The sequence below is a fragment of the Ovis canadensis genome, chromosome 6 (assembly GCF_042477335.2).
Source record: "Ovis canadensis isolate MfBH-ARS-UI-01 breed Bighorn chromosome 6, ARS-UI_OviCan_v2, whole genome shotgun sequence".
Taxonomy (NCBI): Eukaryota; Metazoa; Chordata; class Mammalia; order Artiodactyla; family Bovidae; genus Ovis; species Ovis canadensis.
The window spans coordinates 51,017,971-51,162,149 of record NC_091250.1 but is presented as its reverse complement, the minus strand read 5'-3'; the positions used below and the strand labels follow the sequence as shown (position 1 = coordinate 51,162,149).

Below are 144,179 nucleotides of genomic sequence, written 5' to 3'. Positions count from 1 at the left end.
TGAAAAGACTCTAATGCTGGGAAAGATTGAAGGCAAGAGGAGAAGGGGATGATAGAGGATGAGATGTTTGGATGGCATCACTGACTCAATGGACATGAGTTTTAGCACTCTCTGGGAGTTGGTGATGGACTAGGAGGCCTGGTGTGCTGCAGTCCATGGTGTCTCAAAGAGTCAGACAGGACTGAGTGACTGAATTGAACTGAACTCAGGTATTTGAACCTTCAGAAAGGTAATAAGGGAGTTAAAAATTATGATTTAAGTGAGCCAACTTTAAGCATTATTCATAAGGTGATCAGAAGAGAACATGGATTGGAAAGTGTGAGGATGAAAGAAACACTCTTCATCACGTAGATACTGCTATGAGAGTCAATTTGGATAACTGGGACCAAGGTGTAGGCAGGTGCAAGGACAAGCAAAATAACTTTTAAATTTTCATTTCAATGGCTGACGGAAAAGGTAGCCATTTCTATTATTAGGGTCTGTTTTCCCACATTTCTCGGATTTCCATAGAGATGTTCCCTAAATTCTCCTAAAGTTTTTCCCTAACGCCTTATTCTGCCCTAGGTCATTAAGGTAATTTAAACACTGGGCAAAACTGGGAAAGATACATTTTTAACTTCTTCCTATTACCTCTTGGGAGAAAGGGATTTTTTAAAACTTTCTGCATGATGGAACTCTACATTTAACCCTGCTGATTTTTGGAGTGAGTGCCTTCTTCAAAACTCTAAGTCCTTCTCCCTCCAGAGCTGGGACCTGCCAAGTCAGCAGAACTTTCCAGAAGGGACAATCCAAAATCTGGAAAAGGATTCCCAATACCAGCCCCTCTCCCTACTTCCCAGTCCTATTCCTTATGGAGTGGGCCACATGCCCCTAAGAATCCCAGGGCTCGTGTTTATATTATTAGCTTTGTTTGAGGGCCCTATGATGAGGACAGGCTCAGGAGGACATCATGGCATCAATTCCTGCTGGCTGGAAAATATTTCTTTAATGAGACTATGCACAAAGGGACAGTCAGAATCCATCTTGCCAACACACTGAATTCACGTGACCTGCTCATGCTGAACACAGTACCAGTTCAAGGTTCTGGGCTAGGAGCCTACTACAGCTGGCTGAGGGGGCTTGAGCTCTGTGTCTAAGCTCCTGCAAGGACTCTTACCTGTTCACATTTCCTTCAGGGTGCCACCTCTGAAATATAGCACTATGTGTGCATGTATGCGTGCTAAGTTGCTCAGTCATGTCTGACACTTCGTGACCCTACGTACTGTAGGCCACCAGGCTTGTCTACCCATGGGATTCTCCAGGCAAGAACACTGGAGTGGGTTGCCATGCCCTCCTCCAGGGGATCTTCCCGACCCAGGGTTTGAACCTGAGTCTCTTATGTCTCCTGCATTGAGAGGTGAGTTCTTTACCACTAGCGCCACCTGGGAATCCTCCAAAATAGAGCACTAGGATAGGCCAAAGTTCTGGAAGGCATCTTCCGCCCTGTGTGCCCTCCAGCCATTATGCCATTCATGCTGCAGGCTCCATTCCACCCGTTAGATATATCCCCAGGTGCCAGGGAAGCCACACCTATCTCTTCTGAGAGCTTCTAAGACATTGCTCTACATCACCTATGGGCCATTCTGATACATGTCCTCTCTTTCTTCTCCTCCATGTGATGAGGTTGCTTTCTTGTGAACAGATCTTCAGCCAAGCTGCGGGTGGAATGGACACTTCTGCACAAATGTGACAGCTGTTCTTGCTCTATCCCTGGCCCATCCCCAGTCCTCCGGTTGGTAGTGGTGTGTAAGAGGCAGGTGAGGTCGACATCAAAAGAGATCACACTCTGAAAGCTTAGTGCTTATTTCCTGAAGAGTTCAAGAGGAGACATGACCGGAAGATGGATTAAGTCTACAACATAAAATTACAAACAGAAATTTAACTGTTCACTGTTAAGGCAGGAAATAGCTGTGGTTGACACTTCCCTGTACACTTAAAAGACTTGCAAGAGTGATCCTCGTCAACAAAATGCACAGAGAATCTTGGAGTCTTTGAAAGCCATTATTCACAGGCAACATCACAAGTTATTCTCTAAGGAGCATTAAATAAGTTATATTAGGGAACTGTAATGGCAAGTCTCTTGTGTCTTGAAACTTCATATGTATGCAGTAATTGTGTAAAAAAAAAGTTTGCTTTAAAAGAAAATAAGGAGATCATTTGTTGCTGTGTGGTTTAGAGAAAATTTCACAACAGAGATCCTTTGGTTCCATCTGTATGGATCATTGTAAAGAAAATGATCGGGAAAGGGGAGACATTTTAAGTGAAGGGAAAAGAGCAGTGGATAGCAGATCTAGGAAATCCCCAGTCCATTCAGATTAAAATAAACCAGCTTTGAACAATGCAAAAATATATATATAATGTTAGATTGCCAATAAGTTCAGAAATTTGGTCATAATTTTCTGTGAATAAAAGTGTTTAGTTTAGCTGCTGCTGCTGCTGTCACTTCAGTCGTGTCCAACCCTGTGTGACCCCATAGACGGCAGCCCACCAGGCTCCCCCGTCCCTGGGATTCTCCAGGCAAGAACACTGGAGTGGGTTGCCATTTCCTTCTCCAATGCATGAAAGTGAAAAGTGAAAGTGAAGGCGCTCAGTCGTGTCCGACTCTTACCGACCGCATGGACTGCAGCCTACCAGGCTCCTCCGTCCATGGGATTTTCCAGGCAAGAGTACTGGAGTGGGGTACCATTGCCTTCCCCTTTAGTTTAGAGCCTATAGTGAAATGTGTTTTTTTGCTGAACTGAGTAGAACTAGAGTTCAGTGTTAGGTGTTAAAACTCCTTGAATATGTTTTTATGTATGTGAGGTGGGGCAGCATATCTCAGGGAAGGTCCAGAGATATTGACTTGCACTAGGAAAAGCTGATTGTGCTGTATGGAATGAATCATATGAGCAAACAATAAAAGGTTGTTTTGCTCCTGAGTGGGTAGAGACTACACGGGAGCTGATGATGAACAGTTCAGATCAAGCTGAACTGCAGGGCTCAATGGAGAAGAGGGTTGAATGTAAACAAGGCTGTATCTCTGTTACAAAATCATACATTGCTGAGTTAGTTTTTCTCTTGGGAACCTGGGGGAATGGTTTTAGCTTCAGTTGTGAATAAGAAGGTAGGAAAATAATTGAGCTAAAGGAAAGCTGAATTAATTTTTATTTCAACATTTTAATGAATCATTATATTAAATACTTCCACACTTGCCTTTTGAAGCTCATGAGTGTAAGCTGTGCTTTCTCTAAGACACTTGGAGCTGGTGAAGAAAGGTTAAGGGACTTTATCATTTCCTGACACATAGTGAGTCCTTGATATTTCAATGCTCTTGGTATTTGATTTAAATTCTGAGTATAACCATGTATCTAAGTTAGGGAGATGTTATACTCCAGCCTGAGGTAAAGTTGACAAGGCTGAATGTGAATGATCTAATAGCCATATTCAGGCTATTTTCCTTGTCTTTCTGTATGTTACATTATTAACATATTAGCCATAACACCAATAAAACTCTGAATAAGTGTTTCTAGTGTATTTAAGACCTGCCATTTAAAAATTTTAAATAATATAACATTTACAGAAGAGTTGTAAAGCACTGAGAGTCCCTGTGTATCTCTCACTCAGTCTCCTCTCATGTTACCATCTATACAACCATGATGCATTTATCAAAAACACTAAACATTTTAAATTTTAGTTTTTGAAACCATAAAGTTTCAACTATGGTCAAAAGTTTAAAATTTGCCTTATATTTCACAACTTTATACCCAATAATCCATATGTATGTGTGTGTGTGTATATATATATATATCTTATACATGCACATATCATAAACAAAATGTTTTTCTGAATACGTGAACTATAACATTTTGTGGAATATAAGTACATAACCTTAATCTGTAGATTACTTTATTATTATTTTTTTTAATGTTTTTTCTCTTTACCACACCTCACAGCTTATAGGACCCTCCTCAATCAGAGACTAAACCCAAGCCAACACGGTGAAAGCTCAGAATCCTAACCACTAGGCCACCAAGGAGGTCCTGTGCATGCTAAGTCACTTCAGTGGTGTCCCATTCTTTGTCCCATACAGACCTTATGGACTGTAGCCCACCAGACTCCTCTGTCCATGGGATTCTCTAGGCAAGAATACTGGAGTGGGTTGCCATGCTCTCCTCCAGGGGACCTTCACAACCCAGGGATTGAACCTGCGTTTCTTACATCTCCTGCACTGGCAGGTGGGTTCTTTACCACTAGCTTCACCTGGGAAGCCCAGGAAGTCCTGTAGTTTATTTTAAATCTCTAGTGACTGCACATTTAATGATGTTCTCTTTGAGATGGCTCAGATCCAGTGAAATAACTTATTTATCTGCTACTGAAATGCAAGTTAAAATTATGTTGACCAACCAACACATTCAGATTTAAATTTTTCCTGTTTAGACCTTTAAATTTCACTTCAAGTTACTCATTGTGAGGATAAGATGAAAATTAAATTAAATCAAATAAAGTACAGAGCTGCTAAAAAGCTGCTAAAATTTTGTCTAATCAGTCAAAACTGATTTTTGCCAACTGAGAAACAAATATTCCTTTATACTCTGGTTATTAAGCAAACACTGCAGCAAATTTTCAAAATATATACTTAGAAGTATATCATTTATACCGTGAAAATAATGCACATATTTCAACTATCTCAGTTACCATAACAACAGAGTATACTGCATCCTCCCTATTTTCAATTTCAATCAAACTCATTTGGATTTGATTGCCACAACCAATAATGGAAGAGGCAATTAGTACAGCATTTGTACTTCCACTCTGGCTTTTTCACATTGATTTCTGTGTTGAGAAATACTCTGAGATAATGTCCAGGCAGAGTGGGAAAAGATATATTTTCTATAATCTCTTGCAGTTTGGTGTGATATGAGATGAGGTTTTGGCCAATTAATTGTTAGCATGAATGTCACAATGATAGCTTCTAGGACCTTCCTTAAAAGGAGACAGCTGGTACACAACATTTGATCTCTTTTTCTTCTTCATAGATTTCTTCATGGTAATTCCTGAAACACAGATATGGTACTGTGTTTGTTACTGCTTTGTGTGTGTATGTGTGTGTTTCTGCGCTGGGTCTCTGTTGTACACAGGCTTTCTCCAGCTGCAGCGAGCAGGGGCTCCTCTTGGTTTCCATGTACTGGTTTCTCATTGTGGTGGCTTCTCTTGTGGAGCACAGGCTCTAGGGGACACGGGCTTCACTGATTGCAGCTTACTGGCTCAGAAGTTGTAGCCCAAGGGCTTAGTTCCTCCGCGGCATGTGGGATCTTCCCAGACCAGGGATTGAACCGGGGTTCCCTGAATTAGCAGGCAGATTCTTACCCACTGTACCACCAGGGAAGTCCTTGCTTTGTGTTTTGATGCTCACTGACATTTTGGCGGCCATATACTAGAAATGGCAGAGCTGTGGATTGCATATAGATTTGTCAACTTTTTGGAATACAGTTGCCATCTCAGTGCTTGACTGTCTGTGAATTTCTCCACAAGAGAGAAGTTATTCCCATCTTATAGAAGCCATTGTTATTTTGTGTTTTTCTACTGTTTGCAATTGAAGGGAATCCTAATGTGCCACGTCTGTATCAAGAATGAAAATCAGAAAGATGGCACTGGATAGCTACATTTTTCTAGGAAGACTGATCTTCCTCATTCGTGTATGAGCTTATCTGTCACCTGTGAGCACCTCAGCTTGCTCCCCCTGCTACCACTCTTACTCTCTGGGTGGGCTCTAGGTGGCAAAAAAGAAGCCAGCAGCCGTATTGGTGCTATCGTCCCCTCGCTTACCTGAGTAAGATAAGAGATTACCTCAGAGATTCCAATACATCTTAGATACCATTGACTTTTGTCTTGGTATTTTGGTTCATTTGCTTGTTTCTTTTTAAAAACATCATGACATTCCACTATAATAATTCCACTATAATAATATGCTAGAGTTCCGCACAACCAGGAATGAGGTTTTTTGTTATGTTTTAAATTCTGGGAAAATAGATTAAAGCAGTTAAATCTTACTCTTGATGTGATTAAATCAGTAGAGCAAATGTACACTGCTTTTAGTACAGCCAAAAAAACTGAAAAAGCCACTTATATAAATCAGTAGAGATGTGAAAATAGTGAATGTAAAAACTGCAGTGGAGGTCTCTTTTAAGCTACCCATGCAGTGATATTCTCATACAGAAAAGAGAAAATAGAAGAAAAAAAATACATTAAAGGGTATTAAAATAGTTTAGTTATATTCAAAATCTATTTTGTCAAGCATAGTAAGGATTTGAAAAGAATGAAGTAGGAAACATGGAAAAGCATAAATTATTAATAAGTCATGAGAACAGAGACATATGATAACTCAACTTTTGAGTGATAAAAAAGATAGAAAGGAAAAATGTTTTTAATGGAAAAGGATATAAACAAGGCAAATGGGATAACTCTAATCATTCAAGAGAGTAGCTTAGGCTAAATTTCCAAAATGTTGCTCTAAGAAAAGCATCTGGTACAACAGCATGGTGTGTCACTGAGGATACTGCAAGTGGAACCTCACGGAACACATGAGCAGACATGCGCCTCAGATTGGCAACTCTGCCTCCAGCACTGCCTGGCAGCCCCAGGATGCACTAGAAGAAAGCCAACAGGATGAAGCTGCTGACTCTAAACTCGTCTGCTGATAACTCACGTTCGTGGCAAAATTCTTTATAAATGAATCTGTTCTTCCTACACCAGACTGGACTGTTTCTCTATTGTGAGAATAAACTTTTTTTTTTTCCATCTTTGTTCCTTCTCCTCAGCTCTTTTCCCACATCTCTACCTGAGACTATAGTTCTTGAGTGGAACACAAAAAGGCAGTTTGGCAAATTTTACATTTTATTTTGGCTTTGCTGGTGGCTCAGTGGTAAAGAGTCCACCTCCCAGGGCAGGACACTTGGATATGAACTCTGGGTCAGAAAGATCATCTGGAGAAGGAAATGGCAACCCACTCCAATATTCTTGCCTGGGTAATCCCATGGACAGAGGAGCCTGACAGGCTACAGTCCCTGGGGATACGACTTAGTGACTGTTACTGTCACTGTTAGGGGAAGGCAATGGCACCCCACTCCGGCACTCTTGCCTGGAAAATCCCATGGGCGGAGGATCCTGGTGGGCTGCAGTCCATGGGGTCGCAAAGGGTTGGACACGACTGAGCGACTTCACTTTCACTTTTCACTTTCATGCATCGGAGAAGGAAACGGCAACCCACTCCAGTGTTCTTGCCTGGAGAATCCTGGGGACGGCAGAGCCTGGTGGGCTGCCGTCTATGGGGTCGCACAGAGTCAGACACGACTAAACAACACAAATATTTTATTTACCTTTTAAAATCTCAGTGTGTCTTGGCTTCCCAGTGGCTACTTGCTGCTGCTGCTGCTGCTGCTGCTAAGTCACTTCAGTCGTGTCCGACTCTGTGCGACACCATCAACGAAAGCCCACCAGGCTCTCCCGTCCCTGGGATTCTCCAGGCAAGAACCCTGGAGTGGGGTGCCATACTCTATTTCAGTGCAGCACTTCCCCTCATCAGTTCAGTTCAGTTGCTCAGTCGTGTCCGACTCTTTGCGACCCAATGAATCGCAGCACGCCAGACCTCCCTGTCCATCACCAACTCCCGGAGTTTACCCAAACTCATGTGCATCGAGTCGGTGATGCCATCCAGTCATCTCATCCTCTGTCACCCCCTTCTCCTCCTGCCCCCAATCCCTCCCAGCATCAGGGTCTTTTCCAATGAGTCAGCTCTTTGCATGAGGTGGCCAAAGTATTGGAGTTTCAGCATCAGCATCAATCCTTCCAATTAGCACCCAGGACTGGTCTCCTTTAGGATGAACTGGTGGACCCTCCTAAAACCTAGGGATCGTCAGAGGAGATTATCCTGGTTTAACATTGGAGCATTCCAGAGCTATTAGTGTAATCTGTTAGATTATGAGTTTGACTTCATTTGTTTTGATGTTAATGTCTGAAATTTGAGCAATCAGCTCTTCAACTACTGTCAGTCATTAATTCTGAAAGAACAGTATTTTGTTCAAGACTCTGCAAACATTATTCTTCAAGACTGAATGTCAGTAAAACTGTATTTCTTGAATTAAAACTGATTGTGTTTCTAATGCTAAGAAAGTCATCATGAGCTTAAAATAAAAAAGATTATAAAAGGAAAACAGAAAAAAATTATAAATTGAATAGCGAATTTGGTGCTGCCATCTGTTGTTTAAAAACAAAATAGCACATGCCTTAAAGCTATAATTTCTTTCTTGCTAATTAGGACCAGTTTATCAATCATCAAAAAGAGAAAAACATGGTCCTTTATTCACATTGCATTTCTGAATGTGGATTCAAGTGAATGTGACATTTCTTTTATTAATATATTGTATAACATGTGTTATACCTTTGAAATTGCTAAAAATATGAATATTACATAAGCATTTAAAAGTTAACAACTATTTTAAAAGATAATTATTTCAATGAAAATGAACTAAAAATGAAAAGCAAAAAAGCAGATATAGGAGATAATAAAGACTGTTTCAAAAGATAATGAATCCTAAATTTTTTTACAAATGTTAAAGAAGAGAATGAGTTTTTGTTCTGAACAATGAAGATAATCAATTTTGAATGATTATTCAACTATGGCAATACATAATTACATTTTTGATTTGGAAGAATAAAATTTATGTTTTAAATTATTTAGCTTGTTTCAGTTCAGTTCAGTTGCTCAGTCGTGTCCAACTCTGCAACCCGATGATTCACAGCACACCAGACCTCCCTTGTCCATCACCAACCCCCGCAGTTCATCCAAACTCATGTCCATCCAGTCTGTGATGCCATCCAGCCATCTCATCCTCCATTGTCCCCTTCTACTCCTGCACCCAATCTCTCCCAGCATCAGGGTCTTTTTCAATGAGTCAGCTCTTCGCATGAGGTGGTCAAAGTATTGGAGTTTCAGCTTCAGCATCAGTCCTTCCAATGAACACCCAGGACTGATCTTTAGAATGGACTGGTTGGATCTCCTTGCAGTTCAAGGGACTCTCAAGAATCTTCTCCAACACCACAGTTCAAAAGCATCAAGTCTTCCGTGCTCAGCTTTCTTCACAGTCCAACTCTCATATCCATACGTGACCACTGGAAAAACCATAGCCTTGACTAGATGGTCCTTTGTTGGCAAAGTAATATCTCCGCTTTTTAATATGCTATCTAGGTTGGTCATAACTTTCTTTCCAAGGAGTAAGTGTCTTTTAATTTCATGGCTGCAGTCACTATCCGCAGTGATTTTGAAGCCAAAAAAAATAAAGTCAGACACTATTTCCACTGTTTCCCCATCTATTTCCCATGAAGTGATGGGACCAGATGCCATGATCTTAGTTTTCTGAATGTTGAGCTTTAACTTTTTCACTCTCCTCTTTCACTTTCATCAAGAGGCTTTTTAGTTCCTCTTCACTTTCTGCCATAAGGGTGGTGTCATCTGCATATCTGAGATTATTGATATTTCTCCCGGCAATCCTCATTCCAGCTTGTGCTTCTTCCAGCCCAGCATTTCTCATGATATATTCTGTGTATAAGTTAAATAAGCAGGGTGACAATATACAGTCTTGACGTACTCCTTTTCCTATTTGGAACCAGTCTGTTGTTCCATGTCCAGTTCTAACTGTTGCTTCCTAACCTGCACACAGGTTTCTCAAGAGGCAGGTCAGGTGGTCTGGTATTCCCATCTCATTCAGAATTTTCCACAGTTGGTTGTGATCCACACAGTCAAAGGCTTTGGCATAGTCAATAAAGCAGAAATAGATGTTTTTCTGGAACTCTCTTGCTTTTTTGATGATCCAGTGGATGTTGGCAATTTGATCTCTGGTTCCTCTGCCTTTTTGAAAGCCAGCTTGAACATCAGGAAGTTCACGGTTCACGTATTGCTGAAGCCTGGCTTGGAGAATTTAGCTTGTTTAGAAACACAAATTATATAATTCCTCTTTGTTTAAAAAAAAATCAGAAAATTTCAAATACTCTATGTAACTAGCATTATAGAAGCAGATAAAAGTAAAAGAATGACTTTATTCATTCATCAAAATATTCATTTTGATATTCTTATATAAAATAATCTTTATAAATATATTTTAATCATTTGGATAATATAAGGAAATATTTTTATGTGATTATATGTTTAATTACTGTAGTTTTTGTTTTTATCTTGCCAGAAGATCTTAAGTACTGATAATAACAAAATCAACATACTAAATAAATGTTTGTATTCCAGAGGAAAAGAGAAAATTAAAATTATACTTGATTGTTGTCTTTGATTTTTTATTACTAAAAAATTTTGAGTTTATTTTAGTATGCTGAAAAATGAAACAATTCTACAGTAGACTCTGTATCTTGGTTAAATAAAAGCAGAATTCCAAAGAAATATGTTTAAACACTCTATTTTTTCCTTCATAATCAGCTAATCTTCTGTATTAAAAAGCAGAGACATCACGGCCAACAAAGATTCTTATAGTGAAAGCTATGGTTTTTCCAGTAGTCATGTAGGGATGTGAGAGCTGGACCATAAAGAAGGCCGATGACCAAAGAATTGATGCTTTTGAATTGTGGTACTGGAGAAGACTCTTGAGAGTCCTTTGGACAGCAAAGCGATCAAACAAGTCAATCCTAAAGGAAATCAACCCTGAATATTTATTGGAAGCACTGATGCTATAGCTGAAGCTACAATACTTTGGACACCTGATGCGAAGAGCTGACTTATTAGAAAAGACCCTGATACTGGGAAAGATTGAGGGTAGGAGTAGAAGGAGGTGACAGAAGATGAGATGGTTGGATGGCATCACCAACTCAATCAGTTCAGTTCAGATGCTCAGTCACATTCAACTCTTTGCAACCCCATGGACTGCAGCATGCCAGGCTTCCCTGTCCATCACCAACTCCTGAAGCATGCTCAAACTCATGTCCATCACGTCAGTGATGCCACCCAACCATCTCATCCTCTGTTGTCCTCTTCTCCTTCTGCCTTCAATCTTTCCCAGCATCTGGGTCTTTTCCAATGAGTCCATTATTCACATCAGGTAGCCAAAGTATTGGAGCTTCAGCTTCAGCATCAGTCCTTCAAATGAATATTCAGGACTGATTTCCTTTAAGATGGACTGGTTGGAGTCTTCTCCAACACCACAGTTCAAAAGCATCCATTCTTTGGTGCTCAGCTTTCTTTTTGGTCCAACTCTCATATCCATACATGACTACTGGAAAAACCACACATGACTACTGGAAAGACCATAGCTTCGACTAGATGGACCAACTCAACAGACATGAGTTTGAGCAAACTCTGGGAGATGGAGAAGGACAGGAAGCCTGGTGTGCTGCAGTTCATGAGATTTCAAAAAACAACAACACTCTTCTGTGCATATAAATTATTTACTACTACATCTCTGTCATCTTCTTCCCAGTTTGTCTAAAAGATTTGTTGGTATAATGAATTTGTTTACATACTAATAGATAAAAGGGTATCCAGGAAATTTCTAAACAATTTAGGTTTGTGATGTTATAAAACAACCCTTAGTTTGAGCAACATTTCAAGTTACTTTATACTGTTTTTCACAGAGGCGGCTTAGCATTCAATAGTAGGTAATTTCAAATTTGCTTGAGTCAGAGTCTTTTCTAATGTTACTACATTTACCAGTGGAATTATAAAACTACTTTTTAGAATTACACTCTTATCTATAGTTATTCTAAGAGTGGAAATAGAAATTGTAAAAAAAAATTTTTAATCCCATTTATTTCCAGAATGAAGTATTATACTCATCTCTTGACACTACTGATAGCTCACATAAGGAAAGATTTCAAGAAGATTATTTTATTCTCTGTGTTTAGCTGTAGACGACATTCAATGATAATAACCTCACAATGATGAATTGATTTTGAGTGTTTTGAAAATAACCTTACAGATCAGTATATGTTACACAAATGTAAACAAGTCCTCAGTCTTACATCTCTTAAACAGATACAGGCCCCTAAGGAAGTCGAATGAACAAACTTCTAATTACATCTATCATGAAGTAACAAGGATTGGCTTTATTCCCTTGGTTGATACAACTAAAAAAATCAGAAAAAAATATAAAATAATGGCTTTCTGGGCCTTGGATATCAGGCAATAGTGATCACTGATAGATGAGAAACAAAGGCAGTGAGGCTTTTGGTTGCCTGAGATTACAAACTAGAGAAAGGACCCAGCCATGGCACAGGGAGCTGAAGGTTCTCTTTAAGACCAGTGAGTCAAACTTGGAGACTGGAGGAGTAAAGGTGGTAAGAGCTTGCAGGGCAGAAAACTGAGCGAAAGACCTGCAGCAAGAGTTCTCCAGAGGGCCATCCTTAAGTGCGTGGTGAGTACTGTTGAGCATATTCATCTGAGGAAGCAATCTGAAGCTGGGGGAAAACCATGCAGAATATAGTTAGAAGAAACAAACTCTACATCTCACACAGTGTCAGGATAAGTGCATGTTCCTAACACATAAAGTGGAAAACCACATTACTTCATAAGACATCAGAGTATGAGGAATGCTCTTGTCTCAGTAGTCAAGCAAAATTAGCCCTTAACTAAAACTCCTCTCCAAATATCAAATTGTTAATATCTGTAGGATCACAGAAAAATCAAGAAAATTCCAGAAAAACATCTGCTTCTGCTTTATTGACTATAGCAAAGCCTTTGACTGTGTGGATCACAACAAACAGCGGAAAATTCTTCAAGAGATGGGAATGCCAGACCACCTTTCCTGCCTCCTGAGAAATCTGTACATGGGTTAAGAAGCAACCATTAGAACTGGACAGGGAACAACAGACCGGTTCCAAGTTGGGAAAGAAGCATGTTAAGGTTGTATATTGTCACCCTGCTAATTTAACTTCTATGCATAATACATCATGTGAAATGCCAGACTGGATGAAATATAAACTGGAATCAAAATTGTTGGGAGAAAAGCAGTAGGTGACACCACCCTTATGGAAGAAAGCGAAGAAGAACTAAAGAGCCTCTTGATGAAAGTGAAAGAGGAGAGTGAAAAAGTTGGCTTAAAACTCAACATTCAGAAAACTAAGATCATGGCATCTGGTCCCATAGATGGGGAAACAGTAAAAATAGTGACACTTATTTTAGGGGGGAGGGGGCACCAAAATCACTGCAGACGGTGACTACAGCCATGAAATTAAAAGAAGCTTGCTCCTTGGAAGAAAAGTTATGGCCAACCTAGACAGCATATTCAAAAGCAGAGACATTACTTTGCCAACAAAAGTCCATCTGGTCAAAGCTATGGTTTTTCCAGTAGTCATGTATGGATGTGAGAGTTGAACCATAAAGAAAGCTAAGCCCAGAAGAATTGATGCTTGAACTGTGGTGTTGAAGAAGACTCTTGAGAGTCCCTTGGACTGCAAGGAGATCCAACCAGTCCATCCTAAAGGAAATCAGTCCTGAATATTTATTGGAAGTACTCATGCTGAAGCTGGAACTCCAATACTTTGCCACCTGATGCAAAGAACTGACTCATTGGGAAAGACCCAGTTGCTGGGAACGATTGAAGACAGGGGAGAAGGAGACAACAGAGGATGAGATCATTTGATGGCATCACCGACTCGATGGACATGAGTTTGAGTGAACTCCAGGAGTTGGTGATGGACAGGGAAGCTTGGCCTGCTGCAGTCCATGGGGTCACAAAGGGTCAGACAACACTTAGTGACTGAACTGATTCTTACTAATACTAATGCAACTAATTTTTTATGCTAGCACCTAAATCACATATCTGCTATTTTATTTTTTAAATCATAGAGGACTTAGCTTACACACATAAAGTTTAGGTACATTTAAACATTACATGTAATGCCTAGAGAAAAGAAAACGGAAAAAGCAGGCCAAGTGTTAACAGCATAGAAAATAAGAATGATCAGAAGGTTTAAAGGTAGCCTAGTGTTCTTTCAAATAAGCATTCACTCGACATTTTACAATTAGAAACGTTAGGTCTTAGTTCCAATATTATTGTGACACATTTAAAAAGCAGCATTTGACTTTGGCTAGATGAAGACTTAGCAATATAATCTGTCAGGATTTTTACAAAACCTTTCATTTTTCCTTCAAAAGTTTTCCTAAAAGGTACACCTGTGTTTTTATAAAATTAAACATTTCTTTCCTTTTTATCTCAAAATTAATAATAGCATCTCTCTCTCTCTTAACGTATGTGTCATTTTAATGTTCTGTATTAGACATTCTTCAAAACCAAACCAGTTGGTGTAGAGAATGATCAAAATTATTGGATGCTGATGACCCCATTTTTTTAAATACTAAAAAAAATATGACATGTCTTTTTCCATTGCACATTACTGAACTTGAACTGAATGAAAGAGACTCAACCTTAATTATTTTCTCCTCCTTTTCCCTTAATCATATGCTGACTGATGATAAATTTATCCATGTTTTTCAAGTTTGAGGGATGGGGGTTTGAAAATTCTAAGATGTTCAAGTCACCATACAAAGTTTTAATAATACAGGTTGATTTCTGACTAACATTGAATATTATGCCATCAACTTCCTGTAGCTAGAATTGCTTTTCCACCTTTACTGTAAAATATTGTACAGTTTTCCAATTTTACAGATAAACTTTAAATATAAGTATGTTCTACATTAATTAATTTTTGGTTGTTTGATCATTTTTTCTTTCCAATGACCCAGTGCAGCTCTTGGATTCTTTTCTATACAAGTTTCTGTGGATTATTCAATAGAAAAAATATTTTCTTTCAACTAACATGTCCAATTTAAAAATGAGTCATTGTGTTCACTCAAGGATGTATCTCTCAAATAGATGGCTTAATTGTCCTATTAGGCTGGAGATTTTGTTTAATAATATACAAAGATAGAGGTAAAATAGATATTATTAATAACTTTAATATTTATTGAATATTTTCTGGAAGAAAAGTCTTTTGCTGAGTCCTAAGTTATTTCATTTATACTTCACTACAATACTAGGAAGCAAGAACCACTGGGATTCCCAGTTTACAGGTGAGGCAACTGAGGATGCCAAAGTGAGCATAACTTGGATGCAGATACTTCACTTATACTGCTCCTGAAGACCCAGACACCTTTATCTTTCAAGAAATTCAGTGACCTAAATGAAAAAAGTCTTCATGATATTCAGTTCCAAGTTAAAATATATGTCTATCTCTGTGCTAACAAAATCATAGAATATCAAAGAGTGTCATACTGGGAGTTGAATATACAGTTTTTGCTCTGGCTGGGGGTCGTGGAGCTTATATCTCAATGGACAGAAAACCTGGCAATAAATAAGTAGTGCCTATAACATCAGAAAGTGATAGAGCAGTAAAAAAGATTAATAAAAGCAGTATATACCTTTATATATGTCATTTACATATACAATGAATATGTCATTTAAGTATAACCAATAGAGCTTCCCCGGTGGCTCAGATGGTAAAGCGCCTGCCTACAATGCGGGAGACCCGGGTTCAATCCCTCGGTCGGGAAGATTTCCTGGAGAAGGAAATGGCAACCCACTCCAGTATTCTTGCCTGGAAAATCCCATGGATGGAGGAACCTGATAGGCTACAGTCCATGGGGTCACAAAGAGTCAGACACGACTGAGTGACTTCATACACACAATCTTTTTGAGCACTGGCATTACATTTTGAGTTTTCTACATTCAGTTTTGACCTTTTCCAAAATGGAAAATAGAAAACCTACTTTCATAGCCATCTTTCATGTCGGATTCAGGCAGTATCTTGGATTCTGTAAATAATATTCACTAACATAGATTTTAATATGGAATTGAACATCTTGAAGATTTTTTTTCACTCAGTACACTGAGTTTCTTGATAAATGTAGTAATACACAGTCCAGGAGAATAGTATTGGCCATTTCTGGTATTTATTTTCCCCCAAATATTGATGTAAATGGGGTCCCAGCATCATTGGTATGAGTTTTGGTACTGGTGTAATATGTTATGTGATATCTTTTAATACATTTATCTCCTCTTAAATTGCCTATAATGAATCCTACTATTTGCAACAAAGAACTATGACTGATGCACATGGATAGACAAATTGTCATATTGATTGAAGTAAGTCAGACAAAGAAAAATGTCATATGATATCACCTATCTGTGGAAACTAATAAAAGGGGGTGGGGTATAAATGAACCTATCTACAAAACAAAAATAGAATCACAGGTGTAGAAAACAAACTTATGGTTACCAGGGAGTAAAGAGGGGGAGGGATAAATTGGGAGATAAGGGTTCACATATACACACAACTATATATAAAATAGGTAACTAATAAGAACCTACTGTTAGCACAGGAAACTCTACTCAATACTCTGTAAAAACCTATATGGAAAAAGAATCTTAAAAAAGAGTGAATATATATATATATATACCTGCATAACTAATTCACTTTGCTGTACATCTAAAACTGACACAATATTGTAAATAACCATACTTACATAATTTTTTTAAATGTTTAAGGTGACATTTGTCAGAAAACATACAAATTTAAGGGAGAAAAGCACACAGAGATGAAACCAGAAGAAACAGTAAATAAAATGTCCTGAAATAGGATTAGCTTGATGTGTTTTTATAGCAGGAAGAACATCAATATGGCTAAGAGAAGTGAGCCAGATGGAGAATTATAGGCAATGAGATCAGGCAGAGAGTCATGAAATGACTTGAATATTATGACAAAAAAATTCAGATTTTATAGTGACTGTGAGAGGAAGTAACTGGCATAGTTTTAAGACGTAGTTTTATAATATGACCTACAATTTAAAAATTCACTCTGACAGCTGTGCAGTACTTATAATAGAGAAACCAGAGTAGAATTGAGATACGCAAAGGTCTAGGAGAGAGAAGAGAAGTTACACTAAGTTAGAAACAGTGGAGGTCATAGGAATAGGTTTAATTCTAAATATATATTGAAAATGGAAGCTATCATTTTTGTTTTTATATTAGATGTACATTTTGAGAGAAAGCAATTGGGTGAATTATGATTATTTACTATGAGTGAAGCAGCTAGAGAACAAATATTTACTTTTATTTTGTTAATATGGGGATAGAGAAATCAAAAGCTCAGTTTTGAAATTACCCATTATACATATAAATGAGGATTTATAGAAAAGTTAGTCAATTTGCTATGGCTGTGGGGAGTTTAGAGGGCAAACATTGAATTAGAGACATAAATGTGTTTAAATGTCAGAGTCAACTGGATATAAATTAAAAATCTTTTAATAGATGACCTCTAAGTACTAAATCAGAGAAGGCGATGGCACCCCACTCCAGTAATCTTGCCTGGAAAATCCCATGGATGGAGGAGCCTGGTGGGCTGCAGTCCATGGGGTCACTAAGAGTCGGACATGACTGAGCAACTTCCCTTTCACTTTTCACTTTCATGCACTGGAGAAGGAAATGGCAGCCCACTCCAGTGTTCTTGCCTGGAGAATCCCAAGGACGGGGGAGCCTGGTGGGCTGCCGTCTATGGGGTCGCACAGAGTCAGACACGACTGAAGCGACTTAGCAGCAAGTACTAAATAGAGATAGGGAATGCAAGAGGCCCATGTATTGCACTAAGCTAGGGGAAATTCTAACCTCAGATGTTGGGAGTGTAGGAGGAGTAAGGAAAAAAACTGAGAAAAACTGTGCAATGAGATGAGATAAAAAAGCAAGACAGTCACATTCTCCATATTCCAAGTGAAGATAGTGTTTCTAGAAAGATGGCATCACCAACCATGTGAAATGTTGCTAATCCAAATGGTGATAATGATGAGGTTCAGCACATAGGCACGTCTGTCCTAATGTTTTGGCCTACATGGATTTTCATTTCTTGTTATTTTTATGATACCAGGTATTTATCAGAGCTCTAAACGTTCCATCTAGAAGGCAGGAGGAAGAGGCAAATAAAGATGCAAGTGTATTTCTTTCCTTTAGTGATACTTTCTGGCAGTTAGGTGCACAACTTCTGCTTGCAACCACTCAACTTAGCCACAAGGCCATGGCTGACTGCAGAGAAAATGAGGACATGCAGCCTTCATTCTGGGTGATACAAATAAAAATAACAGGTTCTATTGGTATGGGAAAGAGGGAAATAAATATTTGCAGATGTTACATTTCAAGTTCCCTGGGAAGCAGAATCTGAGATAGAGGTTATTTCCAAGGAAGTTTATTGGAGAGTGTTCTTGGGATCAACAGCTGATGAAAGGTTGGGAAAGAGAATGCCTGTGGGAGACGTTGAACTGCTCCACAGTCCCAACAAAGATCTAAGCCAGTCCCATTCAGAGTTGTCCATTGTTGGAAGTGGGCAGGGGCAGTCAGTCTTCATATTTCAACTTTGGTCACTTACTGCAGGCTGCAGACTCTTGCTGAAAGATATGTTGGGCAAGACAATTCTCTTCAGCTGAGAAAATTTCCAAAGAGAAGTGACAATTGAGGGCTCTTTGCCAGCACTTGGGGAAAAAAATCTTCATTCCTGTAAAGGGACCTTGTAATATCTACCATTGAAGACTGCTAGAAGTATGATTGCTGTGGAGGATAAAGTAGGAAACAGAAAACACATTTGCCTCATTTGCCAAATGAGGACCTTACCTTCTAGTTACATTCCAAAGAACTCAAACACAAGATTGGAAGAACTAAGTATTTAAAGAAAAACTCAAACAAAGAGGGGTGGGTTTCAGAGGGTACAGTTTATCCACTAATTTACAGTTCTTATTAAGCCCTTACTGTATGTTAGATACCACACTAGACAACATGATAAAACAAATGAATGTGATGGTGTGTTCCTTTGCCATCATGACATTCAGTGACTCATTTGGAAGAATGATTGAAAACAAGTAAATAAGTGAAATAATAGCTAATTTTGATATGTGATAGAAAGACAATATTAATAAACAGTAAACAAATGACTAATTATGAAATATATATTTGAAGGAGATGCTCATAGGAAAGAGGGAACTATATAAGTGAGAATTAGTGATGAGGAGGAAGCAGCCTCAGGGAGCACAGATTTCTAGGCAAGGGGTCCATTCAATGACAAAGTGACAAGTTTGAGAACTAGAACATCTGCTTGACTGGGACACAGTAAGCAAAAGAGTTGTGTGACATGAGATGAGAGTGGCAAGATTACTCAGTGCCTGAGAATCTGGGTTATTTTCTAGGCACAATGGAAGACAGGGATTTAACACCAGTGAAAGCACATGTGATCAGAGTAGTATGCTACATAAATTATCTCTGGGTGCAGTTGAGAAACAGATACTTAGGGATTAAAAAGACTTCAGAAAACCTGACATTATTTTTGAGAACTGCTTTCAACAATTATTTAATAAATACAGAAGTGTTCCACACTCTAGAAATACAGTGATGAGAAAAAGACAAAATATCTTGTTTAATGAAGCTTAATTTTCTATAGAGAGATTTTCTTTCTATCCCTATCACTTCTCTATGCACAAACACAAATTTATAAAATTGAATGTATGAAAAGTAATCTCTGAATAATCTTATAGCTCTTCATATATTTATTTTTGCTTTTTAAAAATACCATTCTTTTACTTTGTATTAGAGTTAATTGTGATACATACACACACTATCTATATGCATACTACATTATATATATAGATATATCCTACATGCTATAACTGTATATTATGTATGTATGTGTGTGTATGGGTTCCAGATGGCACAGTGGTTAAGAATCCACCTGCCAATGCAGGAGGTGCAGGAGATATGGGTTTGACATCTGGCTGGGGAAGATCCCCTGGGTAAGAAATGGCAATCTACCCCAGTATTCTTGCCTGGGAGATCCCATGGACAGAGGAGGCTGGCAGACTACTGTCTATGGGGTTGCAAAGAGCTGGACATGACTGAGTGACTGAACATGGGCATGAGAGCCACTGAGCATGAGCACGATTATGTTTGCATTAGTTCAGTTCAGTTCACTCACTCAGTCGTGTCCGACTCTCTGTGACCCCATGAATCGCAGCACGCCAGGCCTCCCTGTCCATCACCAACTCCCGGAGTTCACTCAGACTCACGTCCATTGAGTCAGTGATGCCATCCAGCCATCTCATCCTCTGTTGTCCCCTTCTCTTCCTGCCCCCAATCCCTGCCAGCATCAAAGTCTTTTCCAATGAGTCAACTCTTCGCATGAGGTGGCCAAAGTACTGGAGTTTCAGCTTTAGCATCATTCCTTCCAAAGAAATCCCAGGGCTGATCTCCTTCAGAATGGACTGGTTGGATCTCCTTGCAGTCCAAGGGACTCTCAAGAGTCTTCTCCAACACCACACTTCAAAAGCATCAATTCTTCAGCGCTCAGCCTTCTTCACAGTCCAACTCTCACATCCATACATGACTACTGGAAAAACCATAGCCTTGACTAGACGGACCTTAGTCAGCAAAGTAATGTCTCTGCTTTTCAATATGCTATCTAGGTTGGTCATACCTTTTCCTCCAAGGAGTAAGCGTCTTTTAATTTCATGGTTGCAGTCACCATCTGCAGTGATTTTGGAGCCCAAAAAAATAAAGTCTGACACTGTTTCCACTGTTTCCCCATCTATTTCCCATGAAGTGATGGGACAGGATGCCATGATCTTCGTTTTCTGAATGTTGAGTTTTAAGCCAACTTTTTCACTCTCCTCTTTCACTTTCATCAAGAGGCTTTTTAGCTCCTCTTCACTTTCTGCCATAAGGGCGGTGTCATCTGCATATCTGAGGTTATTGATATTTCTCCCGGCAATCTTGATTCCAGCTTGTGTTTCTTCCAGCCCAGCGTTTCTCATGATGTACTCTGCATATAAGTTAAATAAGTAGGGTGATAATATACAGCCTTGACATACTCCTTTTCCTATTTGGAAGTAGTCTGTTGTTCCATGTCCAGTTCTAACTGTTGCTTCCTGACCTGCATACAGATTTCTCAAGAGGCAAGTCAGGTGGTCTGGTATTCCCATCTCTCTCAGAATATATTATGTATATATAGTATATATATTATATATGTGTACAGAATACTATATAGATGTTATATATAATATGCCCATGCTAAATTATGCATTAATACATAGAGTTTTCATGTTTGTTAACTATTTGAATAAAAGTAATAACTTTAGTTACTACTACTTTTATTAGTAGTAATTAACATAGTAGTAATTAAAGTTACTACTTTTATTCAAATAGTTAACAAACCTGAAAACACCCCACTCCAGCACTCTTGTCTGGAAAATCCCATGGATGGAGGAGCCTGGTGGGCCACAGTCCATGGGGTCGTGAAGAGTTGGACACGACTGAGTGACTTCACTTTTACTTTTCACTTTCATGCATTGGAGAAGGAAATGACAACCCACTCCAGTGTTCTTGCCTGGAGAATCCCAGGGACAGAGGAGCCTCATGGGCTGCCATCTATGGGACTGCACAGAGTCAGACACGACTGAAGCAACTTAGCAGCAGCAGCATGCAGCAGCAGTAACTTTAATAGTTTGTAGTGTAATCTCAATTTTGTCATGCCCAATACTATATAATATACCACAGGACATTCTCTGTTGAAGTCACAAACTTGTGTTTATACGTTTCTATAAAAATAATTTTATATTTTTATTTTAATAAATAATTATTTTAAATATTTTTTCCTATTTTATGTGAAAATATACCTAAAGAAACATTTCTTATTTTTAAATATAAGTCAAAAGTTAGTGTCAAGGCAAAAATATTTTTGTTTACCTATGACTATTATTTAACTCATTCTATTTGTGATAGATATGTCAGGGGAGTGGGTCATTTCCTCGGTTCTGTCTCATCACAACAAAAATCTGAAGCGACGGACATTAAAGCCCTTGGCGTGTCACAGCTCTCAGACAGACCATGTTATAGCTGTTGATCAGATCAGAGTTACAGCTCTGTCTTACAGCTCAGTTTTATTTAGAAAATAAAAGGAAAATACATCCTTAAGATGTGAGGCCATGCTGACCCAAAAGACACAAAGAGAAGAGAGAGAGAGAGAATGCCCGTGCTCGTGTGCGAGGGAGAGAGAGGCCCCCGGCCCTTTGGCTCCTCTTTTTCTATGCTTTCTCCTCCCCCTGGGCCTGCCCTGTGTAAACTGGGCTAGCTGGGACTGCTGTTTGTTCCACCTGAGGTCCTCACTCAGGTCCTTGGACCTTCCTCTGTTCTATTTTTGCAGGCTTTTCTCTTCCTTGTCTTTTGGCCACCGCCATTCTGGACTCCTTTGTCCTATTCTAACCACCTAACAGATATTTATAAAACAATTTAGAAGTTTTCTACATTGACTCTGAATAGGATAGCTTAGTGGAACATAGAACTGAATGCAATGCTCTTTTATATGTTGTATTTTCACAAAATCTGTGATAAAATTTTGGATTATTTCATGTGAGAGATTTATGATACTTTGCTATGATTCTACCCATTTCATAAGAGTAGGGTAACTATTGGAATGCTTACATCATTAAAGAAAAAACAACACCATTTTTTTTCCAAAGGTTATAAACAATTTTTGTATATGAAGCATGCAAATATGTGAAGCATAAATGGATTTTAAATTTTAAAAAGAACATTGTTCTAGTCAGGGTTTATATTTTGTTGGTTTTTTTCTCAAATAGACTGTGTGTGTGTGTGTGTATGTGTGTGTCAAAAGCAGAACACTGAAGACTCACTGGAATCTTGATACACTTCCATCCATATGCCTCTAAACTTTCAAATGTATTTTAGACAGAGATCTGAATGTACTATAACCTGGAGACTGTTTTTCAGTCGTTAACCATGCATTTAGTTGGGGAGTCTGAGCTGATCAGGGAGAGAAAAATCTTTAAGGGAGCAAAATACACATCAAACTGATGTCAAAGCTTTCACTCCTTTGAGCTACAGAAGGAACACCATGAACTGATCACTAATCATGTGCACTGCTAAGCCTATGGGATTCAAAAGACAACAATGCGCATGGCCCTTCCCACGAGCTTGTGGAGGAAAATCTTTTTACTCAGCAGGAGAAATGTAACGCATGCTGAAACAGAGGCAGAAGCTAAGAGTAAAGAGATTTAGCTGACTGAAACTTTTAGACTCTAGAAAAATTCTGTCAGAGGCAAACTCTCAAGAACTAATTTCTCTCCACTCCCTAGAGCTGTATAAGAAACTATAGAGATCACGTTAGCAAAGAATTAGAGCAGATTTTATCAGCCAGGGGTGGCTGATTATGAAATGCTCTGAGTAAAGTAACCCAGGCCTGCAGCAATTGTGTTAATCAAAAAGCTAGAACAGGTTTCCCTAGCTTTCTCCACTTTTTTTATTTTGTTTCCTAAATCTGATAGAATTAAGACTAAATTGTAATACATAAGATTTATATATATTGATATATTATGCCTGTTTTCAATGCTGGCTTAAATGTTATTAATTACCAAAGTATAATGCCATCAAGTTTTTTGAGAAAACTCTCTTAGCTTTATATTAGTCAGAACACTCCCATTACAGTCGCTAAATCTCCAGGTTGGATAACACTTCTTAGTAACAGCCTTAGGATCACATCAGCATTGAAAGGATAGGAGCAGACTGGCGGTCAGTGCCTTCAGGCATCTTAGTTTCTCTTTCTCTGGGCTTCTGTTGCTAGGCACTTACAGAGAATAAAGGCAGGGCTATTGTCTAAGGGTGGTTTCCCCCTTTCCCTCTTAAGCTCCTGTTTCTCTGGTTCTGAAATAAGTGACTATTTGGAAACAGACTACAAAGAGGCCAACAGAAATTTCCACACGTTACCATCTAGTTAATATCCCTGGGCAAAGAATTTTAAGGTAAGAGCTATCAAGGAGTTTTTCTAAATTAGCATTCTACTTGAAGGAAATTTTTTTTAACAGAAGTTTGATATTCTTGACTCTAATGAGATTACAGGTTTATTTTGAGTATTAACAGTATTAGTATTTTGTTGAACACATAATAAATTTATTTTTAAGGCATCGATTTTCCTTTAAAATGTGTGGCACTTTTAATTCAGCAGGAACTTGAAAAAATCTTTTTAGCAGAATTTAACGATACAGACTGAAGGAAAGCATTTATGGTGAAAACTGTTATCAAGCTATTATTGCCTACGGCACAATTATTTAACTGTTTCTTTAGTTGATAAACTAAATCAATAGACTTTGTACTGTGAAGCTGTCAATATTTTGGAAAAAGACTGCTGCTGCCGTAATTTTACAGATATTCTTGTTGCTCTGGACACAGAAATCATGAAGGACATTTTTTCTATTTGCAAATTTGACTGCTTCTTTCCTTTTGAAACCAAGCTCCATGTTAATTATTTCAACCAGTTTTCTAATATAACAGGAACTGGCCTCTGTGTGTCAACAAAGATGAAGAATCTAGCATAATACATGATATCAGGATAACCTGGGAAGAGGGCAAAGCCTCAAAATTAAAATATTACTGCAATTATCAGGAGAGGTTATTTGTTTGTCTGTCTAAGGCCATAAGAGGAAACAGAAAAATATATAAATGTGTCCAACAAAAATTTGAAAAAGAGATGAACCACACAGAAGGATTTCTGGTGTTTTAAGTAAGAAAAATCTTCCCTTGAAGATCAGAGAAATTCAAGAATAGATGGGTCCAAGTCTTACTTTGTCAAGAGTATAGAAAATATAATGGAAGTAAAGCATTGTTGTTGGTGGTCAGTACCTAAGTCTTGTCCAACTCTTGGCAACCCTATGGACTGCTGCACGCCGTGCTCCTCTGTCCTCCACCGTGTCCTGGCATGTGCTCAAGTTCATGTCCATTGGGTCAGTGATGCTACCTAACCATCTTATCCTCTGCTACCTCCTTCTCCTTTCCCAGCATCAGGGTCTATTTTAATGAATCAGCTCTTCAATCAGGTGGCCAAAGTATTGGAGCTTCAGATTGAGCATCAGTCCTCTCAATGAATATTGAGGGTGATCTCCTTTAGGACTGATTGGTTTGATCTTGCAGTCCGAGGCACCCTCAAGAGTCTTCTCCAGCACCATAATTCTAAAGCTCCAATTCTTCGGTGCTCAGCATTCTTTATGGTCCAACTCTCACATCCACGCATGACTACTGGAAAAACCATAGCTTTGACTATATGGACCTTTGTCAGCAAAGTAATATCTCTGCTTTTTAATATGCTGTCTAGGTTTGTCATAACTTTCTTTCCAAGGAGTAAGCATCTTTTGATTTCATGGCTGCAGTCACAGACCACAGTGATTTTGGAGTTCAAGAAAATAAAATCTGCTACTGTTTCAATTTTATCCCCATCTATTTGCCATGAAGTGATGGGACCAGATGTCATGATCTTAGTTTTTTTGAATGTTGAGTTTTAAGCCAGCTTTTCCACTCTTTTTACCTTCGTTAACAGTTTCTATAGTTCCTCTTTACATTCTGCCATAAGGGTGGTGTCATCTGCATGTCTGAAGTTTCTGGTGTTTCTCCTGGCAATCTTGATTCCACCTTGTGCTTCATCCAGCCTGGCATTTCACATGATGTACTCTGCAGATAACTTAAATCAAGAGGGTGACAATATGCAGCCTTGACATATTGCTTTCTCAATTTTGAACCAGTCTGTTGCTCCATGTCTGATTCTAGCTGTTGCTTGACCTGCATACAGGTTTCTCAAAAGGCAGTTAAAGTGATCTGTTTATTCCCATCTCTTTAAGAATTTTCCAGTCTCCAATTTGGACGGGAAAATTTGTTCAGTCAAATTTTCCAGTATGACTATTGATCCAAACAGCCAAAGGCTTTAGTGTAGTCAAAGCAGCAGAAGCAGATGTTCTGCAGTTCTCTTGTTTTCTTCATCATCCAGTGAATGTTGACCATTTGATATCTGGTTCCTCTGCCTTTTCTAAACCCAGGTTGTACATCTGGAAGTTTTCAGTTCACATACTGCTGAAGCCTAGCTTGAAGCAGTTTGAGCATTACATTGCGAGCATGTGAAATGAGCACAACTGTACTGTAATTTGAACATTCTTTGGTATTGCCTTTCTTTGGGATTGAAATGAAAACTGACCTTTCTCCAGTCCTGTGGACACTACTGCTGAGTTCTCCAAATTTGCTGCTGAGTTGAGTGAAGCACTTTAACAGCAACATCTTTTAGGACTTGAAATAGCTCAAGTTGGAATTCCATCTCCTCCACCAGCTTTGTTCATAGCAATGCTTCCTAAGGCCCACTTGACTTCACACTCCATGACGTCTGACTCTAGGGGAGTGACCACACCATCATGGTTATCTGAGTCATTAAGACTTTTGTTTCGTATAGTTCATCTGTGTATTCTTGGCATCTCTTCAGTTCTTCTCCTTCTGTTGGGTCATTGCCATTCTATCGTTTATTTGCTTATCTTTGCATGATATATTCCCTTGGTGTTTCCAGTTTTCTTGAGGAGACCTCTTGTGTTCCCCAATATTTTTTCCCTCTATTTCTATGCTTTGTTCACTTAAGAAGGCTTTCTTATCTCTCCTTGCTATTCTCTGGAACTCTTCATTCAGTTGAGTATATCATTCCCTTTTCTCCTTTGCCTTTCACGTCTCTTTTTCTGTCAGCTATTTGTAAGGCCTCCTCAGACAACTGCTTTGCCTTCTTGCATTTCTTTTTATTTGGGATGATTTTGGTCACAGTCTTCTGCACAATGTTGCAAACCTCCACCCATAGTTCTTCAGGCACTCTGTCTACCAGATCTTATCCCTGAATCTATTTGTTTCCCCCTCCTCCAATCTATAATCATAAGGGATTTGATTTAGGTCATACATGAATGGCATAGAGGTTGTCCCTACTTTCTTCAATTTAAGCCTGAATTTTTCAGTAAGGAGCTCATAATCTGAGCCAAAGTTATCTCCAGGTCTTGTTTTCGTTCACTGTATAGAGCTTCTCCATTTTTGTCTGTTAAGAACATAATCAATCTGATTTAGGTATTGACCATCTGGCCATGTCCATGTATAGAGTGGACTCTTGGTTTGTTGGAAAAGGGTATTTTCTATGACCAGTGTGTTCTTTTAACAAAACTCTGTTAGCCTTTGCCCTGCTTCATTTTGTACTCCAAGGCCAACCTTGCCTGTTACTCCAGTTATCTCTTGACTCTCTACTTTTGCATCCAATTCCCTATGGTGAAAGGGGCATCTACTTTTTGGTGTTAGCTCTAAAAGGTCTTGTAGGTCTTCATAGAACAGGTCAGCTGTTCAGCTTCTTCACTTGGGGCATAGACTTGGATTACCATGACGTTGTATGGTTTGCCTTGGAAATAAACCAAGATCATTCTGTTGTTTTTGAGATTGAACCCAAATACTGCATTTTGGACTGTTTTGTTGTCTATGAGGGCTACTCCATTCCTTTTAAGTGATTATTGCCTACAGTAATAGATACAATGGTCATCTGAATTATATTCACCCATTCCTGTCCATTTTATTTCACTGATTTCTAAAATGTCAGTGTTCGTTCTTGCCATGTCCTGCTTGACCACATCCAGTTTTCCTTATTTCATGGACCTACCATGCCAGATTCTTATGCAATATTGTTCTTTATAGCACTGGACTTTTCTTTCACCACCAGAAAATATAATGGAAATTAAGCACTGGGTTGATCAAGTATAACTCTGGTTTCTTGATATAATAACATCTCAACTTTGACCAACATATTACTTTACATTGTATAAAAAGTCTCATGTACACTGACCCATGAAGTCATCAGAAGGAGACTATAGAGGAGATAACAGAAGCTTGGCACTAGAGAGGAGATAAGAGAAGCTTGGCAGGATTGAGGGACATGTCTAAGATCATACCATCAGTCCATGACAGAGCATGGATGAGAAAGATCTCAGGTTCAAACCTGAGACCTTTTGCCATGCCGCCTTCTTTCTACACTGCACTGTCTATGGTTCTAAAAGAAATAGGTAAAGAATTTGGAGAGAAAGGGTTCATGATAATATGAGAAAAATTACATGCTTTATGAGGTAGCTGCATTTAGAAAAGAGATTTATTTACTGAGATTCAGGAGCAGAAGTGCTGGTAAATTTAAGGGAAAGCCATTTGTTGGCTGCTTCAATGCAAATCCAGAGAGGTCCTTTGCCTACAGTCATAGGGATGTTTTGAATGGATAATTCCCTTTTCTATTTCTTCAGTTTAACTAACAATACACAGATCTGCATACTCTATGCTAAGCAATGAACTGCAAATGTCAATGGAGGCAATTTCTTAATTTTACTGGCATGTAGGCTAATATCTAGTTAAGGTTTAAATTACAATCTGGCAAATACATACTTCAAAATTCCATTTGCGAAGTTGAAGCAAATGCATTTGCAATGTATTTCTTAAATATAGGAATTGTTTATTCTAAGATATTAAAGGACCCAAGGTAATGTGGCTGTTTTCTAGTTATCACACGTAAAAATCTTCAAAACCTGAGAATTACTGTTAGATACAGTTGTTTTCTTAAAATGATTTCTTTTAACTATAAAAGTGTTAGAAATGAAAGTGTTTTCATTTTGTGTAAATGCTTATGGGTGTATGAATGAGTTATATGCCTTTTTAAAATGAAAGATTGAGACAGAAATGTTAAAGTTGTTTTATGTTTATCAGAGTTGCCCATGGTGAACGTGAGTTGTCTTATTCTACTCAGTACTGTTATCACTACTCTGATAATGGTTCTACTAGCGTTGATTTATATATCTATCCAGTAAAAGACTATATACCTTCTTCAATACATTGTATTTTTGTGACTAATATACTGAATCCATTTTTGCAGGTCTTCTTTTCAACTTACAGTTTTGCTTTTGGGAACATAACAGTAATGATACTACTAATGAAGGAGTTGAGTATAATAAGTTATGCATCACAACTACTGAGAATCCTTCAGATGAATGCAAAGTCCTTTGTGAGCTATTTTTGTTTTGATTATAACAGTGTTTACAACATCTGGTCATTTCCTAAATTTATTACTAATGAGAGTTTGTTAGCAGCTGGGATCACTCTAAATTTAAGCTAAGCTTATTTAAATTAGGATACTAAACCATTTTCCTGCTGCTGAAGAAAAGTAAACTTCTTAGGAAAATTACTTTCATATTTTGTCTCTGTGTGTTACAATCAAGTCTCTGCAGAATGACCATATTTCTTTTAGTTAATTCCTCTAAGATGTGACAAAATTATTGGCTTCTTATTTTCCTATTTTAGGGAAATTTTGTTCTGGTAAAAAAAAATGAATTTTTTGATTGTTAGTCAACTACTTATCATCACTTATTATTAAGTTTCTGTGTGTGTGTGTGCACACGCGTGTGCTTATGTATCATGGTTAGTCAGCTGGAAAGAGCACTCAACATTTTTCCCAGTATTAAAATTAGACAAAATCATCTAAGCTCTGTAAACTTTACTAAGGTATTTTTAAGAGAATGCGTATGAAGACAGAATTAGGTATAAAAAGACTATTGATTTCGTTTTACAAAATCTGGATTTTAGTCCTGATTCTAACAGAAGAATTCACTGAGTGTCCCACTGTATTTTTTCTTTCATTTCGTGTTCTAGACATGTTATAGCCAAATGCTCCAGGAAACAAACTCACTCAGAAGGACCGCATGGATAGTGGAGTGCTGTTTATTACACCAGCGGGTCTGAGGCAGAGTCTCCTCTTTAGCCAGGGACCCTGACCGACTTTTGTGAAAACCTTATATACCTTAAGTGTACTGCTCAAGCCCACATCCCCAAATTCCTTAAACCTAGCCTGGAAAATGTTAAAGGGAGATATAATCAGGTTAAAACCATGATTAATAATCAGAAGGGTCAGCTGCTTATACATTGTAGCCTACACCAATGGATGCCATAAAAATTACAAGGATGATTGACTACACAGGGGTTATTATATTCCTTTAGGCAATGGGAAATCTTGTTATGGAGTCTGGTGTTTATCAGTCCAGGAGGTCAGTTCGGCCCTAGGTATATTATCCCCATGGATACCAGGCACATAGTCCAAAGTTCACTGAAAGTACAGGATGGAGTTTCCTTCCTTTTCAAGGTGGAGTCAGCTCGGCCTGTTCCTTTCCTCCTTCAGACATACTAAATTTTTGGTTAATATCAATTCAAGTTGACTTTCTATCCTGGAGATCCTATCTGCTCTACAAATGAATATGAGTACTAGATTTGTTGTATATGATAAAAGAAAGACTGTACACTTAGATTAAGAAAGTTCAACACACTGCTAAGAAGGGGCAAATGTTCTTGATTTATGCTTATTAAATTCTTTTCCTACTTATAAAAAATTAATGTGTAAATTACATACATTAAAATTCACAGTAATTTAACAACTGTATATCCTCAGTACTCACAACCCAAAGCAAAATGTAAAATATTTACAACATCTCAGAAAGAGCTTTCATGTCCTTTTCCAATAAGTCCTCCCAATCCCAGAAAAACTATTTTCTGATTTCTACCATCATAATTTAGTACTTCCTTTTCTTAGATATCCTATAATTAGAACTGTGCTCTTTTCTATCTTTCTTGTCTCAAACTTCTCACTCAATGTATTGATTTTGAGATTAATCCATGTTATTGTATACATAAGTATTTCATTTCTTTTTATTGCAGAGTAGTGTTCCACCATATGAACATTTCAATCTTCATTTATATCTTCTTCTATTGATGGACATTTGGGTTGTTTCCAGTTTGGGGATACTATTATGAATAAGGCAGCTCTAAATATGAACAAAGCTAGTGGAGGTGATGGAATTCCAGTTGAGCTATTTCAAATCCTGAAAGATGATGCTTTGAAAGTGCTGAACTCAATATGCCAACAAATTTGGAAAACTCATTAGTGGCCACAGGACTGGAAAAGGTCAGTTTTCATTCCAATCCCAAAGAAAGGCAATGCAAAAGAATGCTCAAACTACTGCATGATTGCACTCATCTCACACACTAGTAAAGTAATGCTCAAAATTCTCCAAGCCAGGCTTCAGCAGTACATGAACTGTGAACTTCCAGATGTTCAGCTAGTTTCAGAAAAGGCAGAGGAAGAAGAAATCAAATTGTCAACATCCAGTGGATCATCAAAAAAGCAAGAGAGTTCCAGAAAAACATCTACTTCTGCTTTATTGACTATGCCAAAGCCTTGGACTGTGTGGATCAAAATAAACTGTGGAAAATTCTGAGAGAGATGGGAATACCAGACCACCTGACCTGCCTCTTGAGAAACCTATATACAGGTCAGGAAGCAACAGTTAGAACTGGACATGGAACAACAGACTGGTTCCAAATAGGAAAAGGAGTATGTCAAGGCTGTATATTGTCACCCTGCTTATTTAACTTATATGCAGAGTACATCATGAGAAACGCTGGACTGGAAGAAGCACAGGCTGGAATAAAGGTTGCTGAGGGAAATATCAATAACCTCATATATGCAGATGACACCACCCTTATGGCAGAAAGTGAAGAACAACTAAAAAGCCCCTTTATGGAAGTGAAAGAGGAGAGTGAAAAAGTTAGCTTAAAACTCAACATTCAGAAAACTAAGATCATGGCATCTGATCACATCACTTCATGGGAAATAGATGGGGAAGCAGTGGAAACAGTGGCTGACTTTATTTTTTTTGCTCCAACATCACAGCAGATGGTGATTGCAGCCATGAAATTCCCTTACTCTTTGGAAGGAAAGTAATGACCAACCTAGATAGCATATTAAAAAGCAGAGACATTACTTTGCCAACAAAGGTCCATCTAGTCAAGGCTATGGTTTTTCCATTAGTCAAATATGGATGTGAGAGTTGGACTATAAAGAAAGCTGAGTGTTGAAGAATTGATGCTTTTGAACTATGGTGTTGGAGAAGACTCTTGAGAGTCCCTTGGACAGCAAGGAGATCCAACCAGTCCATCCTAAAAGGTGTCCTGGGTGTCCATTGGAAGGAGTGATGTTGAAGCTGAAACTCTTAATACTTTGGCCACCTGATGCGAAGAGCTGACTCATTGGAAAAGACCCTGATGCTGGGAAAGATTGAGGGCAGGAGGAGAAGGGGACGACAGAGGATGAGATGGTTGGATGGCATCACTGACTCAATGGACATGAGTTTGGGTGAACTCTGGGAGTTGGTGATGGACAGGGAGGCCTGGCATGTTCTGGTTCATGAAGTCACAAAGAGTTGGACACGACTGAGCCACTGAACTGAACTGAACTACTCTTGTATTCAGAATACACTTATAAGGGACTTCCCAAGTGGCTCACTGGTAAAGAATCTACCTGCCAATGCAAGGAGACAGAGGAGACACTATTTGAGCCCTGGGTTGGGAAAATCCCCTAGAGGAGGAAATGGCAACCCAGTCCAGTATTCTTGCCTGGAGAATCCCATGGAGAGGAGCCTGGCGGGTTACAGTCCATAGCATCACAAAGAGTCAGACATGACTGAGCATGCACACATGAATACTCTTATACAGAACGTTTTGTGGACACGTTTTCACTTATTTTGGATAAATATCTCCATGTAAAATTTCTTTGTCAAGGGTGAGATACATATTTAAACTTTATAACTGTCACACAGTTCTCCAAAGTGATAGCACCATTGTACATTTCTACAGGACATACATGAGAGTTCTGATTGTTTTACTCTCTTCCAACATCAGGTGTTGTAACTCTTTTAAAATTCTAGTTCTAATGGTAGTGAAATGGTATTTCATTAGAGTTTTGTTTTGCTTTATTCCGATAACTATAAATTCTGGGCAGTTTTTCATGCATACGTTGGCTACTTATACATATTTTTTGTTGTATGTCTGTTTAAGGCTTTTGCCAATTTATTAATTGGATTCTTTTTATTATTTATTTACAGGAATACATTTTATAATCTGGATAGGTAACTTATTCAAATATCTGAATGTCTATCATTTTTCTCCAATGTGAGGCTTGCTATTCATTTAAGAAAACTGTATCTTTTGATGAGCTTCTGAAGGGATTGGATGGATCAGTTTTTTATGGTGCATGCTTTCTGTGTCCTATCCAAGAAATCTTCCTCTGCACCAAGGTCATGAAGATATTCTCTTACATTTCTTTTTTGAAGGTTATGGTTTAGGTTTTAAATTTAGTCCACGAGCCACCTTAAATTAATTGGGGGTTTGGAGTCAAATAGAGGTAAAACTTCATTTTTTAAAATTATATATTTATTTGCTCCAGTATCTTTCATCAGTAAGATTTTTTAATCATAGAATTGATAGTGTTTTTGCTTCCAAATCATTGTTGATTGACTATTGGACTCACTACTTCCTTCAACTGTTCCATTTTTAGAAAAAAACTCTCTTGGCCTTATATTATTTGGAATACCAAAACGGCTCTATTTAGATTATAGATTGTCTTGAAAGCAGGTGTGAGAATTAATCAGTTTAGTTCTTTTTGAAAATTGGTTGAACACTTTAGATTCACTTTCTTGTGAACTTGCCTAAATTCATTAATTAATAGAAGTTCTTTAAAATTTTTTGAGGATTACACAGAGTTGCTATGTAGATAGGTATGTTATCTCTAGTAGCAGCATTTTATTTTTCCTTTTCAGTCACTCTGCTTTTGTCTTTTTTGTTTGCCTTGTAACAGTGACTAGGATCAAAGATTTTTGCTTGTTTTTTAAATCAGAGGAAAAATGTTCAAATGTTTTATGATTAATACAGATATTATCTGTAGGTTTTTATTGATTCCCTTCTAGTCCCAGTATACCAAAGGATTTTAATATGAACTGGTGTTTAATTTTGTCAAACACTTTTCCAGCATCTATTTAGACATATATATCTACAGTTTTTCATTATGTATTTTCTTTAGCTAATGTGATGGATTACATTGCTTGATTTCTGACTGTAAACTAACCTTGAATTCTTTAAAATAATCATCATGGTGTCATGATATATTAGCTTTTTACATAGTGCATTTAGAGTATATTTGTTTACATGTCCATGCAGAATGTTAGTCTGTGGTTTTATTTTTATTGAAATATTTGGATTAAAAAAACTTTGTTCTAGTGTTTTTCTGACCTCATGGATTGAGTAGGAAAATATTACTTCCTCTTCTACTTTTGAAAAGAGTTCATGAAGACGTGATACATGTTTTAAAGAACCTACTAATGAATCCATATGGGCTTGGAGTTTTGTTGTTTTTGTTGGAAAGTCTATTATGAATGTAGCTTTTAAGATTTTTTTGATTCTATGTATCAAGTTTTTATAAAAATATAATATGTCCTTTCACTTAAATTGACAAGTATATTGGCATGTGGGTCTTTTGGAGAGACAAATCCTATTAGGTTTTGCCTATTGAAGATGTCTTTATTTCTCCTTTGCTTTTAAGGATATTTTTATTACATAGATAGAAAATTCTAACTTAACTTTTTTTCCTTTGTATATTTTAAAGATATCATTCATTGTCTTCTCTCATTCACTGTATTTAATTAAAAATCAGCCATAATAGTTGTACACTTTGTGTAACTTATTTTTTAAAATTACTGAGTGCTTTCAGTATTTTCTTTGGCTGTTCAGGATTCTACCTACGATATGTCCAGGCACAATCTCCTTCTCAGGATTTTCTGAACTTCTTTAGCATTTGGGTTAATGTGTTTCATCAATTTTGGAAAATTTTTATGTTATCTTTTAAAACTGTATCTTTTGTCCTAATCTTTTCTTTTTCTTTTATTAAATCCTACATCTATGTTATAACATATGAAAATGTTCCACAGATCTCAGATATGGTTTTGTTTGTCTACACCTTTATCATTTTGGGTTGCAGTTTGGACGATTTGTTTTTTGTTTTTTTATTTTATTATTATTATTTTTAATTTTTATTTTTACTTTATTTTACTTTACAATACTGTATTGGTTTTGCCATACATTGACTTAAATCCACCACGGGTGTTCATGCGTTCCCAGTTTTTAACCTGCTTGTCTTCATATTAGCCAGTTGTTTCCCTTTCTATTTCCATTGCGCGATTAAGCTTATCAAATTATTTCTCATATATTTTTGTTTCTATTATTTCTATTTTCTTTATAGTTTTTGTCTCTGCTGACATTCCTTCTGTATTCAGACATGTTGTTCTCATTCTAGGATATTTAAGTTAAATTATATCAATACATATAATAGCTGAGCTTTTTCTGGATCTTTTGCTACTAATGTTTTCTTTCTTGACTATGGGTCACATTTTCTTGTTTCTTCATTTGTCTCATGGTTTGTTTTTTTTTTTTTTTTGAGAGTATTATGTGTAAAAGAACTGTAGTAAATAATATTTACTTCAGAGAGGGGCATACTTCTCCTGTCAGGCCTCAAATATGAGGTCCACTGCTGGTTAGTCCCTTCAGTTGCGTCTGACTCTGTGTGCCCCTATGGACTTCTCTTTCCATGGAATACTCCAGGCAAGATTACTGGAGTGGGTTGCCATGTCCTCCTCCAGGGGATCTTCCCAACCAGGGATGGAACCCTGGTCTCCTGCATTGCAGACAGATTCTTTACCACTGAGCCACCAGGGAAGCCCCAATATGGGGTCTAAGTCACACCAATTTGTAGTTGAGGCAGGTTTAATCTAAGCTAAAGTTGTTACATCTTTTATTGTTTTAACTCAACAGAGTTTTAAAATTGATCATACTTTGAGTATGATCAGGATTTTCCTTTCAATTAAGCTTGCGATCAGAGCACAAACAAAGCTCTGAAGAGTTCTTTATTCTTTGCAATACAGAAAAAATATCTCTGAACTTTGTGTGTTACAGGCCTAAAAATAAGGTTTCCAATTATATGCTGCCTCAACATGTGAAACCTAGAGGGCTTCTTATGGCCCTAACCACAAGTTCCCTTCCCCTTTCTGCTCCAGTGGATAAGGTCCCCTGGCCGAATAATTCTCCTTATCAAGGGGACCAAGCGCAGTTCCTCCTCGTCCCTGAGTAGTGGGATTCAGTTTACTGCCAGCTTGTAGAATTATTCAAACAAGCTGATTTCACCCTTCAATGAGAGCCAGGGGGCAACCTACATTCTTGATTTTATAAAGCCGGCCCCTTACAGCCCCTTGCTATTTTACTCTGTTCTCAGGTACAACCTCAGTGCATACTAGTGTGGCGTGTAGTGTCTTATTTCCCAGGACTGTGAGTATATATACAAATGACTACCAATCTCATTTGCCCATTGTCAGGTGTCATGTGTCATCCATCCCTACCATCATAAGGTGGGAATTCCCCACCAGTGAAGAGGAGATGATTAAAATGCTGTACGAGATCTCCGGTTTTACAGTAAGAAATCTATCTCTAGTGAGTTTTCTTTCTTCTCCAGAACCACCCCTGGGTTTCTACACTCTGGAGGATATTTCTCCCACCTTTTGCCTTCTGTTCTGCCTTTAGGAGACCACTGAAGTGTGCTCAGTGAAGACTAGCATACCTCAAAACCATTTTTATTTTCAGTCCTCTTGCCCTTTACGCAGCCTTTGGAGGGTTATGGCAGTGACTTAGTGAAAACTAATTCCTCCTCTATTAGCCTCTTCTTGTCACTCCCCCAGGAAAGGGATGGAAGCTGAGGCTGCTTGTAACAATCCTGTGAGTGTAGACTCTAAGCTCTCCATTCAGCCGCTGCAGGCAGGGACAAGGGCAGCACCACAGTTCTTTCCGTGGTGTTTGGTGGGAGTAGAGCAATTACTGTCTAAAAATGCTTCTGTCTTTCTAGGTTGACCATTTTCTTCTGGGCCTTTGGATTTTCTTGAGGTTTTTATTGTTTATGCCATCAGTGTTTCTAGTTTGTCAAATCCTCTCATACGTGGTCAGGGAGATATTAGGCAAAAAGAAAATCCAGAGAGCCCAGTGCAGTTGTTCCTCAGGTTTCCTAGCCCATCCACCTTCCTCACCTTCCAGAGTCTTCTTATGTTTGTATTACACATAGTGGCCACGAGTTTTAGATGTGCTTAGTAGGAGGAAGAGGGAAACAAATGCTTCTATAATTCCAGAAGCAGAAGTCAGTCAATGATTAGCCGTAACTTTCATGAAGGAAAAGAAAATGCTATTTCTAAAATGTGCAAAAGGAATTAAAGACTTTTTAATACTTTCAAGTATATTGCTCTACTTAAACAGAAAATATAAAATAAGCAGTAGGAAAATTTTCAAACTACAATATAAACATTTCCTCAGAGGGTTATTTGGTCATCTTTTATCAATTTGCTCTTAACTTTCCTAATTATAGAGTCAAAATTTTTATATTAGGACAGAATATGTTCTTTCCTGACAAACTAATAAGCTTATCTCATTTAATATTAAAAATTATTTGACTCATTATACTTTCTTATTTCCTTTCCAGACTACTGGACCAGACTACTGGACCTAAATTTTATAGTTAGTTTTGGTTTGTTTGCACACCTGAGATTTTTCTGGCATAACTATTTCTTTATTACCCTTTATTATACAGCTCTTAGACTTTGCTTTGTAGTTCTCATGTGCCTGTGATGGTTTCAAGATAAACCGTCTCAAACATATTTTGAAAACAGATGAGGTAGAAACAGTGGGCTTTCTGAGTTTTATTTCAGAAGGATTTGCATGCAAGAGGTAATCTTATTAAAAGGGTATTCTAGGAGACTTCTTAAAGTTGTATTCATAGAAGGAATACCATGTATTTACCTTTTTTTTTTCTTTTGTTTAGCTATGAGTTGGGGAATGGATGTTCCCCTCTAACCCCTGAAAGGTGCTACTACAGCTATATAGAAGTACTTCATCATTTTCTCCCTTCATTCATTTATTTAGTAAACACTTATTGAATGTCTGCCAAACACTATTCCAGATGCTGGGGATGAGCACTCCTACTGTCCTGGAGGTTTCGCTCTAGCAAGTGAAAGAGCCTATTATCTGTGCTTGTGAAGAATAAGGCAATTGCATCTGGTCCTGTAACTTCACAGCCAATGGAAGGGGAAGAAGCGGAAACAGTACAAATTTTATTTTCTTAGGCTCCAAAATCACTGTGGACAGTGACTACAGCAATGAAAATAAAAGATACTTTCTCCTTGGAAGGAAAGCTAAGACAAACCTAGAGAGTGGATTAAAAGCATAGACAACACTACTGACAAATGTCCATCTAGTCCAAGCTACGGCTTTTCCAGGAGTCGTGTGTGGATGTAAAGCTGGATCATAAAGAAGGCTGAGTGCTGAAGAACTGATGCTTTTGAAATGTGTTGCTAGAGAAGACTCTTGAGAGTCCCTTGGATAGCAAGGAGATCAAATCAGTCAACCCTAAAGGAAATGAACCCTGAGTATTCATCAGAAGGACTGTTGCTGAAACTGAAGCTCCAATCTTTGGCCACCTGATGCAAAGAGCCAACTCATTGGAAAAGACCCTGATGCTGGGAAAGATAGTATCACTGACTCAATGGACACGAATTTGAGAAAACTCTAAAAGTTAGTGGAGGACAGAGGATCCATGAGGTCACAAAGAGTTGGACATGACTTAGCAAATGATCAATGATATCACTTACAATACCGAACAGGAATTGAAAATGGCACCCAAACGAGAGAATAAAGTTGTAAAGATTAGACAAAAAGCAAATTTACAAACAAAATATCTCCTAATTCCATAAATTTAAACAAATATAAATCACAATATTATCAGCAGTATCTTATTATATGTTTTAGCTGTGACATAAAAGCAAAATATACAGTTAAAAACAATTGAGAAAAGGAATGATGACAACTTGAAAATTATTTTCTCTAGATTTTTGTAAACTAGGCTTCTAGTTTTCTATTTTTGGCATGGAGTTGGGGGTAGCAGAGTTTACTGTTAGATGATAGAAAGAAGAATTGGACATCAATCTCAGTTCATTTGCTCAGTCAGATCTGACTCTTTGTGGACTGCAGACACCAGACCTCCCTGTCCATCAACTCCTAGAGCTTGTTCAAACTCATGTACATTGAATCTGTGATGCCATCCAATCATCTCTTCCTCTGTTGTCCCCTTCTCATCCCACCTTCAATCTTTCCCAGCATCAGGGTCTTTTCCAATGAGTCAGTTCTTTGTATCAGGTGGCCAAAGTATTGGAGTTCCAGATTCAGCATTAGTCCTTCCAATGAATATTCAAAACTGACTTCCTTTAGGATGGACTGGTTGGATCTCCTCTCAGTCCAAGGGACTCTCAAGAGTCTTCTCCAATACCACAGTTCAAAAGCATCAATTATTCAGTGCTCAGATTTCTTTATAGCCCAATTCTTATATCCATGCATGACTACTGGGAAAACCATAGTTTCGACTAGATGCACCTTTGTTGGCAAAGTAATATCTCTGCTTTTTCATATGCTGTCTAGGTTGGTCATAGTTTTTCTGATAAGGAGCAAGTGTCTTTTAATTTCATGGCTGCAGTCACCATCTGCAGTGATTTTGGAGCCCAAGAAAATAAAGTCCGTCACTGTTCCCATTTTTTCACCATCTATTTGCCATGAAGTGATGGGACTAGATGCCATGATCTTAGTTTTCTGAATGTTGAGTTTTAAGCCAACTTTTTCACTCTCCTCTTTCACTTCCAAAAAGAGGCTCTTCAGTTCTTTTTTGCTTTCAGCCATAAGGGTGGGGTCATCTGCATATCTGAGATTACTGATACTTCTCCTGGCAATCTTGATTTCAGTTTGTGCTTCATCCAGTTCTCCATTTTGCATAATGTCCTCTGCATATAAATTAAATAAATAGGCTGCATATACAGCCTTTACATATTTGGAAACATTTTTTTGTTCCATGTCTAGCTTTAACTGTTGCTTTTTGACATGCATACAGATTTCTCAGGAGGCAGGTAAGGCAGCCTGGTATTCTTATCTCTTCAGGAATTTTCCACAGTTTGTTGCGATCCACTCAGTCAAAATCTTTGGCATAGTCAATAAAGCCAAAGTAGATGTTTTCAGTCATACATGGACCTGAGAATTGGAATATAAAGAAAGATGAGCACCTAAGAATTAATGCTTTTGAACTGTGGTATTGGATAAGACTCTTGAGAATCCCTTGGCGAGCAAGGAGATCCAACCAGTACATCCTAAATGAAATCAGTCCTGAATATTCATTGGAAAGATTGATGCTGAAGCTGAAACTCCAATACTTTGGCCACCTGATGCAAAGAACTGACTCATTGGAAAAGACCCTGATGCAAGATTGAAGGTGGGAGGAGAAGGGGACCACAGAGGATGAGATGGTGGATGGCATCACCTACTCAATGGACATGAGTCTGAGTAAACTCCAGGAGTTGGTGATGGACAGGCATGCCTGGCGTGCTATAGTCCATGGGGTTGCAAGGAGTCAGACACGACTGAGTGACTGAACTGAACTGAGATGTGCTTCTGGAAATCTCTTGCTTTTTTGATGATGCAACGGATGTTGGCACTTTGATCTCTGGATCCTATGCCTTTTCTAAATCCAGCTTGATCATCTGGAAGTTCATGATTCACATACTGTTGAAGCCTGGCTTGGAGAAATTTCGAACATTACTTTGCTAGCATGTGAGATGAATGCAATTGTGCAGTGATTTGAGCATTCTTTGGCATTGCCTTTGGGATTGGAATGAAAACTGACCTTTTCCAGTCCTGTGGCCACTGATGAGTTTTCCAAATTTGCTGAGTGCAACACTTTCAAAGCATCATCTTTTAGGATTTGAAATAGCTCAACGGGAATTCCATCATCCCCACTAGCTTTGTTTGTAGTGATTTTTCCTAAGGCCCAATTGACTTCGCATTCCAGGATGTCTGGGTCTAGGTGAGTAACCATACCATCATGGTTATATGGGTCGTGGAGATCTTTGTTGTATAATTGATCTGTGTATTCTTGCCACCTCTTCTTAATAAACTGACGATTATACAGTGGAAGTGGCAAATAGATTCAAGGGATTAGATCTGATAGAGAGTCTGAAGAACTATGGATGGAAGTTCCTGACACTGTAAAACCGGCAGGGATCAAGACCATCCCCAATAAAAAGAAATGCAAAAAAGCAAAATGGTTGTCTGATGAGGCCTTACAAATAGCTGAAAAAAGAAGAGAAGCTAAAGGCAAAGAGGAAAAGGAAAGATATACCCATTTGAACGCAGAGTTCCAAAGAATAGCAAAGAGAGATGAGAAAGCCTTCCTCAGTGATCAATGCAAAGAAGAGATCTCTTCAAGAAATTTAGAGATACCAAGGGAACATTTCATGCAAAATGGGCACAATAAAGAATTGGACATACTATGCATCAATTAACAATGTGCTACTTTAGGAGGTTACTTAAATTCTTTAAGCTTGATTTTCTATCAGTAAAATGAGAGTTAAATACTTATTTGGCATGACAGTTCCAACTTATGGAGAAGGGCTATAGTGAAGTATTATTTTCAAAATTTTATACTATTTTAAAGATAAGAATATCTTTGTGAGAAAGAAAGATGCTGCCAAGAAACCCTGTTAATCTAGTTGAAGCTATTCCCTGCTCCCAATATTTTATAGAGGACAATAACTCTTGCAGCCATAAAACGGCTTTTAAATAATACATAGCACTATCTACAAATCTGACAAAGGTCTGTATAGTCAAAGCTATGGTTTTTCCAGGAGTCATGTATAGATGTGAGAGTTGGATTATAAAGAAAGTTGGGTGCCAAAGAATTGATTATTTTGAACTCTGGTGTTAGAGAAGACTCTTGAGAGTCCCTTAGAATGCAAGGATATCAACCCATCAATCCTAAAGGAAATCAGTCCTGAATGTTCATTGGAAGGACTGATGCTGAAGCTGAAACTCCAGTACTTTGGCCACCTGATTCGAGGAACTGACTCACTGGAAAAGACTCTGATGCTGGGAGGGATTGGGGGCAGGAGGAGAAGGGGACGACAGAGGATGAGATGGCTGGATGATATCACTGACTCAATGGACATGAGTTTGAGCAAACGGACTTATTGGCAAAGTAATGTCTCTGCTTTTGAATATGCTGTCTAGGTTGGTCATAACTTTCCTTCCCAGGAGTAAGCATCTTTTAATTTCATGGCTGCAATCACCATCTACAGTGATTTTGGAGCCCAGAAAAATTAAGTCTGACACTGTTGCCACTGTTTCCCCATCTATTTGTTGCTGCTGCTGCTAAGTCGCATCAGTCGTGTCCGACTCTGTGCAACCCCATCGACGGCAGCCTACCAGGCTCCCCCGCCCCTGGGATTCTCCAGGCAACAACACTGGAGTGGGCTGCCATTTCCTACTCCAATGCATGAAAGTGAAAAGTGAAAGTGAAGTCACTCAGTCGTGTCTGACCCTCAGCGACCGCATGGACTGCAGCCTACCAGGCTCCTCCGTCCATGGGATTTTCCAGGCAAACGTACTGAGTGGGGTGCCATTGCCTTCTCCGATCTATTTGTAGTACACAATATAATGAGTTTTATAGTTGCTTTCTTATAAATTAGCACTTCCCTGGTGGCTCAGATGGTAAAGCATCTGTCCACAATGTGGGAGACCTGGGTTCGATCCCTGGGTCGGGAAGATCCCCTGGAGAAGGAAATGGCAATCCACTCCAGTACTATTGCCTGGAAAATCCCATGGACAGAGGAGCCTGGTAGGCTATAGTCCATGGGGTCTCAAAGAGTTTGACACGACTGAGCAACTTCACTTCACTTCTTATAAATTACTCAATGAACAAAACTGGCAATAGAGTAAAACAATGTAACTTAAACAATTTAGCAACCACAGGGGTATAGCAAAATGACTGGGTCCAGGTGTAAAAACTCTGACAATATAGTTTAATCCAGGGATAGTTTTTGTAGTAATTAGAAGAATGGCTGAATATTTAGGCATTAATTCCAGGAATATTATTATTCTTAATTGTTAGTTGATGAATATTAATGAGTTTAAAAAGCAGAATTTGAGGCTAGACTTCTGACAGTTTCTTAAGTATAGATACTTACTTTATGTCTCCAATTAAGGACTAATCCATACATCTAAATCCCTCAGATGAGATGGTGATTCTCTAGGGAGTTACAGCAGAAGATGGCTTATTGGACTGATAATGAGATACAGAACCTTTAGCCTTCTGATCACAAGGTCACTTGTAAGCTAGGATAGGGGTAACAAAAATCATTATTGGTCAATATGTTACAGGAGGAGAAATGAATTGCTTCAGCTCAGCTCAGTTTTTATTACCATTTGAGAGCCATTTGTTATCTCTTATAGATCCAATGAGTGTGACCCTTTACCACTCAAGTTCATTTATCCTGAATAGGACCAATGTTTTTTTTTTTTCAATTCATAGAAACAAAAAAATTGTATGTGTGTCATTATTCTGATTATTTCTTTCAGGACGGTCTCTTCATCTACTTTTACTAAATCTAAGAAAATGATTTAAAATTGTACACTAAATAGAAATACTTCACTTAGAGCTTTCTAATCACTATTCTGTTCTAAGTCAAAGATAGTTGCTTGTGTCTTTTCCAGATAAAGAAGCTGTAATGTCTTTTTCTTAATACTGACAACTATGCTTGTGTTGTGAAAATTATGCATTTCATCACTCTTTTTAGTAAGTAATTGCTGCCTGGATTGTCTGCGCTGAACCTATTTGCTCCTTTACAAATGCAAAGTTCTCTGTGATATATCTGAGAAACAGATGTTTTTTGATACTACATATCAAAGTCAGTTGGGTTGCTGCTGACTAATGTGTGTCAGTAGTTTAAATAACCTCATGTTATATACTCTGTGAATGTCAACAACAGTCTACAGCCATAACACTCTGAATGCACCCGATCTTATCTAAATGTCAACAATAGCTTGTATAAGAGAATGACAGAAATGAAGGGGGGAAATGTATTAAGACCAAAAAGTTAGTAGTTCAGAGGAAATTTAGGTCTTCTTTCAAAACCTGGTGTCCTGTATGTAGGATTAGAGACAAGAATGTATATCTGTTGTTGTTCAGTCGCTCAGTTGTGTCTGACTCTTTGTAACCCCCTGGACTCTTTGCAACCCCATGTATAAAGGATGTATATATCTATAATAATATATAACGAAATAGTCATGAGGTTTCCAGTTTTTTGGTTCTGAAAGAAAACATTACAAGACTGAATATTTAACAAGAACTTAATAGCAGGCATTGAAGTTGACAAAAAGATTAATTACACAGAGATCTAGCCTTCAGGTAATATATAACAGAACACAAGTACACTGAGACCCAAGAATATTCTTGCTTCATAATCTCAGCATCTAAGAGAGCACCTCACTAAAGCTGACTGGTGATCTGGGTTATTACTGAATGAATGAAAGAGAGTAGAAACATACGGATGGATGAACTATTCTAGTTTGTTACTTATATGTCCAAAGGGTATGCTATGGAAAATTTTTTTATAGTTCAGAGAGCTTAATGGAAGCCTGAGAATCAGACATTTGTTGGAACAGTGAAATCATAAATCCCATGAAGCATCTCTACTGGGAAAACCACCATTGAAAAGTCTCTGATCAATGCAATTCCCTATTTTCTTCTGCTGATACATTTGTCACTACAGTAAAAATAAAAAAAGCTAATATGTATGATTCCACTTTATTTCCATATGAGTCCACTCTTTCTTCATCCTTTTTTAGTGGTAAAATACCAATCAGTCTCAACCATGAGAAGATAAGCATTAGAAAATAGAAGAATTAAATTTCTGATGCTTCATTCCATTAATTGGTTCTAATAGGAATTTTGAGAGCAAAATTTAAAGCGAGTTTCTTGTATACTCACATAATTCAGTAATTTATGCTTTTCTTTTTTATTATCATCATTGAGATTGACTTCAAATAATGCTACAGCTAAAGTGTAGATAGAAAAATAGGGATATGTTTTTATTTTTTCACAATTCAGCCTGTGCTGTGTGAAAGGGCAGAGGCACTGCAGACCAAGTTTTTATTTGTGCGTGTGCATGCGTATATGTCCTTAAACAAAACGTGGCTCTCTGGATGTGGCACCATTGAAAGGAAGTATCACATTTTTTTTTTTCTCAATTTCCTTGCATAGTAGAACAAAATGTAAACTATTTGACTTAACCCATCCAAACAAAATTCCATTATCACCATGAAATTCCTCTTCAAAACTGAACAACACATGAAATATGTGGACCTGGGAAGGTTTCTTTCATGGGTTTTCCTGATAATCATTGCCTGTGTTTTTCCGTTTACCCTCAGCTTCGTCGGACACGCTTTACTGCTTCCACAGATCATCCTACCAGAGGTCACAGATCACACAGAACCTACAGAAACAGGAAATCAAACTTCCTGAGTCCACTACAATACATAGAAACCTGTTTCCTCTTCACATCTCAAATTGGCAAACCTCTCTCTTAGCAGATTCAGTGTGGAAGCAGCTGTCAGAAAGGCTAGAAGGACTTTATCCCCCAATTGTACTTGAGCTTTCTAGCTTCAAACTACTGAAATGAAAGGAGCAAGGCTATTTATCCTGCTTTCTAGTTTATGGAGTGGAGGCTTTGGGCTTAATGGCCCTATGCACGCTTGGACTACAACTGAGGATGAGAATTCCCAGAAGAATGCGACCTCTGCTTCAGTTCCTCCAAACAAAGGACAAAGTCTCCAGGTGCTGCCAACACCCCAGATCACATCAACTGAGGTGGCCACAGCTCCTGATTCCAACACTTCTGAAGACAGTCTTCTGAAATCAATACCACTGGCCTCAGAGACAAGTGCATCTCCTGAGGGTGTGAGAAAACAAACTCTCACACCCACAGAGAAGACAGAAGAAGGGATGCTGAAGTTACGAACTCTTGCCCTCCAGACGGAATCTACCCTCAAGTTCAGTCCTAAAGCAGAGTCAGTGATTCTTTCCAACTCCACCCTGAAATTTCTTCAGAGCTTTGCCAGAAAGACGGATGAACAAGGCATTTCTCCAAACTCAGTTGGAGGCGTGGGAAATCGATCGCCGCGGGAAACGTATCTCAGCAGAGGTGACCACCCTGGAAGCCAAAGAACCAGTAAACAAAAATCAAGTTTTGAAACAACTAGAGGAAAGTAAGAAAATTCTTTTTTTCCCCCTTTCTAATGATATGGCTTATAAGATTGCAAGCTAACAGTTAAACAGTCTCATTTCCAGAAAGGATTTTATGTTCAAGAGGAAACCAGATCATATGTCAGTTAGATGAAGGAATTGAGCATTACCTTATCTTAAAAGGAAAAGCTGAACAAACAAAATGCAACAATTTGTTTTAATTGAAGTGGTCCAAGTTACTAAATAGAGGTACTTTAACTGGAGATGGTCACTAACCCTACAGTGTAACCCTACAGTGACTTGTTAGTTAACTCACGTCAAGCATATGCTGTTTGTGCTCAGAATTACACCCACAAGGTGAAAGAAAAAAATGTCAATATAAGGTATGAACAGATTTAAAAATTAAAACAGTCTGGTGCTGTGGAAATTAAACAGTTATCAAGAACACACCAAGCATAGATGGATTAGAATCCTGGCTCCCGTACTGTCTAGATCCTTGACTTGAGCAAGTCAATTGATGTTCCTGAATGTAAGTTTCTTCATTTGTAAAATACAGATAGGAAATATAGATAAAAATACCAACTTTGCAGGGTTATCATGTAAGTTTCAAAGTAATGAAATGTGCTTAGACACATACTTCTCACAGAATGGGTGCTCAACAAATCATATTTTACTAGTACTGTTATACTGAGTTATGCTATTATTATTAATGTGTTGATTAGAAAGGCCAATTTTTCAAATTGATTTTGATTTAAAATTAGAGAAAATTCAATTTGAATTGTTGAAACAAAACAATAAAACAAAGCTTAAAACAGTATCATTAAAGAAGACTTTTAAAAGGCCCAAAAAACAAGAACAAAACACTGAGAAATGCAAGTCAATGTTCTATTCATTTATTGTCCAAAATTATTTCTATGTTTGGAATACTAGATGTTTAGCATTATGAAATTAAACTTTCAAATATCTTTTGCTTATAATAAAAATTTCAAGACACCAAATAATGCCTTGGAAGCTTGAGTTAAACACCTGACTATATAAACTAATTCAAGTTAATAATAGCAACTTACACCTGCTATATGAAAGGCATTGTGTTAATGATATAAAGATGTTCTTGATATAAAGATGAGGACACACTGGGAATATAAACCAATAGATTTGTATTTATTTAATTCCATTTTTACTGTATTTCAAAGGTTATAGAATTTTTTAAATATGGAAGTAAATGTGATTTTAACTAAAAACATTAACTTGGAATGGAGAACATGCCAATGTACTATAAAATAAACACTACAGATTACAAAAGTTTAACTTGGGATGGATATACTTTGTCTATAACAGACATTTTAACAGATATAAATTAAACTTTCTCACATTTATGAACAACAGAATATGGACTATCAAATAATATTAAAATGTAAACTATTGAGAGTCAGTCACTTATAAAATCATCTCTATTAATATTTTGTAATATTCTATGATTTAATTTTTTTAAATAAGTTGTAGAGAAACCTTAGGCACTCATAGAAAATGACTTGAACTTTTTAGAGATGTGTGTCAAGATTTTTCAATAGACTAGTAAATACAACCAAAAGAAAAATGAAACAGTTCTAGTTAAAATACTTTTTAAAGTTTTACATGGCATATAGAAATGGCATATATTTGTTTCATAATTAGAAGTAGTAATTGATAACTTGGTGAATACTAGATACATGCTAATTGTTTTACCCAGAGACCTCACTGTCAAAGCTTATGAACACCTACTTATTTGATGATTTTTATATATTGCCTATTATGTGCCTAACATTGTACTGATCTCTGGGGAAATAGAGAATTTTTAAAATAATTCCTGCTTCCAAGGAATATTTTCTATAAAAAGTAAGCACCAACATGTCTCAGATTTTTAAAAATTCACTATATGTTAGGAAGAAACAAGACATTAAAGTTATAACCTGCTGAGCTGAACTCCATCCCTTGGATTTCCCAATGACAATAATCTTATTTCTGGGGCTCCCCAGGTGGCTTTAGAGGTAAAGGGCCCTCCTGCCAGTGCAGGAGATGCAAGAGATGCAGGTTTGATCCCTGGGTTGGGAGAACCCCCCGGAGAAGATAAAGGCAACCCACTCCAGTATTCCTGCCTGGAGAAACCCATGGAAAGAGGAGCCTGGCAGAGTACAGTCCATAGGGTTGCACAGTCAGACATGATTGAAGCACCTTAGCACACATGTACTTAGAGAGTCTTGAACAAACTCCAGGAGACAGTGGAGGACTGAAAAACAACAACTTAGAAAGTCTACATCCTGAAGTCCTGGAGAGCTGAGGTTCTATTTCATTTTGGCTGAACCATGCAGCATGCAGGATCTCAGTTCCCCAACCAGAGATCAAACTCTCTGCATTGGAGCACCGAGTTATATACCACTGGACCACCAGGGAGGTCCTGAGGTTTCCTTTTGGTAAACTTTTCATTAAGTCCCAGACTTCTTACTCACTAAGCCATGCAATTGATAATGGTTTAGAGAAAATTTAGGCCCATCTCTTATGGACACAGTGCTGATGAAAGAAACCTTAACAAGGTCAAAAGAGATCTTTCATATTTTCATTTGATTAACAAACAATAATAGTAGCAAACACTTTATGGTATTTTCCCTAGTACTGTACTATTCTGAGTGTGTGTATGTGTGTGTGTGTATACATGAAAATACATAATTTTCAATCCTTTAAACATCGCTGTAATTCTATGAAGAAGATTCTTTTACTATTTCATTATGGAGAGGTTAAGAAACTTAACCAGGGTCACTTAGCTAGTAAATTGCAGGGCGAAAATGCAAACCCAGGCTGACTGTCTTCAGAGACAAAGCATTCTATCCCTACATTATACTCCCTCAGCGAACACAGTCTACTATCCTAACTGGAAAAAACAAGTGGCTAGTATATTTTCCCACTTCTGAGGCTTCAGTGGCTCCATATTCTTTGCTCCATAATAGAGTCCAGACTCGTTACCCAGTCAGTCACACAATACCATCCTTGACCTGGCTCTCGCCTATCTCCCCAGCCTCATCTTCTGTCACTTTCTGGCCACTAAAACGTGTAGTTTTCTAGTCCACAGTATACTTTGTTAAATCCATCTCTGGTCCCTGTTTGTACTTCTGGCTAGCATAGTCTTATTTTCCTATTACCTACTTCTTTTATACCTAATAACAATACCTCCAGGAAGCCTTCTCAGACTCAGTCAGGTGGGCTCTCTGACTGTACATATATTCTGAATTCTTTCGCCACACTTACAGTAGTGTATTATAATTATATATCTGATCTCCTTGCATTTAGGGACATATTTTCATTGCTAGTAAAGTATTTGGTTTATAATAAGTACACAATATTTAATGAACTGAATGTAAAGTTTATGGATCCATATGTGAATATATAAACAAATCCTTCCTAAAGAATTATTATTTCTGTATAAGAAAACCTGATTGACTGGAGATAATCTCATCTTTAGCTTTTGGGGGTTTTCCCCTACTACTCTTGGAATTTTATAGTAATTCCACTTAAAAGGAATAGTTACATCAGTAGAATTTTTCTGGCATGTTCTTGTCTCATCTTGTATTTTGTCTCATCTTAGCACCACAGAACTCCTGGCGCCACCAAAGTTGTGGTTTCCTGTCTAGCACAACGGAGGTTGGTCAGTGACCAAGCACTTTTAAACAGGCAGGATAAAAAGGAAAAATTAGAATTAGTGTATCTATGCAGTGAGCCAATATTTGCTGAGGACTAATACAGGCTACAGTTGCTGGGGTAGCAAAGAGTCAGACGTGACTGAGCAACTAACACTTTCAACTTTCAATATGTCCCCAGCATTGTGCTTGTGCTGAGAGTAAAACAGTGAAAACAAACTCCCACCTGCTCTGCCCTCATGGAACCTGCAGTCCAGGAGGGCATGGGGAGGAAAAAAGACTGCATCACAAATACTGCTGTGGAATCAAAATGGTGACCACCATTCTGAATGAAGTTCTTAAGAATATAGTAGGCAAAATGAGATATCGAGAGCCATCAACTGCCTACCTAATAACTTCTCTCACAATCCCAAAGCCTGCACATGTGTACTTGGATCTTCATCTCAGTGACTGGCTAGTTCTGTAACTGGAAACCTTTGGTGTATCTTCTACATTTTCTCCCCTGGCCTTTATATAATCAATTAAGAAGTCTCAGTGTCCTCTCCACCATCCTTCAAACCCTTAGCCTCTCTCCACCTTTACCATACCATCCCATTCTTACCACCATCATCCACCACCAATATCTCACCTTGGCCACATTTCCACTCTTGCCTCCACACGTGTGAGATCTTTCAAACTTTTTTACTGAGTAAATTTGGTGTAGAACATTGTGTGTTTGACATAGAACTCGGCTCCTCTGAGTCCCTCTGTGCCCGGCCACCCGCTCCCACCCAGGTGCCGCCAGGGCCGGGGCCACTGTGCCCGCACTGAATCCTGATAATTTTAAGCACAACTGTGGAAATGGTTTCCCTTGGCAACGTTTGACTTAGAAGTAGGCATGTGACCAGCTTTTGACCAAAGAGACACCTGGGAAAAACCACAGGGGGACCTCAGGGAAAAACTTGCCCACTCTTGACACTCGAGGTTTCTCTTCTTCTAGACATGCACTCTCTACTGTGATAGCCACTAAGCACAGGTGTCTATTTAAAATTAAATTAATTAAAATTAAGTGAAATTAAAAACTCAGTTCCTCAGTCACACTAGTTACATGGTCAAGCACTCTGTTCACCTGGGGCTAGTGGCTGCCATATGGGACAGTGTAGACACAGAGTATTTGCATTGTTGCAGAAAGTTCTATTGGATAATGCTGTGCCTGGATATTTTCTGTTTGGATTTGACGCTGAAACCGTGGTAGCCATCTGAAAAACACTGAAAAGGGCTAGGGATTGCAAGTGAAAATGGAGATAACCTGAGGTTTTGAAAAATTGGCTCCCCTGATAGCTCAGCTGGTAAAGAATCTGCCTACAATGCGGGAAACCTGGGTTCCATCCCTGGGTTGGGAAGATCTCCTGGAGAAGGGAAAGGCTACCCACTCCAGTATTCTGGTCTGGAGAATTCCACAGACTGTACAGTCCATGGGGTCACAAAGACTTCGACACAACTGAGCGACTTTCACTTCACTTCAAGGCATTTAAACTTTTTAACTCAGGTTAATAAATTTCATTGAATGTAAGAATTCATATACTGTGATGCATTATCTTATGTACTAATAAGAAAGCATGACATTAAAGTTTTTAGATTTATCTCTTAGAGTTTTATTATATATCACTTATGCCCCTTGAAATGAAAATATAAATAAAACTGATTTAGCTATTTCTGCTGCTGCTGTTGCTGCTAAGTCGCTTCAGTCGTGCCCGACTCTATGCGACCCCATAGACGGCAGCCTTCCAGGCTCCCCTGTCCCTGGGATTCTCCAGGTAAGAACACTGGAGTGGGTTGCCATTTCCTTCTCCAATGCAAAGCAGTAATAATACCTACTGTCTGACCAACAGTGACTAAAAGATACCATTGATTTCAAAACATATTCCTGATTTCAGAGATGTGTCTTAAAAATCGGTGAAACTTGGTATTTTGCTCACATGCTCAAATTCACTTGGTAGCTTTCCGTTACCTATAGAATAAAATTCTAAATCCTCACTATGCACACTGGGTTTGCTCATGACCCCCCATCTTTACGATCTAAATTTCCACCATGCTCCAAGTTCACTCTACTTCATTTTCTCCAGCCACAGTGGGCTTCCTTCTGGTTACTGACCATATCAAGTTAATATTTATCTCAAGGAAATTTCCTGTTTGCTCTTGATAGAATGCTCTAACTTCAGTATTTTGAATGATGGATTCTTTTTCTTCATGCAACTCTAGCATTGGTGTCCCTCTCTCAAGCAAACCTTCTCTGACAACTCAATGTCAAATTGCCATCCTTATCACCTTTACTTTTTTCTTTAAAGCATTTATTTGAAATTATTGGGTTTATTAATATAGACATTCATGTATTTTATATTTTTTCATGTCAAAAATACACCCTGTGATAATAGGAACCTTGCCCTTTTCAATTATTATTCTTTTCAACTGCTAACATAAGTGCCATGCACATAGAAAAAGCCAAATACAATTCTGTGGAATGACAGCTTATTGGATGGATTTGGAGTTTGAAGCAGAGATCAAGGCTAGAGACATAAGTTTGGAAAATATGAGAACTATAAAAATATGGATAATCAATTGAGGGGTTTTCTCTTTTTTTTTTTAAATGAAAAGGAAAAGGGAGAGAGGGCAGAAATCAGAGCTGGCCCTGAGTTTCCCACTCTCTTGTTGCCACTGTATTTTATTTTGCATAGAGAATAGCCATAAATATTGTAAAATGTTAATGAAAAGGCCAGAAGGGAAAAGTTGACTATGAAACAAGATGAATACTTCATTTGCTGAGTTTACTGGAAACTTGATTATTTTAGAATTTCATTTGTTTACTCTTTCTAAAAGCTATATAACTTGCTTTAAGTACAAACAGGTGGCTCAAGTTAAATAAATTATGATTTCTAGCATGTCTAAGGGCTTTCCTGGTGGCTCAGTCAGTAAAGAATCTGCCTGCAACGCGGGAGACCTGAGTTCAATCCCTGGGTTAGGAAGATCCCTTAGAGGAGGGCATGGCAACCCACCCCAGTATTCTTGCCTGGAGAATCTCCATCGACTGGGCAGACTGACGGGCTGCCCATAGGGTCACAAAGAGTCAGACACAACTGAGCGACTAAGCATAGCACAGTATGTCTAAAATAATAAATATGACAAGTCTTTTATTAATTAGACCACTTGTAAATATAAATTTTAAATATATTTTTAAAATTTAATGGTTTAAAATCACAAAAACTAACCATCTAATTAATTCTATTGTTTATCATAATAAGCATTTTTCTGCTTAATTCTGCAAATTCTGAGGTTTTAGATGTGAAAAATCTGGTCAGTTAAATTCAGATAACATCTTAGTCCATTCAGGCTATTATAACAAAATGAAAGACTGGGTGGCTTATAAACAACAGAAATTTATTTCTCAGTTCTGGAAGCTGGAAGCCCAGGAACAGGTTGCTAGCATGGTCAATGAGGGCTTCTTTTTCAGGTTTCTAAGTTCTCATTTTACCCCCACATGGTGGAAGGGATGAGGGATCTCTCTAGGGCTTCTGTTATAGGGGCACTAATACCTTACACCTAATAACTCCCAAAGCCCCCATCTCTCAATACTATCATAATGGGCATCTGGATGTCAACAAATGGAATTGGAGGGGGACACAAACATTCAGTCTGTAACATGTGTAGTTTGCAAAGTTCTTATCAAAGGCCTAGCAGCATCCAAGGGGATTATTCTCTCATGCTGTAAATATCTAAAAGGAAACACACCATTTATGTCCTTGAGAAATAAATGTATCTACTACATTATTGCCAGTGAAAATACTAAAGTATATTCCGCATCTCAATTTTTTCTTGTTAATCATTTTCTTTTCTTTGATATTTTTACTCACTAAGTTGCTGCTGAATATATAAATACACATTGTATGATACATGCCAGATTTTAAAGAGTGCTTATATAATCCAGGTGATGAGATGAGAAGTGTTTGTATACTTTGTTTACTTAAATATGAAGTTAATTTAAAAATGTGTTACTTGGGGGGGATGCTAAAAGAGTCAGTTTCCAGGAACAACTGGTTTAAGTATAGCATTAAGCATCACAGCATCTATTAGCCTGCCTTTCCTGAGGCTCTGCAGTTTGCACAGTGGGAAAGCCTGACACCTACTGGAGTAGAGTTTACAATATCCCTGAAACACTCAAGTCACAGGATGGGGAAAACAACAATAACATAAAATGAGGTAAAATAAAACAAATGTATGAAAAAAAGTTTAAGGTTCCTTTAATAATTGCTACTTATAAAAATTCATAGGTTATGTACCTCTTAAGAATAGTCTATCATTGGCTTTACCACTTGAAAAACAGGTTTGGTCCAAAAGGCAAACTCCATGCATATCTTGGGCAGGGGGCACCCTCAGCTCATTCTCCTAAAATTTTACACTGAAAATTACTACTGTTATTATTATTATTATGATTATATACACAATAATTTGTGACTCTGAGCATATGTCATTAAAAACACAATTATATTCACTACATTGTGCCCACCATGGAAGGCAAATCAGTGGTGCCTGACAAAAGACATTCATTGCGAAGGATGGTATATAAAAGGTTTTTTTATTTTTCTTAAAACCTAAATTAACCAGAAAATGCAAGTATCAGAAATTTCCTATCATCTGAGATTTTCATGATTGCCTCTCAAAATCTGTTTCAAATATTTCTATGATTCTTTTATAAAACTTCTATAATATTTTATAAAATACTTCTATAAAACTTTTATAATACTTCTATTGCAGTTTAAATATTATACGGACTTTAGAAAATGGATGGGCTATATAAAGGTATTCAGTGCAGTTCAGTCGCTCAGTCGTGTCCGACTCTTTGCGACCCCATGAATCGCAGCACGCCAACCTCCCTGTCCATCACCAACTCCCGGAGTTCACTCAGACTCACATCCATCGAGTCAGTGATGCCATCCAGCCATCTCATCCTCTGTTGTCCCCTTCTTCTTCTGCCCCCAATCCCTCCCAGCATCAAAGTCTTTTCCAATGAGTCAACTCTTCGCATGAGGTGGCCAAAGTACTGGAATTTCAGCTTTAGCATCATTCCTTCCAAAGAAATCCCAGGGCTGATCTCCTTCAGAATGGACTGGTTGGATCTCCTTGCAGTCCAAGGGACTCTCAAGAGTCTTCTCCAACACCACAGTTCAAAAGCATCAATTCTTTGGCACTCAGCCTTCTTCACAGTCCAACTCTCACATTCATACATGACTACTGGAAAAACCATAGCTTTGACCAGACGAACCTTACTCAGCAAAGGAATGTCTCTGCTTTTGAATATGCTATCTAGGCTGCTAATAACTTTTCTTCTAAGGAGTAAGTGTCTTTTAATTTCATGGCTGGAATCACCATCTGCAGTGATTTGGGAACCCCCCAAAACAAAGTCTGACACTGTTTACACTGTTTCCCCATCTATTTCCCATGTGGTGATAGGACCGGATGTCATGATCTTCATTTTCTGAATGTTGAGCTTTAAGTCAACTTTTTCACTCTCCTCTTTTACTTTCATCAAGAGGCTCTTTAGTTCCTCTTCACTTTCTGCCATAAGGGTGGTGTCATCTGCATATCTCAGGTTATTGATATTTCTCCTGGCAATCTTGATTCCAGCTTGTGTTTCTTCCAGTCCAGCGTTTCTCATGATGTACTCTGCATATAAGTTAAATAAGCAGAGTGACAATATACAGCTTTGACATACTCCTTTTCCTATTTGGAACCAGTCTGTTGTTCCATGTCCAGTTCTAACTGCTGCTTCCTGGCCTGCATACAGATTTCTCAAGAGGCAGGTCAGGTGGTCTGGTATTCCCATCTCTTTCAGAATTTTCCACAGTTTATTGTGATCCACACAGTCAAAGGCTTTGGCATAGTCAATGAAGCAGAAATAGATGTTTTTCTGGAACTCTCTTGCTTTTTCCATGATCCAGAGGATGTTGGCCATTTGATCTCTGGTTCCTCTGCCTTTTCTAAAACCAGCTTGAACATCAGAAAGTTCACGGTTCACATATTGCTGAAGCCTGGCTTGGAGAATTTTGAGCATTACTTTACTAGCATGTGAGATGAGAGCAATTGTGCGGTATTTGAGCATTCTTTGGCATTGCCTTTCTTTGGGATTGGAATGAAAACTGACCTTTTCCAGTCCTGTGGCCACTGCTGAGTTTTCCAAACTTGCTGGCATATTGAGTGCAGCACTTTCACAGCATCATCTTTCAGGATTTGAAACAGCTCAACTGGAATTCCATCACCTCTACTAGTTTTGTTCGTAGTGATGCTTTCTAAGGCCCACTTGACTTCGCATTCCAGGATGTCTGGCTCTAGACGAGTGATCACACCATCATGATTATCTGGGTCGTGAAGATCTTTTTTGCACAGTTCTTCTGTGTATTCTTGCCACCTTTTCTTAATATCTTCTGCTTCTGTTAGGTCCATACCATTTCTGTCCTTTATCAAGCCCATCTTTGCATGAAATGTTCCCTTGATATCTCTAATTTTTTTGAAGAGCTCTCTAGTCTTTCCCATTCTGTTGTTTTCCTCTATTTCTTTGCACTGATTGCTGAAGAAGGCTTTCTTTTCTCTTCTTGCTGTTCTCTGGAACTCTGCATTCAGATGCTTATATCTTTCCTTTTCTCCTTTGCTTTTTGCCTCTCTTCTTTTCACAGCTATTTGTAAGGCCTCCCCAGACAGCCATTTTGCTTTTTTGCATTTCTTTTCCATGGGGATGGTCTTGATCCCTGTCTCCTGTACAGTGTCACGAACCTCATTCCATAGTTCATCAGGCACTCTATCTATCAGATCTAGGCCCTTAAATCTATTTCTCACTTCTGTTGTATAATCATAAGGGATTTGATTTAGGTCATACCTGAATGGTCTAGTGGTTTTCCCTACTTTCTTCAATTTAAGTCTGAATTTGGTAATAAGGAGTTCATGATCTGAGCCACAGTCAGCTCCTGGTCTTGTTTTTGTGGACTGTATAGAGCTTCTCCATCTTTGGCTGAAAAGAATATAACAATCTGATTTAGGTGTTGACCATCTGGTGATGTCCATGTGTATAGTCTTCTCTTGTGTTGTTGGAAGAGGGTGTTTGCTATGACCAGAGCATTTTCTTGGCAAAACTCTATTAGTCTTTGCCCTGCTTCATTCCGCGTTCCAAGCCAAAATTTGCCTGTTACTCCAGGTGTTTCTTGACATCCTACTTTTGCATTCCAGTCCCCTATAATGAAAAGGACATCTTTTTTGGGTGTTAGTTCTAAAAGGTCTGGTAGGTCTTCATAGAACCATTCAACTTCAGCTTCTTCAGCGTTACTGGTTGGCGCATAGACTTGGATTACTATGATATTGAATGGTTTGCCTTGGAAATGAACAGAGATCATTCTGTTGTTTTTGAGATTGCATCCAAGAACTGCATTTCGGACTCTTTTGTTGACCATGATGGCTACTCCATTTCTTCTGAGGGATTCCTGCCTGCAGTAGTAGATAAAATGGTCATCTGAGTTAAATTCACCCATTCCAGTCCATTTTATTTCGCTGACTCCTAGAATGTCGATGTTCACTCTTGCCATCTCCTGTTTGACCACTTCCAATTTGCCTTGAGTCATGGACCTGACATTCCACATTCCTATGCAATATTACTCTTTATGGCATTGGACCTTGCTTCTATCACTAGTCACATCCACAGCTGGGTATTGTTTTTGCTTTGGCTCCATCCCTTCATTCTTTCTGGAGTTATTTCTCCACTGACCTCCAGTAGCATATTGGGCACCTACTGTCCTGGGGAGTTCCTCTTTCAGTATCCTATCATTTTGCCTTTTCATACTGTTCATGGGGTTCTCAAGGCAAGAATACTGAAGTGGTTTGCCATTCCCTTCTCCAGTGGACCACATTCTGTCAGACCTCTCCACCATGACCCGCCCGTCTTGGGTTGCCCTGCGGGCACGGCTTAGTTTCATTGAGTTAGACAAGGCTGTGGTCCTAGTGTGATTAGACTGACTAGTTTTCTGTGAATATGGTTTCAGTGTGTCTGCCCTCTGATGCCCTCTTGTAACACCTACCATCTTACTTGGGTTTCTCTTACCTTGAGCATGGGGTATCTCTTCATGGCTGCTCCAGCAAAGCACAGCTGCTGCTCCGTACCTTGGATGAGGAGTATCTCCTCCTGCCGCCCTTCCTGACCTTCAACATGGAATGGCTCCTGTAGGCCCTCCTGCACCCGCACAGCCACCACTCCTTGGACGTGGGGTTGCTCGGTCGCGGGGTGACTCCTCTCGGCCGCCGCCCCTGGCCTCAGACGTGGGGTAGCTCTTCTCAGCCTTTCCTGCACCGTCGCAGCGTGGCATTCTAGGCCGCTGCCCTGACCTCGGATGTGGGATAGCTCTCGGCCACCGCCTGCCCCCTGCGCTTAGTGCACTGGCCACCGCCACCGCTATATTACACTAAAATAAAATGAACCACAATTTTTAAAATTTGAAAATAGTCATTTTCTTAAGGAGATTATTATCAAGATGGGCTTATCTTTTGGACTAACTGCCAAAACTAAATATAAAATGTCTAATGCTTTATTTGTGCTTGATTTACATAATAAGAATCTTTTCACTAAATATAAATACTTCCAAGCTCTGTTAATATTTCTTTCACATTGTATATTTCCTTTGGACTACTTTCTCTTTTGTAATTGGTGCACTACCTCTAAATCCTAATCTATTCAGTCTATGAAATTCTCTAGGTCAGAATACTGGAGTGGGTAGTCTTTACCTTCTCCAGGGGTCTTCCCAACACAGGGATGGAACCCAGGTCTCCTGCATTGCAGACAGATTCTTTACCAGCTGAGCCACAAGGGAAGCCCAATGAAAATAAAGATTCCTATAAAGATTACATAACATTTGGGAAGTATTTAGGTTCATGTCTTCTTGGGATTATAGAGACATCTGGAATATATTTCTTCTGAGAGCTAAGCTTCATCATATGCATTGAATCACAAGAATAATAATCTTTTGTATTGACCTGATATACATAAGCATTTACGGTTAAGATGAATTTATCAGGTTATTAGAGAGGAAAAAGGAGCGATCTCTACTAGCGTACGAGGCAAAAAACAAAGTGGGTGATTTATACATACATATATACAGCTATATAGGTATCTATTCCCTTCATAAAAATATCCTATTGAACTCTCTGAAGCATGTAGTCGTTAGCAGCAGCAGCAACTGTTTTAAATATATTAAGTCACTTAATCTCACGACAATTTGTGAGGTAGGTAACATTATTAAATTTATTGTAAATACATAGTCTCCCCAAGTACAAAATCTTATCCAATTTACAAAAGAAAATTACATACCATTGGCTAGTTTATGGTGGGAATTTTGCTGGTTGACTTTGATTTCTAATGTATAGTCTCAGGAATTGGTATTTTCATGGTATTGTGTCAATTCAAATGACAGGGTGTGAATATAAACCTTTAAACATTGTCTTCTATGAACAGGATGACAAGCAATTTATTAATCGGAATTTTAAGGACTAGTATAAATACATTACATTAATCTTTTTAGATTGGTGTTTTCTATTTCTTAAGAAAAATATGTGTCCTGGTCATTATTTAAATGAATCCTTTGTTGCTTCAGTCCACTCTCGACTCAGGATAAGAATGGATATGTGTGGGCCATGGTTTGGTCAGTGTGCACAGCAAACGGCAAGTGACCAACTCATGGATTTTTTAATTTAGTGTTTTCACTGGCTCCTTGGAAGACTGGATTTCTAAAATGTTTCAAAATAGAATGACTGTTTATTTACATTGCTTTTCTTAGTTCATTAACCACAAGACTTCAAGTTGTCTGAATCAAAATAGAATATTAAGTTCTGCAAGTGCATCTCATGTTCACAAATAGCCAAAGATGTCTGCTTTTCCCTCAAACAAATCTTTTGCCTATTAACTTGGAAAATCCAAAGGATCAATACAAGCCTTTTCCAGTACATGTTGCTGCACAAAAGCAAGTTATTACCCTTAAAGAGAATCCCAAATGCAGTCTGCTGTTTGGAGGGTTAGGACCCCACGGAAAGCTCAACACTTCAAAGAAACTGCTCTCTGTTTGCCATAATCAGTCTGGAAAGGTACAAAGGATTTCTAGATTTAAGCAAAATGCTTGTCTGGGATCATTACTTTGCTTTTAAACTTGCCTGTCACCATTTCACCATGCTGAATTTTCTATTTTAAAACTTATATTTTCAAATTATTCGGTTTTAAAATTATATTTACATATTTAATATCCCTTAATGAGCTTATTTCATTGGTAGCATAAACCTAATTATGAGTCACACCAGGGACTCTTTGGCTGTTGATAGTTCTCCCAATTTACACTGGATCAAAGATTGCTGGGCCATAAGCAATCTACTGATCTGCTTTTTTGCCTACTACACTATTTTAGTCAAGAAATGGTTTTACTATTTAGAGTTTTAAACAATCACTGCAGGTGATGCTGATTTACTCTCACAAACAATATCTAGCTATCTTTCTATCATCTGTTTTTTCCCCCAAAATCCAGGTTATATAGTGACAGTGGTACTTTTTTCCTGCCTCATACTGTCCCCTCCATAATCATTCAGCCAATGCTAACATAACAGACAATTTAACTGGGCTTCAGCTGAAGTTAATCATTCTCTGTAATTAGGATAATCAGTGGATTTGCATGAAAAATCTATTTTTAAAATATCCCTTTATTGTAGTCTTTAATTTTTAAATTTTTGTTACCTGTTTTTGCCAGTTCTTTGTTTCACATTATTTTTCCAAGTATCAACACACTTGAACAAAATTTGCTAACATGTCTTTTTATGTCTTTACGGAACTGAATTGTCAAACTTCTCATTCAAAAGAACCTTGCACAATAAGCTGTATAATGCTCAATTTATCTGCCTTAGATAGATGAATGACTGAGTCAGCTTTATTTGTAGAAGACCTAAATATTTCAAAGCAGATATTTAGTGACTCTGGGGAAAAATGTGCTCCTTCTTTGGTTTTTAACATTTAGGTTGATTGTTGTATTATTTTAATAATAATAATTATTTTAAGCAGCATAGATTTCTTATATTCTAGTGATTTGCTGACATACTTCTCATACTGATTTGAACTCAGTTGTTGCTGTTCAGTTGCTCAGTTGTGTCCAACTCTTTGCAACCCCATGGACTGCAGCATGCCAGGCTTCCCTGTCCTTCACTATCTCCTGGGGTTTGCTCAAACTCATGTCTGTTGAGTCAGTGATGCCATCCAACCATCTCATCTTTTGTCTCCTCCTTCTCCTCTGCTCTCAGTCTTTCCCAGCACCAGGGTTTTTTCCAGTGAGTTGGCTCTTTGCACCAGGTGGTCAAAGTACTGGAGCGTCAGCATCACTCCTTCCAATGAATATTCGGGGTTGATTTCCTTTGGGGGGTTGACCGGTTTGATCTCCTTGCAATCCAAAGAACTCTCAAGCATCTCAGAAGCATCAATTCTTCGGCCCTCAGCCTTCTTTATGGTCCAAATCTCATATCTGTACATGACTACTGGAAAAACTTTGATTCTATAGGCCTTTGTCAGCACAGTGATGTCTCTGCTTTTTAATATGCTGTCTAGGTGTGTCATAGCTTTCCTTCCAAGGAGCAAGCATCTCCTAATTTCGTGGCTGCTGTCACCGTCCTCAGTGATTTTGAAGCTCAAGAAAATAAAGTCTGTCACTGCTCCCACTTTTTCTCCATCTATTCTCCATGAAGTGATAAGAGCAGATGCCATGATCTTAGTTTTTTGAATGTTGTTTTTAAGCCAGATTTTTCACTTTCCTTTTTCACCCTCATCAAGAGGCTCTTTTGTTTGATGTTACAGTCATGAGCTTTGCTACTTTGTAAACCATTTCTGCCTCTACCTTCAAGAAAAATAGTCTTAGTTACAAATGAGCTGGAATATGTATCTTATTATATTTATATATAGGGAAAATGATAGAAATAGAAACCTAAGAATGAAAAAATCATATAATCCAATCATTCAATTATATAGTTATTGTTATTATATAGTTATTAAGTTATATAGTTATTAAGAACTTTCTTACAGTTTAGTATAGGATCTCTCTTATAATAAAATAACTGGTATTACAACCAGAAATGAGGCTGATTTTTGTTTTCCCAAATAGTATCTATATATTCCAGTCTCATTCCATTAAAAATTAGAAAAATAATTTTTCAGATTTATAAGCACAGTAAAAACATTTTCCAGACTTCTGCTTATAGCAACTAAGTTTCATCCATTTATGTTAGATAATTTTCTTTCTCATATGATTTGTTTAATAAATTATTTTTATAAAATTGCAAATAATTTTTTTGTGTCTATACTCATTTAACTATTAATATTTAACTCTCCATTCCCCTACAACTTAATTTGTAACATTAATATATATCTTCAATTTAAGATTCCTTGAGGTGTGGAATATCTTTACATATCATTTTGGATGGTTTCTGCCAGAATGTCAACTAAAAATAGGTACTTTAATAAAAGCCATCTTTGTCTGATCATGGCATTTTTGGCAAATGACCTACTTTAATGTTGTTACAGTTTCTTAGCCTCCTTGGAGAATGGTCAATTCACATTCCTCTATTATCTTATATGTTGAAGAGAGTGAGCATACATGCCTGGATATAAACAAAGTTTTTTAGAAATGGCCTTGAGAAAAGTTGTAGGTACTATATGGTCTACTTGATAAGAGATGGATCAGCACAGCAATTAACTGAATCTTTCTGTAAGGCAGGATTTATTTTTATGTTATTCTTAAAGGATACTTAAAATTGTGTGATATTTGATAAAAAATCGATTTATTTTTTAGCTTTATGTAAGAAAAGAGCATCACATGGTATTATTTCTGGAACTTGCTTGCATCACAAGTTTAAGTATTGATGAATAAATCTATGTGTAAATATTTCAGAATGTATTTCACCATTCTGTGGTAAATGGACATTGAAACTACTTTTAAGCTTTGATAATTATGAATAATACTGCTATAAATACTCAGATACATGATTCCTGGTACATATGTGCTATGGTTTCTCTAAAGTGTTTATCTAACCACGGGATCAGAGGATTCCAAGTTCATTTTTACATGATATTAATACATTGGTTTTCAGAGTGGTTGTGCCACTTTATAATTCCACCAGTAGTATGTATGAGATTCCAATTCTCTATCTCCTCTGAACACATGAGACTGTCAAATCCTCAATGTTTGCTTTTTGGAGGTATAAAGTATTATTCCATTATGATCTTAATTTGCATTTTCTTGATGTTGACAAGACTGACCTTTTTACATGTATAACAGACATTAGTATCTCTTTGTATAAAATGTTTGTTCAAGTAGTTTATCCATTTTTCAGTGTTCTACTTTTTTGTCTTTATATTACTTATTGGTAGGAATTTGTTATTTTTTTGGATTTTTTTTTTTGTCTTTGTCAAATATTTTCTTCTGATCCACAGTGTCTCTTTTTAGATTACTTCTGGTGCTTTCACATGAATAGAAATTTTAAAATTTTATATATTTAAGTATTTTAGTTAGTACAAAGAAAAACAAGAGGGTTATTTTTGTACTTTATATGTTACAAGATGGCTAAATTCACTCATTACCTCCAAAATATTTTTGTAAATACATCACAATCTTCCACATAAAACATGTTTTCTGCAGGTAAATATAATTTACTTATTTTCAGTCTATGTGCCTTTCTCTCTCTTATCTTGTTATACTAGAAAAGGTTCCCAAGTAGTAAAGATATTTGTCTATGCTTTCAAGAGGTTTAGAGTTTTAGCTCTTCCTTTGAGAACTTTGACCTGTTATTTGGTTAATTTTCATATCTGGCTTAAGATAGCAGTTCAACTTCATTTGTTGGCATGTGGCTATCTATTTGTCTGGTCTTCAAAAGAGTTTTCTTTTCTCCTTTAAAGTGCTGGGCACTCTTGACAAAAATCAACAGAATATAAATGTAAAGGTTTATTTCTGGACTCTAACTTTGATCCATTGATCTCTATCTAATTAATTAAGCCAAATGCAAGTCTTAATTAACGTAGTTTTGTAGTATGCTTTGAAATTGGATAGGGTAAGTACAGAGTGCTCTATTTTTTTTCCCCCAGTATGCTTTGGCTATTCTGAGTTACTTGCATTTCCCATATGAATTTTAAGCTTAAAATTTCTGTGAAAAAGCCAGCTGGGATTTTGATCAAGATTGTGTTTAAGAGATAGGATGGCAATGCTCACCAAATTGATCTAACAATGTGAAGTTTTCTAATTGGTAAACACTTTTCATTTATTTATGTCACCTTTAAGTTCTTTCCATGATATTTTGTAATTTTTGTAATTCCTTTGTTAAATGTTTCATGAGGATATGATTATTTTGATACTAATGTGAATGGAATTGCTCTCTTGGTTTCATTTTTTGAATAGTTTCTAATGTGTATAAACAAAACTATTTCTCATATATTGCAACCTTGCTATATTTGCATATTAGCTCTAATAGTGTTTCAGTGGACTCAATTTCCTACATGCAAGAAATATGCAAATATAAGTTTTACGTCTTCCTTTTTAGTATGGATCCATTTTTTTTACTCTTCCCCAGTTACCCTGAATAAAAGCTCCAGTAAAACGTTAAAAGTTCCATCTTAAAGGCTCACTGTCATTTCCTTTTAAGAGCCTCATATAAGCGCTGAGCTGTAAGTCCAAACTTGGGAATCCCAATATGACAAAACCCCGCCATTCCCCAGAATCCACACAATTGCCATCTGGTAGTGAGTACGGCTACTCTAGGTAATACTTTCCTTCTATTTGCAGTAAATCTGTTTGCCCTTTTGATAATTCAAATTGTATATATCTTAAAATTGGTTGAAAATGTATGCTTTTATATTCCTGGTCTACCAACAAGTTTAAAGTGAAGATTATATTTTGGTCTGAAGCTCCCTTAATTTTACTAGCAATTAGTATGTCATCCACATATTGAATTAAAACTCCATTAATTGGAGATCCCTGAATTCTTGGCTAAGGCTTCCCCCAAAATAGGCAGCAGCAGGGAGGGGCATGCTAAAATCCTTTCGGCAATACCATCCAAAAAATATTGCTTTATATTAGTCCCTGGATCATCCCATTCGCAGGGAAACAATTCTTGGGACTCAGGGCTATGTAGTAAAAAGCATCTTTTAAATCCAGAACTATAAACCAGCAGTAGGCTCTAGATAAAGTTCTTCACAAAGCATATGTATTTGGCACCACAGGATATATATCCTCTACAATTTGGTTAATGGCTTTCAAATGTACAAAAATGACAATCTCTGATCCTGAGCTTTTGTTATTTATTTATTGGCCATGTCACATGGCTTGTAGGCTCTTAGTCCCCTGACCAGGTACTGAACCAGGATCACAGGGCTTCCCTTGTGGCTCAGCTGGTAAAGAATCCATTTGCAATGCAGGAGACCTGAGTTTTATCCCTGGGTTGGGAAGATCCCTTGGAGAAGGGAAAGGCTATCCACTCCAGTATTCTGGCCTGGAGATTGCCATGGACTATATAGTCCATGGGATCGCAAAGAGTTAGACGTGACTCAGCAACTTTCACTTTCTTTCACACATCACAGTCCTGGAATCCTAACCAGAAGCCCGCTAGGGACCCCTGTCTGAGTTTTTATACGAGCAGGATTGGAGGGTTATGTGGGGGTTAAGAAAGTCAGATTACTTTGCATATAAGAAATGTGGCTATCAAAGGCTTTATATTTTCCTCCACATGCTTCTTTTAAAGGCTATTGCTTTGAATTTGGAGTCCTGGCACCTGGACTAATTTTTACTACTATTGGGTCAGCCATCTTGGTTCTTACTGCCCTCCTGTCATCCCAAACATCTAGACTTTCCTTCCTGAAACTTTTCAGGAATTTCAGGTTGGTGTTTTTCTCCCAATTAGAATAGCCTGGAGAGTTTAATCTTTTTAGGATCATCTCAGTAGGACAGCATTTTATTTATCAAATTATATGAGTTTCCCTGGTAGCTCCGTTGGTAAAGAATCTGCCTGCAATGCAGGAGTCCTGGGTTCAGTCCTTGCATCGGGAAGATCCCCTGGAGGAGGGAATGGCAAACCACTCAAGTATTCTTGCCTGGAAAATCTCATGGACAGAGGAGCTTGGTAGGTTATAGCTCATGGGGTAGCAAGAGTCGGACATGACTTAGGGACTAAACCACCACCATCATAGATCAAAGGTAGAAAAGAGTGAGTGACATACACAAATCCCCTGGGGTAGACCTTGGTCATCCAGGCCTGTGGGAACTTGTCTCAAGGGATTTTGCCCTGCCTGAAGCAGAGGACTCCCTGGACTAAATCATGTACTCTGGTGAGTACGGGGAAGGGAGACCAATCCCTTTTGATGATCTGGAAGGAAGGGTACAAGTCCAGAGCTCGACCTGCAGCTCTAGGATGATTGGTGAAAACCTCAGGGGCACTTGAAGAGATTCCTCCCTTCATATAGGGAGAAAACTATTGGAAACTCCACAGGAAGAGTCAAGGTCATCACTAGGCTCCGACTCAGGCAAGACAGGCATTTTCTGAAGGTTTTCCCTCTGAATCAGAATTTTACATCTCTTTTGCAAATCCTTGAAGTGAAGTGAAGTAAATGAAAGTCGCTCAGTCGTGTCCGACTCTTTGCAACCCCATGGACTGTACCTGCCAGGGTCCTCTGTCCATGGGATTCTCCATGCAAGAATACTGGTGTGGGTTGCCATTTCCTTCTTCTATAAATACCCAGTTTGGTTTTGCTGCTGAAAAATGTATTTAATAACTTGGAAAAACCAGTTGAAGTGAAATATGTGACCCCATTACTTGTACGTGCCTATTCTTAATCTGAGGAAAGTGGATAACCACAGTGCAAGGCAGAGCTGATGGTAGAACAACCAGGAGTCCTCCATCACTGGAGGAAAAATAAGCCCTTTAGTGAAACTGAGCCCTGCAGTTGGCTGATAAGATTTCCTCCATAGTAGTGCTCAAAATAGTTTGCTTGTTTGCTAGCAAAAATACCAAGAGCCTAGAAAGGCCTATCCTCACATTCATGGGGTGGGTCTGGTGTCAATAGGCAGAAACTCAAGGTCTGGGTGATTCAACGTTGGCTGCACCCTCGAGTTCACAGGAGATGAAGGAATCTGGGGCTCAAAGCATACATTTTCCTTCATAGGAAGTACCTGAGCACAGTAGAGCCTTGCCCTCCTCACCATCTCTTAACTGTAATGCTGGTTCTGAGGGGTTAGCCCACCCCTCCAAGAGTGAAGGTTTAGAAAGAGAGAGAGCACCTGGGTGGGCATGCAACCTCTACATCAAAGCTTGGTCAATATCCTAATTTTAAACTCAAGAGCTGAGAATGGATTCTAAATGGATTGCAAATGGATTGTTACTCCCCTCAAAAAGAAGGAAATGAAACAGCCTCAATAGGCATGAGAGAGAAAGTAAGAAGAACCTTAGGATTTAGAAACCAGTCCCTAGTCTGGTTTGGTTTCTGGAAAGAAACAAGCCAACATAGCAGTGACTTGGCTATAAGAAGTCCCCGAGACACCACTGAAGAGAATGACAGTCTCAAAGGTGACCAGCTCGGATGTGAGGACTCATTCAGGGATCACTGGAAAGCTTTGCATTAGAGATGGTTGTCAGAAGTATAGTGTACACAGGTGTTACCCAGTTGCCAAGGAAATCCATCCATGCATTCCCAAGACTACCGCCAGCTTGGTCAGAGGATCCTTAGTAGTTTTCTCCAACTTGCTGGATGTGGGCTTGCCTATTGCAGAGGATCTTAGGAAAGCCCAGGCTCTGTCTCACTCACCACCTTGAAAGCTTACCTGATGAGGAGGGTAGAAGAGGTGACCATATCACCTTGAAGAAAGTGAAGTGAGGAGGCTGCCTGAGATTCAAAGCTGAATTTGACAGAGGATACAGGTTGAGACAGTGAAGGCCAGGGAAGCCTGAGATGCTGCAGTGCATGGAGTTGCAAAGAGTTGGACACAACTGAACAACTAAACAGGCTGAAATAATCAAGCGCTCACTTCTGTCAGAGCATGTTGGGTTTTAATCTTCCCAGTAGAAAATCAAAGCATTTTACCTCCCCAGCGAGACCACAGACATCTGGGCAATTTCCAGGTAGGAAGCATTCACCTCAAAGCCGCCTCCACATTACAGTCCGTGGCACTGAGCTCCACCACCAATGGTTGTTCCTACTGGCAGAGTTTCCTTTCTTAAATGCATATGTTGTTGTCTGCCACCAAAGTATGTCCGACGTTTTGCAACTCCCAAGACCGTAGCCCTCCAGACTCCTCAGTCCATGGGATTTTTCAGGCAAGAATACTGTAGTGCGTAGCCATTTCCTTCTCCAAGGCATCTTCCTGACCCAGGGACGGAATCTGTGTCTACTGCGTTGGCAGACTGATTCTTTACTGCTCAGCCACCAGGGAAGCCCTGCATACATACACACACACACCCTTAACACCAGTTTAATGCCTGCTAGCTTGGCTCATACAAAAGAAGGTTAAAATTGTCAGTGAGGAAAAACCAAAATGTATTCAACTGTATAAAGGCTTCTTCCCTTTCAACAAACAGGGATAAAGCAAATTTCTTCCCATTTTTCCTCTTTTACAAAAGAAGTCTAATTGTAAATGAGTGTTATAATTCAAAGACCATTCTCTGGCATTTTCCTCCGACTCCAGCTGATAGAACTATGCTGTGTAACAAAAGAAAGCCATTTTCTTTTTTGTTGTTGTTTTTCATAACTTCATTTTACTATATATACAGTAGGAAGTTTTATATAGAAAGTGCAAGAACACGTTACCATTTAAAGAATAAAAGCACATAATTGAAAGAGCCATGTTATAAGAAAGGACAGGTACAAACTTACTGATAGAGTTCTGTAACCAAATGATTCTTAGATATCTCCATTAGAAAGTGTCTCCATCTTTGAGATAATTCAACCTTCTCCAGCCACTCTTAAATGTATTTAATGCTACTTAACTGCTATTTTCTGGAGAAGGCAATGGCACCCCTCTCCAGTACTCTTGCCTGGAAAATCCCATGGATGGAGGAGCCTGGTAGGCTACAGTCCATGGGGTCACTAAGAGTTGGACACGACTGAGCGACTTCACTTTCACTTTTCACTTTCATGCATTGGAGAAGGAAACGGCAACCCACTCCAGTGTTCTTGCCTGGAGAATCCTAGGGACAGGGGAGCCTGGTGGGCTGCCATCTATGGGGTCGCACAGAGTCGGACACGACTGAAGCGACTTAGCAGCAGCAGCAACTGCTATTTTCAATGAGCTTACCAAGCATCCTCTTAAAGTTTTATGTGTTCTGGAAGGTGTTTTTTTGCTTTGTTTTATACCTGGCTAAATGTAGGCCAAATTGACTACCATATTTATTTAAACTGCAAGTAATTATATAAAATTCTTTTTTCCTCTTACTGCTTTAGCTATCTCAACCTTCCTTAAATTACTATTTGTCTAATAACATTGCCCCACCTGTTTTAATCTCTTTCATTAACTCACTCTGAAGTTACATGAGTGTCTTATATCATGCTGACCAACTTGGAAATAGATGATTTTTCTTCTAGCTCCCATTTTACTAATTTTACTTCATGTATTTCCCATTTATTTTTCCTATGCTTGCTCCTTAGGCTGATTGGTATGATCACATACTTCTTTTTTTTTCCCCCATTAAATTTGCAAGTAAATGGTTGAGATACCCCATTTTGGAAGTCTCCCCTCTATACCTCAGGAAGACTAGAGGGAAATGATACCAAGGATGTGTCTTAGGTGGAAAATTCCTCTAATCCAGGCAAAGACTTTGTTCTTCTGAAGTGGGCAGTTTTCCTGATTTACACTCCCTCATTTCTTCTTTACACTCTCACATTAAGAGAGTAATCAGGGCTGGTTCCATTAAGAACACACATCTATACCTCCAGGCAATCATATAGGCATGAGTGAAAGACCAACCCCTGCAGAAAGCAAATTTTCTAGTCAGAGAGTGACATCTTCTCCTGAATCAGAAGACCCTCATTAATATCAGGTGTAGGGACTTTGGGGGTCCAGTGAGTAAGAAACTACCTTCCAATGCGGAGGATGCAGGTTTGATCCCTGGTCAGGGAAGACTCCACATGCCTTCTGGCAACTAAGGCCATTTGCCGGAATTACTGAGCCTGCACTATAGAGCCTGCGAGCTGCAAGGGAGACAGGACACAGCCAAAATTAAAATAGATAAATAAAAAAATGTTTTAATATATCAAGTTTAATACTTTGCTGCAGTCATTCCAAAAGCCAATGGCTATTAACCAAGCCTAACAAAATAGACACAGACAAGCATGGACAAAGAAATCCAAAAGCCTGGGACTCAATCCTTTGCGTACCTCAGCAGCTATAACCTTTTATTCCCACCCTAACTTGTGGAAGTGTTTGTCCCCCAGTCCTGTCCAACTCTGTGGACTGTAACTCACTAGGCTCCTCTGTCCATGGGATTCTCCAGGCCAGAATACTGGAGTGGGTTACCATTCTCTTTTCCAGGGGATCTTCCCGACCCATGGATCGAACCCAGGTCTCCTGAATGGCAGGCAGATTCTTTACTGTCTGAGCCACCAGGGAAACCACACCATCCTCCCTTAGGGTGGGAATCTAACAATCCTGAGAAGGTTTCAGCACAGTTTCAGCACAGGCACCTCTTAACGAGGTTTCTCACCGGAAAGACATCTGATCCCGGAGCAGTTTCTTCTCTCAAAAGTGAAAGCAGCACCAAGGAGCCTGGAGAGCAGCAGCAGGATACAGGAATGTGACTGCTGACCCCTAGACAAGTTTGGTCTGGGTGGCCACTTAGAGTCAGTGGCAAGGGTCCACCTGCTGCCAGGGGCCATAGTGCCCCTGGTGCCTTTGACAGACAGTCACAAGATTTCTGTCCCTTAGGGTCACCAAAATCTTTACCTAGCAAGGCCTCTCTGCCCACTGTGTACAGAAGCCAATACCAAGGTACCAGCTTTTGAGAAGATAAAAGTGTATTGCAAGGTTGACTGGCCATCTCTTGCATCCAGGGCTCAGGGATTAGGGGAATTTGGGGCTTCCCTGGTGGCTCAGAGGTTAAAGCGTCTGCCTGGAATGAGGGAGCCTGGGATTCAATCCCTGGGCTGGGAAGATCCCCTGCAGAAGGAAATAGCAACCCACTCCAGTACTCTTGCCTGGAGAATCCCATAGAGAGAGGAGCCTGGTAGGCTACAGTCCATGGGGTCGCAAAGAGTCGGACAGGACTGAGCAACTTGACTTTCACTTTCACTTTTTCAGAGGAATTTTAAACTTGGAACCTGATTGGCTTAGTCCATGTAAGCTCTCCCTGCTGCTGGAAGCCAGATTTTCCCAACTGAAGAACTTCTCATTTCATGAAAGCCTCAAGTAGCAACATTTCTATCCTCTTGAGTTCCACAAACCAAAGATTCATGATCCTAAGGTTATTCTGGAGATAAGGGTTCCTGTCTTGCACATGCCCAGTGCTGTCTCTGTGAAATAACTCAAGGTTTTATTAACCAACAGTCTACTCAAGGAAGCAAGACCCCTTTAAGCTGGTGCTATTTCCATTTGATTAATCAATGATATATTTAATATGAAACTAGGTTAAGCCAGTCAACATTTTACCTGCTGTTTAAAATTTAATAAGCTTAAAGAGTCGGACATGGCTGAACGACTGAACTGAACTGAACTGAATCTTATTTTTGCTATTGTAACTATAATTGATCTTAGCCATATGTCTAAACTTCTTATTAATTATAAAAATGTTTATATTAATCTTCACTAAATTGCTAAACTCATTTATTATAATCACTTACACTGACTAATTTTCAGAAACTGAAGTGGGTGTCTCTGGTCTTAGACACAGGAGGAAGTTAAAAAACGCTGGTTTCTACCTGTATTCTCTTAAGGTCCCTCACCTTCAGAGAGATCCAAGCGAGAGAACATCTCCTTCAAGCGTGGTCTGTGGGCCAGCAATACCATCAGAGCCGCTCAGAAATGAGGGGTTATTGACTCCATCCCAGTCACCCAATCAGAATCTCTGAGGGCGGGCTCAGGCACAAGATCCTCGGGGCATTTGCATATTAACGCGAGAAGCGTGGGTCCGAGATTTAGAACAGGTGCTACTCATAGACTGGTATTCAGGTGGTGAGAGTCAGCTTCACCCGGAACTTGGTAGAAATAAAGATAATCACCAGCTTCAGACCTGAGTTAGAAACTCCAGGAGTCAGACCCTCTAGAAGATTCTAATATGCACAGAATTTTGAGAACCTCTGGTTTAAAAAGTGAAGGCAAGCATGACTAAAGTTTCAGCTCAGTTCAGTTGCTCAGTCGTGTCCGACTCTTTGCAACCCCATGGACTGCAGCCCGCCAGGCCTCCCTGTTCGTCACCACCTCGCAGAGTTTACTCAAACTCAAGTCCATTGAATCAGTGATGCCGTCCAACCATCTCATCCTCTATTGTCCCCTTCTCCTCCCGCCTTCAATCTTTCCCAAAATCAAGGTATTTTCAAATGAGTCAGTTCTTTGCGTCTGATGGCCAAAGTATTGGAGTTTCAGCTTCAGTATCAGTCCTTCCAATGAATATTCAGGACTGATTTCCTTTAGGATGGACTGGTTGAATCTCCTTGCAGTCCAAGGGACTCTCAAGAGTCTTCTCCAATACCACAGTTCAAAAGCATCAGTTCTTCTGTGCTCAGCTTTCTTTATAGTCCAACTGTCACATCCACACATGACCACTGGAAAAACCATAGCCTTGACTAGATGGACCTTTGTTGGCAAAGTAGTGTCTCTGCTTTTTAATATCCTGTTTAGGTTGGTCATAACTTTTCTTCCAAGGAGTTCAGTTCAGTTCAGTTCAGTTCGGTCGCTCAGTCGTGTCCGACTCTTTGCGACCCCATGAATCGCAGCCCGCCAGGCCTCCCTGTCCATCACCAACTCTCGGAGTTCACTCAGACTCACGTCCATGGAGTCAGTGATGCCATCCAGCCATCTCATCCTCTGTTGTCCCCTTCTCCCCCTGCCCCCAATCCCTCCCAGCATCAAAGTCTTTTCCAATAAGTCAACCCTTCGCATGAGGTGGCCAAAGTACTGGAGTTTCAGCTTTAGCATCATTCCTTCCAAAGAAATCCTAGGGCTGATCTCTTTCAGAATGGACTGGTTGATCTCCTTGCAATCCAAGGGACTCTCAAGAGTCTTGTCCAACACCAGAGACTTTTAATTTCATGACTAAGGGTATTCACCCAAAAAAAGAAAAAAGATGAGCCAATATTTCCCAAATTGTATTATGTAGGATACATAAAAGTTTTTTTAAGTAAAAACATTCATGGTCAAATATATTTAAGTAAAACATAGTTTAAACTATCAATTATTTTTCTTTTTCACAGAAATATGTTTAAATGTGCATTGTGAGTCTCTGAGATAGTTGATGGCAAGTTTCAAACCTATTTGAGAACACTTGAGATTTAAGCTATAATGGTCCATCCAGATATTACAAAATACAACTCATTTTCTGGACAAAGGACTAAAAATGTGAATTTGTATTTTGAGTAATATCGCTTACTGTCGCCTCGAAAAAAAGACTGGATTGTAGCTCTGGTTTGTTCACATGTACTACCCCATATGTCTCAACAACTCTCCAAGACATTGGAGAATAATCTTTCTCCAAGACTTAGGACACAGTAGTTGGGAAATAATAAAGCATCAGTTCAGTTCAGTTCATTTCAGTTGCTCAGTCATGTCCGACTCTTTGCGACACCATGAACTGCAGCACACCAGGCTCCCCTGTCCATCACCAACACCCAGAGTTCACTCAAACTCACGCCCATCAAGTCAGTGATGCCATCCAGCCATCTCATCCTCTGTCGTCCCCTTCTCCTCCTTCCCCCAATCCCTCCCAGCATCAGAGTCTTTCCCAATGAGTCAACTCTTCACATGAGGTGGCCAGAGTACTGGAGTTTCAGCTTCAGCATCATTCCTTCCAGTGAACACCCAGGACTGATCTCCTTCAGAGTGGACTGGTTGGATCTCCTTGCAGTCCAAGGGACTCTCAAGAGTCTTCTCAAACACCACAACTCAAAAGCATCAATTATTTGGTGCTCAGCTTTCTTCACATTCCAACTCTCACATCCATACATGACCACTGGAAAAACCATAGCCTTGGCTAGATGGACCTTTGTTGGCAAAGTAATGTCTCTGCTTTTTAATATGCTATCTAGGTTGGTCATAACTTTCCTTCCAAGGAATAAGTATCTTTTAATTTCATGGCTGCAGTCACTATCCGCAGTGATTTTGGAGCCCCCAAAATAAAGTCTGACACTGTTTCCACTGTTTCTCCATCTATTTCCCATGAAGTGATGGGACCAGATGCCATGATCTTAGTTTTCTGAATGTTGAGCATATTAAAAAGCAGAGACATTACTTTGTCAACAAAGGCCCATCTAGTCAAGGCTATGGTTTTTCGAGTGGTCATGTATGCATGTGAGAGTTGGACTACAAAGAAAGCTGAGCACTGAAGAATTGGTGTTGGAGAAGACTCTTGAGAGTCCCTTGGACTGCAAGGAGATCCAACCAGTCCATCCTAAAGATCAGTCCTGGATGTTCATTGGAAGGACTGATGTTGAGGCTGAAACTCCAATACTTTGGCCACCTCATGAGAAGAGCTGACTCATTTGAAAAGGCCCTGATGCTGGGAAAGATTGAGGGCATGAGAAGAAGGGGACCACAGAGGATGAGATGGTTGGATGGCATCACCAACTCAACGGACATGGGTTTGGGTGGACTCTGGCAGTTGGTGATGGACAGGAAGGCCTGGCGTGCTGCAGTTCATGGGGTTGCAAAGAGTCAGAACTGAGTGACTGAACTGAACTGAGGCAAAACTTTGATAAGCTAGTTGCTTTTTACAGATGGGTAGATTGTTACATTTTGGGAAATGCTACTGAAGATCTGATTAAGTTTTCTCTAGAACGTTTCCAATCCATTTATGATAGAAGTACCATTTTTTGATTCATACGGGTGAACAGATTAACTATTTGGAGTGTTGATATAATAGAACAGAAAGTCAGAATACTAGTACAACCAAAGCCATATTTAATTTCTCTGGTAGAATAGGCTTATGAAAATACTAGCTTATTTTTGGAGTGTTATATCTAGTGACATTAAAAATCCACTCGTATTATATGGAGTTAAATGGACCATTTGCATTTAGCTGCTCAGCATTTTAATGAAAGAAAGAAGGGATTCATGGTGCTTGAATTTCTCCTTGATATGGAATACTTCAAAAAAAAAAAAAAAAGAGCCACGATGCTATTGTCCCATCTTTGCTTACAGTCCAGCACCAGAAAATCACATTGAGACAACTCATTGTTTCTTCCGGTGGCAGAGAAAATTTTAACAGTATTGATTTGTTTCTTACTTACTTGTTTTCAAACTTTTCTCATAAGCAGGGCCATCTCAGTTACCCTGGAGGGAAGCCAGCAGAGTTTTTGCCTTAGCATCCATTTCTATCTTTGAGAACTCCATTATTAATAGGTTTTATTTATTTTCCCTTCTGGTTAAGATTTTACTTGAAAATAAAAGACTTCTTGACTTGATGTGTTAGTCCCTCAATTTACCGAAACAGCAAAGACACAGATCTTATGAGCAAGGCGTAGACCAAGATTTCAGACCTATTATAGGGGAAAAATGGGAAGAACAAAATGTTCAGCATTAAGCCAGCTTTTTCACTCTTCTCTTATAGACTCAACCAAATTCTGTAGCTTTTCCAAGATCAGTGGTTCCTCAGTGGAGGGAACACCAGTTTAAGAATTTGGTCTAGTGGCCAGTTGCCCAGAGTGCCCATCCATGAGAAGCTCTGAACATCACTGGAAATATTGGGAGGGGGAGAAAACTGTGATTTGGGGGGTGATTTTAGGGGAGAGAACTTCATGGGGTTGAATGAGATACTTTAATAAGTAGCACAGCATCAGGGAGTGACTCCTTAGGGAGACTCTCGAACAACACCAGCTAGTCCTGGCTGAGGGCTGCTTTGCTGAGCAGGGTGGGCACGTATGGGGCAGAGTTAAGTGGATCAGAGCATCCTAGAAGGTTGATCTCTAGGAATCCTGGACCCACTCTTCTCCCTGAACAAAGTACTCAACCTTCCCTCCACATAAATATTGAATAAAAATTTAAAAATCAATACTGTTGATTTATCCAACTTATTAGCCTGCCTGTGGCAATCCTACAAATAAGTTCAATCTGTTCTGTATTAGTCGCTCAGTCTTGTCTGACTCTCTGCCACCCTATGGATTATAGCTCACCAGGCTCCTCTGTCCATGGGATTCTCCAGGCAAGAATACTGGAGTGGGTTGTCATGCCCTCCTTCAGGGGATCTTCCTGACCCAGGAATCAAACCCAGATCTCTCACATTGCAGGCAGATTCTTTACCATCTAAGCCACCAGGGAAGCCCTAAGTTCATCCCAGGATAATCAAAGTTCAGCTCAGAGACACTTATCAAATGCCAGCACCTACAATATTCCTTCTAAACAAAGTTCCCTCTCTTTAAACGCTTGATTCAAATATTTATGGATAACTACTATGTTCAGTATAACTGCTTCTCTTTGACAACAGCTAAAATTGGTCTTGATATAAACCAAACTGTGTTCTTGCACCTATTCCACTGGCTTCTCATCAAATTAGTGTGAGAATGAAATTTATTAGTGTAAGAGTAAACTTCATGACAATCCTTTCAAGGGATTCTTTAGTCATTTTTTCCCTTCTTTTCCTATTTTCAGAACATTTTGTTACAACCAAGAACTCAGGTACTGTAATCAAGTCAGGGCTCTCATGGAAGCAGAGAGTTAAGTCAAATCACATAGCCATCTGCATATAATAAATATAATCATTAGAAGTCTAAAAGACACTATTTCATGAATGTTATTTTAGTTTGAACCAGTTTAGGAGCCTAAACATTAAAGACTTCAGCCAGAGAAGTCCATTCACATATTTCATAATATGTCTCATTTTATGAACAAAAGATTAACAACATGAATGTAAGAAGCAGGTATGAGCACTCTAGATAGGTCAAAACCTTAACACCATCTAGACAAGTCTCTAATTTCTGGGTACAGTACATGGCATGCATGAATTTTGTTTCAATATGCCTTCCATAGTGATAGCTTAGAAAGTCACATAGCCATATCCTACCCAGTCTTCCATTCCTAGAGGCAGAAGTATTTGCTGATGATTGAAAGGTCATGCAAAACAGATGCGAGGGCAGCTGGATTTTCCAGCTATGCTTCAGTGGCAAATAGATGGGGAAACAGTGGCCGACAATTTTTTGGGCTCCAAAATCACTGCAGATGATGATTGCAGCCATGAAATTAAAAGAGTGAGTCCGGGTAAACTCCAGGAGTTGGTGATGGACAGGGAAGCCTGGTGTGCTGCAGTTCATGAGGTCACAGAGAGTCAGACACGACTGAGAGACTGAGCTGAAACAGAAACACATTAATATATCTTGGTATGTATTTTAAAGACTTTCATTTAAGTTCTATAGTACTTAGTTATCATAATATAAATATTAAACATATTTTTAGCTTAAAACTCCATAGATCATTTTCATCTAATGTTAATATTTTTGGCTTATTTGAACCTGGGAAAGATTATGAATGTTTTTCCTAAATTGTATTATTTCATAACAAATAGATGGGGAAACAGTGGAAATAGTGGCTGACTTTATTTTGGGGGGCTCCAGAATCACTGCAGATGGTGATTGAAATGAAATTAAAAGATGCGCTTGCTGCTTGCAAGGAAAGTTATGACCAACCTAGACAGCTGTATTTTCATTCACAATCGTATCGCTTGTAGCTAATAACAATTTTTCTTCTCTTTTGAACCTTACAACATTCATTTGCTTACATTTGTCTTACTGCATATTGTTTGATGGATCTATGTCTGAGTCACTATCTCAGTCCAGTATTGATAATTTGCATAAGGGCAATCTTGGATTTTGACTTAGCTTAAAGGTGAACAGTATAGATTCTGGTTTTATCTCTGATTTATTCTTAATTTACTTTGATCTTACAATGTTTATTATCCATAAATACAGTCATGCAATAATAGGCATGTTTTCTCTCATTTCTAGATATTTTAAAGTTAGATATCAAATTTTCAATGTATCTAATACACACTAGTGGCAGTAGACATAGGTCTAAGAAAATAATCTTGATGAAAAGAATGCTCTCTGACAATAATATTTTCCTAATATAAATGATCTCTTCCTTAGGAACTGGTGTGCTTATGTACATACCAGATTATCTCCAACAGTGATACTGGACAACCAAGTCACTTATGTTCCAAGTGGCAGAGGGCCCTGTGGCTGGACCAGTGGACCCTGTCCTCAAAGGTATGTAGTGTTTCTTGAAAATACCCACTGCTTATACCATAATCATGTCTGGCCTGGAATATGCAAAGAAAGTTAATCATACCAAGTACATGTATGTACAGTAGGGTCAGGGTAGAGCGCATCACATTGAACTAAATGTGTGATCTTTAGCTAAAATGCACAAACTAGTTATCCTTGCATCCAGTTCTATCACTTCATGACAAATAGATGGGGAAATAGTGGAAACAGTGGCTGACTTTAATTTTGGGGTCTCCAAAATCACTGCAGATGGTGATTGCAGCCATGAAATTAAAAGACGCTTACTCCTTGGAAGGAAAGGTATGACCAACCTAGAAAGCATATTAAAAAGCAGAGACATTACTTTGTCAACAAAGGTCCGTCTAGTCAAGGCTATGTTTTTTCCAGTAGTCATGTATGATGTGAGAGTTGGACTATAAAGAAAGCTGAGCGTCAAAGAAGTGATGCTTTTGAACTGTGGTGTTGGAGAAGACTCTTGAGAGTCCCTTGGACTGCAAGGAGATCAAACCAGTCCATCCTAAAGGAGATCAGTCCTGGGTGTTCTTTGGAAGGACTGATGTTGAAGCTGAAACTCCAATACTTTGGCCACCTGATGCGAAGAGCTGACTAATTTGAAAAGACCCTGATACTGGGAAAGATTGAAGGCAGGAGAAGGGGACGACAGAGGATGAGATGGTTGGATGGCATCACCGACTCAATGGACATGGGTTTGGGTGAACTCCAGGAGTTGGTGATGGACAAGGAGGCCTGGCGTGCTGTGGTTCGTGGGGTCACAAAGAGTCGGACATGACTGAGCAACTGAACTGAACTGAACTGAACTGCCCCTTATGGGTGTTTTTAGCATATGTGAGATAAATGGAGTAATATGCTTAGCCCAGTGCCTGGTACTTTGTGGGTTTTTAATAAATGTTAACTCTTATGTTTATTTCTATTTTTATTATTACTATTACTTATATTCTATGACTAGACCACAATCCTTTAATTCCATGAAATTCATATGGTTCTAAAGGTTTATTGATAATTTCCCTTTCAGACTAGGCTAAAGAAGCCCATAACTTGGCAAGCCACTAATTGCAATTATGCTTGGTAAAGCAGCTAAGTGGGTTCTTTCTTCTTGTGTCTATTTTAATGACTTATGTTACTTAGAGTTGTTTTTTTAATTATGTAATTTTCCTAAAATGTGAGGCTGAGTGATAAATTCTCTGAATTCATGCAGTCACAGTAGCTCAGCTGGGGGTGTTTCAGGAAAGCCTGCAATAAAAACTAAAATTGTTATTCAGGCCATGATGGCTAATGTTATGCAAATTGTCATACAAATAACTCGGGCAATGAATTAGTCTGGAACAGTGTGCAGTAAGGATACATAAAATCAGGGTGTTTCTTAGTCCCTAAGAGCATAGCTAAGGTCCAAGGTCCAAAGAGCTAAGCACATCTTAGGGATTTGGGAGACCTGAGCTCCAGTTCTTCTGGCATTTCCTCCCTTTATGACAATTTCCTAGTCAACGTGCAATACAAAGAAAGGACTGTTAATTCTTTAGTAGTGAAAATATCACTACAGTAACCCCAATCACACTGCCCTTCTGAGTTTCAGGTGAGCTTTTTTTTTCTCTTTGAACAAACTAGAAATATGCATCTTTGTTCCCATTTTTTAATCTTTCTTTACATTTGAGTGAATCTCTCCTTGTACTTTCTATTTCAGTGCAAATGCAACATTTGTCAGTTTTTCTTTGTCTGAGCCACATGCACCAGGGATACAGTTTGTCAAAGCAGGAACAGTTGAGTCCAACAGTAATGCAACTAACTGCTTGAGTTTACCCTGATAAACTCTAGCGTCTTCTCCCAAACTGCCTTACTCCCTGTTTAGCATTAGCTGCTGGACTAGAGATGCTGTTTCACTGGACAGAGTTATTTGCTGATTATAATTTACAGAAATAAATACAGATAAATGATTAGCCTACTTTCAGAGATGGAAGATGTCTTATAGCTCATTTTAAAACTGAGAAATAATTTCACACATAATTAATCACCCAAGTTATCATAGAAACTAAGACCCAGCCTGTTATAATACATTTCCCCACATAATCAGGGTTTATCCATGATAGTGGCTACTGTTGTCTCCACATAATCATATGTGACAAATTAAGATAATAATAGGTTCCTCATCACCAAGCCAGGGTAGTAATACTGTCCTCATAGAACTAATATGGGGATTAAACAAGATAATACAAACCAATTTCACAGACCCATTTAATAAGAAGTATTACCTAAATATTAAAGTCATAGGGATAAGAATCATGTGACCAAGTTGTATTTATGATTTATACTTACATATTTAAAGCTTGCAATTTAGTGCCATTCACTATTTATTAATATATTGATTATTAACTTGAAATGCTAGAGTGTCTTCATTTCCCTTTCATGGTTTCTTCTCAGAAACACTTTCTCATGTTAGATCCTTTTTTTTCTCTTTCTCTCCCCCTCTTCCCCTCCCTCCCTTCTTCCCTCTCTCTCTCCCTCTAAGAGAGATACTATATAAGAAAAATAATAGGTAGTTTAACTTAAAAACTTGAGAGATAAGAAAGTACAGGTTAAAATCATAGTGGCTATCATATTTTTAATCAGATCACCGATATCTAACTTGTTTCAAGTTGTTTAATATTGATCTGGAGGAAAATGGATTCTTTTAACCCTAATGATATAAGAAATAGTAAGAACTAAAACTAATTATTCCCATAAGCTATTTAAACATTAGAATTAAAATAGATTGTAACATTGGTTTAGTGAAAAGCATTATCAAGGGAAAAATTGTAGTATCTTTAGAAAACATAATGATAGGTATAAATTTTAAATACCAAAGAGTATAAACCTTAATTTTTTTATAATGTATTTAAAGAACTCTAAGTTTGACAGCAATATTGATGATGAACATTATTATAATAAGAGGAATAACAGATAACATTTAACATAAGCTTATTATATTCCAGGCATCATCCCACTTTTATTCCAACTAATAATTTAATGTGAGACAAATAATCTGTTTTCCCCCAATTGGGCTCCTCTCCTCTAGGTCTCAGAAGATACCAAATTCTGTGTACAGGATGCAACATAAGATTGTTACCTCATTAGAATGGAAGTGCTGTCCTGGATTCAGCGGACCAAAATGCCAGCTAAAAGGTATCAGGTTCGATGCATGAGACGGTGCTCAGGGCTGGTGCACTGGGAAGACCCTGAGGGATGGGATGGGGAAGGAGGTGGGAGGGAGGTTCAGGATGGGGAATACATGTACACCCATGGCTGATTCATGTGAATATATGGCAAAACCCAGCACAATATTGTAAAGCAATTAGCCTCTAATTAAAATTTTTAAAAGGGTATATTCTAATAGTAATTTCATAATCACAATGAGAAGCATAAAACTACTAAAGAATAAGCAACTGATTCCAAAGGAGTTGTGTTTTCTCTTTTGAACTCAAGTAAATTAACATGAAGTAAAACTACCAAGAGTTACTATTTTAGAGCTTCTTAATATGGGAGCTATTCCAGCACCGTAAAATTTCATAAGCTATCCTTTAAATTCTTTCATTTTTGTATTGGTTTCATATGATGAATAATTGGAGATCTGTCTAAATATTTTAATTTCCCTTAGCTCTGTGGTATCAACAATGCCTTATTAAAATATCAGAAATCCTAACTTTATATTTTTAAGTAAACTGTCTTAGAAGTGACCCTATGTAAAAATAAAATCACCTTCTAGTTTTGTTCCAGTTCAATCATTTGAAATAATATCATCTATAAGTGAAATTCTCCTTTTTAAAACATATCCTAATGGAGCCATTTTTCAACAAAGTTTAAGGATTTTTCTGGTGGCAAGCCTGATCAAATGCATGGTAACCTGCTATGGTCTAACATCCATGTGACTATTATTTTGCTTTGGGCTTTAAATAGGTTTCCTTTGAAAAATAAAATACTGCATCAGAATATATATTTTAAATGAATGAATATTTCAAGAAAGGCCATTAGAAGTAGCAGGGAATTCAATCAACAGTGTAAGAGACTGTGATTAAAAATTAATGTAAGTGTGGAGAAACCATTATGATTCACATTAAAAAAAAGAAAGTTATAATATAAAAGCTCTAGGAAACTTGCAGTTTAGTTAAGGATATTATATATGGTTCTTCTAGCCCATTCACTGAGAATCTGTAGGCAAATTTCACTGTACTGCTATTTTCTTCTGGATCTGGGCTGAATTTCAGAAATGTTATTTAATACATTTTCAGAGTATAGCATCAGGTAAAACAAAGTTTTAAGCAAAATATAATCTATACCAAAAATACTTGCAAAGAAGGTAGTTTAGCATGTTCTAAAAAAACTCAAAATATGATCCAGCTTTCAAAGGATTTCTGATTTCCATCAGGTACACAGACATACTCTCTGTGGTAAAACATATTTGTTTATAGTCTGTGTGTGTCAGATGGTTAAGAGTTCTGGAGAATATGTAGTACTCTACTCTAAAGTTTACAGTTCATTTTTATATTTCTCTTCTTATGAAAAAAGATCCTTAAGATTATTAATTCCATTATCATTTCTTAAATATAGTGTTTGTTCAGAAGGGTTCACAATATACCCTTCTAGAAATTTTGAATGTCATTCCACGTTCTATTGTACCTAACAGACTGAATGCAGACGTGTAGCAGGAAGAGGAGCCTGTATGTCAAAGGGTGTCATCGTCTCCAGCTGATGAGGACTATGTTCCTTCATGCTTCTTCCTTTTATACCTGCTAATGGATTATTAATCACTAAAGGTGGACTGTTTATGCCCAGGAGGGAAAAACACAGAATTCCATCATTATAAATATACACACACAATAAAAAAAGAGACTAGTTGACAATTTTGCATACCTATTATGTACTCTTTTCCCCTTTTTTCAAAGTATTATATGAAATATTTAAGCTGAATCCAAACGGGATTTGCTTTGTTTTTTAACAACACCCTCTGGTATAATGGAAGCAACCTGTGGATACCTTTAATACTAGATTCACAAACTGTTATCTTGAATCCCCATTAACAAACACATTCCACAACAGTTCTGACTCTGACTGTCTGTCACAATACTGTAACTAGAATTATGCAGGTATCTGCTGGTTAAGCTGCTATGGGAAGGTCTTCTTTCCATTGAAATCTATAGTGGGAATAATTTTCTGATGGTAGATGTGCCCATTGTGTCATTTCGTCATACAATCAACCCTAATACAACTGTGATTCCAAGGGAACCTACTGTTGCTGCCTACAATATCCTGACCATCCCAGTCTTCACTTTACATCGCAGTACATAAAAGCTGTTGAATTTTTCATTAGCGCATTTGATGCACTGGTAGTATCAAGGAGTACTGTGTCCCTTTGTCCCTTGAACCATTCTTCATTATCTCATCTATCCTTGGGGCAGGGGTTCGGGGTGAGGGGGGAGTGCACACATTTTCCTTCTGATTCCTACCCAATTACATACCAAGGTACTCCTCCCCTTTCATCACACCTTATATGTGTGCCAACAGTCTTTTATTCATATGTGGGAGAGAAAATTGTCAGGTTCCCTTTGACAGCACTCTCCATGCTGTCTCACATGACAAGCAGCTCCAAATATGGCAAGAACAATCAGTGTGGCTGATCCATTCTTTAAATCCCTTCAGAGCCCTCAAGGGTTTGAAATAACCTGGTTATGTAGCTATGATGATAATTACTTCCGTGTCAGTCCTTTACAACAAGAGGGAATTATTTTATTCATGGAAAATTTGTAAAGTATTACATGAGTGTCATAAATCCTTGTTTCCCCACAACTTTCCTTCCCACAACAAAATTAACTTCATAATAGAAAAAGAAACAATTTTAATTTAAATTGCTCTAGGGAGGTCTTTTTAAATATATAATCAATAGATCAGAAAATGGAATTGCTGGCAACTACACTCTCATTTATTTCTCCTGCTTCACTTTCTACCCTTCTCTTTTTCTGTCTCTTTCAGTAGACCAATCCCCAACCTGTTAGGAAAGGATGTGTGATCCAAAATCCATGGGGGCAAAAGAATTAAAAAAAAAAAACAGGTACATGTTTATGTATAACTGAATCACTTTACTGTACAGCTGAAACCAGCACAACATTGTTAATCACCTATATACCAATATAAGATAAAGCATCAAAAAAAAGACAAAACCCATGGAGCATTTCTTTCTGTGGTCTTATTCTCCAACATACTATTTATATTATTACTAACTTTCCACACATTCTGTTTTTGCTGCAACTCAGAGAATCAAAATTCTGGCAAGAAGTTCTAGATTAGCTATTAAAATAACAGTCACATTCTTAAGAAGAAACTAAGTTTTAAAAAGCAAGACAGGAAAAAAGACACAGATGTGTATAACGGACTTTTGGACTCAGAGGAAGAGGGAGAGGGTGGGATGATTTGGGAGAATGGCATTCTAACATGTATACTATCATGTAAGAATTGAATCGCCAGTCTATGTCTGACGCAGGATGCAGCATGCTTGGGGCTGGTGCTTGGGGATGACCCAGAGAGTTGTTATGGGGAGGGAGGTGGGAGGGGGGTTCATGTTTGGGAACGCATTAAGAATTAAAGATTTTAAAATTTAAAAAATAAAAAAATTTAAAAAAATAAAAATAAAAAGCGTAAGTGAATAGAGTTTTGTTGGTAAGAAAAAGGAGCACCAAGTCCAATATCAAAGTAACATTTTTATATATTCTACATTTGTTACACCTTTCTTGAGGGTCAGCAAGCTTGTCTTCACAAAGTGACCTAGATTTCTGATATGGTATCCAAGATATGTTTTGAAATATCAGTAATGACATACTTTCTAAAACAATTTTATAAATTTTGCAATAATGTGCTTTTCCAGTAGATGTCTCTAAAATGTTCTGAAGTAGTTAAAGGAAATTTTGGCTTGCTCTAATAACACAAAGGACAGGAATTTAAGTTCAAATAATGTTAGATTAGAGAGGAGGGAAAAGAAACTTGTCTAAAAATCTGTTTTCAAAAAAATCCAGTCAGCTTTAATCAGATCCTCTATCTAGTAAAAAGGTATTTTATAAAACTTTTCTAAAATATATCATAGTTACTATGAATGTTGAAAAATGTAATTAGTTGGTTATTAGAATAAACAGGCCCTGCCATATGTTATGAATATATAAAAATATTTATTTTCATAAGTGTGCACTAACTCAATAAATTATGTAAGAGCTATTGTACTATTTTAAATATGTGGCTTCTCTAGTAAGATTATTTTGAAAATTACTTCAATTAATATGCCATAAAAGTTACATATTTCATTACATATTAAATAATTAAATATTTAAATTTTAAATAGTTAAATATTTCATTACAATATTTGAAACAAATAAAACTATATTTCTTATATTTTTGCATATCTAGTTCTTGGTAGTGATTAACACCTTCCCCTGAAAAAGAACATTACCTCCTCTGCTCAATAATAGTATGATACGTTTAGTCAAAAAACACAATGTACTTTTGTTGCATCAAACTGTTTTCTATTTAGCTACTAAATCTCAGTAAATGTTTACATATGTACTCAACATCATCATGCAGTGTTGAGTTGATATCAAAGGATCAGCTGGAAACTGGCCTTGTCAAACCACACAGGAAGGTGTCTGGGTCTAAGGTGGAGAGAGCAAGCTTCCTATTACTGAGACGCCATTAATGACTTCCTCCATATGCCTCAAAAGCCTGGAAGGAAGAAAAACTATCATGTAAGAATTGAATCGCCAGTCTATGTCTGAGGCAGGATGCAGCATGCTTGGGGCTGGTGCATGGGGATGACCCAGATTGATGTTATGGGGAGGGAGGTGGGAGGGGGGTTCATGTTTGGGAACGCATGTAAGAATTAAAGATTTTAAAATTTAAAAAAATAAAAAACTAAAAAAAAAAAAATAACACCCATATAATTAAAAGAAAGAAAGGAAAACCACCTAATAAAGGAATGGTTGCTCTTGACACTTGCTGACCTTGTTTCTCTTAAGCCCTGATCCACTAAGATCAGAGATTCTAATGCAAGGGAAAAAAAAGTAATTATATTTGGAAAAGAGAAAAAAGAAATACAATTTTAAAAATATATTGAACTTTTTAAAAATCAGAAGAACATAAAGATCTGGGTAGAATTATTCTAAATAAATGTCCTTCTGTCTCAGCACCAATCTCTTAGAAAGGATCAAGAAAAAAAGACTTAGAAATTTGTACCTATGGAACAAAACAAAGGTCTCTGCTTAAGTGCAAGATAAGATGATTGCCTGGAAAACCTAGAATCGTGGCAGTCCTGTGGTAAAGAATACATAAGGAAGACAGAAAGATTGCTAAATGAAAAAATGAAAAAGCATCGATCAACCAGGAATTTTATCACAGGAGAGTAACTGACTCCACTCTCAGAGATCCTATCAGTGCTTCTCCACCATCTAAATCCGGAGAAATAAATTGGGATGAATGCAAGTATTGAACTCCAGTCAACAAACAGAGCTAAGAAAAGATAACAAACTATTGAATTTGTTAAACAGGCATTTCAGGTTGTTAACAGCCTTGGCAGAGACCGCATCCAATGAATTCCACAGAAAAGAGGTTCATACAACAATTGGATCTCAAAGATCTTTTGTGGTGCTTAATGGTTGTTTCTTTTACTTTGGAATAAAATTCTTCATCCATTTCCTCCTAAAACAATTAATTAAAAATGACTATAGCTAAGAGCAAATGCGAAGTTTTATGCAGACACACACACACACATGCAATCACATTAGTTTTTGTCATTCAATATTGAAAGGGTTTCTTTCCACTTACATTTTCTTTCAAATCAATCTTTTTAAAACTTTAAAAAATATAGAAAAATATTGCTAGATTACTTAAGAATCTCCATACCATCTTCCATAGTGGCTGGAAACTCAAACAGGGCTCTGTATCAACCTAGAGGGGTGGGATGGGGAGGGAAATGGGAGGGATTTTCAAAAGGGAGGGGATATATGTACACCTATGGCTGATTAATGTTGAGTTTTGACAGAAAACAACAAAATTCTGTAAAGCAATCATTAAATAAAAAATTAGTTAATATAAATATGGAGAAATATTAACGGTTATTTCATAAAAATATTTCCACATGCTGAGGAATGAAGCACCAAAGATGAGTATGCAAGAATACGAAAGGCTTCAGTCAATATTTCTGTGTTAATCGTTATCCTTTTTGGTTTATTTCTCTTTTTCTTCCTGAAGTGTTAGTCACTCAGTCATGTCTGACATTTTGCGAACCCCATGGACTGTAGCCTCTGTCCATGGAATTCTCTAGGCAAGGATACTAAAGTGGGTAGCCAGTCCCTGCCCTAGTGGATCTTCTAGACCCAGGGATCAAACCTGGTTCTCCCACATTGCAGGCAGGTTCTTTACCATCTGAGACTATCTGAAAGCTTTCTTTATTTAATTCTCTTCTCCCATTTTCTTATTCTAAAGTTTTTTATTGTCTTTTTATTTCTAATTTGCTGATTTGCTCCAGTGTGTCACTTACTATTCTCTCATGGGCAATGCAATGGCATTTTTCCAGATTGCATGAATGAAATTTACTTGAAATTCTTTTGACCCTAAGGTGAATAGAAAATTACACTTAAATTCTTTTTGTATACCTCCTTTCTGTTCTTGACCCTTTACCTCTTACCTAGGTTTGTTTTCACTTCTTGCACATTCAGGATCTGGCCTGGAGTGAGTGGCAAAGAGACAACCATAATTGGATGAAATAGTCTGCCTCAAATAAGACCCAACACACATAGCATACTGTTCACTTCCTTTTGTGTGACTGTGTGTGTGTGTGTGGACGACTCTCTTTTTGCTAGTTCTTTCCAAATCAGGAACATTCAATGAAATAGAATGTTACAATCTCCACATTAAATATGCAAGATTTAATACTTTGTACAGAGAAGACACCTAATTTCATTAAAATATAATGCAATATAAAATAATGCCTTATAATTTGTAATGAAAACTTTTAGCATCGTATTTTAAACCCTTGGGAATGTACTGTGTAAAAAGCTATTGCAATTTTTATTGAGGTTACTCCACTTTAGTCAGGATCATGATTGCCTCAATTAATCTGCCTCTTGATTATGGCAAGGGGCAGGGGTTATATTCAAAAACTTGACAACTAACTTGGTATCGATTAATATATAAATCAATATAAAAATAAAAAATTAAGAATATTATTTTATTTTCTTAAGTTACTCCTGGAGGAGGAAATGGCAACCCACTCCAGTGTATATGTTACTTATATTATAAAACTATATACCTAGTAATATAAATCATAACACAAATCAGTCATTGTATCATTCAAATAAATTCTAAGCAATTTAGTAATTTCTATAAATTATTGATGTGCTCTTTTTTTTGACATGGATGACACCAGCTAAATGATCTCCCCATCAGAGATATGATTAATATAGGTCTGCCTCGGTCTGTTTTAAAGACTTCTTCATCAGATTTAGAGCCATTAGTGACATGAAATCTCAGTAAGTTTATAATTTCTTTTAACATCAATGGTATTGCCATGTGACTGAATTATCTACTAGACATCACTGAGTTAACAGTGATTGCATTATGTTTTTTCATTATTTCTATGTGTATTTTTAAATATTTAATATATTTATTATTAACTAAATCATAAAAATTCTTATAGAAGTGTCCTATTTAATCAATTCATACAGCTCCGCAAACATTTAATCAAACTTAGGTCATCATAAATCAAGGCGCTTAAACATTATACTTTTGAGTTTTGTCATAAAATTTTCATTTTCACATAAGTTATTAGAAAATCTGTATTTTCTCATGTAATTTCTCCCTTATTAATTTTTGTATTAAGTAGTATCTGTAAACATTTTTCATATCTAAAATGTCTTTTATCAGTTTTCATGTTATTTTCAGTTTAAAAGGGAAATAATTTTTTCCTTATAAAGTTTAAAAAAGATTTAGAATGTCATTTATGAAAACCAATTCTCCTTTTCCTTTCTGTAGAAAAAAAAAACCTTGTTTTCCAAATGTAAAACATAAAACTGATCTGAATTTCATGATGATGTTAAAAGTTCTAATTTTTTCTAAAATTCTTATTTTATTGAATTTTACTAATATATTTGATAAAGCATTTTGAAGTTTTTTTATTTCAAAGGCTTTACTTTACTTGAAAATTTTTATTGTTACAAAAGCTTGTTTCATGAAACTAATTAGTGGGCTCTAGTGGTAAAGAACCCACCTTCCAATGCAGGAGACATAAGACATAGGGTTCGATCCCTGGGATAGGGAGAGCACATGGAGAAGGAAGTGGCAACTCGCTCCAGAATTCCTGCCTGGAGGATCCATGCACAGAGGAGCCTGGCAGGCTACAGTCCATAGGGTCTGAAAGAGAGACAACTGAAGTGACCTAGCACACATGCAATTTCATAAAGTTCTTTAATATTTTTCTCTTGATCACAAATTAATTTTAACAGAAATCAAATGTCATTGAAGACAAAAAAAGTCTAGTAATTTTTAATGATACAAATTTAGATCATTATTTGAAGTCAACATTTATATATTAAGTAAAAACTGATGAACTTCTGTGGTTGTTGAGTGGTAAAGAACACACCTGCCAATGCAGGAAAGGAGGGTGTGATCCCAGGGTCAGTAAGATCCCCTGGAGAAAAGAATAGCAACCCACTCCAGTATTCTTGCCTGGAAAATTCCATGAACAAAGGAACCTGATGGGCTACAGTCCATGGAGTCAACAATAGAGTTGGACACAACATAGGGACTGAAAAAAGAAAACAAAACAGTTCACTAATTTGTATTGAAAATCAAGTAGATTTTATTTCAAATATACAGATTATATTTTTAAATATAATTTATTTTTGATATTGATTTGTTATTTTTGATTTTGATATCTTATATAGCAAAAGATGTTCCAGACTGATATTTGCACTGTATCATTAGACAATCCAGGACTTGGCTCATTATTGATAACATTTTTATTTTTTTCTAAGGTTCAAAATATTCCCACTCATGATATCTAAAATACTTTGAAAATTTAAACTTTTGTCTCTTTTCCAGTGTTTTTAATAATTTATTGTAAATTCCTAAATAATATTTAGTAAAATACATGTACTGTGGGAAACTCTGAAAGAGATGGGAATACCAGACCACCTGACCTACCTCTTGAGAAACCTATATGCAGGTCAGGAAGCAACAGTTGGAACTGGACATGGAACAACAGACTGGTTTCAAATAGGAAAAGGAGTACATCAAGGCTGTATATTGTCACCCTGCTGATTTAACTTCTATGCAGAGTACATCATGAGAAACGCTGGGCTGGAAGAAGCACAGCTGGAGTCAAGATTGCCAGGAGAAATATCAATAACCTCAGATATGCAGATGACACCACCCTTATGGCAGAAAGTGAAGAGGAGCTAAAAAGCCTCTTGATGAAAGTGAAAGAGGAGAGTGAAAAAGTTGGCTTAAAGCTCAACATTCAGAAAACAAAGATCATGGCATCTGGTCCCATCACTTCATGGGAGATAGATGGGGATACAGTGGAAACAGTGTCAGACTTTATTTTGGGGGGCTCCAAAATCACTGCATATGGTGATTGCAGCCATGAAATTAAAAGACGCTTACTCCTTGGAAAGAAAGTTATGACCAACCTAGATAGCCTATTCAAAAGCAGAGACATTACTTTGCCAACAAAGGTCTGTCTAGTCCTCTATCCATGGGATTTCCCAGGCAAGAATAACGGAGTGGGTTGCCATTTCCTTCTCCAGGGGATCTTCCTGACCTAGGGATCAAAACCGTGTCTCCTGCATTGGCAGGCAAATTCTTTACCACTGAGGCACTAGGGAAGTGCTTATGAGTTATTACACTTTATCGTAATATATTTTCCAGTATGTATGGCTGTATTTCAATATTTTAATAATTGCTAGGTCACATTGGTGCATACTGATTGAATACAGTTTTGGAGTTAGGGCGTTGTGGGATGTTACCAGATAAGAGTGAGGTGCTATAGCCTAGGCTTTGAGTGGAAAGGCCCTTTTATTTCTTTTTTTTTTTTTGTTATTTTCTTTTAATTTATTTATTTTAATTGGAGGTTAATTACTTTACAGTATTGTACTGGTTTTACCATACATCAACATGAATCTGCCATAGGTATACACATGTTCCCCATCCTGAACCCCCCTCCCTCCTCCCTCCTTGTACCATCCCTCTGGGTCATCCCAGTGCACTAGCCCCAAGCATCCAGTATCATGCATCAAACCTGAACTGGCGATTCATTTCATATATTATATTATACATGTTTCAATGCCATTCTCCCAAATCATCCCACCCTCACCCTCTCCTTGGCTCCATATCTTCATTCTTCTTGGAGCTATTTCTCCACTCTTCTCCAGTAGTATATTTGGGCATCTACCAAGCCAGGTCCAGACGGCTTCACAGCTGAATTCTACCAAAAATTTCGAGAAGAGCTAACACCTATCCTCTTTAAACTCTTCCAGAAAATTGCAGAGGAAGGTAAACTTCCAAACTCATTCTATGAGGCCACCATCACCCTAATACCAAAACCTGACAAAGATGTCACAAAAAAAGAAAACTACAGGCCAATATCTCTGATGAACATAGATGCAAAAATCCTTAACAAAATTCTAGCAATCAGAATCCAACAACACATTAAAAAGATCATACACCATGACCAAGTGGGCTTTATCCCAGGGATGCAAGGATTCTTCAATATCCGCAAATCAATCAATGTAATTCACCACATTAACAAATTGAAAAATAAAAACCATATGATTATCTCAATAGATGCAGAGAAGGCCTTTGACAAAATTCAACATCCATTTATGATAAAAACTCTCCAGAAAGCAGGAATAGAAGGAACATACCTCAACATAATAAAAGCTATCTATGACAAACCCTTTTATTTCTGAGACATACTAAAATTGTCAGTGGGCTCTAGATTTGATTGCTGGGTAGGTATCTCAAAGATTTCACATGCACACACTTAGGAATCTCTCTTTGGGGATTGTGTGTCCTAACACTGAGAATAGTATTATCTATAGTAGGGAATGGGAACTGTGAAAACCACTCTCCACATCCACCTCACTTCACTTACTCCTTATAAAGGTCTGCTTGTCTATGGAATGGTAGGAGACTAAAGGTTTTTATTCACTTATTAAATCAAGTCTTTAACATGTACTCTTGCTATCAACAAAGCTAGTGGTTGTTTAAAAATTTCTGAAAGATCAATCCAATTGTAATCTGGACTGCAATTTTTAACTTAAAAACATCTGGTGTTTTCTAAAAAAAAAAAGAAAAAGAAAAAGAAAAATCTGGTATTTTCTGCCTTATAACATTGACTTTATTTATTAGAATTAGAAAATTTTGAAATTTGTTCTAAATTAATGGTTCTTAACCACGGTCATGCATTGAAATCACATGCAGAGTTTAAAGAACTATATATACACACATTCTCAATTCCCTAGAACAGAGCTATGATTCATAATCTTCAGATGGGGCAAGGATGACGGACAGAATGTTGACACTTAGTTTCAAAGTTAACAATCACTTCTGATTTCCATCCATAACAAAAAACTACTAGTTCAAAGAGATGTTAGGAAAAAAAAAGAAAAGCAAGAACATAATATGCTTTACAAGTTAATAATAGAAAAATAAGTTTGAAGAGCAGCCATGTTTGTATTCCACAAAATATGTGGTCTTTGTTTTTACCATAATCACACATTACTTCCTAACAAAATCCTCTGTTTGTGGCGTGCATTCCAATGCACCAGCTCTTTTTGTTCTCCTATGATCTGGCTCAGAAAGGTTAGCAGTAAAAAAATGAAAAGACCATTTGTTCATTTTGCTAAACCCATCTTTTCCTTTTGCTATAAATACAAGCCTATATCCAGAACACTCTTCCATGGCTAAGAGGAACGGGTAAGGTAGTGAGGTTGAAAGTTGCTAAGAATGATTTATCTTGATAGATGGATTTAATTCCAGTGATTCATGAACTTCAGTGTGCATTGGAATCAACTGGAGAGCTTGTTAAAGCACAGATTTCTGCCTCACTCCAGGGTTTCTTAAATTAGCAGGTCTGTGGGGGGGGGGGGGGGCAGAAGTTGTATTTTTAAAACTCCTAGGTGATGCTGATATTGCTGATTCAGGGACCCTGGTTTGAAAACCAATACTTTACTCTTTGGTAACACTCTTAAGTAGATAGATTTTAGCTGCCAAGAAAATGCTTTATTACATCTAAGAAAGTATCTTGATTTGAAAATATACAATTATTTAGCATAAAAGTTAATACTCTTCACCACCTACCATAGCTCCTAAATGCATGCACTTTTCCACAAGCTACAGATTGTCTTCTTCCTCCAAATAAATAAAAAATTATGCCAGGCTATCTATTAATCAGTGGAGAGAAGAAAATCAAAACAAAAACTCCAGACATGAATGGAGATTCATTAATTTAGCTCAGTGCTCTAAAGAAAGCAATGCAAAATTTAATCCAACAATAGAGACTAAGTCAAATTAGCGCCAAATATATACACTTTCTATGGAGTAGAGATGATTTAGTATTACTGTCACAGCGACATATCCTTACAGAGCATAATTAACATATGCCAGAAGTGCAGTTTCATTGGTACATAATTTCACATGGGAAGAAACACAGACACCAAGCACTTGTTTTCTCGTGTCTGATATTCAGACCTCAATGAATAAATTTGTTCATTAGAAGTCTGCAAATTACAGACATATATTACTTAATGTGTTCAATATTTTTAATAAATCTTCCTCTAAATTGTTTTCCCCAGTGAAAAATTATATTCCCATTTAAAATATTGTTTGATTCATGGGAAAAAAGAAGCAATGTTTCAAGAGAGTAAATTTATTTTATAAGAATTTCTATTTTTCTGAAATTTCACTGATTTTACTGCTTGATCCCCTTTAGACATGCCCTGTAATGGTTTGCTTTTACTTACAGTGTTTCTGTTTTGAACCTATGTATTTCTTAAAAATCTGGGGAAAACCCTTCTAAGTGGCACTATTAAGCAAATATTCTCTTAGTAAAACACTTGCAGCTCTCCCTTACTTTCAAGTGGCCACCAGTTGGAAATTGCTTTGTTTAAGCAAACCGTCTTTGAGACAGTCCACTTAGAAAGTTGCTACAGCTTTTAACACAACTGAGTTTAATGTCCCCTCAATTATACTGATAGTATACATCCCCCAGTTTACACAGCTTCCCCCAAACTATCACCCATTTTCAATTACAAGGAAACCTGAATAATTTTACTTTTTTCAAAGAGAACTAGAATCTTACACTTCCAGTGTGGTAGCACACTGGATAGGGGCAGAGCCGCTCACTCTGCAGTCATATTGGACCATGACCATCGTGCTTCAGTACATGTGAAAATGCATGTTAGCCACATTGCTGCTCAGGACTGGAAAAAAATGAGGTAAACCCAGTGCTTAACTCTCTCTCTCTTCTCTTTTTGCTTCTATCTAGCCCAGGAACAACAGCAGCTGATACACAGCAAACAGGCTGAAAGTCACGCGGCTGTTGGCAGAGGAAGATTGGAGCAGCAGCCCCAAGACTGTGGTGACCCAGGTCACAGATTGCAATTACTATTGTCCCTAACCCAATCATTGTCAACTCTATTTATGAAGGCTTACAAACAATACATCACTTGCCTGTCAAATGTTTGATGAGGACACATTAATGTACCTCTTGACCCTTTTCTACTGCTGCTGTGTATTAGGTGAAACTGAATGAATTGCTGGTTCCCAACATGAAGGGAACGTGTGTAATTATTGGAGCTCTCTGTACAGACACAGAAGGGAATAGAAATGCTGTCACACTAGGTTGTAAGGAATTCACAGGTTTTCAAATTTAAATCACATTATTGTCCTCCAAAGAGTACAATTATGGAAGAACTTTGGCATGGATGGCAGGACTTGATCTTTTTAAAGCAGCTAAGAAGCCTTTCTTCCTTTATTTGATAAGAGATTGCCAAGGTGTATTGATGACAGACTAGGGCAAAGAATTGTGGCTCAGAATCAACAAGAATATCATGTTGATCTAAAGTTGGCATGTCACATACTTTCTCATCTTTCTAATCATAAATACTTCACCATTCCTTTTAGGCTTCATCTCTTAGAAACATTAAGTTTGTTACTGCTAAAAACGTCTATATTTGGCATATATCTAGTCATACAAAACAAGGCACTCAAATTGAGGAATCTGATTTAAGGGAATCTCTTTAAGAATTCAGGTGAATATAGCTTATAAACTGTACTCAATTTTTGTTAAGGGGTCAAACATCAGTATTTTCACAAAATACAATGAAAGCCTCCTTGAATTATTGAAATCACATGTAAAGGTATGTAAAGTATCATTGCTTTATAAAGTTATTCTAACCAAATTCTGAATCTCTTTATCTTTCATTAAAGAATAGCTCAGTAAACAAATGGCCCCCCACTCCAGTACTCTTGCCTGGAAAATCCCACGGGTGGAGGAGCCTGGTAGGCTGCAGTCCATGGGGTCACAAAGAGTCAGACACGACTGAGTGACTTCACTTTCAATTTTCACTTTCCTGAATTGGAGAAGGAAATGGCAACCCACTCCAGTGTTCTTGCCTGGAGAATCCCAGGGACAGGGGAGCCTGGTGGGCTGCCGTCTATGGGGTCACACAGAGTCAGACACGACTGAAGTGACTTAGCAGCAGCAGCAGCAGCAGCAGTAAATAAAAAATTCTCAGAATACAGATACAAACTACATATATATGTAATATATGCATATGTAGGTATATGTATGTAGTATGTATGCACATGTATATGTATATGTGTATATATATATATATATATATATATATAAAGTTACATCTTTGAAAGCAGAAGATGAGACATTAGCTTGGTAACCTCAAGCAAGTTATTTTAGTTTTCTGACTCTCAATTTCCTCATCTATTGAAAATTTAACAGACACTCTTTAAGAAAAGAGACTGAAAATTCTGGGCAAAATTAAAACATTTTAGACTTCTAAGATATTAGAATGCTTTTTATAAATTTCTTCCCCTGAATAGTATAAAATTTAGGATTCCATTTGCCAAGTGTATATAATCTATATTTTCAAATATGAAGCACAAACACGGTTTATCTGAATTATCACACAATCTATCATGAGATTTGAGTGGTTTTAAATATGAATTTTTAAATGTTTCCTATGTTCTCACCTTATATATCAGCAGTGACACAAAAAATGACTGACCAGATGAACTACCAGGCAACGAAACTAACCCTTCTGCAGAAGAAGATTGACAATATTTCTTTGGCCGTGAGTGATGTAAGGAGCACATATTCCTCACTAGAAGAGAAAATCAATGAAGACAAAACCAGAGAATTTCAATCTTTTCTAAAAGGTAAAAGTAAATTATTCATTTAGTTGAGACAGAAGGCAAATGACTCATTTCTATTTTCCCACATCATTTTAAGATCTTTTCTTTAGATTGGGAGGTAGAGAAGTCTAAAACAGATTTTTTGGGGGAATAAGATTCTTTAAAATCCCTTAATTTCTGAAATAATTTGAATCATCTAAATATATTTTTACTAATACAGACAAATCTTTAAATATTTCATCTGACCTACTGACACTGTGTACCTAGTTATAGCCTTATTTGTATTTTTTATAGTTAAATGGAGCTACACTTAATCTGCTTCCATTGTGGTTTCCAGTTCAAGAGAAAGATGAGGTCAAGGGATGCTTATCAAGGCACATAGATCCATGATTGTCTCAATATTGATAAAGATATCGAGGATAAATCTAAAATATATTATTACCCCAGAAACGATCTAGCTCATGGAATATAATCAATAAAATATAATCAATAAAATATATTCTAAATTCCACAGGTCATTATTCATAGAAATCTGAGTCAGTTTGGCCTGAATTTTGTGCTCTTGAAATAGCAGTCTCTGTTCCTTTCTGGAGGATCTGCAGGAAAATCCATTTCCTGTTCATTTGAGTTGTTAGAATTCATTTTCTTGCAGTTGTAGGATTAAGGGTCCATTTTCTTGATGACTAAACTTGTTTTCAGCTTCTAGAGGCTACTGCATTTCTTGGCTCATGGCCTTCTTCCTCCATTTGCAAAAGCCAACTCAACAGCTGTTGAGTCCTCATGGCAGCTCTCAGATCCACTCTTCTGCCTTCTTCCTCATTAAGGACACATATGATTACATTGCACCCATCTGGATAATCCAGGATAATCTCCTCATTTCAAAGTTCTTAACCTTAATCATATCTGTCAAGATTCCATAGACGGTAACATATTCACAGGTTCAGGTGATTAGGGGCTGAACATTTTAGGGGCAACATTATTCTGCCTACCAGAGAGTTTTATGTATAGTGAGTAATTGGTATGGTAGCAATACAATAGGACCCCTTGATAATTTCAATAAATCCAATCTAAAGGGATCAGGGAAGGCTTCTACAAAGAAAAACCAAGTCAACTGATAAGTAATGGATCAGGAGGACTTAATTTGGCAGAGAGATTTCAGGTAGGCCATGGATATTCTAGACATGTGTTTTGGTTACTAGGAGCATCTCAATTCACTGGGCTTATTGTATGTTTCCAAGTTTTAGGATTACTTGTCCCTTTCACTTTATTTTGTACATAAAAAATATTCACTGTGCATCCCATTTCTACCACTCATGTTATTTTTTTTCTCTATTTTATGTGGTTCACAAATAAACGAAATAAAAAGGTGAAGATTTCCATATTATTTACTAGTACAGAGCCATCATTATTTTTTCAGTCATGTAAATTATTAGTGCTATTAACCAACTGAAAGAAAGACTCTGTCTTACGTTTCTGGTATGTTCCCTATGGCTAAAACTCATAGCAAGAATGAGAAAGGAATATATTTTCCCTGAAGTGATAGCATGAGAAAGAAGTTAAATAGGAACAGTACACAATCAACTATAACCATGGTAATAAAATTTGTTTAGCAAAATTTAGTTATCATAACCTGAGAGAATCAGGCCTGTCAACAGCCTTTGTGAACCCACTAACAAAAAAACGCCCTGACACAGGAAAAATATGCACTCATAGTAACAACAACAGTCCCTCTTCAATAGGAGGCATTAATTGTGAGCTGAGCCCAATCAGTTAAAAGAACCAGAGGGCTTGCTGTTAATAAACGTTCATACAGGGAACAAGAGCTAAATTCACCCCGAAGGTACTGTACTTTCCCAGCAAAACCATGACCCTTCTCTCACTTAAACTACATCGGACTGAGAAGCACTGCTTTATCTGCTAGGAGCTGGAGAAACTGTTTAAAATCAAATGCCCCAACACTTAAAGAGTTATCTAAATGTTATGAATAGGCCATGCGTTCACAGACACAGGAGGGACATGCCAAGGTATCTGATATCAGATATATCTCTTAAGTTACCATATACAATATTGAATTGTTAGGAAGTAGTAGCACATTGGGAGAAGGCAACGGCACCCCACTCCAGTACTCTTGCCTGGAAAATCCCATGGACGGAGGAGCCTGGTGGGCTGCAGTCCATGGGGTCGCTAAGAGTCGGGCACGACTGAGCGACTTCACTTTCACTTTTCACTTTCCTGCATTGGAGAAGGAAATGGCAACCCACTCCAGTGTTCTTGCCTGGGGAATCCCAGGGACAGGGGAGCCTGGTGGGCTGCCGTCTATGGGGTCGCACAAGAGTCGGGCACGACTGACGTGACTTAGCAGCAGCAGCAGCAGCAGTAGCGCATTGAGTCACATAAAACAGAATCAAACTACACTTAAAATGATGTGCTCCCTCAGATATTGACATAAGGCATTTTGACATATTTTTGCAAAAGTTAGATTCTTGCACAGATGTTTCTATAATGACAAATTATATGAATATTATCTGAAAAGCTTGTTTTCTTGAAACAAGTTTTTAAAGGTAATAATCTGTGATTCCTTTTCAGACACTAGCTATAATTTTTACCCTTTACCCAATGTAGTTTTCCATTAAAATTTTAAAGCATGAATTGTTACTTTTATTGTTTAATTTTTTCATAATTACTTTGTTCAGGATTCTATACTGAATTTTATACCTATTTACAGTGTTTTCACCTATTTTCATTCTTTTCCTGGTTTTCAGATCATGCTGCTTTCCTCTTTTAAAATCTGTTGTTATTGTTGCTATTATTCACAATTAATAAATTCAGTTACACTTAAGTTTTATTTTACTTTGTAAATCTTTTTTTTCTTTTTAAATTAAGTAATTAATTAATTTTACTTTACAATATTGTATTGGTTTTGCTATACATTCACTTGAATCCGCCATGAGTGTACATGTGTTCCCGATCCTAAACTCCCCTCCTACCTCCCTTCCCATCCCATCCATCTGGGTCATCCCAGTGCACCAGCCCAGAGAGCACCCTGCATCGTGCATCAAACCTGGACTGGCAATTTGTTTCACATATGGTATTTTACATGTTTCAATGCCATTCTCTTATATCATCCATTCCTTGCTGTCTCCCACAGAATCCAAAAGACTGTTCAATACATCTGTGTCTCTTTTGCTGTCTCACATACAGGGTTATCATTACCTTCTTTCTAAATTCCATATATATGTGTTAGTATGCTGTATTGGTGTTTTTCTTTCTGGCTTACTTCACTCTGTATAATAGGCTCCAGTTTCATCCACCTCATTAGAACTGATTCAAATGTATTCTTTTTAATGGCTGAGTAATATTCCATTGTGTATATATACCACAGCTTTCTTATCCATTCATCTGCTGATGGACATCTAGGTTGCTTCCATGTCCTGGCTATTATAAACAGTGCTGCAATGAACATTGGGGTACATGTGTCTCTTTCGATTCTGGTTGCCTTGGTGTGTATGTCCAGCAGTGGGATTGCTGGGTCATAAGGCAGTTCTATTTGCAATTTTTTAAGGAATCTCCACACTGTTCTCCATAGTTGCTGTACTAGTTTGCATTCCCACCAACAATGTTAAGAGTGTTCCCTTTTCTCCACACCCTCTCCAGCATTTATTGCTTGTAGACTTTTGGATAGCAGACATTCTGACTGGAGTGAAATGGTACCTCACTGTGGTTTTGATTTGCATTTCTCTGATAATGAGTGATGTTGAACATCTTTTCATGTGTTTGTTAGCCATCTGTATGTCTTCTTTGGAGAAATGTCTATTTAGTTCTTTGGCCCACTTTTTGATTGGGTCTTTTATTTTTCTGGAATTGAGCTGCTGGGATTGCTTGTATATTTTTGAGATTAATTCTTCATCCATTGCTTTGTTTACTATTATTTTCTCCCATTCTGAAGGTTGTCTTTTCATCTTGCTTATAGTTTCCTTTGTTGTGCAGAAGCTTTTAATTTTAATTATGCCCCATTTGTTTATTTTTCCTTTTATTTCCAACATTCTGGGAGGTGGGTTATAGAGGATCCTGCTGTGGTTTATGTTGGAGAGTGTTTTGCCTATGTTTTCCTCTAGGAGTTTTATAGTTTCTGGTCTTACATTTAGATCTTTAATCCATTTTGAGTTTATTTTTTTGTGGGGGTGTTAGAAAGTGTTCTAGTTTCATTCTTTTACAAGTGGTTGACCAGTTTTCCCAGCACCACTTGTTAAAGAGATTGTCTTTACTCCATTGTATATTCTTGCCTCCTTTGTCAAAGATAAGGTGTCCATAGGTGTGTGGATTTATCTCTGGGCTTTCTATTTTGTTCCATTGATCTATATGTCTGTCTTTGTGCCAGTATCATACTGTCTTGATGACTGTGGCTTTGTAGTAGAGCCTGAAGTCAGGCAGGTTGATTCCTCCAGTTCCATTCTTCTTTCTCAAGATTGCTTTGGCTATTCAATGTTTTTTTGTATTTCCATACAAATTGTGAAATTATTTGTTCTAGTTCTCTGAAAAATACCAGTAGCTTGATAGGGATTGCATTGAATCTATAGATTGCTTTGGATAATATACTCAAGTTCACTATATTGATTCTTCCAATCCATGAACATGGTATATTTCTCCATCTATTTGTGTCCTCTTTGATTTCTTTCACCAGTTTTATAGTTTTCTATATATAGGTCTTTTGTTTCTTTAGGTAGATATATTCCTAAGTATTTCATTCTTTTCATTGCAATGGTGAATGGAATTGTTTCCTTAATTTCTCTTTCTGTTTCCCATTGTTAGTGTATAGGAATGCAAGGGATTTCTGTGTGTTAATTTTACATCCTGCAACTTTACTATATTCATTGATTCAGTTCAGTTCAGTTCAGTCACTAAGTCATGTCTGACTCTTTGCGACCCCATGAATCACAGCACGCCAGGCCTCCCTGTCCATCACCATCTCCTGGAGTTCACTCAAACTCACGTCCATCGAGTAGGTGATGCCATCCAGCCATCTCATCCTCAGTCGTCCCCTTTTCCTCCTGCCCCCAATCCCTCCCAGCATCAGAGTCTTTTCCAATGAGTCAACTCTTCCCATGAGGTGGCCAAAGTACTGGAGTTTCAGCTTTAGCATCATTCCTTCCAAAGAACACCCAGGGCTGATCTCCTTCAGAAAGGACTGGTTGGGTCTCCTTGCAGTCCATGGGACTCTCAAGAGTCTTCTCCAACGCCACAGTTCAAAAGCATCAATTCTTCAGTGATCGGCTTTCTTCACAGTCCAACTCTCACATCCATACATGACCACTGGAAAAACCATAGCCTTGTCTAGTAATTTTCTGGTGGAGTCTTTAGGGTTTTCTATGTAGAGGATCATGTCGTCTGCAAACAGTGAGAGTTTTACTTCTTCTTTTCCAATCTGGATTCCTTCTATTTATTTTTCTGCTCTGATTGCTGTGGCCAAAACTTCCAAAACTATGTTGAATAGTAGTGGTGAGAGTGGGCATCCTTGTCTTGTTCCTGACTTTAGGGGAAATGCTTTCAATTTTTCACCATTGAGGATAATGTTTGCTGTGGGTTTATCATACATGGTTTTTATTATGTTGAGGTATGTTCCTTCTATGCCTGCTTTCTGGAGAGTTTTTTATCATAAATGGATGTTGAATTTTGTCAAAGGCTTTGTCTGCATCTATTGAGAAAATCATATGGTTTTCATTTTTCAATTTGTTAATGTGGTGTACAACATTGATTGATTTGTGAAGAATCCTTGCATCCCTGGGATAAAGCCCACCTGATCATGATGTATGATCTTTTTAATATGTTGTTGGATTCTGTTTGCTAGAATTTTGTTACAGATTTTTGCATCTATGTTCATCAGTGATATTGGCCTGTAGTTTTCTTTTTTTGTGGCAGCTTTGTCAGGTTTTGGTATTAGGGTGATGGTGGCCTCATAGAATGAGTTTGGAAGTTTACCTTCCTCTGCAATTTTCTGGAAGAGTTTGAGTAGGATAGGTGTTAGCTCGTCTCGAAATTTTTGGTAGAATTCAGCTGTGAAGCCATCTGGACCTGGGCTTTTGTTTGCTGGAAGATTTCTGATTACAGTTTCAATTTTCGTCCTTGTGATGAGTCTGTTAAGATTTTCAATTTCTTCCTGGTTCAGTTTTGGAAAGTTGTACTTTTCTAAGAATTTGTCCATTTCTTCCAAGTTGTCCATTTTATTTGCATATAGTTGCAGATAATAGTTTCTTATGTTCCTTTGTATTTCTGTGTTGTCTGTTGTGATCTCTCCATTTTCATTTCTAATTTTGTTGATTTTTCTCCCTTTGTTTTTTGATGAGTCTGGTTAATATTTTGTCAATTTTATTTATCCTCTCAAAGAACCAGCTTTTGGTTTTGAAGTTTTTTTTAAAAATAGGGTCTTTCTTTTTTTTTCTTTTTTTTGCAAGCTAATAGTAGCTTATAAAAATGAAAATTATTGGAGTAATGGGGACTTAAAAATAACAAAAAAATAAAATAAAATAAAAAATTTTTTTACTTTAAAAAATGATAATAGTGAAAATATATCTGAGACTTTCTCTGGAGCTGTTGCAGACAGTGTGGGGTCAGTTCATTTTCAGATAGTTTCATGGTCCAGCATGTACTTTTCACAGTCTATAGGCCCCTTCCTTGGAGAAGGCAATGGCACCCACTCCAGTACTCTTGCCTGGAAAATCCCAGGGATGGAGGAGCCTGGTAGGCTTTAGTCCATGGGGTCGCTGAGTCAGACATGACTGAGTGGCTTCACTTTCACTTTTCACTTTCATGCATTGGAGAAGGAAATGGCAACCCACTCCAGTGTTCTTGCCTGGAGAATCCCAGGGACAGGGGGACCTGGTGGGCTGCCGTCTATGGGGTGGCACAGAGTCATACACGACTGATGTGAAGCAGCAGCAGCAGCAGCAGCAGCAGCAGGCCCCTTCCTATGTAGTCGGTGCTAACTACAGGGTTTTAATCTATTGCACCTGTCCCTTCCAAAGTGATTCCCTCTGTTTATTTTAGCTTCTTCTGTTTGCTAGTCTCTTCAGTGTCTATTTTCCACCCTGAAACAAGAGGCGCAGTGGTGGTCGCTTTTTTTAGGCTCGCTTGTTCAGTAGTGCTTTGGGGAGGGAGGAACACTGCCAACAAATATCACTGGCATGTCTTCACAGTGATTCAGCCACACTGGGTTTGCCCCTGCTCACGTTGTGTGTGATTTCCCAGTCTACACTGCTCAGACTCTAGGTTGCTCTGCTGGGAACTGTCTGACGTGGGCCCTGGTTTGCATGCATTTCCCAGGTCTAAGCAGCTCAGGTTCAGGTTCAGTTTCTCAGGTACTCCACAAAGGCGCAGACTTGGTTGGGCCTGCGTTTTGTGCCCGTCCCAGGTCCGAGCATCTCAGGTGACCAGGTCCTTGGCGCACATAGTTGCCCCCAGTTGAAGGCTGCAACTTATCCCTCCCCCATCCCAGCCACTCGGTTTTGTGGGTGTACAACGGGCGCGCCTTCTCAGGTGTTCCGTGTGTCTCTTCTGAGAAGCTGATCTCTAGCTGCGACCCTCCCGGCAGAGATTGACTGTCCAGAATCCCAAGAAGTCTTGGTTAGCAACGAAGTCTGCTTTCAGTTGGTATAGGATTCCTCTCTGGGGCCGCAATTACCCCCTTCTGGCTCTGGCTCCCCCACCCCACCCCCCAACCCCCACCCCGGCTGGCAGGGGAATGGGCTGGTCCGCAGCCGGCTAGCTATGCTCAGTCCTTTGTTCTGCTTGCCTGGTGGTGGTTAAGGCTTTTCCCTGGATCGCGGGATAGCTATCCCACAGTCTGGGTTGCTATCTCAAGCTAGTTCCCTCAGATTGCCCTCAGGGCATTCAGGCCCAGTCCTTATCCTAAGCAATGCGGCCCACCCCTCCCTGTTCTTGCCCCAGCCCGGGCCCCCCCCTCCCCACCCACCGCTTACTAGTGGGGGATGTGAGCATCTGGGCTGTTGCACCGCTGGGAGTTGCTCTTAGGCACATAATCTGTGGGGTTTAATTATTTATTTATTTTTCCTCCTGGTTATTTTGCCCTCTGAGATTCCAAGACTCACCACAGACTCACCGGAGAGAGTGTTTCCTGGTGTTTGGAAACTTCTCTCTTTTAAGCCTCCCTTCCAGGGACAGATCTCTGTCCCTACCTCTTTTGTCTCTCTTTTTATCTTTTATATTTTGTCCTACCTCCTTTTGAAGACAATGGGCTGCTTTTCCGGGTGCCTGATGTCCTCTGCCAGCATTCAGAAGTTGTTCTGTGGAATTTGCTCAGCGCTCAAATGTTCTTTCGATGAATTTGTGGGGGAGAAACCGGTCTCCTGGTCCTATTCCTCTGCCATCTTAGGACCGCCGCCCCTACCTTGTCAATCTTGAAAAACATTTTAAAGCCAAAATTGTTAGGTTATAAATTTCAGAGAAGTCTGATTCCTAACCTTTATTATTTTATTGTGTTTCATCTAGTTGTTGCCATGAGAAGTAAAGATGATTTTAACTAACAGAAAATGACTAAATGATTCTATATAAAGTGCCATAAAAATATCTTTTCTATTAAGTGGTGCCTTACACTCAGCGAAGCTACCATATTCTGTTTTAAATGTCATAAATCTCATTGGCCAAATTTCATTTTCTATGTAGCATCTAGAATATACTCAATGAAGATTTGTTGTATAAATGAGTGGTGTGTCAAATGCTAAGTAAAATTTAAAAAATAAAAATACTTTAAAATCTTTCTTGGTATAATTGTTCATGTTAGTAAATGCAAAAGCTAGACTGTTTCAGTATAATTTATCTTAACTGCAGCTATTTAATCTTTTCTAATAAACTTAGCTTTTCTTTAGTATTTTGGTGCTGTGTGTCACTGATTACTATTTCATACTTCACATGCTTTTTTTTTCTATTACATGCAAGTTGATTTTCACTTACTTATAAGTTTATTTCAGTGTCCAATAGGTTTAGAAATGTAAATTTTGTGCTCTAGAAATCCTAGACCCTAAAAGATCTATTAACAACATTCATCTTTAGTGTTTAGGATTTCTAAGGAAATATTTATCCATTCACAGCTTTGTCTTTGTACCACATTAATTATCAAGTATCAAGATGCTCAAGCAATACATCATTCCATTTGATATAATTGCTGTTCCACAATATGCTTTATGTAAGTCTCTCAAGCAACTTAAATACTTTTAAAAACTTGCTTAAAAAATAGAGACATGTTGAGACTATATATTTTTATTTGCTAATCATTTTTCTTGAATAGTCTTCATAGTAGCCATAACTTGTTTCACAATACTCCATTGTGCAGACCTACAATTTAAAATACTTTGTAATATGTTACCTGTATTTTGCATTATAAATGCTGGCTACTTGTTGGATTTGAATGGACATATCTTCCAGTTATATCTGTTTCATTGCCACATACTATAAATATGCTTCAAATATGTTTTAGTTTTTCCACTTTGTTTTTTTGTATGTAACTGGTTTGTCTGTTTTTACATTTTAAAAATATTTATTTCCTGTTTTAAACGATTCTGAATAGTTCAAGAGTTTTTTCCTCTTTTCCTTTTTTTTTAATGCTGCTTTTTGGATGTCCATAATTCTGGTTTGTGATCAATCTGTTCTTTCTAAAAGGGAGGTATTAGTATGTATTTTATTAATGGCAAGTTTCCTCTCCCCTTTTTGTTAAGCATTAATGTAATGATATTGTAAATTAACTATACTTCAATAAAAAAATTAAAGAATTATCAAACTAAAAATAAATAAATAAAATCACCTAAAAAAGAATTAACATCATGTTATGATAGGTCATGTATATCTTAAATTTCTCTCTTTGTTTGACTTAGTTTTGTGGTTCCCCCAAACATCTCATTATTTTTATTTCATTCTTATTATGAACTATTGTTGAATTTTGATTATTACTTTTTATTGCTCCTCATTTGGGAACCTCATGAAATTTCTTTCTGCAGTCAACATATTAAGTTTTAGAAGCACAAAATACAAGCTCTGAAACCTAATTACAATTGACCCTTTATCAACATAGGTTTGAATCTCCTAGGCCCACTTACATAAGCATAAGCAAACTTTTTTCAGTAGTACTTACTACAGTGCCTCACAATCCACAGTCAGTTGGTCTAATCTAAGGATGTGGAACTGTGGATTCAGAGATTTGTTATTTAGTCACTCAGTCATGTCCAACTCCTTTGTGACCCCATGGATTGTAACAAGCCAGGATTTCCCAGCCAAGAATACTGGAGTGAGTTGCCATTTCCTTTTCCAGGGGATCTTCCTAACCTAGGGATCAAACCCATGTTTCCTGCTTTGGCAGGCAGGTCCTTTACCACTGAGCCACCAGGGATTCAGAGGAACCTTGGATATAATGGAGGGCCACTACAGGTAATATGTGGAGTTTTGGCTGTGCAGAGGGCTAGTGCTCCAATCCCTGCTTTGTTCAAGGGTCAACTGCACTAGAAAGCTAATAAACAGTCACGAGCTAACGTTAGGTACTAAGGCAGAAAGCCGCAAACTGTTTATTTTCATATAAAACTAAGGCTAGAATCATTGCATACAAGGGTCTGTTAACTGAAGTCCATCGTATTTGCTTCATGTCTTTTTGTTCAAAGAAACTTAGTTCTACAGTTCTAGTGTGTACTACCTGCAACTGATTTTTTCTCCCTCAAGACTTACCAATTAAGAAATGATCACCTTGTAGGAACGCCAGTAATTTTTTTTAATTTCATAAGCAATGTAGTTAAGAAATGTTTTTATTTCATGTCATTAATGTTTAGTCACAAACTTTTATCTTTTTAAAGATATAAAAAGTTTACACAGTTAAAATCGTATGTCATTTATTGTTGTTTCTTATTTCTTTCTCCAGGCCTAAAGTCCAAAAGCATTAATGATCTGGTAAAAGAAATAGTAAGAGAACAATTTAAAATTTTTCAAATTGACATAGAAGAGACCATAGCGCAGCTCTTCAAGACTGTATCAACCATCTCCAAGGAACTTGAAAATGTCAGACAAATAATTCAACAAGTTAATGAATCTGTAATTTCAGTAGCAGTCCAGCAAAAGTCCATTTTAATGCAAGAAAATAGGCCTACTTCAACTGATATACTGGACCTGAAAGATCACATTGTAAATATAAGACAAGAAATGACCTTTATGTGTGAGAGGCCTGTTAAAGAACTAGAAGCAAAGCAGACTCATTTAGAAGATGCTCTAGAACAGGAGCGCTCCAGGAGAATTCTATATTATGAATCCCTCAACAAGACCCTTTCTAAAATGAAGGAAGTGCAAGAGCATCTTTTATCAACTGAACAAGCATCAAATCAGAAGACTATTCCAGTTCCTGTATCAGTTAGCAATAACATCACTGAATACGTATCTACTCTACATCAGAATATAAAGAAGCAAGGTTTGCTGTTGTTGCAGATATCTGATGATTTCCATGCCCAAGACAGCAAGATAAACAATCTCACCCTTGCTTTGGAGATGGAGAAAGAATCTGTCAGGGAGGAATGTGAAAACATGTTATCCAAGTACAGAGATGATATTAAAGTTCAAATTAAGGATACAGAAGAGAATTTACAAGTTTTAAACCAAACATTGATTGAGTTTCTCTTTCCAATGGACAATAAAATGGATAAAATGAATGAGCAACTAAATGATTTGACTTATGATATGGAGATTCTTCAACCTTTGCTCGAGCAGGGAGCATCCTTGAGAGAGACAATGACTTATGAACAACCAAAGGAAGTAGTAGCTACAAAGAAAAAAGTGGAAAGTCTGACTAGGGCTGTTAACAGTCTTAATGTACTTACCAAAGAACTTACAAGAAGATACAACTTACTTAGAAATGAAGTACAGAGTCGTGAGGTTGCCTTAGAGAGACGTATTGATGAACATGCCTTAGAAACGGAAGATGGTATAAATAAGACAATAACTATTGTAAATGATGCCATTGATTTCATTCAAGACAACTATGTATTAAAAGAAACTTTACATAGAATAAACTATGACCCAGAGAGCCATCATAAATGTACCCAAAATATGGACACTATATTGACATTTATTTCTCAGTTCCAACATTTGAATGACTCTATTCAGATTTTGATCAATGACAATCAGAGATATAACTTCATTCTGCAAGTTGCCAAGGCCCTTGCATATATTCCTAAAGATGAAAAACTAAGGCCATCCAACTTTCAAAAGATTTCCCAAATGTTCAATGAAACCAGTTCCCAAGTGATAAAATTCCAGCAAAATATAAGTGATCTGGAGGAAAAAATACTCTCAGCCACAAAAATTTCCAAAAATTTTGAAACTCGATTGCAAGGCATTGAGTCTAAAGTGACCAAGATGCTCATACCTTACTATGTTTCACTAAAAAAAGACAGTGCAGCTACAAATGAGAGCAACCAGGCTCTACAATTGCAGGTCTTAAATTCCAGATTTAAAGCACTAGAAGCAAAATCCATCCATCTTTCTATTAATCTCTCTTCTATTAACAAGACTCTCTATGAAGTAGTAACAATATGTCATGATGCTTCCAGAAGTATATCAGAACTAAATGCTACCATACCCAAGAGGATAAAAGATTCCCTACCAAATATACAACTTCTTCAGAAAAGTCTGACAGAATATGTGGAATCAGTAATTGAAACAAAAACTCAAATTGTCCTATCTAATTTAACTTGGTATATAAATCAATCATTGTCCAGTAGTCTTGCAAATATTGTCAAGTCACAGAAGCAGATAAAAACATCACTGAAGAAACCAAATACTCTTAAAACAACAGTGAACCTGACAACTGTCCAGATAGGCCGGGCCCAAAGAAACACAGACAACATTCTACTTCCTGGTAAGCTATTATCAAAAAATAACTTTTAATCATTTTCCTATATAAGTCTATTTAGTAGATATGTATGGTTTAGCAAGATCATAAGCTTTGGCACTTAACTGAGCTTGGACAAATAGCTAAGTAATTCAAAGATCTCTGATATATTATTTGAATCTTATTTCATCCTGTGTAAAGCAGTTATCAATACAAAACAAATGCTTATAGTGTAAATACTTGTTCTATATGTCTTAACTTTTTTTCTGACAGGCCCCCGATAAAACAATCAAGCTTGCTCTTGTAGAACATTTTCTTTGCATATGTAATTAAAGGACTTTATTAGACAATGAGCTCCTTGATGAATAAGACTAGACTGTGTCCTGTTCATTTTGGTGTTACCTGGCGAAATGTTTGGTGTGCCATAGGAACTCAGAGTATATCTGTTGAATGACTGGCCCAGTGAATGTACAGTGAGCAGAAATTCAGTTTGGGCTGATGACAGAAGGCCTTGAATGACAAGCTAAGTATCTTAGTCCCTTTGGGCTATTTAACAAAATTCCACAGACTGGGTAGATTATAAACAACAGAAATTTACTTCTCAACGTTGTAAAGGCTGGGGAAACTAAAATTAAGGTGCCAGCATAGTAACAATCTGGTGAGGGCCCTTTTCCTGGTTCACTTGATTCTGGTAATCACTAGCTGTATCCTCACATGGCAGAAGGGGTGAGGGAGCCTGTGAGGTCTTTGATAAGAACACTAATCCCATTCATGAGGGCATAACCCTCATCTCCAAAGCACCTCCAAAGGTCCCACCTCCTAATATCATCAACGGTGGGGGTTAGTATTTCAACCTATAAATTTTGGGAGATACATTTCAGGCAGGTAGACATGATTTTGTAAAGAGTGGTCTTTGGAAATTTTGGGCAAAGTGTTGGGGTATGGTGAGAACTGTGTCTCAGGAGCATGAAGCAAGTAGTTGTGTGTAGCATGAAATTAAGAGTACCAGTTAGGACATTATTGGCAAAATCGTAAGAACCAGATCTTGGGAAGAGGTAGCTGAATCAGAGGAGATGGGTATGAATAATGTAAAAGTAATATTAGCAGAGATGAAAAGATAGTGGGAAAATTAACAGTCTAAGGAACAACAACACATATTTCCAGTCCTAGTTGTTTCAGTATGTCTGTGTAGCCTTGAGTAAGTTCACCTCTCTGAATCTCAGATTCTTCCATTCATGTGATGGAATTGCAATAGGTATTTTGCTGAGCTCATTAGCAGAAATATCCAGTCCCGGACTGTATCAGTCACAGACTGGATCATTAAAAAAAAAAAAAAATATGTGAGCCATTCACAGCCTGAATGCATGGCACTTGGGAAGGGGAGAAAAGTAGAATATTCTGTGGTTTTGCACTTGGGAAATGAGATGGTAGAAGTACCATTGACAAATATTGTAAACTCCAGAGGGGAAGCATACATTTGAGAGGAAAGAGGAATTTATTGTAGTGCATATAAACTACTTAATAGTCTCTCTGTATGAAAGAAGTGTTTTATTGAGATGTTTGGCATATGAGTAACATTAAATAATCTTTTCACAATGAAAAGAATACTATTCCTAAAAGAAATGGCAGTGTACCTCTCATACAAGTCTGCTGTTAAATTATACACACATTTGGATGAATTTTGTACTTTAATGTTTTTTAATTACAAAAGGATAGTCATTATCCTAGAATAATACGACCCTTCATGTTTTATCTCTGAATGTTCTGATAATATTAAAAATCACAGAATAATACAAAGTTGAGATATCTCTTCACTATTTAAACTATTGCATTTATTTATGTATGACTCCTTTCAAATTAATCTGACTCAGGAGAACTAACCCCACCCTATGGGATCACAGAACAATTATTTAGGCTTTACATATTTCCAAGAAAAGGCAGTGTTTCAATACAAGATGTTCTTATAATAATAATTTTAGGAAAAATAAGTTGTTCTTCCTCCATATTATTTTAATCCTTGGTCTTTCCTCTGTGGACACTGCAAATGAGTTTGTTAAGCTCCATAGGATGTGTGATCATATGTGTGACCAGGTAAGCCATGTCTTTTGCCCCTTAGATCAAAAAAATACCTGTATCAATACAGCAACTATACATTTAAATAGCTTCAAAATTAAGAGATTCAGTAGAAAACAAAAAAACTAACAGTTTGATATTCTTTCATTATAAAGAATGCATGCTAGGAGCTTATAAAAATTGCATTGAGTATTTATATACCAGTATATTAATGGGCTAATAATTAACTTAGTATTGATTCTTTTTTTTTACTGATGCTTTGATATAATTACTTCTGGTTTCTTTATTTACTGTAAGTAGAATTTTTATAGACCTAAAGTTAATAATTAATTAAAAGTTCTTTATATTATCTTTGTAAAGATAACCCATAATCATGTCAGGGCAATGGAGATTTATTGGCCTAATTTTATATGTGGGGTAGATATTCACTTTATGCAGGAATAGCAACGTAATATGTGGGGCCCTTTCAAGTGGATGCATAGATACTCAGGTTCATTAAGCCAGGTCTGCTTCTATGAGCCATGAAGCTAGTGGCATTCATAAGACAGCTGAGCAGGTAAAATATACGTAAGGTAATAAAATCAGTGGATTCAGGCTAAATTCTCCTATAAGAATAAACCAATTGCAAAATATACTACTTGCTTTGATACCAGCTGTGAGGCACACTGAAACACTACTTAAATTTGGCTGTTTCCTTTGACCTTTGCTATGATATGGTAAATATAGTTCAGCCACATTAATCCCTTCAGTTCAGTTCAGTTGCTCAGTCGTGTCTGACTCTTTGTGACCCAATGAATCACAGCATACCAGGCCTCCCTGTCCATCACCAACTCCCGGAGTTCACCCAGACTCACATCCATCAAGTCAGTGATGCCATCCAGCTGTCTCATCCTCTGTCATCCCCTTTTCTTACTGCCCTCAATCCCTCCCAGCATCAGAGTCTTTTCCAATGAATCAACTCATCACATGAGGTGGCCAAAGTACTGGAGTTTCAGCTTTAGCATCATTCCTTCCAAAGAAATCCCAGGGCTGATCTCTTTCAGAATGGATTGGCTGGATTTCCTTGGACCTAACAAAAGCAGAAGATATTAAGAAGAGGTGGCAAGAATACAGAGAAGAACTGTACAAAAAAGAGCTTCACGACCCTGATAATCACGATGGTGTGATCACTCACCTAGAGCCAGACATCCTGGAATGTGAAGTCAAGTGGGCCTTGGAAAGCACCACTATGAACAAAGCTAGTGGAGGTGATGGAATTCTAGTAGAGCTATTTCAAATCCTGAAAGATGATGCTGTGAAAGTGTTGCACTCAATATGTCAGCAAATTTGGAAAACTCAGCAGTGGCCACAGGACTGCAAAAGGTCAGTTTTCATTCCAATCCCAAAGAAAGGCAATGCTAAACATGCTCAAACCACAGCACAATTGCACTCATCTCACACTCTAGTAAAGTAATGCTCAAAATTCTCCAAGCCAGGCTTCAACAGTACGTGAACCATGAAATTCCCGAAGTTCAAGCTGGTTTTAGAAAAGGCAGAGGAACCAGAGATCAAATTGCCAACATCCACTGGATCATGGAAAAAGCAAGGGAGTTCCAGAAAAACATCTGTTTCTGGTTTATTGAGTATGCCAAAGCCTTTGACTGTGTGGATCACAATCAACTGTCGAAAATTCTGAGATGGGAATACCAGACCACCTGACCTGTCTCTTAAGAAACCTATATGCAGGTCAGGAAGCAACAGAACTGGACATAGAACAATAGACTGGTTCCAAATAGGAAAAGGAGTACATCAAGGCTGTATATTGTCACCCTGCTTATTTAACTTATATGCAGAGTACATCATGAGAAATGTTGGACTGGAAGAAGCACAAGCTGGGATCAAGATTGCCAGGAGAAATATCAATAACCTCAGATATGCAGATGACACCACCCTTATGGCAGAAAGTGAAGAGGAACTAAAAAGCCTCCTGATGAAAGTGAAAGAGGAGAGCGAAAAGTTTGGCTTAAAGCTCAACATTCAGAAAACTAAGATCATGGCATCTGGTCCCATCACTTCATGGGAAATAGATGGGGAAACAGTGGAAACAACGTCAGACTTTATTTTGGGGGGCTCCAAAATCACTGCAGATGGTGATTGCAGCCATGAAATTTAAAGACGCTTACTCCTTGCGAGGAAAGTTATGAGCAGCCTAGATAGCATATTCAAAAGCAGAGACATTACTTTGTCCACAAAGGTCCGTCTAGTCGAGGCTATGGTTTTTCCTGTGGTCATGTATGGATGTGAGAGCTGGAATGTGAAGAAAGCTGAGTGCCGAAGATTTGATGCTTTTCAGCTGTGGTGTTGGCAAAGATTTTTGAGCGTCCCTTGGACTGCAAGGGGATCCAACCAGTCCATCCTAAAGGAGATCAGTCCTGGGTGTTCTTTGGAAGGACTATTGCTGAAACTTCAATACTTTGGCCACCTCATGCGAAGAGTTGACTCATTGGAAAAGACCCTGATGCTGGGAGAGTTGGGGGCAGGAGGAGAAGGGGCAACAGAGGATGAGATGGCTGGATGGCATCACCGACTCGATGGACATGAGTTTGAGTGAACTCCGGGAGTTGGTGATGGACAGGGAGGCCTGGCGTGCTGCAGTTCATGGGGTCACAAGTAGCTGGACACGACTGAGCGACTGATCTGAACTGAACTGAGCCACTGTCATTTGCAGAATAAATACAATTTGTAGAAATAAAATCCACATAAACATACTTTTTTAAATTTAATTTTTTTAATGAAGCATAGTTGATTTATAATATATTTTTCGTTTCATGTGTACAACACAGCATTCACTTAGACACACATATATTCTTCTTTAGATTCTTTTTTAGATTATATATATTCTTCTTTAGACTCTTTTGCCTTATGGTTATTATAAAATGTGGAACATGGTTCCCTGTGCTATACAGTAGGTCCTTGCTGTTTATCTATTTTATATATAGTAGTGTATATATATTAATCACAACCTCATTTATCCCTCCTCCCTTTCCCTTTTCCCCTTTAGTGACCATAAATGTTTTCTATATCTGTGAGTCTCTTTCTGTTTAATCTTAATAACTGAGAACCTCCTTTGAAGCCTAGTAATAGGAATACTATAATGATATAATATTGAATACTATTTAATAACACTACATCCCAGGCTCTTTTCAAACTATTCTACATATGTTCCTTCATTTGATATTTATGAGGTAGCTATCATTATTCTTATTTTGAAGATGAGTAAACTAACCCTCTGCCTAAGGTCACGCCTTCTAAGTGAGACAGCCTGACTCCTGGTCTGTTGGACCCAGGGCTCAGCTGAACCACGGTACTCAAGTAGACTCTGAAGTGTGTTCACCCGCCTTTCTCTTCCTTCTGCTTATGTTTGATGCATCATACCTACTTCAGAGTCTGGCCACATCTGAATATTCCATGTGACCAGAGTTGATACTCCCAGGGAGTTTGCTTTCTTGAGAATCCAAATACTGCCACTTTTTTCTGCTTCTCATCAGAGAGAAGTAAGTGGCTGTTTTTCAGTATAGCTTTTCCATGATAATGGCCAGTGGGCAGTTGTGATTGAAAGTTACCATTTGTTTTTCACAAGATCTTCTTGGGTCTGATGCAATAGCAGGTAAAATTGAGAGTCTTCTTCCCCTCACTTCCTTCTGAGCCATTTCCACATTCAGTTATGCTGACTATGATTCCTCCTAGGCCAATGCTGATAAACTGTTCCAGTTGAATCCCTAAATATTTGATTTGTTTCTAAACAATAGTCCAATAGACATCAAGAGGATTTCATTTCCACTTTGAAGATTTGTTTGTACAGTTGGCAGACTTGTCCCTACAGAAAGAGTTTGGCTGCTTGCCTTCCAAGAGAAGCTGAATCCTGTGGTAACAATGTCAGCAGCATGGCTGAGGCTGTGTCCTCCGCTTGTGAGACCACTGGCTTTCTACTTTAACAATTTCCCCTGTATTTACCAGGTATATTTAACTCTCCTTAATAAACCTCTCATTCATCACGATCACTTTAGTTACTCTTTTTAAGAAAGATTCTGTAAAAGGTTTGGTAGTGTAAGATATACAACTTTTAAAATGATCATTGCTGTGAATATAAGCAGTTTAAAAGAAAAATAAGAAACTTGTGAACATTTAACTATTATATCATTTTAAAATCATTTATAAATTTTTTGACACAGCATAGAGGCAGTTGTGGATGACTAAGAAGCATTGAATTGCCTAGCAAGACTTATTTGTAATAAGCCTTTTTTCCTAAAATATACTTTCCTCATTTATAAAATTAGAATAACATATCTACCTTACAAAGTTTATTTTAAGGATCAAAGAAATCAGCTGGAACACAGTGTGTTATTAACATGGTTATGACTATATGATAAAATTTTCTCAGCTATATTCAGTTTATATTTTATTTTCTTTAATATTTTCACTTAATATTTGATATGTAATTATTTCCATGTATTAACATAATTTAAATGCTCATGGCATTCCATTGTTCTACTTTTAATTTATAAGTCTCAGTGTGTTTTAAACTCAACATGTTTATAAATGAGCTTAAGCTTATCACATAACAATAAGTCAAAAAGAACAAGATTAAAAATGTAAAGGCTTTAATGTATAAAAATGCTTGTGCATTACAAGCACAAAAGAGATCTGCACAAGTTTTAGAGTTTTCTCCACCGTATTTCGGCTCTTGATATACTTTTCCATGTTATAAAAAATAATCATTCTCACATATGCCTCAGGATAAGTTGACTTCTATACAAAATAGTGACTATAAGCTAATTAAAGTTTGAAGGATTGTTGCTTGAATTTAGTTTACAATGTGTTTCATAAGGTATCCAAAATGTCACGCAAGTTTGCCGATATGCTGGAAGCACTCATGGTACCCAGAAAATAGCTACACACACAGCTAAGGTTTATTATAGTGAAATTATGCATGATATAATCAGCAAGGGAAAAGGACCCAGGCAGAATCTAGAGAAATCCAGGCATAGGCTTTCTTAGGCTCTCTCCCTTCTATAAGGGGGTCACATTGTGTGTGGGATCTTTTTTTTTTTCCCCAGTCACCAAAACATGCAGTAACATGCCATTTTTCTGCCCAGAGAAGTCCACCAGATATCCAACTCCTAAGGTTTTTACTGGAGCTTGTTAGTCGGCTCACACTGCTATACTGCTATGACAAGTACCATAGGTAAGGTGGCTTATAATCAATAGAACTTTACCTCTCACAGTTTTGAGATCAGACCAGCATGGTTAGTTTCTGATGAAAGACCTCTTTTGGACTGCAGACTCAACTTCTTTTCTTCTCACATTACAGAAAGGAAAGGAGGGAGAGAGCTCTCTGGGGTCCCTTTTAAAAGGGCACTAATCCTACTCATGAAGGCTCCACCCAAAATATCTAAATGCCTCCCACAGGTCCCACCTCCTAATACCATCCCTTTGGGAGTTAGAAATTTCACATATGAGTTTGTGGGGGACACAAAGTTTCATCTTAAACAGGGCTGGTCACATAAGCACATATCAAAACTCTAAAAGGAAAGCAGAAGTTCCGCCTAAAACATATCATTTGTACAATGAGTCAGGGCACTATGAAGACACTTTTTAATCAGAGAAGCCAAGTTCCCAGATATGGATCAAGGGCAAATCCTTGAAAGTCAGCATTTCTAAAGGTAGCAGTCTCAGGCCTGCTATATAAACTCTTTTCTGCTCATGATCTTAAATATAGTCTTTGTGCCAGAGTTGGTTAGCAAGCCTGTCTCTGGGGATAGCATCCCCAGTTTGTGTCAATAAAGCAGGGTCAAAGAGAATATTAAATGAAGTAGTTTTTGTTCATTGTTCCCAAGAAGAAGAAAAGAATCCCCTAGCTTTTCAGAGGATTCCCCTGTGTATGGAAGGATGACAGTTGAAGAGAAGATGCTGGCAAAACTGACAATTCTTTCCTGCCTCATGTCGTAAAGTGACCATGGAATCTAGGTGAACAGTCAGAACGCTATGTGCTTGACATTCTCATCTGAGCCAAATTTATAACACATGCATCTGACGATAAAAAAGAAATGGGACAGGATACCAGGATTCATTTACATAGTCACTACATATGCTAAGATTAGTCTCCTGACAAGAAGCACAACAGCTATTTTTCAACAACATCTTTGGTGTTTCTTTGACACCAAAGATTTTACACTAGATCTAATTATTAACTGGCCTGTGATTAAATACAGTGAATGGATGTCTTTCCACTGGTTGCTAACAACACTATAAGTTTCAAAACTGCACCTGACACTGTAGTATTATTTTGTGTTGCACTCATTGTCAAGCATGAGGAATAATCTGTTGGGATTATTAAATCACAAATTGTGAGCATGTTGCACAGCTGTCTGAGTGGACATGAGTCTCGCATCTTGACAAAAAATTGCAACATAAAAAAAATAGTTATGCCATATGTTAACTGCACACGAAATTTGAAAAACGTACCCCAAAAGTTTACAATTGCCAGTTTTACTATGCATAGCTTCAAAGTGGATCTGAAAAGAAATAATAACTATTTTCTCAGTATTATTTCTCAGAAATAAGTATTAATATTTTCTCATGGTCCCAGAGTGGCTAGTTGAGATGTTTAATAATAAACACTATTTGGTTTTAAATAATAGGAAATATTTTTTAAGAGAAATAATAAGTATTTTATTGTAAATTTAATTTGAATTATTCAAATCTACTTATTTTGAACATCACTGTTTTTCAGGGGAAATATAACATGGCATTTTGTTTTGTTGATATAATTGGTTAATGTAAACTAAAGTCTCTTTACCTCTCAAACTAATTACCCAAAAATTTATTATACAGTGTTTGGAGAACTAAAGAAGTCAGTGAAAGAAAATTGTTCAGTCTCATTTTGCCAGTCATGTAGAAATTAAAATACACATCTACCTTTTGCCAAAAAGGATATCATTTTTATAATCAACAGTGCCTTAAGAACTCTTTTCTAGACTTTATAATCTTAAACAAGTGTTTAATTTAAAAACTTTCAGTGATATTTATAATAGATTCAAGAGGTAGCTGCACAAATATTAAGTGCCAATAAAATAAGGTACTTTTATAGATATTTGGGATATATAACATTTTTAAAAATTTCTATTTTTTGGAGCTTACACTCTGTCAGGGATAGAGAAAGATAAGCAGGAATGTAAATTATATAATCTGGTAAAAGGTGATAAATGTTATGCATAAAAGAAAAAGTAGAGAAAGGTAGAAAATCAGAGTACTCTGGGATGTGCTGCGTGTGTATAGGGAGCCAAGGGTAGTGTTAGTAAATAAAATCATGGGATAGGGTTCAATATCTGGAAAAATAGTGAACCCTGAAGGCAATGGGAATAATATAAAGAAAACTTTGTAATTTTGTTGTAACACAAGTTGACAGTGGAAGATGTACGTATAGAGTACTGTGGTATTTTGTTGTTATGTTTTATGTTTAAAAGTTTTTTCCATGTGCTTCTGAACACCATGTTGATATAGCTGTTTTGAACATGAAAGAAGAGAGACGTCACAGCATATGCTAAGCACTAAATGAGGGTTATAGGAGTTTATTATCATAAGAGTTTAGCGTCTTATTAAGAACTGGATGTTTGGGCAAATCTCATGAAAGAAGTAGTTTTGGGCTGAGCATTCATTAAATCAACCATTTATACACTGTGTGGAGTATCATATGTTTAAATTCATTCTGTTAGTAACAATGAAAGATATTTGAGCAAGAGTGTAAGATAATCAATAACCTCAGATATGCAGATGACACCACCCTTATGGCAGAAAGTGAAAAGGAACTAAAGAGCCTCTTGATGAAAGTGAAAGAGCAGAGTGAAAAAGACGGCTTAAAATTCAGCATTCAAAAAATGAAGATCATGGCATCGGGTTACATCACTTCATGGCAAATAGATGGGGAAACAATGGAAACATTGTCAGACTGTTTTATTGAGCTCCAAAATCACTACAGATGGTGACAGCAGCCATGAAATTAAAAGACACTTGCTCCTTGGAAGAAAAGCTATGGTCAACCCAGACATGTTAAAAAGCAGAGACATTACTTTGTTGACAAAGGTCCATCTACTCAAAGCTATGGTTTTTCCAGTAGTCATGTTTAGATGTGAGAGTTGGACCATAAAGAAACCTGAGTGCCGAAGGATTGATGCTTTTGAACTGTGGTGTTGGAGAAGACTCTTGAGAGTCCCTTGGACTGCAAGGAGATCCAACCAGTCCATCCTAAAGGAAATCAGCCCTGAATATTCATTAGAAGGACTGATGTTGAAGGTGAAACTCCAATACTTTGGCCACCTGATGCAAAGAACAGGTGGAAAAGACCCTTTTAATTGGAAAAGACCCTAATGGTGGGAAAGATTGAAGGTAGGGGGGAAAGGGGACTACAGAGGATGAGATAGTTGAATGGCATCACCAGCTCAATTAACGTGAGTTTGAGCAAGCTTCAGGAGTTAGTGATGGACAGGGAAGTCTGGAATGCTGCAGTCCATGGGGTCACAAAGAGTTGGACATGACTGAGCAACTGAACTGACTGATAGCATAATCATGAGTGTGCATTATTAAGATTTATTATAAGTTCTTCCACAGATCAGTCACAAAATTACAACTATCCTGACTGGAATATATTAAGACCTCAATAGGTGATAGAGAAAGGAACAAAATGAAAACTGGGACCGTTAGTTAAATGTGAATATATATTTAACAGAAAACAGCCAATTGAAAACACAAAATCTTAGAATAAAAATAACACCAACATTTAAATAAAGTATCAGGGATAAGAAGTCAGTCATTCCATTAATGGAAAGAGAAAGTTTAAGAAGGAAGTACAGATGCACAGGGGAAGAGAAGTTTAGTCTGTGATACACTAGTTTAAAGCTCTCTATCCTTGTGTGTGTGTGTGAGCTTCTGCATGCCCAATCGCTCAGTCATGTCCGATTCTTTGTGACCCCATGGACTGCCCCTTGCTAGGCTCTTCTGTCCATGAAATTTTCCAGGAAATAATACTGGAGTTGGTTGCCACACCCTCCTCCAGGGTTGCCACACCCTCCTTCCCAATTGGGTTGGGAAGATCACCTGCATTGGTAGGCGAATTCTTTACCACTAAGCCACCTCTATCCCTATGGAAATGTCCAAAAGTCAATGAGTAATGTAGGTCTGGAACCAGAAAAGGGTTTGTAGATAAAAACTGGAAATTATTGCAGTGAGATGATAGTTGGGGGCACAGAAGTAAATTAGGTAGCTAGAGAAAAAGTAGAGAACTGAAGATAGAACCATGGGAGAGAGAAAAAGGAGCAGTCAGAACCAGGCAAGTACATGAGCCTCTGAATCAAAGTCTTTAAGAAAAAAGAAAAGATTTTTTAAAAAGACATAATGATGTAGAAGGAGGACCTGTGCAAACAAAATAATAGAAATAAAAATGTTGGGGAGATGTCTATTTATTGTTGCTATAATTTACATGGAGTTAAATTCACTTTTTTTTTTTTCTTTAATTCACTATTTTTGACATGCAGTCTGTGAATTCTGACAGATGGGTAGTCATGTAATCTCCGAAAAAGTCAAGATGGAGAACAGTTCCATCACACCCTCAAATTCTCTTATGTGCCTTTTTAATCAAATCTACCTCTACTCCCAGTCACTGTCAAAAGTGATATGTTTTCTCCCCTTGCCTTTTTATCTTTTGCAGAGTATCTTTTACATTAAATCATGTAAAACATTATGCAAATCCACCAGTATCTGCTCTAGATACTATGTCCACCACAACATTATAACTTTTCTTTATCTTTCATACTGTGTAGGCTTTTGAGCCTGGCTTCTTTCACCTGGTATATTTGAGATCCTTTGTTGCATGTGTTCCTTTTTATCACCGAATAGTGGTCCATTGTATGGATGGACTTACAGTTTGTTTACCCGTTTAGCAATTGAAGGATGTTTTGGCTGTTTACAGTTTGAGGTGATTATGAATAAAGCTGCTGTAAACATTCAGGTTTACATTCATACATACAGGTTTTTGTGCATACATAGTTTTCATTTCTCCTGAGTTATGCAGCAGTAGCATAACTTAGTCATAAAATAAATATAGTTTTAACTTTGTAAGAACTTGTCAACCACTCGCCATTTCCGTTAGAAATGTATGAGAATCCTAATTGCTCCATGATCTTGTCAGCACTTGGCATTGCCAAGTGTTTATTTTACTATTTTAATAGATTATTATTGTATTTAATTGTGATATTATTTTGCATTCTCTTAATGACTAACATTGTTGAACATATTTCAGTACCTTTGCCATTTTTAATATTCTTTTGATTGAAGATTATAACTCTAAAGAAAAAGGCAAAAACAGATGATAATGTTGAGTAAAAAATATTTTGTTTTCTGAATGGTGACTTAGGATAAATATAAATGACAAGTGTTAGAGTAAATCATGTGAGACAGGGCTAATCTATTTGGTAAAGATTGCTGATATGATTAAAGGAGCTTTAAATTATATTTGAAGTGTTGAGAAAATGATCCCACAAACAAGATCAATAACCACAGATGTGAATTTAAAAGAACAGAATAAAAACTGATAATTTGAAGGAAAAGTAGTAAAGATGGTTGAAAACAATGTTTCCATCCATCTTTAACTAATGAACAGAGTATGAGTGCCTGTTCATTATGAACAGGCAATGAATCTGAAAAAGTAATATAAACAACTGCTCACATTTCTAGAAGTTGTTGGAAAGGGACAGATGAAGTGTTTTTAGAGCAATGAAAGGATACGACTTATTTGATAGGTATGGTGTTGATAAATGATGAAACAGAATAGCACTGAAATTAATACATACATTAGTATGAGGGTGAAAACATGTTAGCATTGGCATCAGGATGAAAGATAAAGAAAAGTTATAATGTTGTGTAGACAAAGTCTCTAGAGCAGATACTGGTGGATTCATATAGTGCTTCCCTCTGTGTATGACAAAAGTTGCCCAGAGGCACTGAGAGGTCTTCTCACAAGTCTGTTAGAAACTCCATTCTGACCTCAGCAGGGATCAGAGTTATCAGTCCTGCACAATGTTACTGTGTAAATGATGAAATAAAAAAATAAAATCGTGATGCTAATCTAGAACTAGGCATTAAAAATAAAAATAATTTAAATAAGTAATAAATAAAAATAAAATATTATATAAAACATGTATGGTGCTAAGTGTATTACAAACAAAAATAGAAGTAGAAAACATCAGTATGAAGTGTCCCTCCATTATTCATCAAATGCCTATTGAATAAGTGCTGAATGAGCACTGAGAAAAATTAAGTGGATAGAGGGGTAAATTAAACACAACCTCTCTTCTCATGGAGTTCAGACATTAAACAAGCAATTAAAATAAAGAATGGTAAATATTGGCAAAGACAGAGGGCTTTGAAAATGTAAGGAATTCTTCAAGCAGTTCAAATTTAACAAGAGTCTTTATAAAATGTGAAAGTAGGATTAATACAGAAGTATAACTTGAGCACATATCAGGGTTCAGAAAGCAAAGATCAGAACAAATTGAGACTTATGAAACATTCCAGTACAGTGGTAAAGGAATTTTAGTTCTGTTCAGAGCAGAGAAATGAATCTTAACAGGTTAGTCACACTATTTGCACAAAATGAGAGAATATTGAGTTGGCCAAACTTAATTGTACTGATCTTCATCAAAGAAAATAAATGGACTAGAAGGAGTTTGAAGTTCTGCCCAAGATAGAAGTTGTGGAAAGTTTGCTTGAAATAATTCCATGTCTCTAGAAGAACACACCAACGACATCATAGGATCAAACACTACCTGATCTTTGAGAAAAAGTGAAAGAAATAGAGTATTAGATAAAGGGTGAGATCATCTACTCAATCTTCCATCGCTTTGTTTATTCGTCTTTACAAAGACAGTTCAGTACTTCTATGTGTCAAGCACTGCGCTGGTCAGTAGTGACACAAAGTTTAAGAAGTGGGAACCCTGAGCCCTGTCCTCACAAAAGCTCACACTCTAATTGAAAGTAGGCACAAATGTGCAATCATATGATGACTCGGTGGGTGAGGAATTCACCTGCAATGCAGAAGACACAGGAGACATGAATTCGACCTCTGGGTGGGGAAGGTCCCCTGGAGAAGGAAATGGCATCCCATTCCAGTCTTCTTGCCTGGGAAATCCCATGGACAGAGGAGCCTGGTGGGCCACAATCCTGGGGTCACAAATAGCTGGACACGATTGAGTGACTAAGCACGCACACAGGCCTGATAAATTCAACAGGAACTTCAGAGCATCAAACAATTAAAAGAATGTATGCAATTCTACAGACAGGAAAGATCTAAAACAAAAAAGAAAATGATGTTTTATTTAGAGTCTGATTTTTATTAATTCAAGGACAAATTGCCCATTGAACACAAATATGTACAGGAACTTATAAAGGTATCTAACCATTTAAAAAATATTTTAGTAATAAAGTAAAAAAAATACAAATCAGATGATATACAAAAGTAGATTTGTAGCTGACTGTGTAATGAAGTAGAAATAGCTTCAACTGACAAATCAGTGCCAACCCATCTTTAGTTGTTTGTTACAAGGTTCTGTACTTAACAAGTATCCATTAAATATTTTTCCAAAATGAGAATATAGCCAATATCTTATCATAACTTTAAGTGGAGTATAGTTTATTAAAATATTGAATCATTATGCTGTACACCTGAAACTAATAACATAACACTGTAAATCAGCCGGACTTTAAAAAATTTTTTTCATTCTAATTACACAGGCATGCAGTTTGGTTACATTTTATGTGAATTTGAATTATTTAAATATGAAGTATAATGCATTTAAAATATTTATAGATCTCACTCGAGGTAGATGTTAAAGCAAATAACCTTAAATTTAAAAACCATCAGTGACCATGTTTTGAAGTGAATGAATTGTAAACAGTTTACACTATTTCCACAAGGTGGAGCCATAGCGGTAACTGTATCCAGCAATGTATTCTTACAACCTTTTCTTTCCACATTATGTATTACGTTTATAACCATATTTATTGTTTATGACCATATTTATAACTTGAGGCTTTCTAAATAACTGAAATTATTCTATATTTAATAAGTGAACTGAAACACTGTCTTCAGCAAATTGAGTATGTTGGGGATTTATCCCACTCTTTTACTGCTGTCTAATATTCCGACAAAGGTCCGTCTAGTCAAGGCTATGGTTTTTCCTGTGGTCATGTATGGATGTGAGAGTTGGACTGTGAAAAAAGCTGAGCACCGAAGAATTGATGCTTTTGAACTGTGGTGTTGGAGAAGACTCTTGAGAGTCCCTTGGACTGCAAGGAGATCCAGCCAGTCCATTCTGAAAGAGATCAGCCCTGGCATTTCTTTGGAAGGAATGGTGCTGGAGCTGGAGCTCCAGTACTTTGGCCACCTCATGCGAAGAGTTGACTAATTGGAAAAGACTCTGATGCTGGGAGGGATTGGGGGCAGGAGGAGAAGGGGACGACAGAGGATGAGATGGCTGGATGGCATCACTGACTCGATGGACGTGAGTCTGAGTGAACTCGGGGAGATGGTGATGGACAGGGAGGCCTGGCGGGCTGCGATTCATGGGGTCGCAAAGAGTCGGACACGACTGAGCGACTGAACTGAACTGAATATCCCTTGCTGAAAAGAGAGTGGTAGTAATGGTGTTCGTCTCTTAGTCCTGTCTGACTCTTTGTTACTCTATGGACTGTAGCTCACCAGGCTCCTCTGTCCATGGGATTCCCCAGGCAAGAATACCGGAGTGGGTTGCCATTCCCTTCTCCAGGGAATCTTTCCGACCCATAGATAGAACCCAGGTCTCCTCCATTGCATGCAGATTCTTTACTGTCTGAGACACAGGGAAGCTCTGCTGAAAAGATTTATAGTTCATTTAGCAAGTCCCTTCATCAGTGGTCATTTAGGGGTCCTACTATTCTTCACTAGTGCAAATGATATCATGAAGAAATTTCTTGAACATTATCTTTGTGCAAGTGTGTCTGGAATATATATTCTGCTGGGAGAAATTTCTGGCTCAAAGCAAATGAACATTTTTAATTCTGTCAAATTGTCCTATTCAAAGGTTCCAATAATATACGGTCTAACCAACATTATATGAGAATGCTTATTTTTCTGCATGCCTGTTTTGTTTTTAAATGTTGCCACCTGATATAAAATGTTGTTGATGGTAATTTGTTACTCCTTAATTAGTAATGAGGTTGAATAAGTTTTAAACTATAGTTGTTCACTGACTTCCCAGCTCATATTACTTGCTCATTTGCCGCAATTTTTACAGGGTTACACTCTTTTTTGTGGGGATTAGTCAGAACTTTTTATTTATTATAGATATTAGTCATTAGATTGTTGTGTCTGTAAAACAAAATTTTCTCTTCACCTAGCACTTTGAAATTTCATAATGTGTGGCTTTCATTGCAAATGAGTTTTGAGTCTAGGTGGTCAAACATCAGGATTTTTCTCTTATTTTGTGTTGAAAGAGCTTTCTAAAATTTTAAAGCTCAACAAAGATATTCTGTTTATTTGATTATAATGTAATCATTTTTCACATTTAGTATTTTTATGCACATGGAATTTATATTTTTATGAAAATACAGTTAGTTTAGCACCATTTATTGATCAGACTGTTTTCCTTCTGTGATTTGAAATATTACCCTCATCATGCACTGGTTTCAATTGTATGTGATTGTGTGTCCAGATAGCCTATTAGTTCTACAGTTGACAAAAATCTTAATATTTAACACATATAAATGCAGTGGATCACAGAATTATTCTCACTTCCAAGAAGCAGGAAAGGGCTTCAGAAGCAGCAGCTCAGAGAGTTCAGATATTTCGTGAAATCCCATGACTGCATTGGTGGGTGATCTGGGCCTGGGAATGCATTTTTCCTATTTCTGACTCAGTGTTTTTCCCATTCTGCTGCAAACTCTAATTTGACATCAACAGAAAAACAGATCATTTTTACCCTCTTTTGTCTTGATTCTTTTTCAGTAACAGAGGAGTATTCATACTGTAGTAGATCCCCGTGCCAGAATGGGGGTACGTGTATAAACGCAAGAACTAGCTTTATCTGTGCTTGCCGACATCCTTTTACTGGTGACAACTGTACTGTCAAGGTGGCAGGAGAAAATGCTTTAGCTCCAGGTAAGAAAGTGCTTGTGTCCTTGGATTTGCTCAATGTCCTAAACAAAAATATTTTTTGAAATGTTTACAAATGAATGTTTAGACCTGCTTAATCTGGACTCACTTCAGGATTAATTCCTTTTACGTCTGAAATTCACTGAATAACATACATGGTTTTGTCAGGTAAACTAATTCATATACACTAGTTGAAATTTTCAATGTTGGTTTAATAGAAGTAGTTTATTAAAAATCCCCCAACTTGTTTTTTTTTAGTGCATCTTAAAATATATATTGCATAAGAAAATATAAATTATACTTTCTTAAAAGAAAATATATATTATATATATGCCATATAATATATATGTATAATAATGTATATACATACATATATATATATAAACTTTTTCTCCTCAAACAAGAATACATCTTTGATTCATATCAAACCTGATCCCTTGAATAAAGCTTTAATAAGTGTATAGCAGTGTCTTCTAGGAAGGTCATAATACCGTTCTGACTGGCTGAGGGCTGTTAGACTATGCTAAAATGTAGTGAGTAGAGCAAGATGCCTTTTTGTCCATTTGCTTACATAAGTATTGGTTGCTATAGATTTACTTCCAGAGTGTATCATTTTTTATTTTCACACAAGAAAAATGTGTGCAGTGCTTAATATATATTCTCTTTAAAATGATGGCAAAAATATGTTTCAAATCAGGCTTTTCTTAATAATATGCTGCATAATAAAGAGTGAATTTTTTAGTCTGCTCTTAAATCTCAGCCTTTGTAAGTACGTTTGGCATTAATTACATAGAAGATTGCTTTTGTCTACCTCTGTATAGTGCATATGATTTCCTTGGGTTTCCGTTTTAGCCTCCAGAAACTGTTTGACAACGTGCAGAAGAAATTGTTTCTACATCATGTCAGCTTTAATTCATGCAAGAGGCTTTAAAACATTCTGGCATACCATAATAATCATAAAATGCTTTGAATCCCTTCATCTCTAGAGAGATCAAAGACACACACAAATTAATCTTTGAGGCATTCTTGTGAATGATATATTGAGTGTTACTGTCATTCTACCATGATCTAAGTGGAGAAACTGAGTCTCAGAGAGACTAAGCAATTTTGGGTAGTTCAGGCAGGAAAAAAGGCAGACATCCAGACACACATGCCCTTGTTAAGTCCAGTGAGTGACCATTTTACTTCTACTAAGCCTTTTTGTAACTGAGATAAAGATTAAAGATATAAACAAGATCAAAACATGAAAATCAACTCTTTCCATTTTTTTCCACTAACAGATTTTTCAAAAGGAACTTACAGATATGCACCGATGGTGGCATTTTTTGCATCTCATACTTACGGAATGACTACACCTGGTCCTATCTTATTTAATAACTTGGATGTCAACTACGGAGCCTCATATACGCCAAGAACTGGAAAATTCAGAATCCCCTATCTTGGGGTGTATGTTTTTAAGTATACCATTGAGTCAGTTAGTGCTCATATATCTGGATTTTTAGTGGTTGATGGAGTAGACAAGCTTACATTTGAGTCTGAAAATGGAAACAGTGAAATACACTGTGATAGGGTTTTGACTGGGGATGCCTTATTAGAATTGAATTATGGGCAGGAAGTGTGGTTGCGCCTTGTAAAAGGAACAATTCCAGCCAAATTTCCCCCTGCCACTACATTTAGTGGTTACTTATTATACCGTACATAAATTAGCATGAAAGACAGTCACCTTTACTGAGAAGCAGCCAGGGTTTTTATTTATCTTTGCATGCACATCTGCTCTGTTTTTGGTTTTTCAACATGAATGAAAACGAATCTCTTTGTAAAATCTGAGTAAGGCTCTAAGTTTGTTTATTTCACAAAATTATTTAATTATCTTTTAGACAACCCATATATGAAGGAATTTTTGCTCCTAAAGAGGTTTAGTAGCATAGAAAACAAAATTAGTTTTTTAGCATAACCATTCCTATTTTTGTTCTTTCATGTTAAGGCATTGCAATATAAAGGAATATTATAAAAGGACAATCAGTCAATATTGCCAGTCACAGTAATCTTTTCAACAAAACATTTAACTTTTGTGATTCCTTGTGTGCATAAATATATAACATATGTTTCTTAAAATCATAAGTTCAAAGCACTCAAAGACCAAGAAGTCTTCCTTTAACTTTGATTTTCAGTTTTTTCTGTTAGTTTAAAATTTTACATATTGAAATTTTCACTTGTAATGAAAAATTTTTAACTTGAATTAGAAAATTGAAATATGTTTTACTATTGTTTCCTTCCTAAACTATATTCAATATCCAGTGAAAAGCCATAAAGGAAAAGAATATGAAAAACCATATATATATGTGTGTAACTCAATCAATTGCTATACACCACAAACTAACACATTGTAAGCCAACTATACATCAATAAAATTTTTCTAAAAGATTATTTTTTTCTTCCTATAATTAGAGAATAAAGAAATAGTTAACACACGAACATTTACACCCAAGTCTAAAGACACAGAAGTGGATATTCTATCTTTCTTTCATCATACAATAACCATGTGTGCTCTGTCACACTCAACTCTTCGTGACTTCATGGACTGCAGCCCAGCAGGCTCCTGTATCCATGGGATTTCCCAGGCAAGAATACTGGAGCAGGGTTGCCACTTCCGTCTCCACTGGATCTTTCTCACCCAGAGATCGAACCGGGGCTCCTGAACCAGCAGGCAGATTCTTTACCACTGAGCCACCAAGGAAGCCCATACAATATATACAGGGGAAAAATAAAAAACACCTTTCTATAATAAGTATCCTATGGCAACACATGCAGACCTGATTGCATTTTTATAACAGGTGCATATATCCCATGGTGATATTATGATGTATGGATTTATGGTATGCTTCCTGTGCCCTGGTTCTCTTCTATGCAGCTAATACGTAACATCTCATTGATTCCTTACAACATTTTTAAAAGGTGGGTATTAACCAAGTTCCACAGCTAGGAAGGACTAAGGTAGGATTTAGAACCTTCTTCTCTAGCACCCACTTGCATCCTTTCTCTATCTTACTTCCTACAGATGTACCATAATTGATTTAACAATCCCTTTGAAGTTCATTTGGATTATCTCCAATGCTTCATTATAACAATATTATTGTAGTGAACACTCTTAAACACACATTCCTTATATATTTAAAAAGATATTTCTGAAGAAGAAATTCCTGTAAGACATTCTAAGAAAGAAGTAAAAGTTTTTGGTATGGAAAACATTCCTCATCAATTAATTTATTTAATGCTTATTATAATCCTATGAATAATGTACTAACCTTATGAGATATGTATCATGTATTATTCTCTTTACACTGGTGAGAAACAGAGGCACATAAGTGGGTAAGTTTCACAGTAGTTCAGGAAATTGTGAGAATTTCAAGAACAAAAGATAAGCGTATATTTCTACTTTGCTAAAAGTTCTATCAAAAGGCCCTTGAGAAGATTGTTATCCAGTTTACTCATGTTAAGGAGTACTCACTGCCCCCAAGAAAGACATACTAATCAAAACTTACAGTATTTAAAACTGCTGCCAATCTTAAAAGTGAAAATATTATTTCCTCAGAGCAGAAACAATTTTTTTTCAAATTTTCTAAAACTTGAATGCACATGTCCAAGCAGAGAGGTGTATACAAATGTTGACAGTAACTTTGTATGTAATAGCCAAAAACTAGGTTTTACCCACATGTTAGGCAACAGATGAATATTTAAGCAAACTCAGATATATCCACACAGCAGAGGACTGCCAATCAATATAAAGGAAGGAACACACAACACATACTCTATGCCAATCTGTAAAGATTTCAACCTGCAGCCTAATGAAACTTGGACAGCCCTGCAGGTAAGTGTGAAGTGTGTATTGCCCAGCAGAATGTGTCATGTTGAGCCAAAATTGCTGTGCCCTCACAGCCCAGCCTCAGTACACCAGGAAGAGTGGAAGCCAGTTGCTGACAAATGAAGGCCGAATGACTGACAGTTTCTCCTCTATGTGTAAATGTGTTATTTTCAAAAGTATTTGGAGAATTTTGATAATTTCCATAGTCCATGCCTAAAATAACATCACAATCTGAAATGTTTATTACTTCAAATACTCCTAGATTAAACAGAATTTTTGCTTTCCAATTATACTTTTCAACAGATACCAGTGATTTCAATGCACTGCCTTTCCTGTAAGAGCAAGAACAGTAGGAAGTGAGTCATTTAACAATATTTGTCATTGCCACGCACAATTTAATTTTTGATTTTGTAATTAGATAATTTAGAACATTTAGCATTAAATAATGCTTTAGTGTTTGGGTTTTAATTACCAATTTTATCCTATATTTTTACACATATTTGTAGAAATGCACAATTAAATGACAAATTGCCAACAATTACCAAAAGGCATTGTGGCCACTAAGTTTCTGTGAACTTCTTTGTGTATCTTTTTAAAAGCCATACAATATTATTCAGGACAGCTTAGCAACATATTTGTAACTGTCATGATCAAGTTTTTCCATATATTAAAAAAGAACACTGGGATTTTCTTGATTTTCCTTATGCACACAGTAGACTTTAATGGATATTATTTTTCAGATTGAATTCCAGAGCTATTCTCTCTCACCAGACCTTCCTGCCTAGCAAACTCCCAAAGTATACTCAGACTCTAATTAGTGATGACAATTTCATACCCATTCATTCATCAATTATTTAATAAATAGCCACTTTGTGACAGACAGGATAAATCATATATTAAAGTAACGTAAAAATAAATATCAAGTAAATCAGTACAGACAGATACTGCATTTGAAATACATTATTCAGAGTCATGCTGAGATTTACTCTCACCAAAATCATGAATAGTTCCATAAGAATGGAAAATGTATCTTTAATAACGAATTCTGCCAACAAAAGTCTGTCTAGTCAAAGCTATGGTTTTTCCAGTAGTCATGTATGGATGTGAGAGTTGGACTATAAAGAAAGCTGAGCATTGAAGAATTGATACTTTTGAAGTGTGGTGTTGGAGAAGACTCCTTGAGGGTCCCTTGGACTGCAAGAAAATCAATCCAGTCAATCCTGAAGGAAACCAGTCCTGAATATTCATTGGAAAGACTGATGCTGAAGCTGAAATTCCAATACTTTGGCCACCTGATGTGAAGAACTAACTCATTGGAAAAGCCCCTGATGCTGGGAAAGATTGAAGGCAAGAGGAGAAGGGGACAACAGAGGATGAGATGGTTGGATGGCATCACTGACTCAATGGACATGAGATTGAGCAAGTTCTAGGAGTTGGTGATGGCAACTTTGTGAGCCCATAGGGGCACAGAGAGTCAGACACAACTGAGAGACTGAACTGAACTGAATAACCAACCTCCCTCTATTTCCTACACCTCTGACAAACTTCCATTACTTGTTTTTGGCTCACTCCAGGAATAAAGAAACTTCATATTCAAAGCCAAGTGAGCCTAAATTGTTCTCTCTTACTATCTTACCAAACTGCTCATTTTGGAGAATGGGCTAGGATCATTAGGGCCCTGAGCTCAGTCTCTTAGTTGCATCCAACTCTTTGTGATCCCACGCTGACTCTTTGTGACTCTTTGTAACTGTTTGTGACTGTAGCCCACCAGGCTCCTCTGTTCATGGCAATACTGGAGTGGGTTGCCATTTCCTTCTCCATTGGGGCATCAGGAAATGCTAAAAATAAGCCAAACTGATTTTCACTTGACTAATTAATGCTCTTAAAGGGAATTTTTTTAATGTTATTCATCTGTTTCAAAATATAAACTCACTGAATTGAATGAACTTCTAATTGGTAGAAGTTCAGTTATATATAAACATTATTTATATATAGATATTTACATTACACATACATTTGGTCATATGTAAATTCAGGTTTTCATTTATCTAATATATGTCTAAATACTTCTAAATAATTTTATATCTATATATATACATTATTTGTATTATATATATAAAATTTAAGATCTTTACCATGAACTTTTCATCCAAGTCTGAAGGAAATGGGTTGACAACTTGGCACTTTTTTTAATAACTGCTACAGTTTATTACTGTCAATTTTTTCACATTAGAAACTAGTTGAGTAATAATCTTTGCTTTCAAGGGCAATTTTTTAATGCAATGAAACACTCCTTTCTCAAAATTGTTTGCCTATTCTCTATCTTTGCAAGCACGTGTGGGACACTTCAGAGCAGAAATGATAGCCCACTCTTTCTAGATTGCACATTTACTCTGGTTGATCTTCCCGGTTAGAGGCAGAGATGTTTGCTGCCCCAGTGGTTTCAAACCCAGTGCTTCATCAATGAGCTGAGAAGTGTTATAATCTGTGAGATCAGTGAGAATCTTCAGTCAGCTATATTGGGTTTGTGCTGGGGGAAAAAACAATAACAACGTAGTGTTCATTTCTCTGGGCTGACATGCTAATTAAACAATCCCAAACTCTGGAAATGTCCAAATTTAGGATTTTTAGTTATTTTTATTCATGGGTTTCTTTATGAAATATCAAAACCCAGATTTTGGTCAAAACATTTCCCAGAAAACAAGGGTCAGATGTAGTAATATTTATAATATTTTAAAATGTTATTTGCATATTTAAAAAATATCAATCTATAGCAGATTTTGGTTTGTAACATGATTCCCTATTCAGTTCAGTTCAGTTCAGTCACTCAGTCGTGTCCAGCTCTTTGTGACCCCATGAATTGCAGCAGGCCAGGCCTCCCTGTCCATCACCAACTCCAGGAGTTCACTCAAACTCACGTCCATCGAGTCAGTGATGCCATCCAGCCATCTCATCCTCTGTCGTCCCCTTTCCTCCTGCCCCCAGTCCCTCCAGGCATCAGAGTCTTTTCCAATGAGTCAACTCTTCGCATGAGGTGGCCAAAGTACTGCAGTTTCAGCTTTAGCATCATTCCTTCCAAAGAACACCCAGGAGTGACTTCCTATTATATTCAAATAAATACTTATAGCAAGCCCAATGAAGATTACAATTAAAATGCTATAAGACCACCATCTAGGAGTCAGTGTTTTTTCCAGTGTGTTTAAATCTATATCCAAAAGTTTGGATTAAAATACTTGAATTCCCTTTTAAAATCGAACAACTACTGTATCAAGTCCACTCAAGTTAAGAATGAAAATACTACATTACACAACCCGAGGGTTGGGCATTCTTGTAAAAACTACTCTACTTTGCTTACTTAGCCAGCAGAGAAGAAACTGACTGACTAGATTCTTCTTACCAGGAAAAAGACAATTACAGAGAGTTTCTAAAATTGCAGATAGTGTTAAAATTGTTTTGGTAACTTACTGCCCTTCATTGATCTTTGCTGTCACCATCACCAAAGCATTTAATTGTGCAGAATCTGTATAAAGAGGACCACATATCTATTTCTTCATCTATATGAAAATTGTGAATTAAGGATGACAATTTACCAGAACACGTATGTAGAAAAATACCTTTGTACTACCTAACCATTTCCAAAAATCATTTGAGATAGCTAGATGAATAATATGATAGGAAAAATATTAACTTTGACAAACGTACTTGCTATTTAAACATCCAATATATGTCAAGAACATGTGCTTTTCGTATCCTAATTTTTTAGATATACTCATAAGCACTAATTTTCATTATTTGTCACAGTCACCTTGTGTTTAACAAAGAATATTCTACAGAGATGCCTCCCACTGTCTCAAGCCCTTTTTTAACCCCCTTCTGCACCTGATTCCATATCCCACCATTGTATTAATAGATTTGCTGTTTAACGAACATGTTTAGATCTCTTTAATCCTACTGAGGAGGCAGTTAAATAGTGTGGAAATTATTCTGTAGATGAAATTTAAAAGACTCTCCGGGGATTACATGTCTTTTTAATGTTACTTTCATTGTCCTTTCTGAAGCTTGTCATTAAGGTTTTTAATCATGATTCTATTTCATAAGCACTAATTCTATTTCCTTTAAATGGTCAGCAAACTGATAGGTTATTCATGGGTTTTAACTTTTCACAGAGCTCCATATTAACAGCAAACTGAACTCTATCCCATGCAACGAACAAAGACCATTACTGAATTTCTCTATTATTTTTTTGGTTTCTTTCATCCCATGTGGCATATTCGACAAAGCAACAATAGCATCATCATAATCAAAAACCACTACCAAAATATCCTAAGGGCATTCTTGGGTATCACAAAAGAACCTCTGCTTTTATACTTAAGAAATTTATTTTAAATATCACTGGAGCAGTATTGGTATCTGAAAACTGATTTTGTAGTGTATTCTGAAAAATGGGCAGACAAAGATGCCTGTAAAGAATCTTAGAATTCCAATGGTACCCATTGTTACCCAATGGTACCAATTCCAAATGGTACCCAATGAGGTTGGGTACCATTTGCCCAACAATAAAGTTCTTGGCACTGCAACTAATGGAAGATCACTGAGACAGAAGCATACTGGGAACTGAATAGGACTAAATGTCTTAAATTTATTAATTAAATTTTACTAATTTAGAAAGTTTTCTAGTAAAATTCATTTTATTTAATTTGATGGAACAAAAATAATTTGAATATTCAAGTTTGTGATCACCAGTACGTAAACTAGTTCTAATTATTTTTTAATTAGAAAATTAATATGTGACATCTACATTTGGCTAAGGCTGTTATCTTTGTTAGACACAGGTTTTAGGCCTGTGATGAAAGCACTGAATTTTCTTAAAATAATCTCATTCTGGGCTGTAACAAATAGCTACTTACCTGCCCTAGCTACATACTTAACACACTGATGCAGTTGTGCCAACAACTGTATTCTTCACGCCAATGGAAAAATGATCTTGGCAAGTGACCTTGTGAAGAGACTATTTTCAAGAAGGCAAAATAGCTACTACCTCAGGAAGAATGACTTCTCTTACCAATAAGTAATTATACAGAATTTGAATTGCAGTTCTCTTCTTGAAGTACACATCACACAAGCTACTCACTGCCCTTATATCACTAAAGTTTAAAAATTGTAACATCATTTTTTCCCCAGAACTGTAAAATCAAACACAACACCAGCTACAGAGAGAAAGCTTCTAAGTATTTTCTTTCCCTCTTGCTTCTTTCTGGCAACTATGTGATAGAAAATGTATGGAGACAAAAGGAAGAAGAAAGATCAAAAGAGAAGTAAGAATGAGGAAAAGGAAGATGAGTAGGAGGAGGAGGGTGCCCTTGAGAGGGGGAGAGTGATGAGAGGGAGCAGAAGTAATAACTAAAGAGCCAAATCGATTAATATTGAGAGACAGACTATGGTCAGACACAGAGTGATGTAGCATTGGGGACTGAAAACCATCTGAGTTGTAAGATAACAGTACATTTTCATCAACTTACCTCTGAGCCCAGATGGCATTGTTACCCAGCAAGAGCTTAGTGCCCCTCACAAGTAGATGCAAATACTTTGGCACTAATATTTGAAAAAAGAAAAGAATTTTATTTTGAGGTCCACCAGCAAGGAGACAGGGCTCAAAGCTGTCTTTCTGCTTCAGACTTCAAAATAATAGTTAGGGGTTAGGGGAATTTCAAACTTGGAAGCTGATTGGCTAGTCTCAAATCAGTACATATAAGCCACTCACGCTGCTGGAAGCCACATTTTCCTTATTGAAGGAATTCTTCATCCCTAAAGGGTGTGCTGCCGTCCATGGGGTTGCAAAGACTGGGAAACGACTGAGAGACTGAACTGAACTGACCTGAAAAGGATCTGATGGCAATGCTTCTATTCTTTGAGTTTGTAGAGTGAAGAAGATCCTTGGTTCTGGGGTTATCCTGGAAATATGAGTTCCCATCCAGTATACACCCAGAGCTGTCTATGTAAAATAATTCAAGGTTTGATTAATCAACTATATAAGGAGGCAACACCAGTTTAAGCTGGTCAGTATTTCATGTACTGTTTTCAAAGGGAAAACCCACAGAGAAAGCCTGCAACCTATTTGTATCTACTTGCTCCAGCTGCCATTTAGAAAACCAGTAACTTTGTCTTTGACGCTGTCCTTTGAACTTTGTGGAGTGCTATTTTCTGAGTCACGTATGGATGTCAGAGTTGGACTATAAAGAAAGCTGAGCGCCAAAGAATTGATGCTTTTGAATTGTGGTGTTGGAGAAGACTCTTGAGAGTCCCTTGGACAGCAAGGAGATCCAACCTGTCCATCCTAAAGGAAATCAGTCCTGAATATTCATTGGAAGGACTGATGCTGAAGCTGAAACTCCAATAATTTGGCCACTTGATGTGAAGAACTGACTCATTGGAAAAGACCCTGATGCTGGGAAAGATTGAAGGCGGGAGGAGAAGGGGAGGACAGAGGATGAGATGGTTGGATGGCATCACTGACTCAACGGACCTGCGTTTGAGTAGACTCCAGGATTTGGTGATGGACAGGGAGGCCTGGTGTGCTGCAGACCATGGTGTTGCAAAGAGTCGGGACACAACTGAGCAACTGAACTGAACTGAACTGATTTTCTGAGTAATGTAATACCAGCTTCACAAAATAGGAAGCAAAGGGAAAAGGAATTATTTTCTCATTCCAAATATTCTGAATGATAGTGTTCTCATAGTCTTCCTTTGTGTTCTTAAAACTTGGCAATGGGTCTAACGAGAGAAAAAGTTAGCATTCCTACAAATTGTCTTTTAGTGGAATTCTAAGATTATTTCCTAGTATAAAACAATTGTCAGTGTGTTTATTCAGCATATTATTTGAAGTCCCATTTAAAGATCTGCACTTTAAAACGAAAGGCATGAATGGGTAAATTGGTCACATTTTCAACAAATTAAGCTTATGTTCTGGTAATACCAAGAACTGCCAAGTTTCTACACTGGCATTGCTGCTGATAAGTGTAGGAAGTTGGCAAATATATTTAAACTTTTTATGTGTTTCTGAGCTCTAAAAGCAAAGAAAATGCTACAGAATTTTTTTTTTAATTAGAGTAGTGGCTTTAAAGTGAATCTGTATTTAATTCAGATTGCTCTTACTATAAAGTATGTTCTGTATATTTATCATAAAATAATTTATTATAATATGCATTTTTCTCTCTCCCCAAATCTATTTTTTCTTAAAAGATAAAAGGAAATAAATTTCCATCCAAAGTAAAATTTCATTAATTTCAGCCTGCATCTCTTTTAGAAAAAGAGAATTTGATTAACAAATATATAACTAAATAATCACAGAGGTGGAGTTTGGGAGAGGAAGTTCTTTGTAAAATCTCAGAACAGATACCAGAGGCACATAATTCTGATTTTCCCTTCTGAAATATTTCATAACATCATCCAGATTAAAGTGAGAATTTTTTTCAGAATAAATGGAAAGACATTCTGAAAAGTATTTTATTTTCCAACTCTTTCCTATTTTATTTCTTGCCCCATATTTTGTAAAGTCCAAGAATACTCTAAAACACTTTCTAGGAAATACTGTATTTTCAGTGAAATTTATTTTCATTGTATATAGACCTGAAAGAAAAGTAGTAATTATCCTGAAAGTTAAAGTGTTAGTCACTCAGTCGTGTCTGACTTTTTGCAACCCCGTGTACTGTAGCCCGCTAGGCTGCTCTCTGTCCATGGAATTTCCCAGGCCAGAATACTGTAGTGGATAGCCGTTCCCTTTCTGCAGGGGCCCTTCCTGACCAAGGGATGGAACCTGGGTTTCCCACATTGCAAGTAGACTCTTCTCTGAGACAGCAGGGAAGTCAATATAGACCTGAGAAAGGCCTAATTATATTTTCTTTTTGAAAATGTTACTATTAATATTCTGTTCAACAGGATTCTATGGTTATCTAAACCAATTAAACTGCCATCTGAGTATTATATTTAAAAGAAATTATTTCACATCATTATTTACAAATTGCCATTAGTTTAAGCATAGATTTTATTAAATGAAATATTTATCTTGTGCAAAGAAACACCTTGCTTATTTAAGTGAAATGTTTGTCTTGTGCAAATAAACGTATGGAATGAATTACAAAAAAAAAGTCTGTACATAGCCACCTTTATAATCAAGTTAAAAAAATACAACTAAATAAAACAATTTGACTTGTAATAGGAGATGAAGCAACCCTTGGGTTTAATTAGTCATTATACAAAAAAAGTCCTAGTCAAAAAAAATTTCTTCCTAAGTATCAGAAGCCCTTTGAATGTACAGAGCTCACATTATTGAAAATCTGTATGTTTCAATTGATGAAGATTAAGCAAGATGAATACTTGATTATCTCAGATGAAATCACTTGTGCTGACAGAACATCTGTTACAACCTCCCCTCTTGTTATTTTATTGCAAATTTACAATCTATTGGAACTAAAATAGCATGATTAAAACTATAGACATTTTGAATAAAGGGTAATTTATAGACCTCTCTAAATAATCAAACCTATTTTGCAAGTGGATGAGATTTTAAAACAGAAAAAGATTTCTGAAACCCTATATGTGTTGCTTTTCATTCAAAGAAACTCTCGTATTTGGTATCTTCATTCAGTCATAACTACTACTAAAAAATCCCAGAATCAAAAATGTTTAATGTTCATTTACATTTATATTTATAAAAGCTATTTTACAGAGAGTTAATATTGGTTTTTCTTGTTTATAATATCCTCAAGGACTAACCCAGTGGCCATGTATAGTAGATATTTATTTAGTATTTGTTTACTGAACACTTAACTCGAAAATAAATGAGTTAAATGTCCATACGCACAAGTTTTAGGTATGTACAAATGTTTCACACTGCCTAAGAAAGAAGCTAAAATTATTTCATACAGAATGATGCCATATTACATAATTTATAAATGCAAGAGTGTGAAATAGTCAGTGTAATATTTAAAGTTTATGAAAACAATCTCTCTCATATAACTGATGTTCCCCATAATCTGCCTATGTAACAATTAAATCTATGAAACTATGTTAACTCTGAATAAAAGGTTATAAAAATCATTTGTTAACTACAGCTTGGTGGTGATTTAGTCGCTAAGTCATGTCTGACTCTTGCCACCCCATGGATTATAACCTGCCAGGCTCCTCTATCCATGGGATTCTCCTGGCAAGAATACCGGAGTGGGTTGCCATTTCCTTCTCCAGGGGATCGTCGCAACCCAGGAATTGAACCTGCATCTTCTGTGGCTCTTGCCTTGCAGGCAAATTCTTTACCACTGAGCCACTAGGGAAGCCTTGACTATTTGCATATTGCTAACTAAAATTTCTAATTTTATTATTTATTTACCTTAAATCAAATTTTCTGACCAGAATGAAGCACAGATTTAGGTCCCAAGATGGTCAGAGGTTTCTTTGATAACAAGGCCTGAAATCAGTTATCAGTCAATCCCAGAGATCACATCTATTTCATGGGAGGGGCTGTCTATTATGGGTGCTGGTTTTATAGGCAGAAATTACTAAATTCAAACTCAGTCATGAGCATTGGACTCTTGTGCTTCATTTTCTTTATCTGCAAATAGACATAAAAACAGTTCCCATGTATTATTAAGATTTTTATAGAGATTAATTATGACAATGCTTGTAAAACACTAAACACAGTGGCTGTGTGGCTGTGTACTCAGTCCTGTCTGATTCTTTGCACCCCGCTGGACTGTAGTCTGCCAGACTCCTTTGTCCATGGAATTTTCCAGGTAAAAGTATTGGAGAGTGGCTTGCCATTCCTTACTGCAAGTGATCTTCCTGGCCCCAGGATCAAACCCACATCTCTTGCGTCTCCTGTGTTGGCACGCATATTTTTTACCACTGTGCCACCGTGGAAGCCACGATTAGCACCTAGGAAATACTCACTAAATGATGGGCTAACACTGTGATGCTGGAAAGAAGATCATGAAGAGTAAAGGGGAATGCCCAGAGGAGGGGAGGAGACAAATGGCAAGCTCTCAACCACTGCTTATTGTTGTTTTCAACTTTTAACAAGGAAAGCGAAAAGCAGTAAACAGAATGAGAGTAAGCTTATGAAAATGGATAGGACAAAAGATGCCCTTTTGCCAGAATAAACTTGTATACTCATCTGTGACAGACTAAAAATCTGAAAGGAAAAAGAAGTACAAAGCAAGCCTTGCACACTGGATTGAATAATTCTGAAATGAAATATATCTTTAGCTTGAGGTAATACATCAGTGTTTGGGGAAAACAGAAAATGAGGTCATGTGAAGAAAAAAATGTAACAGAAAATTATTTGCTGAATTTCAAATTCTGTATTAATTTGTCACCTTTATGTCACAGTGACACAAACCTTGCAAGGGTGTACAAAAATGTTTAACTATAAAAGGATATGAAAAAATGGCAAAATGAAAAAGAATTTCTCACATAAGTAAATTTTTTAAAATTGAGATATAATCACCATATAATATTATGTTGGTTTCAAGTGTATAAACAGTTAAATACAGTTTTAGGCTGGAAAAATGGCTTTTTAAAATCAGTTTTACTGTAGCAGTATTCCAACCTCCTTAGATTATATTAACCATAGTGTCAAAATGACAGATCACATATAACATGTAGAAATTAAAGCTATTGAACTTCATGAACTGTTCTAATGCATCAAAATCCCATGAAGCTTAAGAAAATCATTTTATATTGCTCAGAATTGTTTAGTTCAGTAGTCGTAAAATGCTTCACCAAAATTTCTTGTCTTATCTAAAGTAAGAATTTTTAAAATATTTTCCCCTATTCTCAGTTCAGTTCAGTTCAGTTGCTCAGTCGTGTCTGACTCTTTGCGACCCCATGAATCACAGCACGCCAGGCCTCCCTATCCATCACCATCTCCCGGAGTTCACTCAAACTCACGTCCATTGAGTCGATGATGCCATCCAGCCATCTCATCCTCGGTCGTCCCCTTCTCCTCCTGCCCCCAAGCCCTCCCAGCATCAGAGTCTTTTCCAATGAGTCAACTCTTCACATGAGGTGGCCAAAGTACTGGAGTTTCAGCTTTAGCATCATTCCTTCCAAAGAACACCCAGGGCTGATCTCCTTTAGGATGGACTGGTTGGATATCCTTGCAGACCAAGGGACTCTCAAGAATCTTCTCCAACACCACAGTTCAAAAGCATCAATTCTTCGGTGCTCAGCTTTCTTCACAGTTCAACTCTCGCATCCATACATGACCACTGGAAAAACCATAGCCTTTACTAAACGGACCTTTGTTGGCAAAATAATGTCTCTGCTTTTCAATATGCTATCTAGGTTGGTCATAACTTTTCTTCCAAGGACATTAGAAAAAATCCTAACATAAAAGCAGAGCAGAGCAATTAAATAAAAGCTTTTATGAAGGAACTAGAATGCATAGTGGTTATAAGTAAGATTGCTTGGCTCAAACCCTGGCTCTGCCATTTGCTGTGTGGCCTTAGGTTAGTTAATAACCTCTGTGAGGCTCAGTTTCATCTTCTGTAAAGCACAGTAATACTATTTACCTCATAGGATTGGTGCAGGGATTAAATTAATAGACCTATAGCATTGAGAATACTAATTAGCACATAAGTGGTATTCTTGAAATATTCACTATGGTATCTGTAATTTCACTTAAAGGTAAAATATTTGAAATAATCTCAAAGTTTAAAAAAACTTCTTTGGCATCAGTACAGTGTTGCCCAGAGATGTATACCTCAATTCATTGTCTAACATTTATTTACTTCTAATATCAAAGCGATTTCACTTTAAACAAAGATTATGAGATTCTCAGAAAATCTGACTTGAAATATTTTATGGTTATTATTATAACTTATAATATTTTATAATAACCTCACTTGAAATACTTCTCACAGGAAATATTTTATTAAGAATCTCTTGAGTAAGTTAATGTAGAACATAAACATTCAAATAGTGCTAAAATGACTTCTTCCTATGTCTGTTTCCCTCCTGAATCTTTTCAAATATCTAGTCTATGGTACAGGTAAGTCATAGATTTCAGACTTTGTCCACATGGATTCCTGCATGCTTGATTTAGTGATGACTTACTCAAACAGAAGTTCAGAAAATATCTATTTATTATTATACAGAGTGATTAAATCCATTTATGATGTTGTGATGTAAAAGAAATATATATATTTGGTCTTTGTCCCCAGTTTATGGCATAGAGCTTCTAAAACTCTGAAGATTTATTGAGTGATAAGGCTGAGCAGACTGTTTTTTGTAATTCATAATAAGTCCCTTTCAACTATATCTGAGTATATATGCTAATTTCATGACTAGTTACTGAAACCCTAGATAGCTTTCCAGATAAGGTTCTGTTTAGAACCAGAGGAAGGCTGAAACTTACAATCTTACCCAGTGGACCTACAGGGAAGGGAAAGGGACTAACTAATCACTGTCAACCAGTGATTTGATCAATCATGCCTAGATAACAGAATCTCCATTAAAACCTTCAGTTCAGTTGAGTTGCTCAGTTGTGTCCGACTCTTTGCAACCCCATGAACCGCGCAGCATGGCAGGCCTCCCTGTCCATCACCAACTCCCGGAGTTCACTCAAACTCATGTCCTTGAGTCGGTGATGCCACCCAGCTGTCTCATCCTCTGTTGTCCCCTTCTCCTCCTGCCCCCAATCCCTCCCAGCATCACAGTCTTTTCCAACGAATCAATCCTTTGCATCAGGTGGCCAAAGTATTGGAGTTTCACCTTCAACATCAGTCCTTCCAATGAACACCCAGGACTGATCCCCTTTAGGATGCACTGGTTGGCTCTCCTTGCAGTCCAAGGGACTCGCAAGAGTCTTCTCCAACACCACAGTTCAAAAGCATCAGTTCTTTGGTGCTCAGCCTTCTTCACAGTCAAACTCTGACATCCATACATGACTACTGGAAAAACCATAGCCTTGACTAGATGGACCTTTGTTGGCAAAGTAATGTCTCTGCTTTTGAATAGGCTATTTAGGTTGGTCATAACTTTCTTTCCAAGGAGTAAATGTCTTAATTTCATGGCTGCAATCACCATCTGCAGTGATTCTGGAGCCCCCAAAAATAAAGTCTAACATTGTTTCCACTGTTTCCCCATCTATTTCCCATGAAGTGTTGGGATCAGATGCCACGATCTTCATTTTCTGAATGTTGAGCTTTAAGCCAACTTTTTCACTCTCCTCTTTCACTTTCATCAAAAGGCTTTTTAGTTTCTCTTCACTTTCTGCCATAAGGGTGGTGTCATCTGCATATCTGAGGTTATTGATATTTCTCCTGGCAATCTTGATTCCAGCTTGTGCTTCTTCCAGTCCAGCATTTCTCATGATGTGCTCTGCATGGAAGTTAAATAAGCAGGGTGACAGTATACAGCCTTGACGTACCCCTTTTCCAGATTTGGAACCAGTCTGTTGTTCAATGTCCTGTTCTAACTGCTACTTCCTGACCTGCATATAGGTTTCTCAAGAGGCATGTCAGGTGGTCTGGTATTCCCATTTCTTTCAGAATTTTCCACAGTTTATTGTGATCCACACAGTCAAAGGCTTTGGCATAGTCAATAAAGTAGAA

General features: G+C 37.5%; 1 protein-coding gene across 2 annotated transcripts; it reads left to right on the top strand.

Moving 5' to 3' along the window:
- The first annotated feature begins 23,602 nt into the window (after positions 1–23,602).
- MMRN1 (multimerin 1) lies at positions 23,603–129,137 on the top strand. Of its 2 annotated transcripts, none has more exons than XM_069593702.1 (9): positions 23,603–23,854; positions 45,129–45,965; positions 77,953–78,072; positions 81,158–81,264; positions 94,661–94,762; positions 96,397–96,570; positions 107,459–109,444; positions 126,564–126,716; positions 127,991–129,137. In XM_069593702.1, the coding sequence occupies exons 2-9, from the start codon at positions 45,376–45,378 to the stop codon at positions 128,410–128,412; spliced, it is 3,654 nt and encodes a 1,217-aa protein (XP_069449803.1). In that variant the 5' UTR covers positions 23,603–23,854; positions 45,129–45,375; the 3' UTR covers positions 128,413–129,137. The 2 variants fall into 2 exon arrangements, with proteins under 2 accessions (XP_069449803.1, XP_069449804.1); XM_069593703.1 differs by having other exon boundaries at positions 23,661–23,854; positions 96,400–96,570.
- The last annotated feature ends 15,042 nt before the right edge of the window (positions 129,138–144,179 follow it).

Excerpts from the sequence above, each read along its gene's own strand:
- MMRN1 (XM_069593702.1), top strand. The coding sequence starts at position 45,376 with ATGAAAGGAGCAAGGCTATTTATCCTGCTTTCTAGTTTATGGAGTGGA. Across the intron at positions 78,073-81,157 it reads AGTGGACCCTGTCCTCAAAG|GTCTCAGAAGATACCAAATT; the intron begins GTATGTAGTGTT and ends CCTCTCCTCTAG. Across the intron at positions 126,717-127,990 it reads AGAAAATGCTTTAGCTCCAG|ATTTTTCAAAAGGAACTTAC; the intron begins GTAAGAAAGTGC and ends TTCCACTAACAG.